Raw genomic sequence first — 144179 nt, 5'->3', positions numbered from 1 at the left:
CATCTATCTATATATATGTATATATGTATATTTACACACACATACATATAGTAAATAAATTACATTTGAACCATAGAAATTTTTCCATTAGATTTTATTAAGTTATCATATATCTTGCTAAATGTTTGACTTAAATTTAACTTTAAATATACATTAAGCTAATACGCAGGCTTAATGTGTAGTTTTGTAATTATATTTGTAATGATTGCAAATAATTGCAAATTGAACCAGAGAATTATTTTATCAATTTTATTGCTTTTTTCAATAATTTATCACTTTATTCAGCAATAGCAATTTAACTAAAATTGTGAGTTTCTAAACTAAAACAAAAATGTTTCATAAGTATATAAATATCTTAGATATGTTTCTTATGTAAGATATAAAACATGCAAAAGTATCTTTGTTAATTCTCTTGCTAAAATCTATGCTAAGTTATACGGCCTCAATATCTATTTTTTAGGTTATCTTCAGTAAATCAATAAAGAAGTTTAGTTCATTTCCACTTCAAAGATTACCTGGAAATCGTAAATATGGAATTAGATTTGAAAACAAAATGATTCAAAGTGAATTTCACAGTCTGCTTGAAAATATTTGTGTTCTGTGTAGTAAAGATAATATATTTTCAACTTTCCAAGATTTGAAATCTCATTTGCGCAAAGTCCATGACAAACAAGTGTGTGATATTTGTGTAGAAAACCTATCATTGTTCCCGTGTGAGTTGAAAATTTACTCTAAAAAGGATTTGGTAAAACATAGAAAAGAGGGTGATGAAGATGAGAAATCACACAGGGGTCATCCAGAATGTCGCTTTTGTTCTGAGAGATTTTTTGACAACGATCATTTATTACTTCATTTGCGTAAAAATCATTTTTGGTGCCATTTTTGTGAGCATGATGGTAAACAAGACTACTATGATGTCTATGATGACTTGCGAAGGCATTTTGCAAATCAGCACTATTTATGTGATGAAGGTAACATTTTATTTCAACTTTTATCAAAACAGAGTTTGCTCTTAAAAAATAAAAAAAATTCAAAGGTTATCATTACCTTTTTTAAAAAGTGTAGCATATATATAAATTTATTAACTCACAATTGCATTTAGGCAATTGTGTCAATGAGAAATACACATCTGTATTCAGGGATAAGATAGATTATCAAGCACACAAGTTAGCGCAGCATGCCAAGAAGATGAATAAATTGCAGACAAAAGAAGCAAGAAAGGTTGAGATAGATATTCGGTAGGCTGAGTATCCCACAGTCAGAGATATAGTTATAGGTCACAGTTATATGTTTACTGCAACTGGCATTATAATCATCGTTGCAGTAAACATATCTCTGTTTCATTTGTCATCTGTCAAATTAATGATTATAATTTTTGTTCCTTCAAGCTTGTTTGTATGTCGTGATTTTTTATTTTAAATACAAATTTTACTGCAAAGTAATTTTTATAAGAAAAGAATTATTAAATGTCTCATATCACTGTTAACAAACAATAATCCAGACGCATAGCGAACTCCAGATAAAGCAAATAGAAGGTCCTTCTTTTTTGAATCATTTTCTTTTCTCTTTTTTTTTTTTTTTTTTTTTTTTTTAACTTGGAGGCCTTAATTTATTGTTTAGATATGAAAGACGCCAGCAGTATTCCAATCTCGTAAATGGCAGCGATTACGAAGATGTAAATCGCGAAGAAAGTAAGAAAACTAGAAAGGGGTTATCAAGTTCGAGACAAGATTTTGCTTCAAGTTCAATTGAAAAGATTGGGTACGAGTATGATGACGTACTAAAAGAAAGGAAGAATATTGAAGTTCGGACCAATCACCAAGAAAAGAGTAAATCTCAAGAAAGTTCGAAAACCCAGTAAGTTGTTCATCATTCGGTTTCTTAGTAGGTTTTTCAACGTTCGATTTTCTTAATTTTTCTTCCATTTTTTGTCAATGGACGTGAAAAAACTGATATCTTAGATTAAAATAGATAACAGTAAGATAGCTAAATAAAATCTTCATTTCTAGAAATAAAAACTCTTGTTTCCGTCATCTTTGGTACCATTTTCCTTTGAAAAAATTCTTGTTTTTTGTTATATCTACACTAAAAGTTTCAATTTCTTTAGGTCGTTTTCTTTAGGCGACGATCCTCCCAATGCATCTCCCAGTGTTTCTCTAGTAGAGTCTACATCACGCAGCGATTATCGCCAAGCGAACGAGAATGATGGCGTTATTGGTATGCCAGAACATATCAACAAACAATCTAATGAAACAGCGAGCAAAGTTACCGTTGAGTCAACGGTGAAAGTAAAAGAGAAAAACGAGAATCTTTCCGCAATTAGAATCGACAACAATGCTTTAAAAGTGGAATCTGATTTCCCTTCTTTGCCAGGTTCATCATTTGTACCATTTCAACCTACGAAGAGTTTTAAAGAGAAACACGACGAGGCATTTCCCGCACTTGGTGCTCCAATTAAGTTAGGTAATATCGAAATAGCTGCCACGAACAAGTACACCGCTCCGTGCACGTCTATTTTGAGTATGCCCGTAAAATCTAAGAAAAAATCAACTGGTAAGTGGTCAAAGCAGAGAGAAGAAGTAGAAAAAGCGAATGAAGATTTTCCTTCTTTGAATTCTCTAGCTAACCAAGCTGTACCTACTAATTCTCAAAATCAAAAACTGTTAGTAGATATTGTTAAAACAGAGAATATGAATGGAGCTAAAAAAAAGCGCCCTCCAGGTTTAAGCACTCCAAAACAGGTTGTAGTTGAAAATAATTCACAGGCCATAAAACAGGTTGTAGTTGAAAATAATTCACAGACCATAAAACAGGTTGTAGTTGAAAATAATTCACAGACCATAAAATCTTCGAGTAAATATCCGCCTGGTCTTGACCCTCCCAAAACGTTTATTCAAAATAAATCTGCTCCTCCAGGTTTATCTGTAAAGTTTTCTAGTGACTCAGACGAAATGAAACAAAAGCTACATTTAGAGAGAAATCTTAATCTATTGAGTACGCTCAAAGTGCACTTAGATGATCTCAGTTTAAGCGTGTTTAAAGACTTGTCAGGTGATTTTCGACGTGGTCTTGTCACATCCGATAAGTACTACCAAGAGATTTCCGATCTTTTAGGAGACAACATTAAATACGTTTTTTCAGAATTGGTGGCTTTATTGCCCGATGAGCAAAAACGGCAAGAACTTTTGATTGCCCACAATAACATTAAAGTTTTAGCAAAGCAATCTAAGGGACTTTCTAATGCAGATTACACAAGCAAAAATCAATGGAAAGCTCAAAATGTAATGGAAAAAGAAGAGCAAATCATTATTGAGAGTAAATGTCCGGAGTGTGGAAATGTTTTTCCGCAAGATCAAGCGCTTTCTCACATGGAATCTCACAAAGAAAGTTTCCCAGCATTACCTGTTGCCGTAATTAAAAAAAACTATTCTTTCAATTCTTCCAACGGAATACGAAACGCTCCTTTGAAAAATGCTTGGGCAAAGTAAATAGGTTTAAAATATGTGTTTAAAAGTTTTCAAGTTACTCTGCTTATCTTTTTTTATTTTAAGGTTTGTTCTCTTAAATAGCTCCAGAAAAACCTCCCTATATTGTCTCTTTCTAAACTGATCTGTAATTTAATCAAAATTAACAACCCGCTGAAATTTTTCAAAAACTTGAAATTTTATTCAAAAATTTAAAACGTGAAAATAAAAATGATGCATTTCTGCAAATTGTAACCAAAAATATCCATATTTACTGAGCTCTCAGAGTGTTACAGAGGACCTAACAATCGTGAGGGAAAAAAAACCATTTAATCCAGGAAAAGCAGTCAAAAACGTAAGCTATCTATTACTCTAAAAGCCGAGAAAAGAAGTCAAAAACGCGAGTTATCAATTACTTGTTCGTTTATTGTTTCTTTATTTACTCAAAAAGAGAGAAAAATAAACTAATGGAAATTTTTTTTGACTATTGATCAATTTAAAAAGATTTGATCTTTAGTGGAATTATGATAAATTGATAAAGTTGAAATACTAGTGAGGTTTTGAAATAAAAATTCATTTTAATCTTTTTATAGATTATTAGTTTAAAAATGAACTAAAATATCAAGGTAAGGTGGGTCAAAGCGGCATGTTGCTACAAATGTTCTTCAGTCAGAACGAGATAAAAACACGAAACTACTGCTCAGCAGGAATCTCTTGATGGTCTAAATCTTGATAATGAAAGACCGGTTTTGTCAAAAAGAATGCTCGAAAAAGCAAGGAAAGATCTTGAGCAAATGATTAGCTTCAAAGAGAATATAGCTGGAGGTTTTGTGCTGGACAAAGTTGACAAAGTTTTATAGGAGAGAATTTCTCGCTTAGAGCTGAACGACCGAGAGAGTAAGCAAGTTTTGCTTTCTGTTGACAAAGAGAATGGAAAAGTAACAGCAACTGTTACTTTTATATTTTGCGACAAACCGTCATCGTACTGTAATGCTCTGCCCATTCAGTGTTGGACCGGATCGGATACTTACGCTTCTCTGAAAGATCACAAATTCAGCACTCAATACGAAACCTTAATTTATGCTGGATTTACGGTTTATCTAGGCGGTGATTTATCTTATCTTGCGACTAATTATAGACTCAGTTGTAGTATGATTTATCCATGTTTCTTCTGCTAGAAACCATTTGAAAAGGGAAGTCAAAGTTGCCCTGATTTGATCGATTTTACAAAGTATCCAGCTCGGGATGAAACTTTTGAAGTTTTTGTTAAGAATCGAAAGCTTGTTACGAGGAAAAGCCCATTGATTGATGTCCCAAAGGAGTTAATTGTTCCTCCAATTCTACATTGCAAAATAAAAGTTAGGAATGTGTTATTTGAAAAGTTCCAAGATAACGAGAAAGATTCGAAATTCTTTCAAGAAATAGTGCAAAGATGGAACCTTAATGTGGATTGGAAGGCTGAGGATATTGTCTGCTCGAAATTTCATGGGAACGATGTAAAGAGATTGTGTGAATCTCTTCCCGATTTCGCCACAATTCCACTTTCTGATCACTCTAAACAAATACTTGCAGTATTGAGAGATTTTGATAAGTGGCCGAAAGCTGTTTCTTCAACAAAAGTGAATATTTCTTCTGAGGAAGCTGCTGTAATCGCATGCAAAGAGGTTCATTCTGCTTCTAGAGATTGTTGTTTGACAGCTAACCTAGCCAATGGTCTTGAAACGGTTGGCGGTTTTGGGACAAGCCCTTTAATTCACATGATGGTGATGCATCTCGGAGTTTTTGTGCACAAAAATAAGTTTATCGGAGCAGGATCTGAAGAAGGAATAGAAAGTTTTCACAGTAAATTATCGAACGAAATGACTCGGCATAAGTTGTCCGTAGAAAATCGATTGAAGAATGCCCTAAAATGGATGTGTATTGATGTTTTGTTATCGGTTTCCGGTCTAATTTTGTAATATTTTTGACAATCGATTTCGATGTTTCTTATTTCTTAATGATGTAGTTGATAAACTTGTTGTTTAAATTACAGTGGCATCTCTGTTTTGAAACGTACAAAAAAATCAGATATACCGTTTTGTAGAGCGTTCACTCCACTTCAACTTAGTAATACATCGTCTTATATATATTTCAGCTACTTTTCGAGATAATCCAGAAAGACTGTCGTTTTTGGCCTTTCTAAGCCATTTTATAAGGTACAATTTCAGAACGTGATAAATTTTTTTTGGACGACCCAAAATTTTTGAAACTTTCACATTTTCTTAGCTGGATAGTGCCTAAAAGATTGTGGGAATCATTTTTTCATTTTTACGAATTTTTTTTTTTACACTACGGCGGACTCGTTGTGCAGTGTCCTACCTAGGGTAAATAACGCCTGGGGCAAACACCGATCTCGCGCCCCTCCTCCCCCACATAAAGTGCTTAATTACAATTTTTTAATAAATGATAACACAAACTTTTAGTAAAACTTTATTATTCATTATAAATAAACAATTTGTTTATGTAACATACATTACAAATTTATTTTTCTAGCTTTAATTGCTGCAAGTTTCTTAATAACATTGTCAAAATCAATTTCTTCGGTAGTTTCTCGCTCTATGCTTAGTAAAGCGAGATCACAGAGACGGCTTTGACCCATCGAAACTCTCAAGTAAGAGTTAATCAGTTTAAGTTTACTGAATGATCTTTCACAACTAGCTACAGACACAGCTATTGTTAGCAATATTTGAAATGCTAAACGTATATTAGGGAAAACATTTTCGTCTCCATATTCAACTATAAACATAAGTAGTTTTTTCCTTACTGCTAGTAAACAGCATTCTACAGTCCAAAATTTCTTCGTACAGTTCTCGTCCATCCACATCAAAACTGTAGACTTCGCCAAATTTTTTACATTGATCTTTTAAGTGATTGATTTCCATATTGAATTCATCAAGAAGAAATCCAAATTTTTTATCAATTTCCATTTATCGAACGCTTCTTGTTTTCAATTCATTGAAAAGACGGTCGACAGTCCCTTTTATTACCTTTTCCATTTCTTCTTTTGCTGTTAACCCAACATCTCTAAACATTTCGCCATCCATTCTTTTTTTTCTTCTTTGACGTCTTTCAAATTCAACGCCCCATTCGTTGCAAATTTGAACTCCTTCTTTTATTGAGTGATTAACTAAGACTTTTCTCTCACTTTGGAAATAATCTTGGAGCGATTTCAAATCTAAAGCTGCATTATAGGGTTCATTTTAGGGTCCCGCAACCTCTTTTGAACACAGTCAATTCGGCCAAGAACCTTGTTTCAAAACCCTAGCAATGTGAAAGTCATACGTTAAAATTCTATTACAAAGCTGCTTTGCATCGATTTTCGTTTCATTTGACGCGCTTTCGTCTACCATTAAGTTCTGAAGAACTTCCACTATTTCATCAATGTAGGTGTGTACAGGTTTTACTGATTCTGTTTTGGCGCTCCACCTGGTATCGGAATCGGACTTCAAAGTAATAGGCACAACATCTTAAAGTTTTTGCCATCGTTGAGTTGATCTTGAGAAAAAAACGTAAAGCGCATCGATGGTTCCAAAAAAAGTAACCATCATTACTTCTTCTTTAGCAGCATGTACGCCTACCAAATTAAAACTACGATTGTCACAATTGAAAAATATGGCAAGGTTATTTTTTTCCTTTATTATTTGATGCACACCACTTGTGGTCAGCCATAATAGCAGCATTGTCATAGCATTGTGACCTGCAATTTTCTACATTCATATCGTCTTTTTCTAATTGCTCCAATATTGTTTGGGCTAAGCTAGCTGCATCCTTATCGCTGAGTTGGATAAAGCCAAGGAAAGATTCTTTTATATATACTGTTTTTTTCTCGAAATCGATCTCGACATACCTAACTACCACAGACATTAGTTCGCGATGGGCTAAATCTGGAGTTGAGTCAAACATTAGCCCATAATACTTTGCTTTATGTAAATTTTCAAGTAAGTTAGCACGAACAGTGGATGCTATGATGTGAATGAACTCGTTCTGAATGTTGGGTGAAAGATATGTAGTGGATCCAGGATGGCTCTCCGGAAATTTTAAATGATCTTTAATAACAGGATCAAAGTTGGAAACTAGTTTCACTAAACTAAGTAAATTTCCTGAGTTAGCATTTGATTGAAGTAATTCTCGGTGTCCTCGCAAAGCTAAATTTTGCATTGCAAGGTATTTGATGCAGTGCAACAGCCTTTTTCAAAATATCACACCTTGTTTTTGATTTTCTCTTTGAACTTGTTGTTGAAGTTCTGCATCAATTATTCCTCTTTTGCAAAATTAATTTCTTTCCAGCTCTTTCCATTGAGTAAAGCATTGCCTGTGGTTTTTTGAATTTTCATGTACATTCATTCTCTCAGGTGCTTTCCAATGATTAAATCCGCTTTCTTGTTCCAAACTAGATTGGTTTTCGCATTTTAAAAAAAGAAGACAGCAAAAACAAAAGGCAGATTTTTTGGGAGGCGAGTAAACCAACCATGAACGCATCACTTGCTCACTCTGACCATTTCCTAATTTTTTAAAGAACCAACTTTTGTTCATAGAACGATTGTTAGTCGGGAGAAAAGGACCTTCGATGTTTTGGAAATGTTTAAAACCATGTTTGATAATTTCAATTCTCAATAGATCAGTTATGATTGCTTTTCTTGTTTCTTCACTAAACATAAGAGATCCGATGTCGTGTTCAACAATAATTTTAGGTATGGGAATTTAATAATTTGGACGTTTTCGGATATCAAGTCTTTATCTTCAACGTCATCAATCTTCATTTCTTTGTCAAACTCAGGCCCAACTTCTGTTTCTTCAGAAGAAGCAAGAATTTTGGAATTATAACTAAAATTCTCTGCACCGCCATCAATAGATGCCGCAACTAATTCTTTCTTGCTTGAACTTGACCCAGTATCTTCTAATTCTTGAGGCCTTGCGCTTGCAGAAATTTTCTAGATTATCTGAATAAGTCGTGCTCGTGCTCGATTTTTGAAAAAACATCTTAAAAAATTTGCTGCTTTTTTCTTTTTCTTTTGTTTCTAATGAGCGTCGTTTTCGACCTGCAGCCCCACTTTCCTTCTGTTTCTCAAAAGAACCATTCATGGTTCTCAGCTAATTATTTTTAAAGTTATTAAGAATTTGCTACATGTAATTGACAAAAGCAATATATTTTTTTGTTACCTTAATATATCTCAACAAAATATTTTAGAATATATTTGTAGAAGACGAATCCAGTGGTTCAGAAGGCGCCCATGCAAGCAATACCAGGCGCCATTGTATATTTCAGTTTTGATTTATTTAAGGTGGCTCACCCCCTTTAAATCTAACTTTTTATTTATAAATGTTAAAAACTTTTTTTTTGTTTTTTATATAAGGAAATCAACAAATGATAAGAATTTCCTTGACATAATCGTAACCGCTTTTTTTAGCACATTTTTTAGAAGTTTAATATTTTGTAGAGCAGTAGAAAAGCATAATAGATCTAACACTGAGAAATAATTCAAAACTTAATTTATTTTATATAATATATTATTTCTTAATTTATTTTATATAATTCTCGCTTATTGTATCGCAACCAAGCCTCTTTTGCGCCCCTTTCAGGTTGGCGCCCATGGCACGTATCCTGCCTGCCCTACCCTAGATACGCCACTGAAGGCTTACAACTAAATTAGGTCACCAATCTGTACAATTTAATCTACAAAATTCTGAATCGCTATGTGAAATTCAAAAAGAAAACTTTGGTTACAATCAAGTTCAACTCGTCTTCTCCGAAGAGATTTGGATGATTTTGTAACCCTTTTAAAAAAATAAAATAGTAGAGCTATTTTCGTAAAACTACTTTAAAAATAACTCATCTACTTTTATAAAAAGTAGTTATAACTATTACTTATCATTTTAAAATTATAATAACTTATTTTGACCATTTTTCAATTCCTATGACTTTTGCCTCTTTTATTTGATTCATTAATTTAGTTTTATATATTTTGTTCTTTTAAAATTTAATTCGGTACTTTCTACAAGAGTGCAACTGTTTTCTTGTTTTGTTGTTGTTGTTTTTAAAAATATCATACTTTATTAATAATTTCAATAAAGTATTGTTCTCTTTGTTTTTATATATCATAAATTCATTACTTTTTTTTATGTTCTTGCTTTCTTCATACCCATATTTGTTTAGCTTTTGCAACAGCTTTATAAATAGGAATTTAAAAAAAAAGGTTTTTAAAACTGTTTCATACCCATTGGATGCCAACTCTCCTTTTCTATAAAAACTAGCGGAATTTATTATTTATATTTCCAGACCATTTGACTGTTAGTTTAGGATAAAAAAGTTCAAAGGATTTTAGCAAAAATGTTTTGCATTTTTAATTTTTTTTTTAAAAACTGCTACGTATTTTCATATTTTTTCTTTTTTCTTGTCCTGAGTCAAGTTTTTTTTTTTTTTTTTTCTCTCGGCTGACATGAGTTTATTTACATAGCAGTCACCATCCAATAATAAATTTACGAATCGATCTCCTTTGGCAACTAATCATATAAATCCTTTTTCTATTCCTTTTTTAACATACAAGAATATTTACTTTCATTTCTGTCACTTAAACAGAATTAAAAAAAAACAAAAAACAAATGATGATATCGTTTTTTACTTAAAATTTTTACCACAAGCTCTAGATTTATTTTATTCTCATTTTGCGGCTCTGATTTAGTGATTCAATGGTTGTATTTTTTGTGACTACGGGATTCTGTAGCTTACATGTAATAACAGGTACAATATTTTTAATAACTGGTTTTCTGAAATCCAAAATATTTTGCTAAACCTGCGTCATGATGTCGACATTTTTTAGACAAAACTTAATTGTTTTTACATGTTCGTTTGTTGATGACGTTTATACGATAAGCCAATTGGCATACTTAAAGTTCGATTTTTTTTTTTTATTGTGATCATTAATTTGTAACTAAACATCGTTATTGAGGTCGCTTATGATTGACATTTTTATAAGTTTATAATAAGTTAAAATAACTTTTTATTTATTTTTTAACATCCTTTTTAAATATTAATAATTCTCTATTGATAACTGGATGGCTCGATTTTATATATTTTAAAAATACTATTGTTTAATTTTGCATTTATAGCATAATTTTAAAAAATTACACATCTTTACTTTGTATAGTTTCTTTGTATATATATTATAATTTTTTTTTATTTAAAATGGTGTTCAAATATTTAAATAGTTCTTAATAGTATTTTATTTAGTATTTCTTCTAGAAGTTGCATTTTTATTTACATATAAATGTATATAAATTTATGTCTATAAATATATATACACACAGGTTCAAGTTACATAGTAGAAATATCAAATATATATATATATATATATATATATATATATATATATATATATATATATATATATATATATATATATATATATATATTTCAATTATTTCAGCCTACATTTTTTTCTTTTAATTATTCAATAACTGTTAATTGTAAAGGATCTGTTCAATTTTATTAAGCCCAATATCTTTCCATTTTATATTTTATATAATGCCATACAACAAGTAAAATTTTTTCAAATTTTATTTGTTGTATGGCATTCACGGTAATAAGAGCCATAGCAGGTTTTAATTTAATTTAACAATCTAGGAATAATTTAATAATTTAGGAATAATTTAACAATTTAGGAATAATTTAATAATTTAGGAATAATTTTATTAGACAAAAGTTAAAACATTAATAAAAGAAGTGTGATACTAGTTTTATTTTAAAAATACTTAAGTTTAAATAAATATTTAGAGATAGAAGTATCATATATATATATATATATATATATATATATATATATATATATATATATATATATATATATATATATATATATATATATATATATATATATATATATATATATATATATATATATATATATATATGTATATATATATGTATATGTATATATATATGTATACATATAAATGTAAATAGTCTTAATTATTTATTAAACAAATTTTTCTTGAGTAATTTTTTTAATGGTGGTTTGGTATTTTATAAAAATAAATTAATTAATAGTAGTTTTATTTGGTAACTCCACCATTTCTTGAGTTCTTAAACCATTTTTTACTTTATTATTGGTCTTTTTTGGGCTACATTTTTTAAATCTTTAACTCAACATTTATAGAAATAATTCATGAATATAAATCTTTTTTTTATTAAATTATCAATTTGTAATTTTATATCATTATTTTTTAACTTACTTTTCTTTAAATTTACTAAAAAGGAAAGTTTTCATAAGCGAGTGGTTGAAAGAAGGTTTTCATAAGCGAGTGGTTGAAAGAAAGTTTTCATAAGCGAGTGGTTGAAAGAAGGTTTTCATAAGCGAGTGGTTGAAATTAAACATCGGGGTTTGGTTTTTTGATTTTTTAGCAAATAATTACGAATAAAGAAAAAATTTCATAATAATAATAAATTGTTTTTTTACTAAAATTTATTAAAATGAAGCTCTTTATGCGTTTAAAACAGCAATGTTTTTTGGTGGTGCAAGTTTAACTTCATACTTAAATTTGTCATCTAAAATTGCTTAATGTTATTTTCCGTGAAAATTGACGGAAATTAAGAAGCAATTTTGGCTTTTTTCCGTGAAAATTCACGGAACTTAATATGAGGGAGTTTTCGCTATTTTCCGTGAAAATTCACGGAAATTAAGAAGCAATTTTGGCTATTTTCCGTGAAAATTCTCGGAAATTAAGTAACGATTTTGGCTACTTTCAACATATCTTTTAAATAACGAATTTTTGATATTTTCTTTAGTAACAAAGTTTATTATAATATATATTGGCAGTTTGCAACAAATTTCATATGATTTTGGCTATATTTTTTGAAAACTTACCGATTTTTTAAAAGCATTTGGCTGTGTTTACAAAAAAATGCCAAATGTCGAATATAGATTAAAGATAAATGTATCTTGTTGCAATGTAAACCATATTGCACACGCTTTTTAATTTATTTAGGACACTTTTTTAGTCATCTCTAAGGATAGACGGTATGTAGTAATTTCGACAGTTCAAGTGGTAAGCAAATATTGTAAGTGTTTTCACGGAGAAATAAGTAAATTGTAAAGAGCGTGGTAGTAGTATTGTTTGGTTTGAATGCACTTAATTTTTTAGACACACATTTGTGGTGCAAAAATGTGTATGCGGAGAAGGATCCCCATGAAATTGGAGGAAGTTTAACTATTTAGGTTGAGCAAATGAACATAAATGTACGTATATATAAAACGCGGTCGACAATCCCTGGCTTTTTAATATGGAAAAAATAAGAAAAAAAACTTCCTTAATGAAAGGGAAAGTTTTACTTATAGATACTCGGAAATAATTTTAATAAGTAAAAAGCTTGCTTGATAAAGCGCAAAGTTAAAGTCGCACAATAAGATAGTATAGTTTATAGTTTATTACATTTTGTTGATAGAGATGTAAGATAATATAGTTTATAGTCTAATAATTATAAGATAATATAGTTTATAGTTTATTAGTTTATAGTTAATAGAGTATTTTTATTGCCTTTGGGGCAGTTTCAATATCCTAACAACATGATTGACAATCACATATTGTGATAATTAAATTAATAATAAAGTTAGCTCATATTACGAGAATTTCGATTGTTAAAGAATTATTCTATTCACTTTACACTTAAATTCATAATTTAGTATAATAGAATTTTTATAAAACTTATATATTATATATTTAGTATACATTATAAAGCGTACATTATAACCATTCCAATAACAAAATAGAAATAAAACAATTCTAGAAGAAACCTCTAAGTTGCGCTTATGTCACAGAGCTTAGCTAATAGTCAAGACAGCTTTATATTCTTTCATATAATGAATGGAAAGGTTTAAAGTTGTTTACCATGCAGTTATGTTATCATACCTTCCAGCACTACTGCAGAGAGTAACTATTGACTAACAGGTACATAAAATGTTAGTAAATTTATAGCCTTGCATAAATGAATTTTGTTAAATAAAACATATCAATTTTGTTTAACCGTTGTTCTTTTGGTGTGCCGATATTAACAGGATACATCAATTAACGCTAAAAAGTCTAAAAAATTTTAAAGTTAAATATGAACAAGTTTTAAATAAAAGACAAATTATAATCAGTATCTACTTATCGTTAAGTTATATTCACGCTAATATATTAAATTATCATTTTACTATTAATACATATATTAGTAAAATGATAATTTAATATATATATATATATATACATATATATATATATATATATATATATATATATATATATATATATATATATGCAATAAAATCTTTGACAAACCAAGTTAAACAAATGAAATCTTTTTCATAAACGCCAAGTTTCTCAAGAGGTTTTGTTACGTTGTAAAAAATTCTCTGTTTTTTTACAGCTGGTTGACCTGAGGGAAAGCGCTGTGGTTTACGTAATACAATGTCAATGTCTTCTAAAATTCTAGTGGTATACCTTTTTTCAACAGGAAGAGTCTCACAAGATTGTTGGAAAAGTTTTTGATGTAGTCTCAGAGTTTGTTTGTATAGAAATTTGAGGTGACACAAGCAAAACACATTCCAATGTTGCAGATAAAGAACTTTCAGGAAATATTTCAACATTTGTCTGCAATCTTCCAACATGAAGAGTCTCAGATGTACAGTGGGGTGCAAAAAAAAAAGCCACACTAATATTTTTTCTTCATTTTAAGTATAAAATGTATAATCAAGCAAAACAAAAAAAATTGGATGTGTCAGTGAAAAATTTAGGACTGAAAAGGTATGTTTATATATAAACTAATATTTACATAAATAAAATCTTTAAGAAAAAGATTAATATGGACACATTTAATATTTTAGAAAACATCTAACGGATGTAGAAATTGGAAGAATTATTGAAGCTGCTGACCAAGGAGAGTCTCATAGAAGCATTGGAAAGCGTTTTAAACGAGAAAACTCAACTATTAGTAGATTGGTAAAGAAGTATAAACACACTGGTAAAACTGAAAGGTCTGCTGGATCTGGGAGAAAGCCTAAAACTTCAAAAAAAGAAGATCGCTACATTCTTAACGCTGTCAAAAAAAATCGTAAAATCACATGTTCTGAGATAAAACTAGATTTGAACCTTAGTAATATCTCAAAGTGGACAATATCTCGCAGAATAAAAGCATCGGGTTGTTTTTTTTCTGGAAAGCAAATTAAAAAACCCTTTGTTAGTGAAATCAATCGAAAAAAACGATTAAAGTGGTGCATTGAGCACAAAGATTGGACATGTGAACAATGGGCTAAAGTTATTTGGAGCGACTAGTCTCCTTTTGTTTTGTTTTATAATGGTCGATCTCACTGTTGGAAATTAATTGGGGAAAAATTCAACCCCCAAACATGCAAGGCAACAATTAAACATGACAGAAAGATTAATGTTTGGGGTTGTTTTAGTGCACACAAAGTTGGAAAACTTTACCGGGTGAAGGGCATCATGGACCAGCATATGTATCATAAAATCTTAGTTAATCAGCTTGGACCAAGTATAAAAGAACTTTTTCCTAATAGTGACTACATCTTTCAACATGATAACGATCCTAAACATACAGCACGGTTGAATAAAAGATATCTAGAATCTAAATTAATACCAGTTATGTCTTGGCCAGCACAGTCTCCTGATTTAAATCCAATAGAAAACCTTTGGTCTATATTGGATAGAAAATTGAAAGATCGTAGAGCAACAAATGAAGATGATTTGTTCCAAATTCTTCTTGATGGTTGGAATGCTTTGCCAAACGATTTATTAAAAAGACTTGTAGATAGTATGCCTTCCAGATGCGCAGAAGTCATAAAAAACAAAGGATGGCCAATTAAGTACTAAAACAGCTGAAACCTAAAAAATGCTATACAAATCCTAATTTCTTTTTATTATATGTAATATACAATGATGTTATAAACATTTTTATCAAAATTGTCCTATAATACTTTTATTATACGAGTCTTACTCATTTTTTGTTGCTGTTTTTATTAAAAAAACTAGTGTGGCTTTTTTTTTGCACCACCCTGTATATATATATATATATATATATATATATATATATAAAGTTTAAGCAAACGAAGTTATACTAAAGGTTCTTTGTGTTTAATAGATAGGATAAAATTTTTATGCTATCTATTAAACACAAAGAACTTTTAATATAACTTTCTTTGTTTAATCTTTAAGCAAACGAAGTTTTTATTAAGCGAAAATTACTTAAAGCTTTTAAAAACAAAGCAAATGTTTGCACAAATACTTGTTTTGTTAATTTTGATTGACAATATATGTCAATGAATGCTAAAATTAATCCTACATAAATCGATTGTCAGTATATTATAAATATTCAAACACTACAACACTTGTCTCCAATATTCTTTAAATTTTTTAAACGTCGATTGGTTCACTTAGAAATACGTCATTTTCACGGAAAATAGCCAAAATTGCTTCTTAATTTCCGTGAATTTTCACGGAAAATATAATTCACGTCTAAAATTTGTTACAAAAATAAAATTAACGGTTTTAATCGAATAGCAATTTTGAGAAATTCCTTAAGAGATTGAAACAAAATAACATTCTATAAACAGTCCATAAAAGCAAATGCTTTTATTGGAGCTGGTAAAGTTTTTTCAACTTTTAAAAATTGTTTCCCATGGTTCCCTGCGTTTACGAGGTATAGCAATTTTTTTGTGAATGTTTCTATTTAGTATGTATATTTATAAAAATTATTTTATGCTAAATTTATTACAAATATTTATGCATAGATTTTTTAAATATATATATATATATATATATATATATATATTTCAATTTAACGCTGCTTAGTTGTAATGGTTTTTAGAGTATTTTAGATAAAACGATTTTTACTCCAAGTTGTTTAAACAACCCTTTCCAGTATGTTGATAGGTTGTCTAAAATCAGACAAATTATCGGATCATTTGTCAATGGTCTGCTAATTTGTCTGAATTCAGATTTATCGGTTGTTATCATGGTATATATATATATATATATATATATATATATATATATATATATATATATATATATATATATATATATATATATATATATATATATATATATCATGAAAACAATCTTATACGTTATGAAAAAACCGCACGTTTCGTTTTTAAATGAGCCTACGAAATGTAAGAAAATCAGAAAATAAAAGATTGGTTTCTTTTGCGTCAATAGGGATAAGAAAATATCTTTCTTTGGAGAAATTCATTGATTCAAATCACACGAGAATTTGAGGACCCCCGGTTTTAAACAAACTCTCATCCAATCGGAATAAGTGGAAAAAGCGAGACTCACCTCTACTTTAAATTTGAGACTCACCTCTGCTTTAAACAGAAAGTTAAGGTTGTGTAACTGTAGATACATCCTAGCTGAATGAATGTCAACATGTTAAAAAGTTGGGAAGAATGAACCAAGAAGATGACAACTCCACTTGTGCCATTTGTCCCCTGGCAGGATACTTTTAGTCTCTGCTTACAGAAATGAACAATTATAATAACAGTTGAGGCAGTAGAACTAGTAATTGGATAATTATACCATTTTAAAAATTTAAAATTTGCTAAGAGGCTGACGGAAAGTCTTTTTTTTTTTAAACCAAATTTGAAACTGTAAAAATTTATGTTAATAGTTGTTCGAACATGTTTGTTGCGCATTCAAAATGACAAAGAGTTATGTAAAAAAAAAAAAAAACTTATAAGGGATATTCTCAAAATAGAAACTGTTATAGTGTTTTTTTCAACTATTGGCAAACAGATTAAAATTGTTCTGAAAATAAATAAAATTAAGCACGTAAATATTTTTCTGGATTCATTTTAAATAATTTTACAGTAAACCCCCGGTTATACGAACCTCTTTAGGGAATAAGAATTTACTTCGAGTAACCGAAATTTCGAATAACTGAGTTTGTTAGTTTGTGAAGAAAAATTCACGGGGAAGGAAAAATTGCTTCGAATAAGCGGGAAATTCAAAATAAGTGCTAGTTCAAATAACCGGGAGCTAACTGTAGTATTATTGATTACGTTGTATGATTTATAACATCTTTTGGTGATAATAAACTAATGTGAGATAAAAATGAAGGAGAAACCATGTACTTTTTTTGAGGCTTCCCCCTCTAAACTTTTGTACTTTTTTTTACATAATTTCTAAATTAACCTTAAAGAACTATAGTATTAAAACAGGTTTTCTAAAAAAGAAACATTTCATTCTTTTTTATAAATTTGCTTTTAATCTTTTGATCTTTTTTTTTTTTTTTGTTAATATTTTGATTTATGGTAAATGTAAATTTTATATTCTCGAGCTTAGAATTTCCAACATAATCTTAAAACTAGAAGCCAAATTAATCGAATACTTCATGTTTCAATTGAAATTTAAGGTTATTTACTTTTTTTTCCTTATTATTTTTATTATTTATTTACTTTTTTTTTACTTAGTTATTTAGTTATTTGCAGTAAAAAGACTTGGTTATTTGCAGACTTAGTTATTAGCAGTAAAAGCACCTATGATTCCTTTTCATATGCATGGTTCCTTTTCATATGTATGATTCCTTTTCATATGTATGATTCCTTTTCATATGTTGAGTTGTACAAGTTTTTCATATGTGAGTTGTACAAGTTCAGCGTTGAGCTGAAATACTTTTTGTATTAAGAGTTTATGGATTTGCAAGAGTTTTATTTTATATCAAGTTTTTGGTTTCAATTACCATATTTCAATTTACAATTCAATTACTATATCCTCCTATGTCCATCACTAAAAAAAGTTATTTTCGTATATGTATGTATATATAACACATACATATACAAATACCATTAACAGTTTTTCCTGGTCTTGATAACTTAAGAGTTTGACTTTTTACTAGTCTTTTTAGTAGAGGTCTCTACCTAAAAAAGTAATCTTAACTCCCCATTCTTTCCATTCTAATAGCAAGTAAAAGCATAAAAGGTCAGTGCTACAAGTATAACCAATATTTTACCTTGACCACATAAAGTAACCTTAAACTTGATTACAAAAGCAATTCAACATGTCTCTGTAAAATATATGATGAAAAAAACCAATCAAATTTGTTGCATGTGAAAAATATTTGCCTGAAAAGACCGAAATGATGAAGCTGCTTAGAGATTATACTCTACCAGCGTGTACACGAAGTATTTTTAACACTCTTTGTTTACCAATAACAAAGCCAGTTGTATCGTCGATCTGTAGGATCAGTAACTAAATTACTTACTGAAAAAAGATAAATTAACTTCTTTTTCTGACAAGTCTCGACAAGAAGGTAAATTTATATGCATTTTTATGTTAAAAGATTTCAAGGAGTGGAGTTACGTAGGAAATGTTTACGTAACAGTTGTTTACGTAACAGTTGTTTACGTAACAGTTGTTTACGTAACAATTGTTTACGTAACAATTGTTTACGTAACAGTTGTTTACGTAACAGTTGTTTACGTAACAGTGGTTTACGTAACAGTTGTTTACGTAATAGTTGTTTACGTAACAGTTGTTTACGTAACAGTTGCTTAAAATAAGTGTACCTTGTGCTCACCACAGACATTCTCTGCTTTTAAAAATGGGATTAGGTTTTGTTAAGTAAAATATAAAAGTTAAAAAATTGGCCTGGTCACACTACTCGCAGTTCTTTGAGGTGGTTAATTTGGTTTATAGCTGATCTTATTGGAAAAGTAACGACTCTCTAAGATAAAGATTTCAAGATATTTGATGCTAACAAGGAAAAACTTTTTCTTGCAAAAACATTGCTCTCGTAACAAATCCAGACTCCAATGCAAGATGAAAAACCAAATATTGCCTGATTATTTTAAATCAAATAATTCCCAATTACTTTAGAATCAATTCGAAAGTATGAAATCAGGTTATGGACCTAAAAGACCTGTGTGTAACCCATAAAACCAAAAGAGTCGTTTATCCACAGAAGAGCCGATAACTGTCCGTAACATTTGTTTTCTGTTGGCTTTAGTTATATTTTGCATAGTTTGGTTCAAAGCAACAGAATTAAAGAAGAACTTTCTGTCTATAAACAGTCCATAAAAGCAAATGTTTTTATTGCAGCTAGTAAAATTTTTTCTACTTTTAAAAATTGTTTCCCATAATTTCTTGCATTTACGGATTCAGTTGAAGCAGAACCATCTAATAAAAAAAGCTCATACTTGTAAAGGTCAAAAATTCATGAATCAATTCAAATCATTTATGTATTGTGAAGAAAACCAAACACAAAGCACGTTGTAGAAAAAAACTAATAAACATTTTGTGACATCGTTTTGTGACATCGTTATGACATCATCATGACATCATTATGGCATGATTATATTATTTTGATTTATCATCAAAATCTTTTTCAGAAATTTCGCAATGTTCTTCTGCATGGAATTTAGAATTTGGAAAAAGGGCAAACAAAAAAAAAAAAATTCATCTCTTTACCAGTTTTAAAGCCACGGATGACAGAATAACATTTTGTGTATTTCTGGGTTTTCACTATATAAAGTTTTTTAAACAAGGTTTCACTGTGTTACAGCGTTAACAATGGTATTACTAATAACAATAACTTATTATTGTTGTAAAATTTCTTTAGCAAATTTATTTACATTAAAATACGTTTCGATATAACATTTTTTTGATTTCTATGATGTAAGTGTTTAATGATAGTTATCTCAGCAAGAAGTCAAAGATAATGATCTCCGCAAGAAGTCAAAATTATACGTCCTTTCATTTAGTAGTCATTGATATAAGACAATTCTCTTACCCAAAGAACTCACTATTTAAAATAACATCTTTGCCCCCAAAGAATGTTATACAGCTGAGAACTGGTGTAGCCTATCTTTAAAAGATCTCCGTTTGAACCTTTAAACTGGCCATTTTAGGAACACAACCCATCGTCCCTTATTTTTAAATGCTCTAAAAAAACGTGCTTTGCTTCCCACTCGTTAAGCAATGATTTTTTTTTTCTTGTTTAATGTGTAAAATCTTTTTGTTTTTCATCCTGGTATAACAGTTTAAACAACAATTTTAATCTTAAAAAGTTCACACTATTAACCCCCATTCCCCACCCCAACTCTCCACCATCTTTGTTACGAATTTTAAAGCTAATAAAGTAATACAATACTTTTAAAAAAAAAAAGTTTTTAAATTCTGAGAGCTTTTTTTTTTATAAAATAGTTATACTACCGACAACACAACCGTTCTACTTATATTGTATAAATAAGATAAAAAAAAATTAACAAAAACAATCTGTTAGGTTTCTCAAAGAAACCTAAATATGAATGAATAATAGCACAAATATTCTAACTTTAATAACATTGGTATTTCACTTTCTGCAACAATAAAGCTAAATAATCCTGAAGCTTATGCTTGGCAATGAAAACATGGAATAAGAATAAGAAAAACTAAAATAGAAACTCATTAGCCTAGTTAACCTTTTGGTTTGAACAGTTGTTTTCTTTTTAAAAAAATCAATATATACAATAATCAAAATACTAGATCTCTAACGATGAACAGATAAGAGGAGTGACGTAAATGAACGACTTATTCTACCGCTGGAAAATCATGAAATAAACTTCGCAACTTATGATTATAGGTTTTAGACTGGAATAAATCTGTTTAGTTTTAAAGTTTTCATTACGAACTTTAATCCTGAACTCTCGGCCTATAAACAAGATTGAAAAACTTGTCGAAAATAACCTCTGAAAACCTGTCATCTACAAGAGTAATTTCATTAATCCAAATGGGATATTCAACTTTGATTATCATTGCGATAAGATATAATAAAAATATATTGTTTAAATGTTGTAAACTTTCGTATTAAATTTGCTTACCAAGAAAGCAATATAAATGGAATTTTTTTTTTTTAATTATAATTTATTGTATCATACTAAAAAACGTCATATCGGATTTTTACATTTCATCAAACTTATTGGTACGACACTCACCTGTGAAGTATCAATAAAAGATTTCTTTTCACTGCAAAGCTTTTTCTTTCACGTTCAACCATTTAAATATTTGAGACCAGCAATTCACCTGTAGGATGCATTAAAAGAAGTTATTTTGTATTTTTTTGGGTGTTTTACTTGCAGTATTGGTCGATGCTACAGTAATACCTCGTTTACGGTAAACAAGTTTTATTCAACGGTTTTACATAAAATGATTCATTTTTTAAAATAAGCATCCAAATATTTGGGTTTCTTTCTTTTTTTAGCTAACATTTTCATTTCATAGATTTTTCCCATTTTTTTAAAATCAATTTTCTCACAAAACAAGGATAAATTAACATTGTTATTTTAATCATGTTAAACTCGCCTTAAGCTCAGTGGAATAGGAAAATATAAAGCAAGTTTAAAATGCTATAATTAAACTTTATTGTGTGAACGGTTACAATATTAGCATCTTTTTTAATTAAATAGTTTTTTTTCCTTCCACTGTTTGAAGATTAGTCTAGCAGTTATGAAGTTTTATTAATTTTCGCAATTTAGTGGTTTCCGAAGTGACTTTGAAAATTGGCTGTAGTAAATCAATCCGACTTCAAATTAACTGTGGCGCAATATTTTCTAAACAATCACAAAGTAATAATAGGTCATCTTTTAGGATACAGCACCTAATAAAAATTAAATCGGTGGCATCAACCAATGTCTAAAATACCTAAGTATCTAACGTAGATACCTTAGTGGGAAGGAATTGCCTTGTGAAACAAGAGTATCTGTGATATACTTTCCGTGTTACGGAACTTTCCGTGTTACGGAAATGTTTAGCGAAGACATTGCAGTGTAAATGCTTTCCAGAATATTAAAAGGTCTATGATAAAAATAACGAAAGCATGTAATAAAAACAAAATAGTATGAAACAGCTATAATATGACACAGCTTTTTACTCATTAAATTCTTAGACGATGCTGATTTGTGCGATGAGAAATCTATATATTTAATACCAAATTTGCATTCAACAACCGTATAATCCTTAGATTTGTGTATGGCATTTTCCATTCTAATCAAACGCTTAAAAATTGGTAGAAGTAGGGTTAAGAACAAACTCAGCTATCATTTATTAATTATATTGTTTACAGAAAATGCCTTAATAAGTGATACTAATATAATAAAAAAAAAAAAGTTCATTTATGTTAAAAAAAAAAAAGAAAAAATTTGAGGGGGTGGTGAATTGGGGATTTCAACAAGTTATTAGCATATCTATCGATGAATCGTTTTGAGCGAAGATTAAAGATGATTACAGAAAGACGTGTTAATAAATAACTAAGAGGTATTGGCTCTCAAAAGAAAAAAGAAAAAAAAAAGATTCCCCTACAAAATAAATTTAAAAGTTGATATGCATTTCATTATTTTAAGAAGTTGGTTGGGTTACCATCTTTTTTTTTTTTTAATACTGTTCAACAATATTTTATTGTGCAGCACATCAACCAAAATCAGTTGCTTAAAAATATGAAGGTTTATCCTCCTAATGATTTTATCAGATGAAGACAATCTCATTTCATCGTGGCAGGATTAGTTATTTTTTCTGAAATAATTACAAGTCACTAATCAACACAAACACAACTAATGACAGTAAATGAAGTACGAAAAGTATAAAATTGAGATGAATTATCAAACGAAAAATGTCCAGCATGGGAATTTTTTATAAAGTAAGTGCATTGTGGCAATTTTTTAACTTTAACTCGAGAAAAGTGTTTTTGTAGTTGTCTGTTCACTTTATCTTAAAGTTGCAATTCGTAAAACTTCAACTACGAGTTAAAAAGTCAGAACCGGGAAGTCTTGGATTGTTTCGGAATCGAACATGTAAGTTTGTTGACATGATGTTGACATGTTGACAAGTTAATTTGTAGTTTGTTTCACTTTGTCGTCAAGAAATTATTATTTCCTTAAATAAATATCAATAAAAAGTACTTTTAGTGGTACTTCTGTATTTTCTATTATTAAAGATTTTTAAAAGAAGTTAAAAAGTAACAGGGCGCTTTAAACAAAAAAACGAAAAATTTGATTAAAAATGCTTATATCTCCTCTCGGTTTCGTATGGTTCCGTTTCCCTATTTCAATGGTATATGAAGATTGGAAAATATATAATTTTAATTTCTTTTACATAACTCCTCTTTTTTGCTTTGAATTTAAAGACTCCCTCTGCTTAGTTTGCTTTTGTAGAACAATCTCTCTGACATGCTCACAATATTCAAACAGGAATAATAAATTTCTTTCTAAATTAACAAATAAAATCTGGTCTATCGAGTTAAAGATATTTCAATATTGTTCCTTATCTACCAAAAAAATTATTAAAAAAACTTTATTTGTTGTAAGAGATTAATATTGCTAAATAAACTCAATTGAACCGAAAATTTTTTTTTTTTCTAGCTTTTTATTAAAAAAAAAATGTAAAAGATCAAGAAACATCGCTAATTCTTCAATGCTGCATTCTGAACTTTTCTCCGCGCGTTTTTGATTTTGGAAAAAATGAATGGACTAGAGATTCTTTTAACAAGTACCAATGTCTTTGTTGTTGTCGGAGGAACTGTTGGCAATTTCATAATTCTCATTTTGATTGCAAAAAAGAAGAAGAAGATGGACGATATAACAAACTATTTTATTTTTAATTTATCGTTGGCAGATTTAGCAATATCTTCGTTTGTCATACCTTTATCTTTAGCCCACGCTTCAAACACGTGGATACCGGGAGAACGGGAGTGTTCGATTATTATGCCAATTTTAGAACACTTTGCTGGCGTGTGTGTACTGACACACACAGCCATTGGTATAATCCGTCACATGGTTGTGTCTCAGAGGAGAATAATTGAGAACATAAAGTTCAAACACGTTTTACTTGTTATTGGACTTATATGGATTTTATCGTTTGTTATAATGTCCGGCAGTATGATGGGAACTTTAGGCCAATTTATACTTAAGAATAGTACAAGCAATAATAGTATGAAAGCATTTGAATGTCAAATCGATTTTTACGAAAGTAAAAACCGTGAGAAAATTTATGCGGTAACAATATTTTTGCTTACCTATGTAATACCTATGGTTTGTACTGGTTTTTCCTATTACCGAATACACAGAGTAGTCTCCGATAATACAAAGAGCCTTAAAGGTTATGTTTCGGAAGATTTGCTAGTTTCTCGAAAGCGCAGCTCAAGACGTTTGGACCGCATTCTTTTGACAATGTATATATTTTTCGGAACCACCACATTACCAATTCAAGCTTTATACTTCATAACCGGTGTTATGAGCAATGGTAAAGATAAAATATTCACACTCGTTTGGCCGATATCGTTTGCACTTTTTTATTTGCAAGTTGTTGCCAATCCGTTATTACTTTTGTACATGGGACCTGAGTATAGAAAAGAGTTGTTTAAGTCACTACTCTGCTTTTGTTTCCCGCGCAAATTTCGCGAATCGTCACTAAAAATTAAAGAAAATGTCAAATTAGTAGAGAAGAGAAATAAAAGAACTTCCACGGAACAGGTGAAGAATTTCTTTACCAGTAGAATTTCCACAAAGCGTTATCGTTTTAACACTTTAAAAGCTTGTAATAGCAACCGAAATCTTTTAAGCTATAAATGTGGCCAAAACATGACTTTCAGCTCCTCTGACGATGTTAAAAAAATACCAATAAACACCAACGGAAGGACCGAAATTGCGTCTTTCCCTAAATTGTTAGAACAGCAGCATCATAGAGAAGAATTGGTCACAAGTATTACAAACCATCCTTCTCTCAATTTTATACCAAATTGTCTACCAATATCAGAGGTCGAATATTTTTCAGTATCGTGTCCTCAAGGTGACGCTTTTCTTTCAAAAAACTCGTTCTCCACAGAAAGCTCAATAGAAAACTCAATAAGCGATGAATATATTCAGAAATATTGCAGCCTTGAAACAACGCACAGCGAATGCAAAACAAATATATACAACAATGCAAACATTTTATTTTGCATCGATCCTTATGATTTTGATAGTTACATTAACAGGTGCTACAATGATTTGTCCAGGGATTCACTCAGAGAGACAATCCTGTAAATACATGCGGCGTTCTTGGCTGTTTATATATTAGTTTTCTTTATAAACTTATTAGGTGCATTAAAAGATTTAAGAACTGAAATAAAAATCTATTTGATTATTTTGATCTTGTTTTTGTCTTTGGACCATGCCATACTTTTTATATACTTTATTTTAAGCAAAAAAACATAAAATATCTTTTGAGTTCTAACTATTGATGGAAATGTATAAATGTTTAGCAATCTCTTTTGTAGGCAATTATTTCTTAACTACTAGGGTTGGAAAAAATCCACCCGAGAGGGTATTTTTTGGGTTTTTTTGAGTATAGTTAGATTTTTTTTAGTTACAGTAGATTTATCCCTAATTTTGCTTGACAGACCCAAGAAATGATATTTTTAAGTTTTTCTTTTTGGGTTTTAGATTTAGATGTAAAATGAACATTTGGAGACTGACTGTTCTTTTTCAGCAATTAAAATATTCTAAAACTTTATGCACAGTTAAAGAAAAGAATGCCATTTAGAAGAAGGAGAAAAAAAGGAATTGAGTTGGAGGAAGTTTCCCAAGTTGGTAAGAATACAGTTAAGTGCAATCATTGTGAACTGAGAAACAATATTAAAGTAGAGCGTGTTCGTGCACATCTGAAAAAGCGCATGACAAGTCAGGGTCAAAAGTATGAAACCGAATATGTTGGAAGTAAAATGACCAGAAGTAGTGTTTCTTCTATTACTTCAGCTAAGTCGTATGTATTGGTTTCTGTAAGTCCAATTATATCCCATCTGAAGCAAGTAACCTGAAACCTTCTAAACTGAACAATTTTGTTGGAAGAGTATTTAACTATCAAAAAGATTCTTCAGATAAACACTTTGCTCACTTTTTCTTCAGCCCAAACCTGTTAATCAACTCAATTGAGGGGCCAGAGTTTTAAAAGCTTTGCTCACTTCTACAGCCGAGATATATTCCTCTAAATTTCAAAAAAATTAAGAGAAGAGTTCCTGGATGATATTACATTAATCTTTCAATTGAGATTAGTAAAGAACTAGAGAACAAAACACATTGGTTATCTGCAAAGATGGGTGGTCAAAATTTCAGAATGATTCAATTATTACCCCCTCAGTTCATGAAGAAAAAAATGGTTTTTTGCACATAATTGTTGATTCTGGAGCAGAGAAGAAAACTGCAGGTTATTTCATCACAATCCTCAGTAAAGCAGTTATAAAGATAAAAACACAGTATAGAAAAGATGCATTTGGTATCTACATAGATAATCAGGTTATGATGATGAAGATGAGGGAGCTGGTTCTGAAAGAGTTTCCAGCAGTTCTGACTTATGGATGCAGTGCTCACTATAAAAGTTTGCTAGGAAAAGATGTTGTTAACACTGTCATCTTGAAACAGATTGTATAAATTCAAAAATATTTCAGAAACTTTCATCTTATCAATTAACTGTTACAGGAGAAAGAGAACTCCAAGCTGCAGTTGCACATTAAGACACGTTAGAACTCGCAGGCTGCATGCTAAGACCTAAAAGCTGAACTATTACATTTATTCTAAGATCTGGGGAGAAAATATGAAAATAATACCCGCAAACATTGGGGAGTTGATTGACAACCTTTGATTATATAGAGAATCTAGAAATTTTCTTGAATTAATGAAGACTTAATCTGGTACTCACTGATGAAGAAAATTGATCCGGCCCACCAAGAGTGGAGCAATCAAAAAGAGGTCTGGAGCTGCTATCCAACTTTTTCACTTCCTGGTTTTCGCGACGGATTATAACTCTCTGGATCCATTGATGTCTTCCATAAGTGGAAAGCATCAGTGGATCCAGAACAGAAAACTCAGCAGAAGAGTGGCTGGTGGAAAGAGACCCGAAATTCATTAGTTTACTTTATCAGCTAACTTTCAAGACCCAGGAAACATTATTTAAATGAATAGTCTTGTACTCTCTGTAGAAAAGTTTTACCTCATCTCAATAGTGGTCAGCTTGTGTCTCTTACAGTAAATATATATAAGTTTTCTGAATTTTTGGCTTCTTTACATTCCTATCAAGCCACCTCAGCCTCCATTGAGAAGTAGTTCTCAACATTTGGGTTCATCTAGACAAAGACCAGGAACAGGTTGGGTTTAGAGAAGGAAATGAAGCTGGTAAGGATCAATAAAGCTCTGCAAAACCCTTATGAACAGGTAAACATTCAAAAAAGTAACTGAACAAAATGCAACTAAACTACAGTAAAATCTGAAAGAAATGTACTTTGTAGCGAATATGAAGATCTGTGTAACTAAGATATTCATACGTTTTTTATTCACCTACGAGGTAAAAACGAGTATTCTAGAACGATTTAAGGCTGAAGACTGGAAAAACGGCTTCTTTCTTAAGAAAAAAGACAAAATGTTTGTATCACTTTTTTGGAAAGAATTGCTTAAATAGTTTTTGATAAAAATGAATGCTTTGAAAGGCTAGTCTTGGTTTAATCCCAAAGAATCCTTTCTTTTACAATATTATTTTTTTAAAGTTGCAAATAAACAATTTTAAAGTGTAATAGTGGCAAAAGTTTTTATCTAAAAAACGCACTTATTGGTGGATTTTTTTGGTTATGTTAGGTAGATTATTTTGTATGGATTTTTTAAGATCAACCTTGAAACAACCTGTGATAAAGTCCTTGGGTTGGCAATCAATTCAAAATTCCCTCATATAAATAATAAAATTGGCTTAAAATCATATTGATACGATTTCCTTTGTGCTTAGAATAACTTAAAACTTAGTTTATATTTCTTATCACGTTTTTAAAACCAATCCTTAAGAGTTCGTATTCCTGGCCTAACTCTGAGCAATCCAAAAATTGAGATTAGGGATATCAAGTTCAGCTTTTCTCAAGCTTTGAATTTTCAATGAAGCAAATGTAAGCTTGGTAAGCCATCACATTGGAGTTCTTTTCTTTATCATAATAGGAACTTCTTTTGAGGACGCAGTTAAGAGGAATAAGGGTTGGGTTTTAAATTTATTCAGGGATTCTTTTTTCTTTTAAACTTTTTTTTTTTTACATTCAAAATTACCTTAGCAGTAGGGATTGCAATCCCGCATTGTGGGATCCCGCAATCCCGCGGGATCACGTATTAATTTAGCGCATGCGAGATCCCGCAAAAACTACTGCGGGAACCGCGGGATTTGCGGGATTTGCGGGATTTTGAAACTATTGCTTTTAAACAAAAAAGGTCAATTCTTTTGAACTAAAAAGACAAAAAAGATATCAAATTAAAAGTGTTTAATGTATTTGTGAAACAAATCAATTTAAAAATTTATCTTCAGCTATTAAAATATTTTTCTTAGCTATAAATATAAAAAAATCATTCAAAAATAAGCAATTATTTAGCAAAACATTAGTCGAACTCGTTCAAATTTTTTTTTGTTTAATTAATGATTATGTTGAAATTTTGTGGTTATAAAAGAGAGATGAGAGATATAAAAACGTGCGTGCATAATTGTAAAAAATATACTTTTAAAAACTACTTTTTAAAAAGTCTTTAAAAATTATTTACATCAAGATTTTAAAACAAAAGTACTAAGCATGTCGCAAATTAAAACTATATGGAATTATTTTAAAAAAAGTGATAATGAAGAAAATGCGAAGTGCATGTTATGTTCGGCTATTTTAAAAATTAATCAAAGATCAACTAAAGGGTTATTAATCCATTTAAAAACTAAACGTGGCACCGATTTAAAATCAAACGTTTTACAACAAGACGGAGCTTCAACTTCAAAACAGCATGAATCAGTTGAACTAGAGCCTAAAATATACATCGACTGCGAAGACGAAGAAGTAATTCCATCGAAAAAAGTCAGAACAATTGACACGTTTTTCGTAAAGGAAATTTCTATGGAAAAAAATGGTATCGCGAATGGTTGCAAAAGATGGCTTTACATTTAATAGTTTTTGCACATCTTCAGATTTACGGTTGTACTTGTTTTTAAAGAGTGGTTTCCGGCTCCCTACTTCACCTAATACTATAAGATCGATGGTAGTTAAGTTCTCAGATTCTGTAAAAGCCGATATAATGCAAAAATTCACATCACTAAAAAAGCAAAATCAAAAGTTTTCAATAACGTTTGACGAATGGACGTCACAAAATAGTCAGAGATACTTAAACTTAAATTTACATATGGAGGCGAAACACTTTAATCTTGGATTGATTCGAATCCATGGATCGTGTAATGCAGAATATTGCGTCAAGTTAGTTTCAGGAAGGCTAAATAGCTTCGATATTGACCTCCAAGAAGACATTATTGCCATGACCACTGATAGAGCAAGTGTGATGGTAAAAGTCGGTAAAATGATGTCTTGCTATCAACAGCTATGTTATGCTCATGGAATACAACTTGCAGTTATTGATATCTTATACAAGAAAAAAAATAGCGGAGAAGTCGAAGAATCGTTTATTACATATGAAAATTGTGAAGAAGAAGATGAATGTGGTAAAACTGAGGATGATGAAGTTATAAATAAAGAATATGATTTGACAATGATTTTGGACCGACCATCTGCTGAATTGGTTAGCAATTACAAAGATCTCATGAAAAAAGTGAGAAAGGTTGTAAAAATATTTAAAAACTCTCCTGTCAAAAAGGATACATATTTACAGAAATATATCCTACAAGAACACGGGAAAAAGCTTCAGTTGATTCTTGATTGTAAAACTAGGTGGGACAGTATGTTCGATATGTTAGAAAGATTTCATAGACTAAAAGTGTGTATTAAAAAAGCCTTAATTAATGTTGGGTCAGAAATTCGTTTCACCCAAGAAGAGTGGTCCCAAATCAATGACTTAATTATTTGCCTGGCACCACTAAAACTTGGTCTCGAACTTTTATGCAGGAGAGAATCGAACCTTGTCACGGTGGAAACAACTTTTCAATTTATGCTAGATAAATTGCAAAAGCAATCATCACTTATGAGCATAGATTTAGCCGCGGCACTTCGTGAGAGGTTAACACAACGTCGTAATAAGAATTTAAATGATTAAAAAATCTTAAAAAATCCGACGAAGAAAATGAACTCGAAGAAAAAGAAGCTGTAGATTTTATTAACAATTCCCAAATACTCATTCCTACAGTTCTATCGCTGAAAAAAGAATTGGAAAATCAAACACAGAAAGACAAGAACAGCTGGACAGAAAATGTAAAGGAGATACCAAACTTAGATTCTTTAGACTTTGATAAATTATTGAAGCCGGTGTAGCGTTTTTAATTTACTGCCATTAAAATTTTACTGCGCAGCAAAATTCCAACGTAAAAATTTTACTGCGCAGTAAAATTTTAACGTTGGAATTTTACTGCTATCGTTATTTTTTTACTGACTTTTTAATATACAGTTTCTGGCGTTTATTTTTTTGGCGTTTTCAAGATGTACAAAAATATTAACTTTCATGATATCAGGAAATACTTGAATGACAAAAAGTTTCCTGAAGAAGTAAATGAAAGAGGAAAAAAGGCAAACTTTAAAAGGCAATGTAAAAACTTTGCAATTATAGACAACAAATTGATGTATTGCAAAAAAAATATTGGCATGGTAAGGAAAACTTTTTAACTAACTCAAAATTTCAAAAAGTATTTTAACATTTAAAACATTTTTTAGTTCTAATTATTGTTTTTATTTAAATGTCTAAAAACAAAATTTTGTTTCTTGAAGTTGATTGTGGTAATAGATCGAGAAGAGCAACTAAACATAGTTAAAGAAGTTCATGAGGGTCTTGGAACTTCAGAGAAAGCTGTTGCATTAGCCGGTCACCTTGGTATTAATGCTGTTAAAAAGCAAATATCTTCAAGATTTTTTTGGCATTCAATAGTGGAGGATATCACAAAGCATATAAATCAATGTGAGCGATGCCAGAAAACCTCCAACAGAAATCTTAAAGTATCTCCTGCTTTAAAACCTGTTAAAGTGGAACAACAAGTAATGAAGCAAGTTGGTGTGGATTTAATTCAATTACCTGAATCGAATGGATTCAAATTTGTGATTGTTCTTATTGATTATTTTTCTAAATGGACTGAAGCCGAACCTCTAAGAAACAAAACAGCAGTATCAGTCGCATCCTTTCTCTATAAGGTTATATGCAGACATGGTTGTTTTAAAATACAAATCAATGACCAAGGTCGGGAGTTTGTAAACTCTGTATCCATTGCATTACATGACATGACAGGTACTCAGCAGCATGTTACCTCGGCTTACCATCCACAAGCCAATGGCCTTGTAGAGAGACAGAACCAAACAAGGTTGGTTCTGTCTCTCTACAAGGTTTTACAAAAAGCTTTAGAAATGAAAAGAGGAATTGAAGAAAAAGCCATGAAAAATATTGTTTGTTCACAAAAGAAACAAAAAATTGACTATGACAGAAAGCATGCAACAGCACCAAAGTATTGTGTTGGTCAGAAAGTACTTTTAAGAAATCTTAAAAGAAATGATAGGAAAGGTGCAAAAATGACTTTCTCGTGGCTGGGTCCATATGAGATTCTTGATATTTTATCAAATTCTACATGCTTATTAAGGAACAGTAAAGGGGATGACACATTGCAAGAAAAATATTCTCTACATCATCTTAAACCATTTATTGAAAAGGAAAGTAATTCAAAAATGTCTGAATTATCTTCAGAATGTGGTGATAAAGATGAATTTCAACGCCACCTCAACCTAATGAAACATCCCTCCAAAGATATTCGCCAGAAAATTGCTGAAAAACTTGCTCTCAAAATACTTGTTATGCCAGATCTCATTGATGGAAAAGAAAATGGTGTACCTTTGAAAATGCATGCATGCAAAGCTGATGGAAATTGGTTTTTTCGAGCAATTTCGTTTTTGCTGTCAGGTTCTGAATGTCAACATGTATGTGTTCGCGATCTGGTTGTGAAACACATGACAACAGAACCCTGCTCCAGTCTCTTATCAGGATATTTAGGTGATGACGTGGAAAGTTATCTCGCCAAAAGTGACATGGCCGCAGATGGTATATGGGCTACAGATGTAGAGATTCTTGGTACTGCAAATCTTATTGGAATTGATATAGCGGTGTGGTCATTCACAGGACAAAAACTAACATGGCTAAAATATCCAGCTTCCACTAAACTTGATCAACTAACATCTCATACTATTCTTTTAGAAAGTAAAAACAATAATCATTTTAATGTTGTTTTGTCACTAAAGACTTTAAAGTGAGAAAAATTTATACTGAAATAAAATGTTGTTGGTTCCACTTGTTTTTCATGTTATTTTAGAAGTATATACAGTCCTATTGGAAGTATATCTGAACCCATTCGTCAGATATATACGTCAATAATTTATGGCCTTTAGTTATTGGTAAACTTATTTGATATATGTTCCTAAATGTAAAATCTTCTGATGCTAAGAATAAGGGAAAATGCATAACTTTACATAAAAAAGTGAATCAAAATCTAGCTTGGAAAGTAAACTATCATTTAATGTATGCATTAAATAATAAAAGTTTCAGAGGAAGAAAAATTGAAGCAGCCTTAGTTTTATAAAACATGTATTTTTTTACCCGCCCCTCCCAAAAACTTTAACATCTCTTCTTTTCTTGATGACAGTAAAAAAATAACGAGCGCAGTAAATTTTTAACATTAAAATTTTACTGCGCAGTAAATTTTTAACGTTAAAATTTTACTGCGCAGTAAAATTAAAGCGGTAAAAATTTACTGCGCAGTAAAATTTCAACGGAGTAAAATATTAACATGACACCGGAAATGTCTGCTTATGAAAGTAATGGAGTTAGAGGCAAGTTTCTAGATATAGCGCATAGTTACTTGATGGCCATACCACCAATAAGCGTAGAGGCCGAGCAAGCTTTTTCAGCTGCTGGTTACATATGCAGTCCTTTGAGGAGTAGATTAAGTGATGATACTTTAAGTAGGGTCTGTTTCTTAAGAGCCCATTTCTTACAATCATTTTCTCAATTTGATATTTTAAAAAACAAATAAAGCTAATAGTTCTACGTAATGCTAAAAGATGTTCTATGTACTTTGGCTTATCTTTTTGTTCATTAAATGTTAACAATTATATTGATTTACAAATGAATTGCGTTTTTTGGCTTTATTTACCTTATCTTATCAATTTAATAAGTTGAGTATATTTTTTATGAAATACTTGAAAGAAAAATACAATTGTCATTTTGCCTTTTATAATGTGCATAAAAAACCTACTAATCCCGCGCGGGATCCCGCGGGATTGAAAAGTGTGCGGGATTGCAATCCCTACTTAGCAGCCATTAAAACTTTAAATACGATTATTTTAAAAACTTTGAGGAAACAGACGAAAAAATCATTTTTATTTAATGAAATCTTTTTTTTTAAACCAATTTTCTTCCAATTATTGTGAATATTTAAATAAATATTTTGTAATTTGAGAGATAAACATAGAACTTTGAGAGGTGAACCTCTATTTTGTTAACAAAGGGTTTTTCTTTCTCTATATATTTTTTGTATATTTTCTATATACAGGTGGGGAAAAAGTTCATGCACTTTGTTTATAGAAATGAAAATATATAGAAAGATTATTTTAATTTAAAGCAATCTCTTTGGCCGAATTGAAACTATATTAAAAATTTATTGGTAACCAAATCGAGAAGGTTTTTTTCCAGAATACTTAATACCTATATACTTAGGTATCTCAGGACTTCATAATTTTGAAGGTTGCAAAATTGAAGAACTAAAAAACTTGATGCAAACGAAGTTTTTTAATCAGTGGAAAAATATTGAAAGATGAGAAAAATAAAGAAGATGACAAAACATCACCTCAAATTGTTAAACACAAAACATAACCCTGCCAATAAATATACCTTCTCATATTATTATAACTCAAACTTCAATTTTTGACAAATTTATTGTTTATCGAAAATGCACAACAAACAAAGTTTGTTAAATTCCCATTAATTTTTAAGAGGGTTCATCTCTGGGGAATTACTAGGCATAAAGTAGCGAGATATTCTCACTGGCAAGGAACGTCTTAATGAATTTTGCAGAGTAGCGCGGAACACCATCTTAAAATATCACGGAAAATCTTAAATAGCGTTCTGTAATAATTAGGAAACCACTCTTGTAGTTGTGGAATCCGTCTGGTTTACAGGACAATCTTATAATGACCTTTATTCATTCTTCCCTAATCTTAAGCTGATCGATACCCTTGCTTGATATGCACGACCAAAACAATATGGATGAAAACGTTTGGTACAAATCAACTAGTTGTCTTTGTTTGAAAACCTGAGGTTAAAAAACAAATCTTTTCTTTGGATAAATTGAACAAACTCCAATTAAAACAACATACCAGGTGAGGTTTTTGCTGCTTAAAAAATACTTTTAGAAATAATTTTCATTTTGAGCTTGTAGTTTGTAGTTAGTACTTCATCACAGCAATCAAAAAACATATGATATCAAACGATGAAGATGAAGATGGAGGGCAGGGATTCTTAAAGATTTCTTTGTTTGTCATCCTAAAACCAGTAAAAAAAAAAGTTTAAACCCTTGAGAAATTGAGCAAGTGACGGAAATGCGTGCAAATATTTAAAAAATTCTAGTGTCCACAAAATTTGACGGCCATTTTGCCTTTATTGAATGAAAAATACCATTAATGTGCGGATAAGTTGGTATAAGTTGAACTTTTCTTCCGTAAAATACACAGAATCTGAAGATCAAAAGATTTTGGTTCAAATGGTTGGAAAACAAAAACGCCCTTGTCCGTTTTCCATCATCTTATCTTCTAACTTTTAAAAAGCTTACCATTATACTTTAGATGTTTTGAGCAGACAATACGACCAATGGATTGCTGATGGTGCAAAATTAAAAACGCAAAATAACATTCAAATGTTGTTCATCCCTCTTTGTTAACAAAAAAAAACAAACTTTAAAGCAAAAAAAAAAACTAGAACTTGTAATTATTCCATATACTGTCAGATGTTTTAGACAAAACTTTAAAACAGGTTGAAAAAATTTTGTTTGAAAGAAAGGAGTGCGTGCTACAGTTTGATCAACCGAGGGTAGCATCATTTTGAAAGCAATCCCTGCAATAAGTTTCTAAAAAACACAGACAACTTTAAATTGTTTTTAGAGAGGCTTGGCTTGGATTTCCCGCTGCCAAATACATTAAGGTACTTAGAGATTTTGAAAAAATAGTCCATGGCTGTTTTAGAAAATCATTAAGCTCCACCTACGATTTTAGCAGACCTCTAAGACCTATAGAACTTTAGACTACAGTTCCTTCAAAAATATACATAGTTAAGCAAGATACCAGCAAAGCCATCAAGATAAAATTTCGGTATGATTAAAAATTTTTATATTGGACAAAAAATACATTTGTAAATGACGACGACAATTCATTACTTAAACTAGAATCTCTTTTGTACTTTTATACTATTTCTTTTATATGTTTCATAGACATCTCGCATCCATTCATCAGGATTTCTATCAGTATTGATGAATAAGGAAAATTTGAAAGTACAGCCCATATTATACTGAAGCGCTAAAAATCGCAGTTCTTGCATTCAACTAAAAGCACTATTAAAGTAGCTTTCTATTTGCAGGAATGTAGTTTATAAAAAGTACAATAGTAAGCCTTCTATGAATGTAGTTTATAAAAAGTACCATAGTAAGCCTTCTATGAATGTAGTTTATAAAAAGTACAATGTTAAGCCTTCTATGAATGTTGTTTATAAAAAGTACAATGTTAAGCCTTCTATGAAAAAGCGTTTTAATATGATTTTGTAAAATGTCAATACTAATCTAATAATAACGGATTGTAGCATATCCTACCCAGTTTTCGTTTAGTATTTATCCTTTTGAATGTAGTCTGGGAGACTTTAACAATATCCGCGATACTTCTGTGGAAGTGATAAGTTCCTTTGCTGAAGAACAGCTGTTTTAGCTGATTTAGGCGGGGGAAATATCAATATTTATACCCATCATTGATAAAAAAAAAACAAAAAAAAACAGTTCATTCATTAAGTTATTATGTGACTACCTGGTTAAAAAACAAACATTTGAAAATGATTGAAATCCTCTGTAGCTTATTTGGTTCCAATAATATGTTGTTATTTTATTTAAATGTTTTTATTTAAATGTTTATTTAAATGTTTTAAATGGTTATTTAAATGTTTTTAAAACTTTTTAAGAAATGTTTTAAAGTATTTCACTAAAATTTTTGGCACCGAAAATTTAAAAAGAGAAACATTTTTTAGAATCTTTTCCTTTTTTTCTTTTTGCGGTAAAACTTTTTAATATATGAACTCACAAATCTTTTTGAAAATGCTACAAGAAATAGGATCATGAATACAAATTAATGAACGAATCATAAATATAAATATTTTTGGGGGTTTACGAACACGGACCATTAAATGGCCAAGCAACAGTAAAACATGTTTTTTTTTAAATAAGTTTTAAGATTTTCAAATTTTTTAATATGTTAAGTGTAAGAAAACTCTGTGGAAAGAAAGCTTAATTTATTTTTCATTTAATTTATTTTTCATTTGAACTTTCTTCAATTTATTGTTAAGTAACAACAGCTGATCGGCTAACATTAAGGGTTAAGCTCTATAAATCCAGCTATACACATCCAGCTCTACACATCCAGCTCTGCGTATCCAGCTACATTAAAACAAAAAATTTCAATGTGTGTAAAGGAACGTTTAAACTAAGAAATTGGAATATTGATTTTACTGTGTTTACAAAGGTAAGAAATTCTATAAATCACCTCTAAGAATACAAAAAACCCACCCTTAACGTAACCATGAACAAAATTTTTTAAAATTTACGTATTTTAATCAGGCACTAGATAATCGGTATTGAGTCTCGGCTCTCGACTGGTATCGATAAGATACCTTACAACATCGTTTCACGCGATATTGGTATCGAAGTTATCGGTTGCATTGGTATTGACTCATATATACTTGATTATTTGATAGGCACTAAATAATTGATATCGATAAGAAAAAAAAATGAAAATAAGAAATTGTAGATTTATTATGAATAAAGTACAAGTAAGAATGCTTTTTGGAGTTTTTTTAGTCAAGTTTTTTTAACCATCTTGAAGACTTCTCTTCGTTGTTTTTTCCTTTGTTGTACTTTTGTTGTTATTTGAGGAGTTTCTATAAATGTTGGCTCTAAAAAATCTGCTTCATGTTCCATATCGCTTTCACTTTCACTTCCTACTTCCATGAATAGTCACTGTCACTGCCAAAATTGTGTCTATGATGAGTCAAGACAAGACCAGAAGCAGAAAATGCCCTTTCAGTTGATGCTGAGGTTAGTGGAATTGCCAACCAGGATCTTGCAACAACTAAAAGGATAGGTAGTTTAATCGCATGCTATTTCCACCATACCAAAGTATCAGTTTACCTTCATTTTTGAGCCTTCTTGTTTTTTGGTCCATTTCCAATTTAATAGGCAGATTTCCAAGTGCCTTATGTGAGGTATTCTCTTTCTTACCCTTCTCCATCGCTGAGTTCTATATACAACTTCCTCCCAATTTTAAGTATTATCAGCATCGGAGCCCTCACCAGCATTATTACTGTTAGAGGCTTGAGGCAGATGATGACGAGTTGTCAAAACATTCTTTGGTTGTGGGATGGTTGTCAATAAGATTATAGATATTTTTATCATCAACATCAAAGAGATGTCAACGGAAAAATGGATGAAGATAATGACCTAGTGTAAATGCGGAGAGTTTTACAACCTTTGTCTGAGAATCTCTTATTTAGTTTTGATAAAAAGTTCTTTAAGAATTAGGTAATTGTTTTTTCCTTCTCAATGATGTTGATAAGTGCGATCACTCTCCAGTAGAGGTGTGAAAAACTCGAAGATTTGAGTTCGAGTTTATTCAATAATCGAACTCCAATCGAATGTGTTCAATCGAATGTAATTCGAGTTTCTAACCTTGGTTCAATATTTAAAAAATTGTTGTAAAGTGCTAGTAAAATATCATTAAAACGCTTCAAAATGAGAGAGTAAGGAGCATTATTTGGAACTATTTTGACAGACGTAAAATTAACGATACTATTTTTGGTTTTTGTAAAATTGGAAAATGCAGTCAAAAAAGATCTTGTACTACTTCAACTACACTGGCTTATTTACTCACCTGAGAAGTTATCATAAAAAGGAATCAGCAGAGTGTGATAAAAAGGCACCAGAAGGAAAAAGAATGAAAAAGGAAGAAAATAGAGCTGGAAAACAAATTGTCAGTTAGTATCACAGATTTGTGGGCAAAGAAAATTGCATGGAAGACTGATCACGAAAAAGCTGAAGAAATAGCATGAGCTATGAGGCGCTTGTTGGCTTCCGATTACCTGCCGTACAATTTCGTAGAAGAACAAGGTTTTCAGGCACATATGAAATAGGTTGCTCCTCAGTATCATATTCCGAGCAGGACCACTTTTTCTCGCAGTGTTGTGCTAACTATGCATAAAAATTTGAAATGAGAAATGACTGATCCCATAACTACTGAGTTTGTTGGCATGGCATCCTATTGCTTTTCCACAGACATATGGTCTCCTCGCGCACTGGATTCCTATATATCTTTTTGTTGGATATATTTATATATTCATACTATGAGTCAATTATATAAATTTACTATTTCAAAATTAAAATTATTTATAAAAATAATGTACAAGTTCTCAAGAACCGAGCTGCGATACCAAATGATACCATCGCTACCAAAACAATACCGATATAACCGATACCTTCGATACCAGTATCGCGTAATATCGATATCGAAACAACAAGGTATTTATCGATACATAACGAAAACCGAGATTCGATATCAATTATCTAGTGCTTGGTATTTAGTTTTTAATAAATTTATAATTTCACATTTTCATTTTTTTTCTTATTGATATCAAACGAGACTATGCTACCATTTGATACCATACGTTTCATTTTATTATCGGTATCGTGTAGTTTTGAATCGATGTTGATGGTATCAACATTAGTATATAAGCTATACCACCTTATTTAAAACCATCCTTGTCAATATCGACTTAAACGATACCCATTATCTAGCGCCTATTAAATATATATGAGTCAATACCGATATAATTAATACCTTTCAAACAGTAAGTATCGTATCGATAAAGACGAAAACCGAAATTAAATACCAATTATCTATAGGCTGAAAGCAATACCACACTATTCGAGACCATCCCTCTCGATATCGACTTACACGATACCGATTATCTAATATCTAATATTTAATGTGATGATGGACGAACTATCTCAATTTACTGGTATTTAAAAAAACTTCAACCATTTAAAAGTGAAAAACTTTTGCAATTCAAAAGTAAAATGTCGTCTTCATATAAATATGTTATACATTCTTTTCTAATAAAAACAACACTAAAACGCACACACACACACACACACACACACACACACACACACACACACACACACACACACACGCACACACGCACACACACACGCACACACACACACACACACACACACACACACACACACACACACACACATATATATATATATATATATATATATAATTGATTTTTATGGGTGGGTTTTAACTCTTTAACACCTACGTAGTCATATTTTGCATTTGTGGTCGAAGTTTTTCAGAAAACTTCAACCACAAATGCAAAATATAACTATGTAGGTGTTAAAGCCTGCATTGTCATATTTTGACCCTACTATAATGCTTCAGAAGTGTTTATTCTAAAAGAAAAGTGTATATCTCAAAGAAAAAAAGTATGCCCAGCTGTTAAATTAGCTGAAAAACACATGCATGAATGTATTAGCCTAGAAATAAGACCTCTTACTTTAGAAGAAATAAATCGAATGAAATTCGCTAAAATTTTTCTTACGTTTTTCTAAAGTTCTATTGAACGTTTCGAACTTAAGAAAGATTTTAACGGATTTTAAATTTAAACTCGATAGGTTTGTAATTTCTTTTCTGAATTTTTTTTAATGAGTTTTTTACGACCGTTAAGAGCAGCTTTTAAGTAATTATCCGTAATTGCCAAAAAGTTATCTTTTATACAACAAATGACATTTTCGTACCGCCTATTATTAAGTGGTCATCAAAAATTGATGAACAAGATTTGTAAGAATTAGTTGCAAGTTTCAGAATCGGAACTCAAAGTTATGAGTTGGCGGGGCTGCCACCAAAGAAGAGAACTTCTGGATTATCCAATATGAAGTTCATATTTCACTTCATAACACATTTTTTGTTGTTTTTGTTTTCGTTTTCGATTCATTTTTATGCATTTTGATGTAAAATAAAAATTAAAAAAAAAACTTCCACACAACTTTGAGAAAAACCGAACTTTTAATAAAAAAAGGTTTCGATGTTTGAAAAAAATGTTCCCACTCCGCTTTATTTTAACTTAAAATCATTCCCTCATTTAATAAAATATAAAAATCAACTTTGTAAAAAATTAATTAAAAACTAATTTTGTTGTTTAATAAAATTTACAAAATTAATAAAATTTAAATCTTTTATTCTCAAAGTGCGTGTTCACAATTTAACATGTAAGAATTATCGTGAAAGAATTATATGTTTATTTTTAGAAATTGTGTCGTTTTTATTAAAGAATTAATTAGCTTCCGCAACTTTACAATAATCAATTTTTAGCATGGACGTTTAAGAGATGGACGTGCAACTAATTGTTTTACATCAGAGAGGCCGCAGAAATCAGCGAGCCATGCGAGTTTCCGACAAACTCTAAATTTTCACCAGTCAACAAAAAAATCTATTAAAATGGCTGCATACAGCTTTAAAACAGAAACTCTGATCACGTGGTATTAGTTTAAACTAGCATTTTTATAGCATTTAATATAGCATTTGTTTAATAAGACTGTTCAGGATAAAATAACTACTTCACGTGTTGACAAATTACTAAACAAATTACACCAAGGTAAAGGAAATTAGTTGTCGGCACGAATAGATTTTATCATTTTTCAATATAAACATTTGTAAATTTTTTAAACTCTTTTCGTATAAAAAAAGCCCGTCAATGATATATAAGGATAATTTTAAAATGACTAAAAAAAAGTATAGCGAAATATATAAAAGCTTAAATAAAATATTTTGTCAAGATCTGGTTTCATTCAATTCCTCGATTCTTCATTCACCAGCCTTAATTTTGTGTATTTTTTAAATACTTTTTCCGTTATATCGCCATTATTTGCCTCGACTACTCTATAATATATATTCCACTGGGAATTATTTTTTTAATAGGTGTATTTTCAAATGCTCTTTTTATAATTCATTTAATAATCTAAAACCTTTTAAAAACTTATTTAAATTTATAATTACCTTGTAAAATGCGGCTAGATATTTTATGTTTTCGTTTTTCATATTTCATATAGTACTTCATTAGTCATAAAAAGCACATAATAACCCATTTGTTTTTGCCAAATAAAATTTAGTTTGTATATTGCTGGTAAATCATGTTATGTTAATATCAAATACTTAGTTATTCTTGCGGTTTGCCATAAATTGGAGTTGCTAAATTCTTTAAAACTGTAACAAACTATTCTTTTCTTTATTGTATTTACATTCATTTTATGTATTAAGTTATTTTTCCATAACTGTATATACTTCTGTTGTTAAAGATAAATATAGAAAATTCTATAATATTCATAAATTGGAAGTCTACAGCAATATAATAGACGGAGTAGTTTCCTGGACATGAGACCATTGTGCTCCAGGTAGCTACAAAACTAGTTGATGCTTTGTATTATTTATTACATCTCTAGTTATACATGTACTAAAGTAGTTAAGTAAATGATCTCAATTTCTATATTATCATTAGCGTTATTTCTTAAAGTATTAAGAATGTCTAGCTATATAAAATTAAGCTTAAAACTTAGTTTTATTGCTGTTATCTTGAATAACTAAAAGAAAGTTGATGTGACTGGTTAGACGAGACCAAAAGTTTTGGACGAATCCGATAGACTTTAATATAACTTAATTTCTATTGTTTAAAACGAGAGATTTGCAATAATACGCAATGAGCATTGTTCGCAAAAAAAAGATAATATCGTTGCACGTCTCTTATACATCCATGTATATCTTATATACATCCACGTCATCTATACATCTCTTATACATCCATGATTTTTAACTATCAAACGGTAAACCCAACCATTGACGCACTTTAAAATAAATGTCTAACCACTTTGTCTCGCACATAACATCACATTCATTAGTCTTTTAATGGCTTGAATTTGTTGTCATTCACGTTTTCCTATTAAAAACGAAGGACATCGATAAGAATGCATTTTATATTGTTAACAAGATTAATAATTGCATTAGTAATCGCACGAATAAAAACTTACTATTTTGATAACTGCATGGAACCATCAAGAAGCTTCATTAACGCTGCTGGATATGATATTGTTCGTACCTTATTAAGCCAGTTACCTATTTTAGGTAATTAATTCAATTACAAGTGTATTTTATAGAGCAGTTTGTTCTCCCGTAGGTTTTTTTTAATTCATTTCTGTCACATCCAAACTCTTGTAAGAGTTATTACATTTTGCTTTTGAACGTTCGTTGATTTTACAGAAAACCCTTTTACAAACTTTTTGCTATTAATGATCGGAAATTATATTCCGATTACTGGTGATTGATTTAATACAATTTCTTGGCGTGGTAATTGATTTTCAAGTTTTTAACGATTGATAACGTGATTGATAACAGATTTCTGATTGGATTGTCGTAAAATTTAACGTTGCGTTGTTTTTTGTTTGTTTTTTTTTCTCAACGATCATCTTGATGCGTTTTTAAACACTTTTTTATGTTGAAAGTTTCTAGTTAATTTATGATACCAAAGAGTTTCCATGAAGATGCTTATTGTCAATGTGTATGACTATTAGTGGATGACTTTTATTAGAAAAAACCAAGTTTTTAATTAATGCTAATCATAAAAAAGTGTTTTTAATGTCGTAGTGTTGTCATATTTTATTGAACCATACCTTGTCAATCACTTTTTTTTTTTTTCTCTCTCTTTGTGCCAAGAAAAACTTTTTTGCAAATAGCTTTATAAAAGTAATTAATTTATTTTAAGTCTCAACATCGTTAAGTGGAACCCTGCCGAACACAATCCGCTCTTATCTTAGCCAACTCTTTATGAGGAGCCAGCTCTTCATAAGGCTACTTAGGAATGTGGAATACATACTGAATTTTTTTCTTTAAAGAGAATTACTTATTTTTATAAAGCGAATTTTGTTAAAAAAGTTATTGCTGCAATATTTAGGTAGTTTTATAGTTTTCTTGTGACATGTTTTCTTATTAATCTTTTTTGTAATTGTTACAAAATATATATTCATTTTTTTAGTTAAATTGTTAGGGTGTTTTTTTTTTACTAAGACCATCTGTTTTGGGTCAGATCATTTTGTCGATTTAGTAAAAAGAATAATTGACATTATTTAATTTTTCATATTTTTTCCAATTTTCTACATCAAACTTTATTTAGTTTAAAATGAGTAACTAAATAACAAAATGAATATCACAAACGTCGTCTTGACAACCATCGACATGTGTATAGTCATTGGTGGAATCCTCGGTAATCTATATATTGTCATTTTGATCGCGCAAAAGAAGAAACTACAACATACTACAAATTATCTTGTAATTAACTTAGCGTTGGCAAATTTAGCTATATCTTCCATTGTCATACCTCTGACCATTGCTAACCGCATAAGTTACTGGATACCTAACGAATTAGAATGCAAAATAATTATGCCTACAATAGAACACTTTGCTGGCGTGTGTGTACTAACTCATACAGCGATAAGTATAGCTCGACATATGATTATATCTCAAGTAAAAATAAGCCTTAAAATTAGACTTCGACATGTTGCGCTTGTGAACATATTAATATGGATTGTTGCTTTTGTCATTATGTCTGTAAGCTTAATGGGGGTGTTCGGTAAATTCGTTTATGTTGAAAACCATTTGAAACACGCCAATGGCACAATGGAAGCCAGACCACAATACCAAAATGGAAACCAGACGTTATTCATTAATGTGCAGATAGAAGACTTTACTTGCAAACTACATTATTACAACGAAAGTTGTAAAAAACTCTATGCTTTAATTGTATTTTTGGTTACCTATATAATACCAATGGTATGCACAGGCATCTCCTACTTTAGGATACACAGAGTGGTCTCCAAAAATGCATATAACCTGAAAGGTTATTTGTCTAATGATTTACTTATTTCAAGAAAACGCAGCTCAAGACGGTTGGACCACGCTCTGCTGACCATGTATTTATTTTTTGGCATTACCACATTACCTATCCAAGCGTTGTATTTAGTAACTGGCTTAATAGAAAGTGGGCATATTGACATACATAAGTTCATTTGGCCAGTTTGTTTGACGCTTTTTTACTTGCAAGTTCTAGTAAACCCTTTGGTTCTCCTTTGCATGGGAGTCGATTATAGAAAAGAGCTATGCAAATTATTGGTCTGCATTTTTCATACTCGTCAATTTTGCGGTGCTTCTCTCAGACTGAAGGAAATTAAGTAAAGCATACAATCAATCAATGGAGATTTTAAAAATTTTTAACTTTTAAAAAACTTTTAAAAACTGTTTTAAAACTAAAGAATTAAACGCAAGCTCGGAAACTGGGAATTACACTGGGGGGGGGGGGGGCAAACATTTGTGTTCAACAGCAGATTTTTGTGCTGATAACAGCAGATTTTTGTGCTGACAACAGCAGACTTTTACTCAAAAGATGTTTTTTAACACGTGATTTAACTTTTACTCAACTTTTTTGTTGCTCGAATCTTTTTATTGTGATTAAAAATAAAAAAACGAACGACAAGAATAAAACTTAAGTATCATAAATTTCAAAAAATTTTTTTTGATTGGTAAAAAAAAAAAAAAAAAAAAGCGAGGGTCAACATAATAAATTCTGTTAAAATTTAAATAAAGTTAAGTTGGGAATACATTAAAAATTGTTGAAAAAATTTATAACTCTTCTTTTTTCATTACCTTTAGCATAATAAAAGTTTAAACCGGTGAAATCACTTCATAAGCCTATTATACTGTATTATGTGTCTAAACAGTTAGCAATTTTATTTTAAAGAAAGAAAAGAAAAAGTTGCCGCTCTCAGGTCTCATGAAATACACTTGTATTATTAACATACAAAGCTATTTTAAGTTTTGTATGCTAATAATACAAGTGTATTTCATGAGACCTGAGAGTTTTAAGTTTTATTTATGAACAGCAAGTTTGTTTGATTAATTAAGGTACATTAACTTCCGAAACAATTCCTGTCTTCTGATCCAGCCATCCCTTCTCTCTCACTTTTTTCACAGATTTTCTGTGAGGAAAATAAATGTTCCGGGTGAGCTAAGTTCAGTTTGGTTCATTGATTGGTTTGAAAAAATTTTTCTAAATCTTAAGTTTTTATGAAATTTTAGTTCAAAGTCTTTAGTTTTAATGAAATAAGACAGAGGGGGTTCAAAAATTTCAGCCTAGTTATTAAAATTCTTGGAAAAAAGTTTCCAATGAACTGAGAAAAAAGTAACCACTAGCATCAGACGTCTTTCTTGTTCTTAAAGAATCATCTTCTGCTTGTATCTCTTTGTCACCTTCTCTTACCTTATATTAAAACTTCCCCTTTCTGATTCTTTGTTACGTTCTCTGATTCAACTCCTCAAACAAAGCATTCTTTGAGCAATAGCATCAGATAACGTAACAGAAGATCTTTTAATAGTAGCAATAATTACACACATAGCATTGTGACTGGTGTTGAAGTTGTCTGGACTTCTTAACTTTGATATTTAACTTTTGTAGGAAAATTGATAAGTAATAGGAAGATGTAATGCTTTTTACTCAATGTGTTTGTAAATGTGAGATAAAATTAATTACAAGAGATTGTATTTGAAAAGATTTATAAAAAAATAAACTCGACAAAAAAACTTCCTTCAGTTTCTAGACTATTTCTCCGTAAAGGCTACAACGAGAGATCGAGAGATTCTATGGATTCTCTTGGCTGTAGTTTGCCAATTGGCTATGTTTAAATGGTCAACAGCCAAAAGTCCTTGTTGCCGGGGAATGTAACTACTTCATATTGCCTGTAATATTTGCCGTAGTGTTCATTTTAGTGCGTATTTGTATATTAGAATATTAACTGTTGTTTGACTATTTGGTAAAATCTCTTCAAACCTTCAAAACGTTTTCGGTAAATATGATCAAACCTCTCTCTTTAAGCCATCAAAATATTTGTAACAAACTTGGTTAAACCCCTTTCTTCACCCTGAAATTTTCTGTGGCCGCTTAGAAAAACTTCGTTTTTATACCTTAACAAAAGCGCACATTTAATATCTTTAATTTGATACCAAACTAGTATCGAAGTGTTACTACCGCAACTCTCTCTTAATAAAATTCTTTATCTATAAGGTGCATCAGCTACTTGAGAACATCGCGTAATGTCACCATTTCTTTATGTTACACATTTTATTATACATTAACTTTTTTTATTTTTTACAGATAATTAAAAATGACAGATAATAAACTAACACAAGAAATGAAAAGACATGTTGTAATTGTTGCATTAAACTCAAAGCATAACGATTTATAAATCGCACATTTTCTTAAAGTCACCCGATCTTTTGTTTTTAAAGTTCGCAAGGAGTTAGAAGAAAATGATGATGATTGTAATCAAGCTGCTAAACATAAAAAGCACGAGCAACGGTCAGACAGGACTAGAACATCAGAATTTATTCATCAAGTTCAGCATATCGTTGACGAGAGCCCCCAAATGTTAATGAGGTCCATCGCAAAAGACCTGGGTGTTTCAGAAGCTAGATTTCGAAAAACTGTTCATGAAAATCTTCGCTACAAGTCTTATGTGATGAGGAGAGGCCAGTTTATGTCCGAGACCATCAAAAGTGAATCGTTTGATAAGCTCCAAGAGGCTGTTAAACAAACTGAAACATCCTGCTGAGCAAGGCATGCTTTGTTTTTTTCTGATGAAAAAAAACCTTGATCAAGATCAAAAAGTAAACAGAAGAAATGACAGATCCCTGTGTGATGATACAACATGACATTACTTTATGAGAGACTTGATATTACAGGTTGCGTCAGCTATTTGAGAATATATTTTTAATCTTTTATAAATGATAAAAGTCAAACAAAAAATATTTTTAATCAAAATCAATTATATAAACAATATAAGATAAACTATTGTTTAATAATTTCTTTCAATGAAATCCCCTTCTACTTCAATAACAGCTTCGATTCGAGACCTAAACCGACAGCAAGCGCGCTTGAAATAGCCCTCATCGTTGTCGTCCATTACTCGGAAAATGAATTCTTTTGAGAATCTTTGGTGTTGTGGGGATGTTTATTAACAATTCTCTCATCGACGCCCCACACATAATAATCCAACGGATTCAGATCTGGAGAGTTTGGAGGCCACAAGTTTGGAGTGATGTGATCATAAAAATGGTCCGCTAACCATTCCTAAGTGTTTTGAGGCTTATGTACTGGTGCAGAGTCTTGTTGAAAAATGAAGGGCCTTCTATTTTTTACTCTATCGATCCAAGGCTTAACAACAGTACCCAAGACTTCAATGTAAGCAGCAGAAGTGACTCTTAGTCCTTGCAGAAAAAAGCCATTGGAAGTGTCATCAGAAATACTCCAAGTCTCAACGAAACCTTTAGAACAGCATATAAATTTTGCAAACTAATCAAAAAACTACCTAAAAGAAATACCAAACTGAGATTTAGACGTTAAATGTTACTAGAAATGTTTCTAGAAATGTTAATAGATACCGTTGTTAGACGCCGTTGAGGAGCCGAGATTTTAACAAAGAATTCAATTCATTCAAAATTAAATCATAAATTGTGCCCGTCAAGGTGGACAGCGCGAGGGGGATGTTCTTGAAGCACAAGCTCATGGAACTTTGGAGATGGTCGAGATGCAGGAGTTAAATGATACCGAGATGAAAGCAAGAATTCGGGGAGTGAAGTTTGTAATGTCAACGTTTGACTTCATTTTCTGCTGTTATCTAAGTGAATGCCTCCTAAAACAAACTGAGTAAGGCACTCTAACATAAAGATATTTAGGCAGCGGAAGGATAGAATTTGGCATTTTAAGTCGTTAATGCTTTAGCAAAATCCCGAAACAGCGAAATTTATGAGTTGTTTTGGGAACGTACTATGAAATGGAAAACGCAGCTTAGTGTAGCTGATCCTAAACTTCCGAGAAAAAGCGAAATGTCAGATTATTTACAAAAAACCCTTAACCCAAAAAAAACTTATCACTTCCACAATTCCCCAAAAGAACGTTACCGTTACAATTGTAATTTTTAAATTATATAGCTTTCGATCTTATTATCAACTTCATGAAATAGAAATTAGATCTGATTTATGTCGATCTTCAGGAAGTTCTTCTCAAGGGAAAGCTGGGAAAATCATTTGTAATCAGTTTATCGTTTTTACAGCCAAGATCTTAACCAACCTTAAGCCAAAACACAAATTGTCCTTGTCCCTAAATTTGCTTCTTCCAAGGATTGCTTCCCTCAAGCATTGCAAAGCCACTTGATTACGACACCAAAAAGTTCACCATCCAAGACCTCATCTCGTTTCTCAATGATTTGGATCACTCCTAAAAGGTTTTACTTAGAGAAGTTTTAAAGATTGCAAAGTTGATTCTCGTCATGCCAGCTACTAATTCTCTTAGTGAAAGGTCTTTCTCCGCTTTGAAAAGACTTAAAACCTACTATCGATCGACGATAACAGATTCCCGTCTGAACAACTTGCGTGTTCTTCATACTTACAAGGAAGCAGTTGATAAAATTGATTTGGCTGAAATTGCAAATGAATTTTTTAATAAACGTCAAACACAAAAAAACCTTTTTGGTCAATTCAGTTAGATTTTTTGTCAAGATAAACAATGTTTGAGCCAGTTATTGGATTTTTAACTTTAATTTTTTACTACATAATTTTTAGATACTTTAAAAGATATGGTGTTTGATGGTCATTAAATATACATTTTAAATAACTTGTCTAAATTTTACAATAAGTTAAAAAGTTTGTTTTAGTCATTTTAAGTTCATTATTTTCAAATTTTTTATTGACCATAACCCTCCCCTCCCCCTCTTTCTTAGTCAAAGGAACCCCAGGACTCCCCACCACCACCACCACCATCATTATCAAAATTGTGGGATATATATATATATATATATATATATATATATATATATATATATATATATATATATATATATATATATATATATATATATATATATATATATATATATATATATATATATATATATATTTCGTTCGCATGTTTATTAGGCTTGAGTATACTTACAAAGAGTTTACATACAGAAAGCATTTCCCTTCCCCTGATGGCTTTATATATCACTAAAAAAATTGTTTTAATTTCTGGTTGGACTTTGATATTGATATTTCTTTAAAGATCGGTTTTGAATTCGGATTTTGTAAACAAATCCAAAAACGATTTTAAAAAACGATTTTCTTGATTATGCGTTAAAAAGTGTTTTCAGTGTCCGTAATGATTTCTTTTAACTTATTTTAGCGGCGATGAAGATCTTATTGGTAACTTTTTAATTATAGCAGATATTGCTTTAACTTTGCATTAGTTTTGTAAGAACTTATTCAATTTGGATTAATCTGATTATTCATTTATAATCAGTCTTTCTAGATTTTTTTTATTTTTTTAAAAAAGATTTTAAACGCTTTCTCTTTAAACTTTTTTAAACACATTTTAAGTAATTAGTCGTTAATCGTCTGTTTTTTTATTGTCATTGGTGAGCTTATCAACAAGCTTAATTTGTTTTTGTTTAATTACTTGGTTTTTTTTTTGCAGTTGTGGTTGCAAATGTATGTATTTTAATTATTCTTTTGTTTATGTTAAATATTTTTCTTTACTTGTCCAACGTTTGAGGAAAAACCAAACCAATTTCACAAATTTTTTGCATATGCATCTTTTTCATCATATACTTTATATTTTTATCATATACTACTGCTTCCCTATTACTTTTGACAATATTCAAATGAAAAAACAACAATATCAGACACAAGCGAAGGGTTTTAAAATGCTTAACATTGAAAACTACTGAAATCTTCAAACCAAAATTCCATTTTTCTTAAAAGTAGAAAACTCTGACAACCCTTGTAGTCTTCATTTGTATATATATTAACTACCATCCAAAATTATTCCACAATACAATGTCTCCATGCTTTACTTACAAATGAGGGGAAAAAATTTCATCATTATTCCATCTACTTTAACAATATCATAGTATTGTTGCTAACAAAACAACCCCACATCATGACACCACCTCAACCATGTTTTACAGTAGGAACAATTTTCCTGTCATCAACAGTCAATTGTCCATGTTGTTTTCCCAACGAAGAAATGAATACAAAGAATTAGCTAAATGTTTGCGTTTCTAAGCGTCTATAACCTTAATATTAATATCGGTCTTACAAAAAAACCGGAAGTTATTACGGTTTATTTAAAGAAATATATTTTGGTACAGAAACTGCAAACACTCACTTGAGATGATATGAAAGTATATATTGTTAAATTTAGCATTTTTTTACTTAAATTATCCACTTTTATATCGCCACGATTTACAAATAATACAAAAATAATACAAAAATAATACAAAAATAATACAAAAATAATACAAAAATAATACAAAAATAATACAAAAATAATACAAAAATAATACAAATATATATATATATATATATATATATATATATATATATATATATATATATATATATATATATATATATATATATATATATATATATATATATATATATATATATATAGTATTGTAGAAATTATGTTAATACTTCCAGTAAGAGTGCTCAATACAGCGTAGAATAAGTAGAGCGAATATATTATTACTATAATACAAACTAAATAATTAGCTTGGTTTATATTACATTACTTAAAGTTTCACGCAATAGCGATCATCAGATGTTATCATCTGATGATCGCTATTGCGTGAAACTTTAAGTAATGTAATATAAACCAAGCTAATTATTTAGTTTGTATTATAGTAATAATATATATATATATATATATATATATATATATATATATATATATATATATATATATATATATATATATATATATATATATATATATATATATGAAGACTCCACGGGAAGAAACGGCAGGGTCAAATTTTGAAAATTTTGACTTTTTACACTTTCTAGCTTTGCTAACCATAATAGCATATTTTGTATTTGAATTCAAATCAAATTAACAATTTGATGCATATTTAAAGTTTTTCTAAATTTTCCTAAAAACTCGAAACTTATATAGGTTTAAAAGTTTAATAATGACTTATCTCAAAATGAAAAAATGTGACCCTGCCGTTTCTTCCCATGGAGTCCTCATATATATATATATATATATATATATATATATATATATATATATATATATATATATATATATATATATATATATATATATATATATATATATATATATATATATATATATCGCTGTGAACAAAACAATAATGAAGATTTGAAATTCACGTGGGCAAATGATGAAGTTAATTCCTATGGGTTATCATTGAGGTTTGTTAACAAATAAAAATCTAAACCATTCTTTATGAAGATGCATTCAGATAAAAAGTTTTATACAGGGAGATGACGTATTATTAACAAAAAGCCTTTTTTTTTTTTTTTTTTTTTAGAAAAAAATTCCTTTGATAAAAAGTTTCCTTTAGTTAACAAAAAAAAGGCTTGAAAAACTTAAAGTAATAATTTTATTTAACACTATTTATCAAAAAATCAAGTAACCTTAGAGGATATTATTAAATATATATTTCACCTACAAAACTGAAAGTACGTCATGATGGATGAAGATGCTACGACGAAAAATATTTAGAGGAAAGAAAAGCCTTTGGTGTATTAGAAAATCTAGATTTAAAAGTTCGCAGTTAAAATTCAGTTTTGACAAAAGGACGATTCTTAAAAAGACTGAGGGGAGAATAATACAAAAATAATACAAAATTAATACAAAATTAATACAAAATTAATACAAAATTAATACAAAATTAATACAAAATTAATACAAAATTAATACAAAATTAATACAAAATTAATACAAAATTAATACAAAATTAATACAAAATTAATACAAAATTAATACAAAATTAATACAAAATTAATACAAAATTAATACAAAATTAATACAAAATTAATAATTTTGTATTATTTTTAATTTACATTAAATGTTATTTTTATTTAAAGATGTTTGTTTTTTTTTTATTTCTTGCAAAGAAAATTTCCATCAGCAAATAGAGAAATTCTGTTTTTATCAAACTAAGGGGGCTCAAAAACTTATCCACTGTCTTTTAGGAAATGGTGCGCTGTATTGTATTCATCTTTACTCTGAAACTCTTTTAAATTTATACTCTTCATCATCCATTTATTAGATTCGTGCCTTTGATAACTTTGATGAAGCATTCTTGATATATCGCGAGGTTAGAATTATTTTGTTCTATCTCCAATTTTAAAAGTTAGGAGAAAATGAGTTATTAATTTTAGTTAATATAAATAACTTTTAAAATACGCATTATTTTTTAATTTTTTTTCTAAATAAATTGCTTAAACATAAATTACTTAAAGATAAGTTATTATTTCTTTAAAAATAAAAGCTAAAACTTTAAACAATTTTTACTTTTAGAAAAAAATCAAAAACTTTCTCCCAACATTTAAACTTGGAGATAGAACGAAATAATTCTAACCTCGCGATATATCAAGATCACTTGTATAGGAAGCATGCGACAATTTTAACTTAATCTCACATAATTCTTGGCATTCCTGATGTCTACTCAAACATTGTCTACTTTGATTTACAATTATGCTTGCAATTTTTTTTTTTCTAGCTCAGAAGGGATTTGCGTTGACCTAAGAAAGATTCCTTTTTTATTGCGTCATCATTCATGAAAACTGTATTCTCACCGTATTAGAAAGAAGAGTTTTGAAATAGTTTTTATGAGTGCATGTGATTCAACTTTGAGAGGATGCATTACGTGCACACGCTCATCGTTGAGGAATTTTAGTTTAATTAATTTAAATGCATTATTGGGCAATTAGCTGGTTATTTCCTTAAGTATAGCAACTTAATATACCTACTATGCAAACTCGAATTCACTCCAAGACAATATCAGTTGTGTGAAAATTTCTCTTTTCTTCAAAAATTCGATGACGTATATTAGCCCAGTTGTTAAAATAAATGTGGATAAGGTCACCATTTTACCTGTAAGTCTCGCTTTTTTTTATTACAATATGATTCTTGTAAACCTAAGTGGAAAGTATTATTGCCAGCTCTTCTTATTTAGGCGAGAAATGTACAATATTTCCAAAGCTATTTTAAAACTATAATACTTTAGGTCACTAGTCTTTACCAATACTTCATATATAACGCACGAACGAACCAAGTAGGTGGGCTATTTAAATAACTTTAAATAGCTTTACATATTAATAATTCAAATCAAATTAAAGTGAGCTTTTTTTGTCATCGTTAATTTGGAAGAAAAGTTTTTCATATAACATTTATTTGAGCTTTTTAATAATTAGATGTGTTTTAATTGAGTTCTTTTTGAATAACCTGTAATCTTGAACAACCTGCATCTTGTAAAGGTACATGTTGATTGGTTTTGAGTCATACCTCTGCAGGTATGATTTTGGAATAACCAAATCTCAGGATCGTTTTCTTAAAGATCTCTTAAGAGCTCTTGGACATTTTCACTCGTTAAAAATTTCAGATTCATCTTAATAATCAGAAAAGAATGAAAAAATTATTTAGACGCTTTTTACTTCATTATTTGAAATAGTTGTTTTTTGTTAGGCCTTTTTTTACCACTAACGTAAATGTGGCTTTAGTTTTTAATGACGTATTGATTTAATGTGTCACAATGCGTTTTGTTTCGAATAATCGTTAAGATTGGTATCATTATGGAAGACCTTTTAGCGTATTATCCTTTTACGTATGCCTGTCAGATGGGCACTACGTAAAAGGATAACACGCAAAAAATACAAAGTTTGTTTTTCTTGTAATAAAGTTGACTTTTGGGACGAAATTAATGTAAAATTTTAAGGTTTTATGGAACAATTTATATCGAAAAGTTAAAACATTTTTTTTTTTTGTTTATTTTTTTATTTTCAAATATTTTTTTACTGTTATACTTTTGACATTTTTTGATAATAAATATGAATTTTTTTTTTATAATAAATATGAATAGCTTTTAAAAAAGATTTTAATGATAAAAAAAACTGTGCTAAGCAAAATATGTGGCTTGTGCAAATAAACTTTTGCATAGCGCTGTCATTTGTCATTAAAACCAGCAGGGTATACAACAGCAATCGATATTTATTACAGGAAGAACCTTATTAACCCTTTACTTTTGAAACGTTTGAAAGAAACCTTAATTTTAAAGCATTTTTAAAATATTTGAGTTTTGAAAATGCTTCTAGGAACTGAATGTTTGTGTTGCATTAAAAAATACCAATAAATGTTAAAAAAGACTCCCCCCTTATTTCCATTTTGACAATGATCCTAATTTTGACATCTTCATCATTGAAGCTAACAATCTGAATCACTGCATCCTTTCCCCCTTCCCTCCTTCCTCTCTTCCCTTCCCTCCTTCCTCTCTTCCCTTCCCTCCTTATTCTGCGAAAAGCAGACTTTGTCTTCGACTCCTAGAGAATTTTGCATATTTAAAGTAGTAAAAACCTTTCATTTACCGCAAAATTTTTATTCACGGAAAAAGCTTCATTTAAAAGTATGAAGAATTTAACGAAGTTTATCCATAGAGCAGATTTTTATTTCAGTAAACTTTTTTATTTTCAAAATTTTGTAATCGATAAGAATATATCGGATGACAAATTCATCAGCAAGAAATATTCCTAAAAAATGGCGTTTCATTTTTTTGGAATAATTCTTGCTGTTTCATTTGCTATTAATCCATCGGTACTTTCTTAGATTTTTTGATCGGCAACTACAAAGGTGATAAAAGCCCCTCCCAAAAATGGACCACTAATATATTATGTATTATGTATAATTTAGTATAATTATACATAATTATGTATAATTATGTATTATGTATAATTTAGTATATTTATCAATCTATAAACTTTTTGGTGTTTTTACCTTCCAATAAAATTAAATAAACCATAAATTAAAGTTACCTAAGAATCAATCATTTAAAATCGGAGATGTTTTGTTACATCGATATGCATCGATATACATACATCGATGTAGATAACTCTTTTAAATTTATGTACACAGTTGTCTTCAGAATGAAACTTATATTTTTTAAAATGAAAATTAAAATGGAATTTTAAGCTGTTTTTTTTTTTTACCCAAAAATATTTTATTTAAATTTAACATTTTATATAAATTTATGTAATAATAGTGAGTATATTCATAAATTCAATCTATATTTACAAGTATCGTGGCGTTTTTTGAAATTACAAAAAAAAAAAAAAGAAAAATAGAATAGCTATCAAAGAGGAACAACTATCAGGCCTCAAAAAAAAACAGAGCAACAATCAGCACCTAAAAAAAAAGATGTAAAAAGTTTCTGTAGCTTAAAGATTTAAATCTGATTTATTTGCTCGGCTTTTTATTGAACAAAATTCCGCTTTATAAAGAACATTTAAATAACGCCGTTGCGCATTAGGGGGGCGGAGAATGAACTGTATGCGCTTTAAAATAAAGAGTCCATCTTTATTTATCAATTATTCTATGTACATTTATGAATGCTACCTTTGATTTTTTAATTACCTCCAATCTCAATAATTGGGGGTCATCTATCTAAACGGTTATTCAATCTTCTGAATGAGTGGAAGGTATCTATGCTAATAATTAGCCGTCATCTGAGACAAAAGATAATACAAATATTTATTTAATATTTATTTAATATTTATATAATAATGCAGATGTTTTATGTTTTTCAGAAAAAAAAATTTGCCGAAATCTTTATATATTATAAAAATTGCGTTGACAAATTTTACAAAATAAATTCAATGAACTCATTAAATAAATTAATTCAATGAATTCATTAAATTCATTAAAAATTGTCAAATTGCACACGATTCAAATATGCAAATAAAAATTGTCGCCTGCTACCATGTTCTGACTTTATAAAAGGATTGCTAGACGGAAATTACGGAGCCAGTTTTTAAACGGATTAAACGAAGTGTTATGCTTTCATATATATTTATTAAATACTTTAATACATTAAGATAATATAATAACTATGTTTTTTTTTATTTATTTTTTGTGCTAAAAACAAGATTATTGTAATCATGATGAGCATCATTATGATTGTCATGATAATCATTACTAACATCACAATCTTGATCATGATCATTATAAATATTATCATGATTATCATGATCTTCATCATCACCTTCATCATCATCATCATCATCATCATCATCATCATCATCATCATCATCATCATCATCATCATCACCATCTTCATCATCATTCATTCATTCGTTTATAAATGGATTGTGTAAAAATGAAATTCAATTGAAAAATTCTAAGTGTTGCACATTGTATAAAAAGATTGCACACAGATTTCCATACGTACATTTTTTCAGTTTTAAAGCAATTCTTTACCTTGAGTACGGCAGCCGACGTTAAAAAGTTTGCTTTACATAGGATACGACAAGTAAATCGATCTCAATCTTCAAAGAACTAAAAATAAAATCGAAACATCTTCAAATAAATAAATAAAGTTACCTGTGATCTTAAATAAAAGTTTATTGCATGCAAGGTTAATATTTGTATAGTCGCATAAAGATCAGTAAGGATTACAGAAGCACGGTAAACTTATAAATATATATTCGAGTAGATAAATAAAAGATTAATGCCCTATAATATTTTTTCTATATGTAAACTTGGCTAAAAACCAAAACGAAAATGTTTGGTAAGTGAATACTCACTGATGTTGAGCGCAGCCGCGTTTGAAGCAGAAGATATTTAGAATATGAAGGACTATAAAATGTTTTTTCTAAAATCATCTGTAAAAAACACTTTCGCGGGACTTCGTTAACCGTTAAAAAACTCTTTCAAAGGGGTTTTCGTTATCCGCTAATGACTTTACGAAAAAAAATCATGAATGCCAGAAGTTATTTCGTTTGATTGAAGATTTGGTTGGAGATTTTTATGCTTGTGGCGGAGTTTTGTTTACAGATACCAACTGTGCTAAGCAATAAGATTGAGGCTTGATGAGAGATAAGTTTCGCAATAAAAATCATTATAAAACTCTTTGCTTTATAAAAATAGCAAACAGTTACAAGAAATATCCGCAAAATGTGTGCCAAACTTGAGACCGTAAGTGTTTATACATTCTACGTTGTACTTAACTAGAACCTCAAGTGTTTGGTTTTTTTTTTTTTTTTAATTCCTTAGAACAAGACCTTGTTGATACGATGGACACCCCCAAGTGTATGCAGCAGGTATTAGAAACAGCGACGTTAGAGTCGGCTATTTACATCTTTTTGTTTGCTAGTTTCGTTCGTCATTTTATAATTGGGCTGAGCAATATAACTTTGTGGCCTCAGAATTGATAGTTATAGTGTATTTTTTATCGTAAATCTCTTGAGAGTTCCTCTAACTATGTTAAGAAAGAAAACAAAGAAGTTCAAAATAGATGATTTGATTGACATATGAAAATGATTTTTAAAGTAGTTTCTTATCATCATTTTATTTCGAATCGTCACTTTACTCAAATCAGTCCATTTTGTAATGTTTTGAAAAAATATTGTGTTCATGTAGCGAAATGGTAGCGACATTTAAAATAAACCGTCACGTGCTGATCTGAGATCAGATTCGACGAAAAGCAAGTTTTTCTGAACGCAAAAAATCGATTCTGGTTCCATATACTCAAACGACAAACAATAGCCTGAAAAAAAAACTTACGATAATGCAGTCAAAGCACGTCGAGAAACTACGCAAACGCAACTGACAAATTAAAAGCTCATAAACTTTTTGGTTTTAAAGATCTTTAAAAGATTGTCTGATTAACCGAGATTATCTGATACAATTGCGCATTGAAGCTGGCAGTTGAGTTTTTTCACGAATATTATTTAAGAATAGACAAACGGTTTTGCCAATATTTACTCATTCTTGGTAGCCTAGTATGTTAAGTATAACATGCTTAAATGTAGTATCGGCGTGACCAGATACATAAGTTAAATGTGTTTTCTGTTGGATTTACATAGTAGTAAAAACTCGATGATTGGGCTATTTAAATAAAGATTAAACAGATAATTTATAAGCGTAAGACAGTTACTTCAATGAATAACTTTATTAATTTCTTTGGTGTGTAGTTCATTTTTTCTGAGAGCTTTTATCTTTTGTTTAAATTTATTCTGTTCCTATTTTTTTTAATTTTATTTTTATTGCATAGATTACGCTACATTTAGAATTTTACTCAATCAAATAAAATATATATATATTCGTGTATATATATATATGTGTGTATGTATGTATGTATGTATGTATGTATGTATGTATGTATGTATGTATGTATGTATGTATGTATGTATGTATGTATGTATGTATGTATGTATGTATGTATGTATGTATGTATGTATGTATGTATGTATGTATGTATGTATGTATGTATGTATGTATGTATGTATGTATGTATGTATGTATGTATGTATGTATGTATGTATGCATATGTGTGTGTGTACACACACACACACACACACACACACACACACACACACACATACGTTTGTGTGCGTGCGTGCGTGCGTGTGTATTCTAACAGCAATTTTTGTTTCAATTACTTAAAATGGTTTTAGTAACTAAAATTGTAAAACCGTGTTAATGAATAGATAAATAAATAGCCAAATGAATAACCAAACGATTGGCAGGACGTCACTTTCTAACATTTCAAAAACTAACGAGATCAAGTATGGAGGATTTATTAATATTCTTGAAATTGTAAAGTTTTTGTGCACAGATTTGTTGTTTACATTAAACCACAACTCTGAGATGTTAATCTGTTATGATTTTTCAAATTTTTTTATTTTTTTTTATTTTTACTAAAGATTGCTTGACACCAATCAATGAAAGTTGGTTCAATATTTACTTATTAAAATTGAGTACATATGCTTGAAACTAACAAAGATATCGAAACATCAATAAGACTTAAAAATGATTAACTGGTTGCTTTTCCAGTATTTTCCAAAAAAAAATAATTTTCTTCATTTTCAGAATAAAAAAAAAATTAAAAAAAAAAGAAGAAGTACAAGAATAATCATGGCTGCGTACGTTCAAAGAATTATTTTAACGAGTTTTAACGCGTTTATTGTAGTCGGTGGCATCATCGGAAATATGTTTATTGTTATCTTGATTGGTCAAAAGAAGAAGCTACAGAACATCACAAACCTTTTTGTATTCAATCTTTCATTGGCAAACTTAGCTATATCTGCGATTGTTATTCCTTTTACAATGGCAATGGAACAAAAATACTGGGTACCAAACGAATTAGAGTGCAGTATTATTATGCCAATAATGGAACACTTTGCCGCAGTGTGTGTATTGACTCACACTGCAATCGGTATAGCCCGACATATGATTGTGAGCCAGTCAAAAGTTATTCATAAAGTAAAAAATCGACATGTTATATTTATTATCTTTCTCATATGGCTAATAGCTTTTGTCATCTTATCCGTCCCACTAATGGGAGTATTAGGTAGGTTTGTCATCAAGGAAACTTCCGAGAACTCAACAGAAATAACACAAGATCAGAAAAACACTAGTAAATTAACGAGATGCCAAATTGATTACTATGGCGATCAAAACCGTAAGATTATATATGCAGTAATGATATTTTCGCTTACTTACGTAATACCAATGGTATGCACAGGTTTTTCTTACTACAGGATTCACAGAGTGATCTCCGATAATGCAAAAAATCTTCAAGGATATATGCCTGAAGATTTGTTAATTTTTAGAAAACGCAAGTCAAGACGTTTAAATCGCATTCTTTTGACAATGTATATTTTCTTTGGAAGTACAACGTTACCAATTCAAGCTTTGTACTTTGTAACCGGCATATTGAATAGTAATATTGAAAATCATCCTATGTTTGATATCATTTGGCCAATATCGTTTACCCTTTTTTATTTGCAAGTTGTGACAAACCCTCTGGTGCTTTTATATATGGGGGCTGAGTATAGAAGAGAGTTGTACAAGTTATCAGTTTGCTTTTGTCTTCCGAAACATTTTCGCGAAGCATCAAAAAGAATTAGGGGAAGTCTTAGAGTATCAGGGAGGAAATATTATAGAAGGACTTCTTGGGATGATGCGAAAAAATTGTTAAATAACAGGACTTCGATTATGCGTCGTAAAAACCAGGCCTTCAACTCTAGTATTAGGAATAGGAATTCTCCACTGAAATCAAACAAGTTGAAACTGGACGCCAAAGTAATAACTCAAACCTCCTCTTTCCCTAAAATAAATGAACAACAGCGTCAAAGCAAAGAATTAATTACAAATAGTTTAAATTTAAAAAAGGTCGATTATTTTTCTTTACCGTATTCTCAAGGGGACATTTATTTTTCAAACAACTTGCTCTCAAAAACAAATAGCGAAAGGATTGAGGAACAAATAGCAAATAATTTGCAATTATTAATTGAATCTTTGAATAGCGACTCACAAAACAGCTGTAAAAATTTTAATAAATGCGACGATTTTTCGTGTAAACTTGACACTGATTCAAGTCGAGAAACTATTCTATAATATTGTCAACGCTAATTAATCTAAAATTTTGATTTGTATTATATTTTAAATATATATTGATATGTTAAATAAAAAAGTTTCTTTTTAAAATCCTTCCATTCTTGAAGGTGTTTATATTCCATTTTCAAGAGGTGTATGTTAATAAGATTGATTTAACGCTAATTAATCTGAAATATTAATTTGTATTATATTTTAAATATATATTGATATATTAAACAAAGAAACTTTTATTTTAAATCCTTCCATTCTTGAAGGTGTTTATTTTCCATTTTCAAGAGGAGTTGTTTATATTCTTGAAAAACTCTTTTTATTAATACCCTTTGTAAGATTGAAAAAAGTTAGGTTTTGATATAAATGCAAGAAATAAAAAACTACATTTGCCGAGTTTGCATCCATTTTTTCTTGAAGCAGACGATAAAAGATGGTTGAATCTAATTTTGTTATAAATCAAACATTGCTGTTGTAACCATAGACTGAAAATGTAAACTTTCCCGGCGAAAAAAATGCTCACAAACCTTAAAGTTTGATCTTTTTTATGGTTCTTTTTGGTAAATTGTGATGAACCCCCATCCCTGCTCGTTTCGTTGTTTATGGTCCTTTTTGGTAAACTGTGATGAACCCCTCTCCCTGCTTGCTCTATTGTTTGAGCGTGATTGAGAAATTAATGGTTAAATTGCGATAGCTATATATTAAAGATATAACTTGCATCAAGTAAATGTTTTTTTAGGAATTTACATTTATGAATTATATTTTTATGCATCACATAGTTTTATTGTAATAAAGAACTTTTATATTTGTAGACAAAAACAATCATGACAAAAAAGATGTTTCAAAATCTAGAAATTCTAATTCTCTTCAATATAACAAAAATATTTTCATTTCTCTTTAGGGTTCGCTATACATGGAGTTCGCTACATAAGGTTCGCTATATGGAGATTTTTCTGTATCTAAATTAACATCTCTATATTCATAAAAAGCTCACCGTTTTATTTGTAAACACCACAAGCAGGCTGCTAATAACGCTTTTGCGTGAGCTCTCTTACAACCATGATATACATGTTGTAAACTCATTAAAATATTTAGCAGTTCTGTAATTTATATTTGTTTTCTATTTTCGTGCCACTAGTTTATAATTTGTTTAAGATTATGTAAGATTTTTATAATACTTTACGTTATAATATTTAATATAATATATTAATATAATATATTTAATATAATATTTAAAAAAACAGGTTCTCTTTTTTATTTAAGAGAAGTTCTAGTAATCCCAATTTTTTATTTCTTTATGTTTGTTTATTTATGTCTGTTTATTTATCGCTTGACCATTAGAAGTGCTGAACTATATAGAGAACAAAATATATATAAATATATAGAGAGCAATGTTAAGTATATATAGAAAGAATGAGCTGACAAATCACCCTATTCTAATATTTATAAGAGTTGCTATTAAATTTTATCACAGAAGAGTAAAAAAAAATCTCAATTCCCATTTATTTCTTATTTAAAATTTATGAAAATTTATTTTAAACTTTATCATTAAGTAAAAAAAAACTTAGATAAAATTTAATAGATTTTAAATTAAATTAATAATGTAGTTTTCTTTGTTTTATTTGTTGTTGTTTTTTTAAGTTGTTGTTTTTTCGAGATTTAAAATCTTACTTGCAGGTTTAAACTTGTTCAGTAAATTGCAACAGTCGAATCATTTGAAATTAAAGATGCATTTTGAAGACATGGCTGAACGAAGCTACAATCCAAGAAAATGCAACCATGTAGAAAAGAGAATTTATCTTTCTAATTTTTTCTAATTTTTTCTCTTTGCAAAATGAACTTTGGTGCTTTGTTAAAAAAAATAGCTTCTTCGAGAAATTTAGTTAACGTAAAATTTAAATGCAGTAAAAATATTTATTTCCGTTAACTGAACGGAATTTGATTTCGTCATGCAGACAAAAATAATATTTTTTTAAATTTCTTATTTTGTTTTCTCAAACGATTACTCGTCAAAAATGATGTTTAACATGCTTATTACTAGAGAATAAGAAGCAGCTACCTGGAGACGAGATCTATTAATAGAGAATTAGACTTAACTACTTGAGACGAGAATGGTTGTTTTAACCTACGCCGTTTCTTTTAGATTAACCACATTTTACAAATCCATTTTTAATTAAATTTTAATTAACGGAATTCCAAAAATATCAAAAGATTAAGAAATAATTACAACGTAGTTTTTAATACAAAATCAATTTTAAGTCACGTGCTACAAACTATTTGTGGTTATAATAGACTGATATTAGTTGGCATATATATGAGCAAATTGAGAATGTGTCAGATTGATGTGCATTAAACTTGTATAATTGATTTACATTTGTATGATGACAAACAGTAATAATGCCATGAAAAGGACGGAGCTTTCTACGTTGTTTGTCTTTAAATATGTGCTTATAAATTTATAAGAACCTACCTCCTCCTTCACAAATCGATTTACAGTCTTTCTTTTGAAAAAAATTACTCAAAGAGCTTTTGACATAATCTTCCTGTGACTAAAACGTTTAGTAATAATTTTTTTTAAGATTTTATACAAAAAAAAAAGCAACTTTTTTAAGCACTTTTATTTTATGCATAACATTCTTTTTAAACATTTATTTTTGTTAAAATATTTAATGAGAAAAGAAATTAGGCTGTGTGCAACCCCCCAGTATGTTTTGGTATGTCGAGAGATCAAACAATGCTGCGTTTACTTTTAAAATAGTTGCTGTTTTAACTAAAAAAGTGTCGTATTTCTCAAGTACTTTTCTGATTTTTTGCTCAGAAAGTTGAAACTGTTTGGTGTTACCTTTAGCAATTAATGGATTTCAACAATTTGCTCATATTTTGCAGATCTTATAATTTTTAGCGCGCAGCTAAAATTCAGGAGGAATATTTTGGTAGGAGAGTGGTTTCTATTGTTTAGTTTAGCTTGGTTTATGATTCATTATATATAAATAAATTTTTTGAGTTTGTTTCCACATGCGTCATTGTTGCTTGATACGAACCACTTTAATGATTTTTAACGGAGAAAGTGAAAATCTTATACAACTCAACTTGTTCCAACAACTATGGCAATTTATTATTACTAAAAGTTTTGTAATATACATTTTTCTTAATTATATAATGACAAAAAGCGATGTTCGTTATGGATGCCAAAGGACAACGTCTACTTTTTCTTTCCGCAAATATTTAAATGGGGATCAGCTCACGAAGGAAATAAAACGAACAAATCAATTAAATAGCTCATTAGTCTGATTCTTATTTACATTTTTATTCTTCGATTATCGCTTTTAGTATTCTTTAGAGTGATGGTAACCTATGGGTTATCTCTACTTGAAAGTTTATTATGTTGAACAGCTACATGCTAAAACTTTGCAAGTTGAAATTTTAAAAAACTTTATATATATATATATATATATATATATATATATATATATATATATATATATATATATATATATATATATATATATATATATGTTACTATAAGATAATATATATATATTTAATATTCTCTTGTAATTTCAACTGCAATTTATTAATAACTGTAATTTATTATACATAACTTATTTGTGAAGTGGAGGAGCGCAAAGTTCTGTAGATTGGACTCTGGGAATCTATAAGAAAGATCTTCGCTTTGTTTGCCTAATTTTAGAATATTATCAAATAATATTGCAATTATGATAAAAACAATTATTATCACCGAGGCTCCTTTTGATTGATTCTTAACTTTTTAGGTTGAAAAAAAAAATTACTTTAAAAAAAAAAACAGTGCGTTTTTTATTCTTGTTGTGATAGTTTAGATTTTGTTGGTGACAAATATTTCAGCAATTTAATTCTTGTTTTTGTTTCAGACGTCTTATAAAAATCAGTACAGAATTTAACTCTTGTTTTTTTTTTTTTTAGAAAATGAGTATAGAATTTAATCAACTGTTGCGACTGGTTTTAGTAGCACTAAACACGTTTCTTGCGGTCGGCGGAGTCGTTGGCAATCTCTTTACCGTTCTCTTAATCGCGCAAAAGAAAAAAATGCGGACGGTAACAAACTCATTCGTCTTTAACTTAGCGATTGCAGACTTGGCAATATCTATTTTAGTTTTACCCTTGTCAACTGCGTTTGAACTAGGAGTTTGGAAAGTAAATACGTTTGAATGTACGATCATTTTACCGATATTAGAACACTTTGCAGGGGTATGCGTTTTGACCCATGCTGCACTGAGTTTAGCTCGGTTCTTTGTAGTCTCAAACATAAATAAAGGTCGCGAGCTACGTCTCTTCCACGCCATAATAATTATTGTTCTTATATGGATTATTGCCTTTGTGATTTTATCTGCGGGTTTAATGGGTATTTTTGGCCAGTTTTCTTTGAAAAGTAACAGTTGTAGGTTAGATTATATATCGACAAAAATGAAACTAATCTATAGACTGGTTATTTATTTTCTCACCTATATAATACCGATGGTATGTTCTGGTTTTGCCTACTACAAAATTCACCGCGCTGTTTTTAACACAATGAAGTTTTTGAAGGGCCACATACCGAACGAAACTCTTCAGTCCCGAAGACGCAGTTCTAGAAAACTTGACCGCGTTATTTGGACGATGTATATCTTCTTTGGAATGACTACGTTGCCCCTTCAAGCGTTTTACATGGCTAACGATTTCGGTTGGATACCAAATTCAAATGCTGCTAGATCTGTATGGACAGTTCTTTTGACATTGTTTTATTTACAAATTGTAACAAACCCTTTGGTTTTATTTTACATGGGAGAAGAGTATAGAAAAGAACTCTACAAACTTTCTGTTTGTTTTTGCGGACCGAAGCACGTCAGTGAGTTCTCCATTAAAGACCGCAGTAGTTTTATTGGAAACAAAAAAAGATACGTTGGTAAAGGATCTTTTCAATGAATTTAGGGTTTTTGAATTGAAAACATATTCAAGGCTGTAATTATATCAACATCGATGAGAATTAGCAATTTCAGCACCAGTATAAATTTAAAGTTAACGAAAAATACGCGAAAGATTGGAAAACTGAATATCAATTTCTCGGAAATTTTGAAAACTGAAAATCAATTTCTCGGAAATTTTGATGAAGAAACAAAAGTTGTAGCTGATAGAAGTTATAGCTAAATAGAAGTTATAGCTTTATAGATAATCCAGTGAACCTAGTTGTTGGTTTTCCCAGTGATTACACCACATAATAAATTTAGATCATAAAATTAAACGAAGAAAGAAATGATAGAATCTTTTTAACGACTTCCGATCATAAAATAACTTTTTTTACAAAATCTTTGAATAAAAGATTTAAGAGAGAAAAAAAGCAAAAACGTAAATTGGTTATTAACGTAATTATGTTATGATGTACACAACACGTAAAACTCAACTTTTTATTTTGTTGTAAATGTTTTTACATTTTAAAACTTTGAAATAAAATCTTACAAGTAATATTTTTTAAAACTTAAATCTTATTTATAAAGTTTCTTAAACCTTAACAAGATTTCCAAAATCAAATCAATAAGATTTTGTATAGATCATAAAGCAAATCAATAAGATTTTGTATAGATCATAAAGCATCAGCTTTTTGATAAAAGTTAACAAATTATGTCTTTTTAAAATCAAGGGGCTTAATGATGATTTGGATGGTGAGGATGAAAAGTTGAATATCACACTGCACTTGTAAATTTCGTACGTCACTTTTTTTTTTGTCTCGTTTTCAAAAAAAAAACTTGAAAGTTTTTGTACACGAAAATTTGATTTCGATAATCAACGTTTACTTAATTACTTTTACTCGATCAACCAATCTAATAAAATATAAACCCTAAGGAAGAATTCAGGTATGAAAAAAAAATGTTTAGAAACGAAGGTTTTATTGATATCAAAGTGTTTTTTTAGCTTACTGAAAACTCTTCCTTACAACATCGAATCGCGCAACAAACTTGTCAAACTTTTCTGCTTATTTCAAACCACTTAAAATAAGCTATGAAAATGTGTAAATATTAGGAAAAGATTGCCTAATTTTTTACACTACGTGTCCAACATGATGTTGTGTAGGTTCTTTTTTCTGATTAGAAGTATGTGATGTAACAAACAAGATTTTCAGAAAGTTTCTTTTAGCTTTGAATTCTGTAAAAAATGTTTATGATTATTTTGGGTAAAGTCACAGGAATATAAGACTAAACCCATCGTACAAAACACGCTCGATAAAACGCGATTACGCTAAATATAGTTTATAGTCAAGATAGGCTGGAATAAAAATTTTGAAACAAATTTGTTTTTGAAGTATCAAAAACAGAAAATTTTTTTAGATTGCTTTATTCTATTGAAATAATAATTTGGTTGAGTGTTCCTGTAAAAAAAATTCAACAAAATTAAATAAAACTGGAACTGCTTAAACTAATCCCGTTTATTTTATTTTAATTGAACACCCACACGTACACACAAACGGACGTGCAGACACTCACAAACGCACATACTGGGCTTTGTATCTTCGTTTTTTAAATGTACTGTATTATTTCAAGCTATGTAATATTCAAAAATATTAGTTTAAATGTGTTAACGGGAAAGGACACAGTTTTTACATTCTTTATAGTAGAAATACGCCTGCGATATTAATAGCTATTAACATAAGCTGACCCGTTGTTGTTTACTTTTAACATGTATTTTAATCATGCTGCACAACTAAATTTCGTCAATTTGTATGAGGGCGAAATTATTTAGTTTCCTTTGTGTCGCCAATAAACAACTTCCTTTATCTGTTTAAAAACAAAAATAGTTAATTATCAGATTTGATTATTAGCAGTTTACAATTAGAGCAATCATTTCGGCTCGCAACGCGTCGAAGTTAATAGGAATGGTTTTTGTTTACGATTTCATATTCGATCATATATATGATAAAACATCTTCTTCTTATTGCGAGGCGGGACTTACAGTGAACGTTTATTACTTAGGTTAGGGTTATGGAAGATATTGAGTGTAGGTGGTTTTGAGTGTAGGAGGATTGGTTGTGTATGGATGTGGGAATGCCTTAATTTTCAGTATGATGGTAACACTCAGTCTTAAATTTATTATGCGCTTATTTATCTTTCCGAATGATATTTCCTGCTTTATCAAATAACCGATAAAAATATCATAAATAAAAGTCTCAACTTTAAAATAAACTTAAGCTATTTCTTACGTCATCCTTCTATTTTCTCAATGTTTATCTCGGCTTATTCCACTAAATTTTCCGAACCCTGAAGACCACCCGTATGTCCCCTATGAGATTAGCTCGTTGTCTCCGCTTCTACCTCCTCTTCTTAACATCTCCTATAATCTTATTGCAACCTCCTTTTTCTTCTTTAAGTGAATTCTTGTAATGGCTTCTTGGTATTAGGCGTTGGTATCTTTTCGCTTTCGTTCGTTTTCGTGTAAAGTACTGATAGTTGATTTTGATTGGCTAATTAGTTACGAATGGAATCTTACTTATATTTTCTATTGGACGTCCTTGTTTAACTTTACTGTTACACAAAAATTATTATTCCTTGATTTTGTTCTTTAAGTCCGATGAAAAGAGGGTTGGGTGATAACAATATTGTTGCTTGTAGTTTTCCTCGTAGCGCGCTGATGGGGATGCGGTTCAAGTTAACATGTCGGTTGTATTACAAGACGGAGCGGCGGAGTAAAACGAGATTCCCTTTTTCTTTCTTTAGTAAATTTTCTTCGACTTTAATAATATACGTATAAATAAAGACCATCATGAATTATTTATAATTATATACTTTGCGATATCAGTTTCTGAAATATCACTCAAACATTCACAAAAATAATAATAGAAAAGTAAACAAAATTCTTGAAACGTCACATAAAATTAAATAACTAATATAAAAATAATTAATATAAAAATAACTAATATAAAAATAACTGATATAAAAAATAACTGATATAAAAAATAACTAGGGTTCGGAAAATGTGTCTGCGCAGATCTGCGCAGACGAAAATATGCACATATCAGCGAAGACGTCGGCGCCGACATCTGCGCAGACACTTTAACGGAAACGAAAAATTTAAATATCTGAATCAAATGTCTGAAATTATTTTTGCATAATTATCTACTTTTTACGAGTTTTTCATTACTTATCTGTTTCTTTTTGGTTCGAGCTACATATAATCAATCGATATAAACTTTTGTAAGTGTTTCTTACTACAACTTAAAGTGGTTTAGAATCAAGAAATCGTGTTTTTTCGTCATTCAAAACGTTTAAAATGGAAAACATCAAAATTTCGAATTATTTGACAAATTTTGATCGAGAGAAGCGTTCTGGCACTTGTTTAGCATGTAACAAAACTGTTCAATGGTCAAAGGAACGTCTTGCAGCGCATAAAATATCAACATGTCCAAACGCCAGTGTCAAGGAAAAAAAATTGTTTTCTAAGCGTAACTATGAATCGTCATATCTTATCAATGATTCTCAGCAACTTCCGTCTACGTCTGATTCACCGACGCAGCGTGTACATCCACCAATTAATAAAGAGCTCAAAAATGATATCGACATGAAGCTTGCTAATTTCTTTTACCCTACGGTATATCATTTCGTTTAGTCGAATCGGAGGCCTTTAAGGATTTCGTTAAGTCGCTCAATCCATCGTACGCATCTGTCATCCCGAATGCTAAAGCCTTATCAGGATCTCTGCTCGATAAACAATACACAAAATGTTCTACTTCTGTAATTGAAATTTTGAAATCTGAAACAAACTTAACACTGATGTCTGACGGCTGGACGAACATAAGAGGCGATCACATAGTGAATTTTTGTATTATAAAGCGCCCAATCAGAAGCCTTTTTTTACACCTCGATAAATACATTTTGAATCATTCAAAATTCATCTGCAGTTGCCGCGGCAATCTTACAAGTTATTGAGAAGATTGGCTCACAAAAATTTATCAGTTTTATAAGCGACAACGCTCCTGTTATGAAATCAGCGTAGAGGATCATCGAGGACAAATATCCACACATCTCGGCTAGCGGATGCGAAGCTCATGGAGTCAACTTGCTTGTGAAGGACATAGTTTCTACAACTGAGGCCACAAAAACAGCCAAAGATACTGAGAAAATCATCAAATATGTGAAAAATCATCACATTGTGAAAGCAAAGTTTGATGAAAGACGAATTACAGCAAATATTTCTCTTTCATTGTCCATGCCTGTATCTACACGATAGTTTAGTTATTATAAATCAATGAGCAGTCTCCAGCTATCAAAGTACGTTCTTATTAAGTTGGTAGACGAAGAAAGTACATTACTGAAGGAAATTCAACCAAACAATACATCTACTGATGTTATGGCATTGATAAAATCTAACCCATTTTGGGACCGTCTCTCTATGCTTGTCAAAAGCATTGAATTTCCTTCCAACGTGATCGGAAAGCTAGAAAGTGATGAAGCTCCATTGTCTCTCGTGTATGATTACTTTGGTCAAATGTACAATTCATATATGGACGATAAAGACATACAACAAAAAGTGCAATCTCGCCTCAATTTTCTCTTTACACCAGGTATTGGAATTGCTTTCATATTAACGCCCAAAAATGTCGCACAAGGTTTATATTTGAATGAAGATAAAACCGATTTTATCACTGCTACAGTTGAATTCGCCAAAAAGATCAAACCTGAAATTGCTGACACTGCTGAGGATGAATTGATTTGCTCATGGAGAAATGGCTGCGCTGCCTGAGAGAAGAAAGGAAACAATATTCAAGATGAACGCGCGAAATTATTGGAGCATTATCGGTCGCGATAAATATCCTGCTCTTTACGAAATTGCTAAGCCTATTAACGAAATGATCTGCTCATTGGCTACAGCAGAAAGAGCTTGGTCGACCTTTCGATTTATTCACTCGCGACTAAGAAATCGTCTTACGAATGAGAGAGTTGAAAAGCTGGTATTCTTGTATACTAATAGCGTGCTGATGGACACAAATAACAAGACTGATTACATTCTTGAAGAAGGTGCAATTCTCAATGAAACTGAATGTCAAGAAATCACCGAATAGGCGCCAGCATTATATTTTTTTACTACTGTAAGAATCTTTGAAAACTCTTATTGTTACTAATCACTGAATTTATAATAAAGTTAAAATATTACTTAAAACAAGTTGAAAACTTTTTTTTCTTGATTTCAAAAAATCGACTGCAAGGCAGTAAATTTTGTCGGCGCCGACGTGTGCGCAGACAGTGTAATTTGTCGGCGCCGACGTGTGCGCAGACGTCGGCGCAGACAAATTACACTGTCTGCGCATATCTGCGCAGATCTGCGCAGACAGTCCGAACCCTAAAAATAACTGATATAAAAATGAAAAAGTTAGTATGAAATCACTAGTTCTGGCTTAAAATATATATATATATATATATATATATATATATATATATATATATATATATATATATATATATATATATATATATATATATATATATATATATATATATGCTTTGATGAAAGTCAGCTAAATACAAATTCAAGGTGAAATCAAAATTAAAAGATAAATTTGATTTTTTAAATAAAATTTTTTTTTGCATTTTAAGTAAGAAAAAAAACTTAAAAATTGTTTTTTTCACGAATCTTCAGAAAAAAGGAAGTACTTATTATTGTTGACAAAACATGTTCAGAGAACCATAACTCTATCAAAACCATCGGCAATAGCAGCACGTTTTTATTGATCTGTCTTCATGCTCACTCTTTTTTCTTTTTCGACTTCTTGTTTCACCAACATTTTTCCCTTGTTGGAAATACATCCCAAAATCAATCCTTTTGGTATTCTGGGTTGAATGTGGAGAGCCGCAAATTTAAGAAAAATATTAGTACCATTACCATGGTTGTGTTCAGCGTGTGAATGGTCTGGATAAGAATGCATTTCCTCTACTCTCCCTGGTAATCCCACCATATCACATGTCTGCACTGTTAAGTTAGTTCCTCGTAATTATTCAATGAGTTGGGTGCATCGATAACTTTTGTATTGAACATTTTAACAGCTATTAGAATGGTATTAACGGAGTAGACTCTTTTGATTTAGAACAGCAAATTTTAATAAGACTTTGTTCATTTTTATATATCTTTATATCAATTTTTGTCAATTTCAATAAGGGCTTTGTTCATGAAACTGAAGAAAATACTGTGCTATGAAAGAAATTTCTTAAACTAGTCCTGGAACTTTCGTGTTTTGAAGAACATATGGTCCTGATAATCGAACTGATTATCAGGACCAGATGTTTATGACCACTTTTGCGAGAAACTCTAACGCGAAGCCTAATTGTCTTCCATGACCTTGTAAAACGTTCCCATCGTCTTGTTTTACTTGAAGTTCTTTGATTTCTTGAATAGCATCAAGAACATTCGTGAAGATACTTAACATTATATTGATTCTAAAACATGTGCTGTTTTTAATCAAAAATTTTTTAAAAGGGATTTCTTTTGTTCCGTTGGCTGTGTTTCAATGCAATAATAATATTGAAATTTTGCCGTCTGCCGTTTTATTGTTCATGTCCTTTGTAGGTATGTTTTTAGATTTAGGTTTAATTGGGCTGAAATTTACTGCCTGTTGGGTAATATTACCCATAAAAAACATATTGCGTTGTCAAAGATTATGGAAAAGGGAAACCGAAATTCATTGAATTTCCAATTAAATTGCAAGTTATGATTGTACGTTTTGATACTTTCCGAGTCATAGGATATTGTCTACTGTTTGCGCAAGAACTTTTGGCATCAAACTAGATTTATCTTAATAAAATGCTTGAAAATGTAGAGATCATGCGGTGTAGAGACTTCTTTTTGTAAAAAACAGATTCTTTCCCTTTTTTGAATCATGATTTTTTTTGATAGATAATTGTTTGTACAATATGTGCCTCAATGAGTGGAGCAAAAATTGTATCCGCGATGAACCTAACATATTCTCTAATTCCGTTTTTTAGGGGTTGTAAAGGATTTTGTGGATATTTGTTGTTGTGCAGGAAAGGCAATTGTCTAGTTGGATAGTTCCATCTTGACCATTAAATAATTGACCAACTAAAGTTTTGCCATGAAATTACAATTAGAAAGTAGAAGTATGATTTCTAGCCTTGATGTCTAATTTTCCTTTGTCCAGTGTCTGTCTTGTTTAACCCATGCCAGACGTTTCTTCTTCATGGCCAGTGTTAACAAATGCTTCTTTAGGTGTCATTTAATAATTCTCGAGCTCACACCAATCATACTCATCGCAAGATCACACTTTAAATGCACACGTGTTTTTTTGGGCTCCAGAAAAGAAAAAAAAAGGAAAAAATCTCTTGCATTGGTCAGGTGTTTGCGTCCACAGCAATCTTTTCTCTAGGGTGAAAGTGTCCCAGTTTCTTAATGCAGTTTAATAACTTTTCCAACGGTGTGCAACTCCACATATTCTAGCAATTTTTCCCTTATTTTTTCTCTCTTATTTTTACCAGTATAATTTAATAAAGTTTTAGTTTTAGAACGTTTATTTGGAGTAACGTCCATCTTTGTTGACCATAAAGTTTACGTGGAGTATCTGTAGAAAATCATGTTAAATTTGTAATGTTTGAATTCAGAGAAGTTACAATCTTACAATCTCTCTAATAAAATAAAAATGTAAATAGTTATCTACATGATATTGCTATGTGGTTACAAATGAGATGCCTAATTTAAGTTTTGGTGTAGGAAAAAGAGATTTTCCTTAAGTATGCCAATGTCTTCCGAATATATCCGTAGTTTTAGTACATATTTTTGTTTATTAAACTTTATGTTTATTTATCCACCATGATAATGCAAGACCATTCACGTCTTTAGCAACCGTGGAAACTTATTGGAGCTTGGGGGGAAGTGATGTCACATCCTCCATACAGCCCTGATCCGGCACCATCTGATTAACATTTGTTTCGAAGTTTGCAGGACTTTTTGAATCGTTCACAGAAGATGATGATCTTAAATCACATGTGGTTCAGTTTTTTTTGTTGATGAGGATCAAAAAGTCTACGAGCGTGAAATCATGAAGATGGCAAGAAAGATGGCAAAAGGTCATTGAACAAAATGGGAAATATATAATTGATTAAAAATGATTCTTTGTATTTAAATGCATGAGTTTTTTTCATTCCATAAAACCGAAATTACCTATTTGCCAACCCAATATAGTGTTTAGTAAATTGTAAGTTATTGTCTAACTATACATACATAGATTTTATGCAAATATTTTTCTTCAATTTTTTAGCTTTTTTATGGGTGTTTATTATGGGTGTTTATTTTGTGTGCTGATCATGGTGTTTATTATGAGTATTTATCATCGGTAAGATATGATACCGGTATTTATTATCGGTATTATGGGTGTTTGTTGTTGATGTTTACAATGGTTGCTTACCGTTGGTGTTAACATATCTTCTCACAAAGATGCTTTTTTTACTCCAAAAAACCGGATTTACACTTTTCTGATATTTTGGGTATTTCCATTTCAAAAATTATAGCTATGATTTGTAATTATGAATTATAGTTATATTATGAGTTATTAATTAAGACTGTTAAACAAAAAAAAATATTGACTAGATAAATAAAAACTAAGTTTAAAGTCTGCTGTACTACCATCTTGAGTTGATTCATTGTAATATTTATCATAAAAATCATCATAAAGTTAATTCCAAAAAGATCGTTAAAAGATTCTTAAAAAGATATGTTTTCAGTAACAAAAGTGATCAACAATAACATTTAGTAAATCCGCAGATGTTTGAGCGAAATTTTAAGATTTCAACACATATTTCAAATTCGCTCGTCTTGGAACTATATTTTGGAGAAGGTAATAAAAAGAGCAAAGAACTTGAACTTTGATGAAAAGCTTGTTGAGAAGAGAACGTGAGAAAAGTTTTTTCGTGGAAGACATTTATTTTCCACCACAAAACTGCAGCACGAAAAAGCATCAAAAAAATTTGAGCGTGATGTGTTCAACGTTGCGCTGGAAAATTTTCCTGGTCTGTTGTGAGCAACATTCAAAACAATTGAAGAGGAGCAGGTTTTCCTTCCTTTGGTCTCACCGAAATCTCTAATAGAAGAAGAACTATGCATAAAATCTCAAAGAAAAGACAAGAGAAAAACATAAGAAATAAACTAGTCACATAATAAAAGTAGAACTTTACAAAAATTTAAAAGTAACACTTATAAAACAGAGTTTTAAAAGAGTTAAAATATAGGCCAAATAGTTTTATAATGTATTCACATATACATACGTATATACACATATACAAAAATAAGAAATTATAAAATGAACATCAACATAAAGAAAATAGTTATAGATATAAAGAATAAATTAAGCGTAACTTTTTAGGTAGAAATGATAGAGTGACTTTAAGAACAGATTCTTGGACCTAAGGATAAAATCTGTTTTTCATCATGCTGGCTATCATCAAAAATTATCTCTGGCTATCATCAAAAATTTTATACGTTCCACAAGTGGCCAAAAGCATTATGCTACTTGATAATTCTTTCTATTGAATTTGGCCATGAAGAAATCATTTCAAATTTTCCCACTGAAAAAAATCTGTAAAGTTTTCTTGTCTTTATGTTTGTGCGATTTGTTTTTACGAATCAAGTTCAATTAGATTTGATTTGTGCTTTTCGGTGAGAATAAAGAAATAAAACTTTTTAATAAAGTTCTCTGCGTGCCTGTGTGAGTGTTGAATAATGCGAAATAAATGAAAAAATAATGCAAATGTTATGAATATAAATAAACAATGATATAAATAGTTTTTCATCTAAAGAATGAACCATTTTAAAAAGAAAAATCTTATTTTTTAAAATTGTTATTTCGTATTATTACATGTTGGTAATAATTTCATATTTAACTTTGATATTTTGCATTTTTAGTTCTTTTATTTTGTATTTTTTTTTTATTTTATCGATGTAGCTGAAGAAGTTTTTTGTTGCATGTACGTAGCTGAAAAAATTCCTTAACTTGACACTTGACATTTCAGAAGTTTATGAACAGGGCAAGATATCACGTTAAAGTTATAAAGGATTAGAATTCGGTTTGATGTTACCTGGCAATAATTCAGAAAATTTTCTGTCAGGATATTATATGTGGAATATGCGCCTCTAGAGAAGTGTTATTGGCCAATTGTGGCTTCAACGTGTCAACCCTTGTAAAATTTTAAAATATTTTGATTGGTTTGTAAACCCTCTTCTAGCTGCTTTCCTATCATTTAAATTTCCAAATATTTCTTTGAGGATATCCTCTAGCAGGCTTGGCTCTTCTTTAAATCTCAATTACATTAAGTGTATTTTTTCCTCTTCATCAGAGGAAAAAATCATTAATTATTCATCACTCATCCTTCATCATTCATCCTTCATCATTCATCCTTCATCATAGATCCTTCACCATTCCTCATCAGAAATCTTTTTCTTTTTTAAAAAAAATTCTTGATTTCCCTCAAGTAAGATGCAGAATCCTTTCAATATATCAAATCTAGAAACGTAGGACCGACACTCTCAGCTGGAGAACACCTTTACTTACTACCTTTAGACTTAGAGCTTTAACATTCTAAAGGATGGATAACGTAATTCAGATAACGTACTTCTGTGAGGATGTTGTGTTTTATTCTTTAAACCCTCATTCGGGTTTACTTAATCATACCTTGTTTATAAAAAGTTAGTTTCATAGAACCCCTCTTCCTTCCTGTATTATCTCACCGCTATCTAAACCGTTCAAATTTTCTATTCATTCTGAAAAGACGGAAAGCCTTAAATTGTACGGATTTTACTTTACTAAGGTTTTTAGGAGCAGGCTCATATAACATTCTCTGCTAAAACAATATTTTTTCTACCAACCTGTTTGAAAATAAGCATCTACAAGGAAAATTTAGAGTGATCAGATTTGGAATGGAAAGTTTCAACTTTTTGAATGCAATATCTTTTAAGGTGGTCCTATATCATCAAACTTGTGTCGTTGACGCTTGACCTTAAAACACTTTTTACTGCATATAATAGGATGTCCAGGTATAAAAAAATAAAAAAAATAAAAAAAAAGAATTTTACGGGGTTAATAAACCATGTTGGAACCCGAAATACCCCAATTACTGTTTCCTTAATAACTTTTAAACCATATTTACTTATTGAATAAAATTTTACAAAAAGTTTTGTATTACTATGAAGATCAATTTGAACTAAAATCAATAAAATTTATTGAGTAGTTTGTATTTTATAGATAAAAGACCATTTATATCAAAAAGTGACTATAGTTATGTTAGTTCTTAGACCAAAATTTCAAAAAATGCAAAGTAAAAAACTTTCATTTTAGTTCAGGTTGTAAATCAAATTTAAACGAATAACTTGGGAAATTTTTAGGTCTAACTGTAAAACCTAGGAAATTTTATTCTGGAAACGGTGACTAAAAATAGGCAAAAATTAAAAACTGAGAAAAATGAAAATAAGAAAATAAATAGAAAATAAAAAGCATCAAAATAACATCACAATAACGTCAATTTGCCAAACTATACTTTAAAAATCCATTGGTAACATTTTCAAACATTCATTTTAGCAGTGGGTAAAAACTTTTGATTTGCCGTTGCTAGGGGCGTAACTACGGAAAACAATTTCAGCACTTTGTTTAAAATTAAAAATATACCAACTTGTGCTCTGAATTTATTTAAAATTATTAAAAAATCTTAAACTAATATAAATTTTGTACAAAATTATGTAAAAAAAAAAATTTGATATTTTCCATTTTTAATGGTATAGGACCACCTTAAAGGTGAGTAGTTTATTTATTGTCAAAGAGTGCATTCAAATTAATCTTCATATTAGTAACGGTTAGCACACACCAACCCTGGGTCGCTGATCTACTTTTATTTTTAAATTTATGACAAGTTTTGAAGAAAAACAGAAGTTATGTTTTGAATAAAAAGTTTAGTTTTTTTCCTGATAACGAGGCTGATCAATAAATTGTTTTTACTTTTTAAAAAATGATGAGCTCATCAGATTTGAAGATGATGGGTTACATCAGTGTTTTCCAACCTTTTTTTATGCCCCATGTCCCTATCTAAGCAGTTTCTAAAATTCTAACAGCCCATATTTAAAATACATTCAACTTTTGCTATTCAAAAATTGAATTATTCACTGAAGAAACTGAGAGTTGCCATATTGTTGACTTAAACTTTCACCCCCTGTGGGTCCTAAACCCCTAAACCCCCCCCCCCCCTCCTTAATACTGAATATAAAAGTTTTTTAACTTATGAGGTTTAAAAACTTTTATATTCAATATTAAGTATTGATTATAAATGTTTTTTAACCTTATAAGTTAAAAGATAAAAAGAGAACTAGAAGTGGGAATTTGTTATACTACCACGTTCCATGTTTTTAAGAAAATAGTTGCATATGTTTCAATGAAAAAACTTTTGTTGAACTTCTTTAGTTCACAGCTAAAATATCTCCTAAATTTTAAGCAGTACAAGTTATTTATCTTTCAAAGACTTTTTTATTTTTTTTTTATTTTTTTTATTTTCAATTTGGTAAAATAAAATAACCCCCTCCCCAAGAAAAACAACAAAAAATCAACAACAAAAAAGACTTAGTGCTCTCGATGCAACAATATTGCATAATAATGCAAAGATAATGGCACATTTTTAAAAATCATTTTTCGCCGAAAATTGGAATTATGAATCACTTTGAAACGGTTAATCAGACGCGCTAAAAAAAAATTAAGACCTTTATGCCGAGTTGTATTTTCTAAAACTATTTTTTCTTATCGAACATTTCAGACTTTAACTTTTTTTATTATTATTTGTTTTGGTGTTGTTTTTTTTATTTTTATTTTTTGTTTTTAATTAAAACTAAGGGCATTACAATATTGCAAACATGTTTGTTTTACATATGTATATGTAACTACATTAGTAATTTTATATAACTACATTGGTTTCTCTAGTAATTTCATTCAGCGTTAGCGTTTGTGTGTGTATATCTAAATCTAACTGTAAATCATTGTTGTCGCTTTGTGTTAACTTCAGATTAACAAGCTTTTTCTCATGGTGTATATGTAAGTAAAAAAATAAGGAATATATTTATGCTATATTTATTAGCCATATGTTTTTTAGATCCTCTTACAAAAATGAGTGATAAAAATGAAGAAGTGATTAGAGTAAATGAAAACGAAGGAATAATAGCTGTTGGAAGCTTAGCAGAGCTTGCTAATCTACTTGCTAATATGACACCTGAGCAGTTAAAGAATGTTCAGCTTGATCCTGTCCTCTATAATGCTTTATCTCAAACTATTGAACCAGAATTACAACTTCCAATAGATACTCTAGATATACCAGAAATTGATATGTCTAGTGTATCAATTGTGAGTGATGTGTCAATACCTTTGGAAGAAATTGTTTCAAACGCTATTCTTTTACCAGATGTTTTGGGTAACAATTCAACTGCTGCTGCTAACAGCTTCAATTTGGTTGAAGGTAAGAATCCGCTCATCTCAACTGAAGCTGTGCTCAATTCAACTGATATTATACAAGAAGAACTATCAGAAAAAAATACTTCTGCTGAACTTTTAGATTCTGAAAAGGACTTAAAATCTAACTGGACAAAAAACAATGATCGATTACAAGTCTCAAACGAACATTCTATAGAAAATAAAAATACAGATATAACCAACACTATTAAGTGTCCAGAGCCAGAAATAGCACAAAATGTCAACAAATCTAATCTAAAAATTAATCTACCTTTAATATCTCCCATACTTCCAAAACACAAGCAGTCTGGTATTGTCTCAAAAAAGTCTGACTCCAATAGTAACATTGCAAGTAATCTTAATGGTCCTATTGCTAACAAGTTCTCTTTTTCAAAGCAGAAAAATTCAAAACTTTCACCAAGTAATTCACATGTACCTCAACTGTATGGTAGTGGAACAGCACCACTAGCATCAAATGTTTCTGCTAATAACATACCTAAATCTAAAGTCTCAAACTTAAGTGTTACCAAAACTCTTGGTATTGTGAGCCAGTGTCAGGTACAGAATAGTGCAGTTCATGACTCTAATACTAACCAAAGTTGCAATAATTCTTTTAGTAATAATAAAGTAAACGATGGCATCCAGATGAACACAGCTAGAGTCAATCCAGCATTAAACAGTTCCCATATCAATAACTTGGATTCTTTAAAGAGCCAAAAGACATCATATAAAAATGCAGTTAATAAAGCCTCTAAACTAGTAGAAGTGAATAATTCAGCTAGTTACGACAATACTCAAATTAAAAATGATTCTCAAAAGGTTTTTCAGTTGAAATTTGAGTTGATGCAACATAAAAATGCTGGTAATAATACATTGCCAGTTAAATCTAACTTGTCATCTTTATCAAAGAATACCAATCAAAATAAATTTCAATTATCTAATGGTAACAACACCACCAAAACTCAAAGTTACGAAGAAGTAGATGAAGTTGAAGAAATAAGGAAAGCAATTATCTCAAGCAAGGTATCTGGAGAAGAAGCTTTAAGAGAACTTGCAAAACTTGAAATTGAAAATCAAATGAAACGTTTTAACAAAAATGTTCCAAAGATTTCTAAAAAAGAGGAAGTAAAAATTGAGAGCTCTGCTCATTCTTTTATTTTAAAAAATGAAGCAATAAATAAAGAACTTAAAAATCGAGAAGCAATTGATAGCAATCTTTTAGGTAAAAAAACCCAGCCAAATCAAGTTAATAAGCAAAAAAATCAAGCAGAGGAGCCAAGAAAACGAGCCAGGCCAAAGAAATTTGATGATTTTGTTTTTCAAACAGAGGTTAAAAGAGAAAAAACTGAAACAGTAAAAGAAAAGAAAAACAGGTATTTTTTTCCAAGTAGTTGCGTAGAAACAATAAAGGAACCAGTTAATCAATCTAATGTTGATTTACAAATGAATAGATTGCAGTCTGATGACAATTGTAAAGTTTCAGACGTGGTTGAACACTCAAACTCTCAGCTACATCCTAAAGTGGCAGGTATAAATTTAGAAGAACATTCAGAAAATGTGCAACCAGATGATACTAATGGTAAATTGGTGACAAGTATAAAAGCCGATGAAGAAAATAATTCAGTTAGTGTAAGTATTGCTGAGCAGTCAGATAAAAAAAAGTTACAAATGTGTGGAAAAGAGCGCATTAAGCATAGGAAGAAGCGTAAAAAGAAAACAAAAATAGCATTTGAGCCCGAAGTCTTACCTGAACATTTAAAAAAACCAAAAGCCAAACCACAATGTAATCCTATTATTGATTTAAATAAAGTAAGATTAAAATCTGCTTACGATGAATCAAACTTTCAGTTGGACAACACAGTGGAAGTTGAAGTATTTAAAGCACTTCATAGAACAAAATGGGAATGTACAATGTGTGGAAAACCTGGAAATATTGGTGACCTTGATGTTTTATTTGGACCTTATAAAATTAATATTAAGGAAAGTGATGATACAATGGAAGTATGGTTACACCGAGATTGCGCCATCTGGACATCAACAATATGTTTAGCAAATCAACTACTTTGTGGTGTTGGTGATGCATTACAACATGCTGCTAAAACAGTACATTTTTCATAAAGTTTGTTTTGACATAAAATTAGGTTCTAAATTTTAAATCCTTTGTTTGTTTCCATTCCAAGTGTATTCCTTAACTTATTTCCCATTCTTAAGCGCCATCTTTGAATTTATTTCCATTTCCATTTCTTTCTAATAACTTGGAGACTGGTCTCCCATTTAATTGAAAATGGATGGTTTTTACTTAATCTATTTAGTTCATCTACCTATGCCCCTTTATATCTATGTTTTAGACTTGTATAATTTAATGCAAAACCCTTTTTTCATTAAATTTTTTGTAACAAAGTTTTTCTAATATTATTTCAAAAATTCAACACCTATTTATTAATAGGGACCCCTGATTTCAGGAATATATCTCAACACATTATTCTGGCTCCCCCCATGCCTTATACTATTAGTAGTTAAAATTATATACCTGCCTGTCTGTTTAAACTAAAGAGATGATTCTTGGAGAAAAAAATCATAACTTTAATGATAATACAAATTTTAAATATAACTTTTTTTTTATGTAATTGTTTTCTTATTAGCATAATTAAAGTTCCTTTTTTTAGAAATGCAGTTTGTGTTCACAACTTGGTGCAACATTAGAATGCTGTTCAAAACAATGTCGTGATGGTTATCATTACATCTGTGCTCGTCAAAGAGGTTTTTAGTTTTTGTAATTATGTTGTATTTTACTATTATTACTTTTACAGATACTTTTACCTTAAAATGTAGGTGTAAAATGTACCTTTTAATCTTGATAATTGAATTTTGGTTTCTTGTATCTTCTAAGGTTTACATTATGAAGATAAATGGCGAAGGCTTAAGACAATATAATTTGAAACATTTAATCCATTCTATGGCAAGAATGCACTGAAAACTGATTTTAAGAAGTAATTTTTACTATACAATCAGTTTTCAGTGTATACTTGCCCTATTGCTTTTCAGGTCACGAGCAAAAATACTAGACCTAATGTAGGTGCAGATTGAGCTTTTCATAGTCTCAATGCATTTGAACCAATAAACAAATATAAATTAAAAAACAGAAGCATTTAAAACCAAGTAAATTTGATTAACTAATTTTCATAAAAATGTTAATAGTTATAATATTAAAACTTGTAAGTGTCCATGTAGCTGTGGCCATCAGCAACTCATTTGAGTAAAACTTTACACTGATAAACTGTTGCATAATGAACAGCATCACATTCATGTTTTAAGACTTAAGGGATGATAACTCTAAAATGATGTGTTAAACACCTTACTTCTTAAAGAACAATTTTGGTGTAAATTGATGATAATGATGGTGTAAACTATGATTTACTTGATCACCTTTTGTATCTGATGGTCTGATAAAGAGGCAAATTCACAATGATTTTGTAGGACGTTCATGTAAAACCTTCACTCTTTCCAGCAAACACCCACTTGCATTCCTATCAACTCCTTAGTTCAAAAGCTGTGGTGTTTCATGGTTAAGCATGTGTTTAGTATCTATTATACCATATGACACCCCTTCAGAAGATTTTTTAAACTTCTTCATTATATGTAAGTTCATTAACTAGTTCATTTAAATGACTATCACTCATTGTTTTAGTACAGTTTAGATCACAGTTTGTAGAAGCTTTTTTGAAAACCGGGATGATTTGCCATAAATCTTGAGGAGATTGTGATTACTGCATTAAATGATAGTTTACAGTTATAGACAATGATTTAAGTTTTTATTATCATGTATCCATACTTTAAAGTATTTAAGATGGCTGTCATGAAAATTGTTGAAAATCATGTTTTATTTTTTACATACAGGACTATTAAATTCTCCTCATCTTTTTGTTAAAATGGAAAGATGCAATTAATAGTTCTAGAATAAACATCATATCAACCTTGTTTGACCAATTTGTAGCCTCAACAGTTCTTCTTAAAATATTTCAAAGCATTTGCTATTGTATTCTCATTCGATTCTTTAAAATATAACTGAAAATATAGATATTTACGAAGGTAATATTTAAATGTCTAGAATTTATCTTTGCAATTTTTCAATATGTCATTTTGCATTCACGTCATCAGAATCATGAGTTTTTTAAAAATTCTTTTGGATGATGGAGGTTATTTCCAGATGATGGAGATTACTTTCGGATGATGGAAATTTTTTCAATCAACATGTCGTTACTCTTAGTTTTAAAATATTTTAATCGTGTAAACAGTTCAATATCTGAAATGAAAAACCTTTTGAATTTTACAGGTTGCACATTTAACGAGAATTTCACAATCACGTGTCCAAAACACAAATAGGGGGTAGGTTTTTTTTTGGTTGTTTTAAATTTTTTATTTGGAAGGGAATAAATAATTGATTAAAACTTTATAGGAAAAACAAATAACGACAAAAAGTGATCTTTGTTTAAGTTTTTAGGTATTTGTGAGTTTTATCGGTTGAGAACATATGCAAGCCATTGATGTCAGATGGTTCAAGAGACAGTTTTGTTTGTATTATTATGGAGGGTGTTCACGAAATATTCTATTGTAATAAGAAATCCCGATGAAAAATATTCCGTTCGAAATTTCGACCAAACATCCACTTTTTGTTGTTTTGGTCATAAAATTTAGATAGAAATCAATAAAATAACTCCGTCAATTACTTTTTTTTTTTTTTTTTTTTTTTTAATTTTCTTCCAGCAAAATCATAATTTATATTTTAACACTTGTTTTTTAAAGCAAAATCCATTTATGGAAAGGGGTACTTCTAGGTTTCACTTTACCAGGCTCAATTAGGCATAAACACAGCAAGCGGTAGTACATCTGCAGATCGCGATTGCAAGATTAAGAAATTACAGTATATACTTAAACATACAATATACTCTAAGTCATATAATGACATATATACTCATAAATCTACGTGGTTAAATCTACGTGGTTATAAATCATGTATGTTATATTTTTTGAAATGCGTTTTAGACACGTCAGATTTTAGGTTTTACGTTCTATCTGTGAAATTCAAACATCTTTCGTGCAGTTGCTCTCGCGCGTGCCTTTTTTATATATGCTAAAATTTAATGCTAAGTTCAACAACAGGACAATCTTCATGCGAACAAAACCATTTTCTCCCTCGACTTATAGTGAATCCTAAAAACAAATCAAATTTTGCATTTTCCGTTTAGGACATCATGCTCTGATGAAAAAATGCCGCATGTCAATAGTAGCGCCCTGGAACTCTGCGCCTTCGTCGGTATTTAACGCGTACAAACAGAAAAATGACAGATGTCTTTCTTTTGTTGCTTAGGATGAATATCTTTGTTAAACTCTACAAAGTCTGACAATTTATCTAGGCATAAGCAATAAAATAACATCTTTATCTGGCTCCAAATCTATAATAAAAAAAATCCGTGAGATTTTTGCAAAAAAAATCTTTTGTAAAATCTTTTGTCTAAAAATACGTAAATAATTTTTAAAAATCGAGTTGAGTGAGAATTATGTACATAGTTTTTCAGAATATCTTTGTTGCACCAGTGTATAGTAGTTTTAGACACGTTGGCCCGTTTTATTTTCTTTAATTCCTAAGTTTTCTGCTTTTCATGTTTTGTTTCTTTATGGGAGGTTGGTAAAACTACAATAAAAGTCAGCTGTTTCGAATTCACTTGGGATCTAAGCTTTGGTTCAATGAAAGCGGAAGTTCAAAATAACTGAAGGTTTATAAAAAATCGTTTTAGATATTCGAAATTCTTTCAAACATTCAAATTTCTTTTAACTATTTCAAGTTTTATAAAACAGTAGGAATGATCTATATTAAATTAAAGTTCTAACTTTAGTTGTTATATTTTTACCCATTTTCCCTCAAAAGTTCGAATCAAAAGATGGCATTTTTGTCGTAAGATCGGAAAAATGTTCGAAATAAGAGGGTCCGAAAAAAACGCCATGACTTAAAAGACTTTCTTAAGGCAAACTCTAGGGACTTATTTTGTTCGAAATTACGAATGTTCCGTATATACAATGGAAAAAAATATTTTCAAAAGCTTTGTAAGTTAGTAACTATTTTTACAATGATTTATTTAAGGTGATGTTCCTTGGGCCAATTTATTCCATAATTGGGGTAAGTTGGCCTGTGGGTCTGAAAAAAAAATTACGCTTTTATTACCTAACATTATTGTATTACCAAAGGCCCTAGTGGCCCATTCATACTGAGTCTGTAAAAGTTATAGAAATTTTTCCCAATTAAGGCGGTAGGGGTTCCATCCGAACACAGTAAAATCTTCCCTTTTGATTTTTACGTTATTAAAAATAAGTTGTTGCTATTAAATCGCGAGGTTAGAATTATTTTGTTCTATCTCCAAGTTTAAACGTTGGGAGAAAGTTTTTGATTTTTTTCTTAAAGTAAAAATTATTTAAAATTTTAGCTTTAATTTTTTAAGAAATAATAGCTTATGCTTTAAATAATTTGTTTAAACAAATTATTTAGAAAAAAACTAGTAAAATAGAACGCATTTTAGAAGTAATTATTACTTACTAAATATAATAACTCATTTTCTCCCAGCTTTTAAAATAGGAGATAGAACAAAATAATTCTAACCTCGCGAAATGTTGCGTGATACGTAAAAATGGTGTTTTCTTAGCTTTTGTGTATTAAATATCTTTCTTTTTGTGCGTTATATATCTTTAATTTATATTTTGAATTTCGATTTATTGTAACAGTTTCTATGAAAAAGCTTTCTAGTCCTAAAGGGTTTTAATAGAAAATATTTGTAACTGTTTTTTACATTCAAAGTTAAAATTTTCAGATGTTTAGTTTCTTGTTTTATTCTCTTCTATTGTCTTGTAAAAAATGAGAAATCACGATAGAATAGGATGGAGAAAATCTTTTTTTTTTGGTCCTTTTAAACACATAACATATCAAAGTAATAAATTAATCCTATTAGCAAGATACAATTAGTCATTATAATATTCATTTGATAGATATTTTAGTTCATGAAAAATAATCACATTTATTTTTTTTTTTTTACAGAATTAGATTAAGTTTTTTCTTAGAAGATGAACCGCTTTTCTTCAAGTTTTGTGTAATGTTTTCGGCGCCAAAATCGAGAAAAGATCGAACTCACGTTTACATGGTTTAAAAAGAAACAAAGGTGCGTTATACCACAAAAGGTCTGTCAGATTTTAATGTTCATTGCGCTGTTGTAGAGGTGGCAAAATATGCGCTGGTAAATGAAAATCAAACGAAACTTATAAAAGTTTAAAAGTAGAAATTAATTAAAAAGAAAATAATGGTTCGTTGAGCTTTAAAACTACACATGTTGCTAAATGTTGAGCACAACTCCGTTTGCATTAAACAATCATATCTTTATCTACATTTACTTGTTAAACTTAGTCATTCGTGTAGATTTTTTTTTTTTTTTTTCACAGAAACCAGACTTGTGAGCAAAAATACATTTTTTATGTTTATTAATCTTATTATTATTCTTATTTCTCTCTACATAAAATTTCTAAAGATAGATAAAACTCTGTGTATTTATTGTCACTTATTATATAGAGGCTTTCCCCAGATAGTTCTAGTAGTATCTTCCGAAAGAGGAGCATTAGTGACTATGGCTTTGGCGGTTAATGCGATTGGCAATTGTGTGCCCCCATATTTATCTTTCCGAGAATTAACTTTAAGCCCCACTTTATTCGTGATAGACCTATAGGGTCTGATGGATCAGCCCATTCCTCAGGCTGAATGACAGACAAAAATTTTCTTAAATATATCAAACATTTTGCCACTCACACACGTTGCTCAAACAACCGTCCTTGTCTAGTTTAGATTGACAACCACAGCTCTCATCTTGATGCACCAGCTCTTGATTTTTGCATTGAAAAAGGGATCACACTTCTATCCTTTCTAGCACACTGTAGCCATAAGCATAAACCATTGGATAGAAGTGTTTATGGTCCTTTTAAAAAGTTTGCTAACTCAATCTGTGATGCGTGGATAACTGTAAACAAACGACCTATGACTATCTATGATGAACATGGTGTAGTAAGAATAGCACTTCCCAATGCTATAACTCCAAGGAACATAATGAATACTATTACTCCGAGGAACATTATGAGTGGCTTTCAAGTAACGGGAGTTTATCCATTAACTTTGACTTTTTTGCCGTCGTATACATCATTTTTATACGTCGTATACGTCATTTTATCATTTTCATTAGTTCGCCGTCGTAGTCTAAAGTTTTTAAGAAGTTTTCCAACAGTCTTAGTTTGACATACAAAAGCATAATGCTTCTGTTTGGGTCAGCTGTTATAAGAAGATATACGTGGTAAAACCTTTTCATTTTCCTTCAAAAATTTCAATGACTTTCAGTTCCCAGAAAACGCTCAAATAAGATCTTTCATTTTATAGGATTCCTTCAATGTTGTTGTGTATATCCCATCTAAAAACTCCGCTTCCATAACTTTAAGGTTGCTAATCATTCTTAATATGCTGATCTTTGACAGTAGACGTTGTTACAATAATCAATAATGTTATAATAACCTTTTTAGTAAATTTTGCCATCATCGTCAAGCAACAACAACGTGATCTTTTTGTTCACCCAATAGGGGTTGAAAAAAAAGATTTTTTTAAACTTTTTCCTTAAAGCAGCTTTAGCAAATTCCATTTTTTAAAAAATTATGATGCCTTTATCTATACTTTAGGAAATATTCAACTTTTAGTATTAGCCTCTTCCGCAAGTTCATTTTTCATTGAAACATAAAACATCAGGGGGTATAAAAAACAAAACGCCAGATAAAAATCAGCATGGTTAAGGAGTGTTGTACAAACAACCCTGGCTTAAAGGAAGTAATTCAGTGTAATGGCAAAAGATCTGAATATAGTGTAATGGCAAAAGATCTTTTAAAGTGGACAGTTTTATCTTGAAGATTGTTCAATTAATAAACAGTTGCATAGCTACGCCATTTATAGGAGGAGTCCGTTGAAATTACTGAAATTGATGACAACAAATGATTACTGAGCTGGAGAACTTAAAATGAAACAGAAAAGTTTGAAAATTATTGCCATAAGTTTACTTATTACTGAAAAGATTTGAAAAACTTTCAAGTGAAATGCACTTACCCATTGGAGATAGGCCAGCGCATTTCACATGTGAATTTGGATTGATGGAGATTACAAAAGATATCTGTGGTGCATATCATGTCCAAAAGAAAAATCGGAAATCATTAATTTCAATAATGTGATTGACCCATCTCTACATGAATTTTCTGGCGAATATAAAAATGAACATCCTGAAGATTTATAAAAATGAACATCCTGAAGATTTAGAAATAAGTCTTAACTCGTTACTTGCAACTTATGGCGTTTCATCAATTAGCGTCGTGCCAGGAGATCATTAAATTCATGCAAGGAGATCATGCAAATAGATCATCTAGAAGATCTCAAAAACGTGAAGCAACAAGAATGATGTAAAGAATTGATAACTTAGAGCTGCTCACTCGAATCCAATAAAATTTTTCAAAGATAAAACAATATAGCTATAGAAGAAAATAATTATTCAAACAATCTAATAATTTTTTCATATTGATCCAGCTTATGAAAGACAAACAACAGTCCAAACACAGTTATAATTGTTTTAAGTTAGCACGTGCATTGCAAAGTATAATTAAAGTGTGAAGTTTTTCTTGTACCAAAGCACAAAGTATCAAGAAAAGTATTAAAAAGAACAAGGATTACTTAGAATTCCAAGAACAAGGATTACTTAGAATTCCAAGAATTAGGTACTTAGAATTCCAAAAAATAAAATGTGAAAATATGTTAAATGAAGCAACTGCAGAGTTAGTTAATCACCTTTATGCCAATATTGTGTACAGTAAAATAATTAGGGGTGGGAGTTAAGGATAGTTTTTAGTCTAACTAAAATTAGCCGACTAACATTTTAGTTTAACTAAATTTAGTCGACTAACTTTTTAGTCTAACTAAAACTAGTTGATTAAAACAAGATTTAGTGCTAAAAAAAACTGAATAACCTGTACCATGAAATTATATGAGCATGATATGAATTATGACAAATAAATCAATTTAAAGACATTTCTCTCGAAAACCATGTCTTTTTGAAAAATCTCTGATGAAAGGAAACCCAGGGCTGTTAAAATGATCCATGAAGTACAAAGTGTTATTGTAAATTTTATCAAAAACGAAATGGCACAGAAAAAGAAAATGGAGTATTTTTCAAACGGTTGTGCTGACTGATGAAAAAAAAAAAAAAAAAAAAAACTCTCAAGATCAATGCGTCGATATTTTTTATTTAAAAGTACTCATTGAATATTCTTGCAACCAACCATGGTACATCTTCATGAGATGGAATCGGAGGCATATTAAAAAGAGTCACAAAATCATTCGATATGTAGAATTTGGAGCTTTTGCAAATGTCTGAATTTTATATATTGCATTTTAAAGACTATTATGTTTTAAAATCATTATTATGTTTTGAAAAAAGAATGCAAAAAGTTAGATGTACTTCAGCAAATAGGTATGAAGTAATGTGCGACCCTAAGAACCCTATCTTTTCATTAGTTTACACCACTATCTATATGTGCTCTGTCAAGAAAAAGATTAAGTAAGGCTAAAACAGACGATTTAGTATTCGAGTTCAATAAAAAAAAAAAAGGGTTGGTGGATTGGTAAAAAAAATTGGATTGGTCGAAAATATAAATGATGACTTAAAATATATTTGAATTATATTCTTCCACCCTCACACTACATTTCAAAAATTTCGATGTTATCTCTACTTTAGGAAATATTTGACTTAGTAACTTTTACAAAAGACTCCCTTGTAACTGAAATAAGAATCAACTTCTGAAGCATTTTTAAAAATTCAAATTTAAGTTCTTATATTTTAAACGCAATTTAGAAATTCATCGTTCAAACTGTAAAATCTTCTGTTACTAAACCAAAATCTTTTACTACGTGTAGTTTGATTTGCTTTTGTGGTGCTTGTTAGTTGTATGATGGCTATAAGGTGATTTATAAGTATAGTACATTTTTTACTAAACTCTGTATAATTAAAAAACCGTAGAAGACCACGAGGGTGGAAGCACTCTTATTTTTATAACTTTTTTATAATACAAATAATAATCTCTTACGCTTCTTGCAGTGTTCAATACTGTTTATATGAATTACTCCTCTTTTTTTATATCTTCTTTTTATTACAAAGTACTTTTCTCATCACAAAGTTCTCTCTCTTTTTAAAATTCTTCTTAAAACTTTCTTAAAACTTTCTCTTTAAAACTTCGTCTTCTTTTCTTCTTCTCTCCTTCTAAAGAGACGGCCGTACTCATCAGCCGCTCTAATCTCTATCTTTAATCCCTCTCTCCTTTATTTTTTTGAGTTTTTATAGTTTTTGATTGTTTTTAGGTTGCGATACCTATTCATCTTTTATTTATGCGGCAGGTCTTCGCGTTTACATCTTTTCCCAGTTGTATTTAATTTTTCTTACGCTTTATTGTTTATGCGTCTTCATGTTTACGTCTTTCCCGAATTTTAACTTTTATTCTTACACTTTATCGTCTATGCGTCTCCGTGTTTACGTCTATTCCCAGTCGTATTTAACTTTTCTTCTAACGCTTTATTACTTATTTATGTGAAGAGTTAGTGAATCATCTTGTGTACGTTTTTTTTTTATCAATCATCGTTTTTATTTTAGTTCTCCCTCCTCACAGTAGCCTCTATGAAAGCTACATGAGAGAAAAAGTTAAAACTTTTCTTTTTTAATTTTTGCCTCTTGACAAAGAAATCCAAAAACTTATCAAGAACTGAGATACTTTTCAAATAATCGAACAACCTTTTAATTTAAAGGTTTTTAATCATTAAAAATAAATTCCCCATAAAAATCTGATTCTAAATGCATTATTATGTTACTTTTGGGTAATGATATCGAATTTTATGCTTTTAATTTTTTTAGTTACCGTGTAAAGTGGCATTAAGATAGTACCATAGCCGATCTCCAAGCTTTAATGACAAACGTAGCTAACACTGGCCTACGTTTGAAAATTTCTGTTCCTGGGGGTTTCGTAGGTCATACCTAGCGAAATTAATCTTCTAAATCTGAATATCCCATTCGTGTTGCTTAATCAGGTTTAGCTTTTGATATACAGCACACCCATTGTTTTTAGAAAAACATTTTTCAAGAAATCTGTCCTTTTCATCGAAGTTATTTAATACATTGTAATTATTTGTAAAAAAAATTGTGAGTTAACTTAATTTTTTTTTTAACTTAAAACTTACTAACAACCTAAGAACTTACCCAAGAATGTATAAAATCTGATTTCCCGAGGAGATTCTTTACAGTCTTGGGTAAGTTTATTAGTTCTTGGCTTCCCCTGTTGACTTCTTGATGACTTCCGCTAGTGAAGCAATATTAGTTCGTTGCGTTTAAAACATCAACAATAGTCAGCTAACATGTCCCAGCGTCCTTGATATCTGGGTCTTCATCGTTTTTATGTCTTGGTGAAATCTTTTCCCCTTGTTCCTCGCTATAATCTTCGCAGTTTTCTGGAAAATAGCCAAGATGTGACTGGAGAAAATGCATTTTTATTAGCATTCCAGCTCCCAGTTTTTTGAAGTTTTTAACAAGCTCATTGATATGTGAGACATTCTGAGCTTCTTTTATTCCCCAGAATTCTGTGACGTCAGAACCGTCGATTACTGTACTAAACGCTTACCATGCATTTTTTAAAATGGCTTCGATTGTGATGTCAAGCTTTTGTCCTTTAACAAAAATCTTGTTTGAAGTCTATCAAATATGAAAATCAAATATGAAAATCAAATATGAAAGTCAAATATGAAAATCAAATATGAAAATCAAATATGAAAATCAAATATGAAAATCAAATATGAAAATCAAATATGAAAATCAAATATGAAAATCAAATATGAAAATCAAATATGAAAATCAAATATGAAAATCAAATATGAAAATCAAATATGAAAATCAAATATGAAAATCAAATATGAAAATCAAATATGAAAATCAAATATGAAAATCAAATATGAAAATCAAATATGAAAATCAAATATGAAAATCAAATATGAAAATCAAATATGCCTGCATGCAACTTGGCATCACTGACCTGTGGGAGCTTTTGCTGTAGATTCTTAAAGCATGACTTTCTTTATTCAGCTCTTTTACAAAGTTCTTCATCTGGCCAAGTTTTATATGTAGAGGAGGTAGTAAAACATTTTATGGAGAGATTGGAGGTTCGTCTACTGGATTGTAGCTGCTAATTTTGAATCCCCCTAGTCATGGCTACTATCCACCCGACTATACCATAGACTTAAGAAGCAAGGATTTTTTTTTTGTAGCCCCCTTGCATGCCAAGTAGAAGGCACACAACCTGAAATAAAAAATGTGAAGCTATTTATAAAGCTTGCACATTGACTAACGTAGTTTCTAAATTTTTTTTTTTTTTTTTTTATTTTTTAAAAAAAAAAAAAAAGTAAGGCTTTGGTCTAGTTTTTTGGGGGAAGGGAGAATTAATATGTACTACATCTTTCTGCCATTGGTACTAGGAAAAAGCATTTCTTGAAATATTTGACAATTTGAGTATAGTGTGCCAACATGTCAACAAAATGTATCAAAAGGAATACAATTTCATTTCTAAAAAGTTACCCAGGGGTGTCAAAGATTTTTGTTATGACAAGAAATAACTTATGAAATGTGTTTTATCTTGAGGTCACCTATTAGCCGATTGTGGTTAGAGTAATTAATTGCATTAACTAATATTTTCATATTCTTGTAGTTTTCTGTTAAAGAACCGAATGACCAATTGGCGCAAGTGCCATTTTATTACCAATATGTAAGAGTACTACCTTTAAGCTTGCTACTAGAAGAATCAATAAAAATCCCCTATTCTTTTGGTTGTTAAGGAACGCAAAGTGGCAATTAAGCCTTTTACATTATTACAGTATACCAAAGAGCTAGAAGAATCAACTGCAAAAAACCTTCAAAACATTTCTTCTCTGAACCAAAAATCTTTCTGAACCAAAAGTGTTAAGTTTCTTTAAAAGTATTAAACTGTGCGTTCTCTTTAGAAAGACCGAAGCTCTGGTCAAGCCATTGATTTATTTTGAGTGAGTAGTCTTGGCAAAGTCACACTAGATGAAGGCTCATGTTTATAGATGTGTCAATGCCTTCCACTTCTATACCTTCCATATTCTCTTCAAACTAGGTTTTTTCAGGTGGAGAAGGAACTAGAACTCCTTGACTGTGTGGTATTGGTGTAATGAATATTAGAATAAAGAACAATGTGCATGTTGTTCTTATTGATACCTGAAAAAAAGGTTTCACAGACTTGATTTACATATTTTTAATACGCTCGACCCTTTTTCCATAACTTTAACAGAACTTTTGTACAAGGAAAACCCACAAATTTTATACATAATTAGAATTTTAATAGGCTACCAAAAGATTTCTTTGAATATTTTTTTTGGATTTCTTTGAATATTTTTTGGATTTACAAAATTTTTTTTGGATTTATAAAAATTTTTTTTTTGATAATCTTACCTTGAAGATTGGTCATACAAAAGCTTTTGCCTTGATCGCCCAGACTTATTCCAAAAGTATGCATGGTGAAAGGACTTTACTAACGGAGTTACGGTGGATTGCTCGTCACTAAATGTTACCTTCCCACACACATAGCAGAATCTATTAGGACTGTCTTTACACTTTCTATTCCTTTTTATGAAATATGAAAGCTAATTTATTTGCCTGTAAAAAACTTATAATGATGAATATAACTTCAGAAATATATTTTAAATACTGTTTATAGATAATTTTAAAATGTTTATAGAAATAGCAATACACAAACCCTCCTGCTGACCGTCACCTGGAAAAGAGCCTCCATTACACAACCACTCGCGCTAGCAGTCATAAGGACATTTAGTTCTCTGACACCATCTAGAGAGCTCGGTCTGCAACTAAAAAACTAGACCTGATTTAGCAATATTTGAGGTGTTATATAAAAAAATAACATTAAAACTAATTATGAACATCAAAACTAAGAAACAAAAATTTTTAATTAAATTAAAAAAAAAAGTTTTCCCAAGCCGTGAAGTCTTTTTACAATAAAAAAAACAAAAAAAAAAACAACCCCTAGCTTATCCGTTAAGCCTTTTTTTTTTAAAAAAAAATAATAAATACAGAATGCAATATCTCATGACTGAATATTTCTGACACTTTATCATCGCAAAGATCTCGTAGCTATGTAGGAATTACATCTCATTAACTAAGTATAAATACTTTTAGAGATCAAATAAATTTACCAGATTCCATCAGCTGCAGATTCCATCAGCTGCAGATTCCATCAGCTGAAGATTCTTCAGCTGAAGATTCCATCAGCTGAAGATTCCATCAGCTGAAGATTCCATCAGCTGAAGATTCCATCAGCTGAAGATTCCATCAGCTGAAGATTCCATCAGCTGAAGATTCCATCAGCTGAAGATTCCATCAGCTGCAGATGTCATTTTATGGGCATAGTAGAAATTTCTCATAAACTAAATTACATTAGAACTTAAAAGTAGAACAACTCCTGCACGTAAGTAGAATGAGTCCTGAAAATTTAATTGTAAAACTAAGCTTTTTAATCTTGAGGTATTTTGGATAAGCGTGCATAATAAAAACTAACAGATAGCAAAAAAAAAAAAAAGATTTTTTATTTAACTTCCAACCAACAACAGAGTTTACTGGTTGTTTTTCTAAGCCATTTTTAAAAAATTTCAAAAAGCTTTCTGCTGTTTCATTTCTCTGTTTGATAGATTTTCTCCTCAAGCTTCTGATTCGTTCATCATTTTCCTCATTTAACGCGTTCATCACAAAAGATCTAACAGAAAGCTTTTGATCAAAAACTTTGGAAATCCCAGAAGCACCTTTTTTTTTAAACTGTTTAAACTACTAATGAAATCCCTATCTCCAAACAAAGTTGTGTTTTGGGGATTTTTTTTTTTCTGTATAATTGAATTCAGCATCGATGTTTTAGTTTGTCCATAAAGACATTTGGTAAGCAGCTCATTGCTTGTTAGATCAAGAAAGTCGGGAGAAGTACAGCTTTGATTGGCAACAGTATGCTCAACGTTGATTTGTATCTCTTTTGATTATTCAGCTTGTCTACCTGCTACAAGTACCAACTATTTCAAGATTGACCATAAAATTGATGGCGTTCGATTTGTAAATATCAATGTGATGAAATAAGGTTGCTCAAACGATTCTCTTCATTGGGTATAACAACTCATTTTCTCTAATGGCCATTCCAAAATATCTTTGAAAATTGTTTATGAAATTCACTGAATATTTGCTTTGCCCCTTTGCTTACCTTATTTGCTTACCCCATTTAACTTTTTCTGTCATTGAGTAGGCTCACCTTGATTATTTGTACTAAATTGCGGCAGCGCGCACCGAGTTGCTTCTAAAGGTACTTAACATATTCTAATTTTTCGATGATTATTTCTTCGCCATATGGTTTAGATGATCTGACTTTATTAAAAGATAAAGAGTCAACACCACCAACATATGTAGTGTAAACCAAACTGTAATTTTTTACCCATTGAAAAAACATCAAAATTGCACCAAGCAGCCTCCATTGAACCTCGTGCTTTTTTGTGATTAGCTTGACAATTATGATTTATTTCACCGTTCAGGTAGCCTGGCGCATACATTACAATATTTAGATCAAACTGCTGTTTGATAAACACTTTCGATTTTCTCAAAAATAATAACACCGTTCATTGAATAAATACCCATGTTTTTCGCCATCTACCATTAACATATCCCTGGTGGATTCATGATATTAACATATCCCTGGTGGATTCATGATATTAACATATCCCTGGTGGATTCATGATATTATTATCATCAATAACATAAAAATTCATATGTCCAATCACAATTTTTACGAGCCAAATATAAGAAAATCTTTTCTGCAAAATTATTTGATAAAGTTACTGTTTAGCTGAAATATCTCCTTCCGCTTTTTTCGGTTACCTTGAAACTTCTTCATAATATTAGTTTGTAAAAACCATCATTTTTAAAAATCAATAAGTTTATCAATCAAATTGAAAATTTTCTGAAATATTGTAAATTGAAAATTCTCTATAAATAATGGAAATTAGATATCTTTTCGAAAAATATATTTTCAAAGATTTAATGGGATTTTCTGTCTGTGAACTGTTTAAATATTACAAGATATTGGGATAAAAACAAAACGCGTTTGACGTTGTTAAGAGAACAAAACGCGTTTCGGCGTTGCTAAGGGATGAAAATCATACTGTTGGTATCGAACGATTTTATTAAACTCTGGCCGAATGTGCTGTTGGAATTTTTGCTTGTCGAAATACTTCTAGCCAACAAATCATTCCCTTGTTCGTTTTTAAGGTTTAATTATTGCCAAGGTTACATTACCACTTAATAAAACATTGGTGATAAAGTAATGGGATTATGACGTAATCATACCGCATTTTGTCCACAAAGGCGTCAGCGTAAGAACCGTTTTAAGTCCATTGAAGCGATTCGGAGAAAACTCCTAATAATTGCGACATTCGTGCGTTTGACAACTATTTCGTTCTTAGCGTTAATTGATCGTAGTTACAACTAAACAAAGCATTGAGGGATTTGACTTTAAAAAACAATGTTGAATTATATAAATCAGTCTACAATTAGATTTCATACGTCGTGTTTAGACTTGCTAACCTCTTTTGTGTGAATCGTACGTGTCGAACTACACCCGCAATTAATTCTAATTAATTCTAATTATTACAAACGGTGCAAGATTTAACCGGAAACTATTTTAGTCAAAACAAAAATATTTTATCATCAAAGCTAATTCACCGGAAATGCCGAGAACATTTTAAATATTCTGTAATCACAAAAGATGTGCTATTTACATATATAAAAAAATAAAAAATTAAAAACAAATATATTTATAATATTTATATATGTATAAAACAAAAAGAAAAAAGAAAAAAAAAAAGCTTTTAAAACCAAACAAAACGCGGGCTTCCACAGTGCAAAAATAGACATTTTTTTGCGGCGAAAGTCTCCCAAAGGCAAAAAGATATCGTGCATACTCAACGCAATGAAAAATATTTCTAAAATATTCAACATACACAAAACACAGAAAGAAAAAAAAAGGGAAAACAAAAAAAAGAGTAATACAAGACCAAAATATTTGGTTCATATCATCTTTTCATTTTGTTCGCTAAATAGTCATTAAAAATTCTAAAGATCGTGAATTATCTTTTTGATAGCATTCACTTGCGCTTTTGTCAACTTACGCCGGGTTAAAAATATTAAAAATGAACGCTCGCAAATAGTTTAGGAAATACCAGCGTGTTTACAGCATATCTCGTTTTTGTTTAAAAAAAACAAACAAAAAAAACAAAAACAAAAACAAAAAATAAAAAAAAACAAAAACAAAAAAATAAATGTGAACAGCCTAACTTAAAATATCCGAGTTGGCAAATAATATTAATGCTCGAGTCAGCTATTAATAATAATAGCAATATAAGTTAAATTATCCAGAGGATGTCAAATCTTACCAACGACTTGCGCAGCCGCAATTTTCTTTATCTAAACGTCAGTAAAGAAATACACGTGGAAACAGCAGAGACAATTCAACAAGGGATACTCTACTCCGTCACGGAACTTTTATTCTACGATGCAACAGACACCGAAGGTACCAGACAAAAAAATGCAAAATTATATTATTTTACATCCGCATTGGTCGTTTTACGAGTTTTCGGCTCTTCTGTAATATTCTCCCACAACGTTTTACGAGCAAGCACAGTACCTGACTTTCCTTCAGCTTTCTGGGAAAAAAAATTTTTTTAATAAAAAAACAACTTATTCTGAAAATTGTTTTCTTGGTGCTGTAAATAACCAATAAGTTTACCGTTACCGAAGTAGTGAGTCTTGGGTTGCGTTTCCCTTCCAATTCGCTGATGGATCTAGTAATTACCTCAGTGCGCTCTTCTAAATCGGACCATCTCTGACGCGGATCGCGTTCTTTCTTTATCATATACTTATCCGCCTCAGTATCAGTGTGGCGCCGCAAGGCTGAACTATCGGTATGTCGTCTTCCTTGTTTTGCTAGAGAAGCTAAAAAATAAGAAAAACCCAATCTCAATGACATAAAAAAAAAAAAAAAAAAAAAAAAAAAAAAAAAAAAAAAAAATTACTACCTTCACGAAGTAAAAAATTCAGAAAAGCAAAAAAAAAACAACAAAAAAAAATTTACGTTTTTCTTTTTTCTCTTTTTCATAAACAGCTTTTCTCCGGTTATTCTTTATTGTCTCAATTTGGTTGTGTAAATTTACTACGTCAGATTGCAACTCGCTCACTCGCTCACTTTCAGCGCAATTTTCGCGCAAAGATTTTTGTTGATAATAATCGATTCGCCTTTCGTAGCGTTTGATTTGCTCTTGAATTTCTTCAAGTTTCTTTTTCTCGTCATCACCTAACGCTAATAAATTTTCGCTTGTTGACGAATAATCGCTGTTCGAATTTTTATCGTTTGAATGACCACCCCTCATTTCTTCAATGATCGCCTTTAATTCTTTAATTTTTTCTAAATATGCCTTTGTATCTTTATCGTATTTTATTTCTAACTCGAGTAACCGAGTGCCCAAATTGTCTTTTTCATTTATAAGTTCTCGTATTTTAGTAGCGTCTGATTTTCTTTCCGAAACGCTTTGCCGCCGCATTCCGTCCTGATAGCTCATCTTAAGTTTCTCATCGTATTGCATCCTAATATCGTCAATTTCGCGTTCTTGTACAATCTTTGCTTGCCGTCTTTCTAATTCAAAACTTTGTCGTAAGTTTTCCATTTCCTTTTCGTGTTTCTCTTTTTGTTCTTTAAGAATACATTTTGTCAAAGAACCTTGGTCAACTGATGTTTTACGAGCGGACGGCCCACGTTTTATTTCGCTGATTTCTTTTTCGTAAAATAAACGCAGTTTTTCTACTTCTTTTTTGTGTTCTTTTGATAATTCTTCGATCTCTTCTTCGTATTCTTCTTTCAGGCTTTCGCAAGTGATTTCGAGCTCTTCGATTCTTTTTCTGAGCACAGCACCATCGCTGCGTTCAGGCAGCAAAGATTGTTGCAGTTCCCTTTTTTCCTGTTCATGGACGCTCTTCATCTCGTTAATCAGCTCCTCGAGACGCAACGCGTTGTCCGTAGCTTCTTGAATAGCCTGTCTTTTCTCTTCTTGCAAACGCATAACAAATGCATCCATTTCAAGATCGCGCTCTTTACAAATTCGGTCAAGAGCCAACTGCAACTGTCTATTTTTCTCTTCAAGTTCTTTGTGAAATTTCATTGCGTCTCCAGCCACATTGACATCAACACCTAAACTCTCCAACTTCTCTTGGTAAGATTGAACGATCATTTGATGCTTTCGCTCCATCTCCTCCATTTCATTCTGCATATTGTAAATTTTTGATCCCATATCTTCGTTGCGTCGATTTGCAAAGAAAGTTGCCGATTCTGCACGTTTTAAATTCAGACGAAGTTCTTCAACCTCTGCAATACGATCAGCACGCATGTCTTCCATGTCCATCTCCAACTCTTTGATGCGAGACTGCAATTCCATTATAGTATCGGAGGATCTACCTTTTGTAAAAAAAGGGGGAAAAAAATTTAACTTTAGTTCTTTTAAAGTAACTCATGCTTTTTCTTATAATTGCAAAAAAAGCGCCTCAATCAAAAAGAAATACCTTGAGTAATAGAAGACACGATAATCGCCATATCTTGTCGTACTTGCTCTAACTGATCTTCGTGCTCTTCATTCAAAGTTTGAATCTTACTTTCGTAACTCAACTTTAACTCTTCCAACTCATCCGAGGAACGCAACGTTGACGTTAGGCGCACATCCTAAAAAAAAATAACTTTATGATTCAAAAAAAAAGCACAGCATATTGATAGCATAATTCATCTTGTTATATTGTCATTGCCATCGTTACATGTTAATTCATTATGATAAATGACTTTTAGATGGAAGTTCATTTCCAACACAATAACCACTTTCTCTAATTATTCAACGGTGTTTTTTTTATCAATCAAATACAATAATTCAACAGTGAAATACTAACGTAAGAATTTTTTTTTTTTTTAATGATTGTATATGATTTTATTTACAGAAAGTATATTTCAAGTAATGTACAACTCGTGATACCCCACCCCCCACCCCCCAAAAAAAGCTTAATTATTAGTCGTAACAAATATTTAAAAAAAAAATAATCTCTACAACATTTAGCAAAAAATTTTATTTGGAAGAAAATAAGAATAAAACGTAACAGCAACTAATGTTGATTCCGAGTTATCTAGCAAATCGAGGCAGTTTTTGCATACCTTAAAAAGTTTTGGCCGAGTTACGATTCTTCGTCTAGGATCTTGCATCATCTTTAAGAAGTAAAATACAACCTCAAGCTCTTTGTACGCATGAGCAAAAAAATGGAACTAGGATCCAAATCAAATTGTTGTTTTCTGCCAGGATTATAAAAATATTAAAACTTAACTATAAATATTAAATTCTGTAACGTCCAAACACAATTACCCATGATAACGGCATAAATAATAACTGTAGCACTCTGAAAATGCTGTGTTTACAAGGCACAGGACGTAAGCGCAGATACAGCAGAACATTTTACCATTATAAAATATTTTTTCCAATATCAACCGCAAAATTAAAATAACAAAGTGCATGAGGGCAGCAATATAATTGGCGACGCAGTCAAAACCTGTGTTTAGCATTGAAATACTTTCTTTCAAAATGACGAGCACGGGAGTAAAATTTGTAATTATCACGATTGAGGGGGGGGGGGGGGGTAAATAATTTTTTAATTTTGAGAAATTATATGGAAGTGAGAAAAAAAAACCAACTTCAAACTCTAAAGTGATATTCGAGTTTAAAATTTGTTTTTGTTTCATCCTCACCAAACACAAACATTACTTTTTTCAAAGGTTTTTAAAATTACTTTTATATTTAAAAGAAAAATTTTGAAAATACTTAAAAAAGTTTTTATATTTAAAAACTTTTTAAATATTTTTAAAATTTTTATTTTTATTTAAAATTAATTTTACTTTTATATACGTAAAAAAAAAAAAAAAAAAACTCGTGATATTTATAAACTGCATAATAAAAACATTAACGAAAATTATGCAAAAATCGTTTTAAAAAAGATTGTCAAAAATCGAACTAATTATTTTAAAGCAGAGAAAGTCTAAAAATCATAATAATTACTTCATTAATTACTTTGTGCTACAGCCATACATTTCATATGAATATATCAGCACATCACCGGGTAGAAACAAAAAACAAAAAACAAACTGGAAATTGAGAGTTGATTATCAGGAAAGTAAGCGACGTTACAAAGCCATAGATTAACCGATTTAATAAAAGATAATTTAAAACAACAACAAAGAAAGGACAAGATTAATTCGAGATATCTTCGAATATAGGAAACTCAAACTTTGTTGTTAGATTCCCTCCATCAAATGATCCCCTACTATAAATCAAAGAAAGATTGCGCACTCATAAAATTAAATAATAAGCGAATCGTGAGAATTCTTTTCAAGAGAGCGCAGTCAACGGATTTTAACCTGACATATAAGAAATTCTTAATTTGTTAGTCAGACTTATGCAAACATAACAGCGATTTTGCAGTATAAAAAACATGTTCCGCTGATTTAAAAAAGTCTGCCTAACTAAAAATCAAAATAATCCACGAACACATAGGAACGTTTTTTTAACAACTTTGAGGTGTAAAAAAAAAACTACTTTTCTTGACCATGTTAAAATAGGAACACAGAAAAAAAAACTCTGAACAAAACAACTGAATCTCAATAAATCAATAACAAGTTCTGCTCAATTGCCTTCTTTTGCGTCGAAAATACAAAACATTAGAAAACCCTGTAAACAAATAACTCAAGTAAATCCATCTTTTTTTATGCAACCAAAACATGCATTAAGATTTAGTCCGATTTTTGTTGCAGGCAAAATAAGCTTTTAAAATGAAGCATGTCTTTCTCTAAGTTACAACTTTTTGTTTATATGATTAAAAAAAAAAAAAAAAAAAATAGTAATAAACGTCGAACATAGCTTAATTTAAAAGCATTCTTTCAAACTGATCCCAAATATTATAACTGTCTTACTAATCATAAAAAACTATAGAGATCGACAAAAGGATAAGAAATTTAATGATAAAAACCATACAAAAATTAACGATTTTTTTTTTTCTCTCTGTCTATTTTTTCATTTTCTTTCTTTCTTTCTTTTTTTTTTTTTTTTTTGGTGTTAGCTTCTTTCGCTAAGTAATTAACCCCATTAAACTCATTAAACAACAACAACAAAAAAAAAGTGTTAACTCATTATATCAAACACGCGGAATCTTCTTTCTTACTTTCAGCCAGTAAAACTTTATGTAAAAACAAGGCAAATTTGTTCGCGATAGTCATAGATAAATGGAGAAAAAAACAAAAAACATTCCAATACAGTCAAAGCTGTAATTTCACGCAGCGCAAACTATTTTCTTTTTTTCTTCAATAACTAAGAAAAATAAATAACAAACTTATCATTAAAAAATGTTTGACAATGTTTTATATCCAGACCGAAACGAGGCTAATTTACAATTGATAAGTACATAATCACTCTATCTCCACTTTAATTTTAAAATGCATAGCCTCTTTAAACCTTTCGAATTAAGGTAAAAAAGACTTTGAAGTCTTTTAAAATTGCTCGATAAAAAAACAAGATAATAAACCAATAAATAGCATCATTGAACCATTTTAAAAAAAATTGTCAAAAGAAAGTAATACACGCAACATCAATTTTCCCCGAAAAATAACGCACCAAATAATTATATCTCAGCAGTTTAAAACAAAAAATTCAATTAAAACGTCATACAAAATCCTAAAGACAAATAACATTCGCTGTTTGAGTTAGCTACTAACGCTGCGTTTAACTTATGACGTTCGGGCGAATAAAGAAGAGTATTTTCTTAACCAATGAAAATTTAGGAATTAGCAATAGGAAAAATAATTTATTTGGCTGATCTTCAAATTTCGAAATGTTATCTTTAAATTGAGTCAAAAATAAAATGAAAAGGCTTAGTTAAAGGGAAAAGACATAATTAAAGTTAAAAGCACATAAGTAATAACGAAAATGCGAAAAGACAATTCATAAACAATACGAGCAGACATAACTAATGTGACAATTAGTACTAAGTGACAATTTGAAGGCAATTAGGAGCAACACAAAAACATCAAAAAACATAACGACATAATGCTAAAAGACATAATGAAGGTGAAAAACATAATAAATGTGAATTGAACTAGCTGTGAAGAGATTGATGCGAAAAACATTTTTTTTTTTTTGCATGCTTACTTGTAGTAAATTAAATCAGATGAAAAATATGAAAAACTATTTTGAAAAAACAATTTTTTTGGACATCTTCAACACCATTTGCTTCAGATTTAGCAATAAAGTTTTTACCTAACAAATATAATAATATTATTTAACAAATATTAGAACTGAAAAAACAACGAAAACACTTTTGGAAACTTTTTTTTTTGGGAAATTCATTAGAAACTATAAAAAGAAAAAAAAAAAAAAAAACATTTAAATATTTTGTCATGAAATCTTTTAGAAAAGTTTTTCAAAGATAACAAACTTTCCATTTCAACTCCGCACACTATCAACAGAAGCATCATCAGCATTTAAGATTTTTTTTAAAGATTTTAAGATTTTACTCACAGAATCATCAGAACCATCATATCTTGTTGATGCATTTCTGACCATCATCATATCACGAATTGTATCTTCCATATCTTGAGTGTGAGCATCCTAAAGAAACATTTGGAAATAAAAAGAAAAGAGATAAGAAGAAACATTTGGAAATAAAAATAAAAAGAGATAAAAATGTCATCAGACTTGAAGTTGGAGAATAATGATGGCTTATTTAGATATTTTATCTAGATATCTATCTATATATCTATCTATATCTATTTATATCTATGTATCTATATATCTATCTATCTATGTATCTATCTAAATATCTATCTAAATATCTATCTATATATTTATCTATATATCTATGTAGATATCTATCTTTCTATATATCTATCAAGACACCCATCTAGATATCTATCTAGATAACTATATAAAATATCTAAATATACAGACAGAAATTTAGATATTGTACCAAAATATCTAAATTTCTGTCCGTATATATATATATATATATATATATATATATATATATATATATATATATATATATATATATATATATATATATATATATATATATATATATATATATATATATATATATATATATATATATATACATATATATATATATACACACATATATATATATATATAGTAATGAGAAAAAAACAAGAAAATAAAAAATTTACAAGAAAAATTTTTTTTTTAACATATCCTTGTCACTTCATAGGATTTGCCACTCAATTTTAGACCAAATGATTACCTTTTCAAGTTGAAGTTCTTCTTCAAACTTTTCTTTTTGCTCAATCAATTGTTCTTCAAGCTTCATAATACGTTCTTCAAGTTCCTCTACAGTGCCAGACCTTGCTTCACTGTTATTATCAAAAGCTGAACCAAGACTAGCCTAGATAAATAAATATATTATCTAATAAATAAATAAATTGATCAAAATTCTTTAGTTTGAAAATAAAAGAATAGCATCAAAATATTTAACCAAAACTATTACATGCAAAACAGTGGCCATGTCATCCTTCATTTGTTCCTTTTCTTGCTCAAATTCTTGCTTCATTTCCTTGATCTTGTTGTTACATGCTGCTCTTGTTTCTTCTAGACATATTTCAAGCTCTTGTATTCTGTTAAGCATATCATAAGTTCCGGTATCACCACTGAATGCTGCTTTAAGCTCAGCTTGGAAGTGCTCTTGAAGTAAATCTACTTCTTTTTGATGTCTAAAATGATGTGTAATAGATTAAAGACAAATTAGTTAAATCTACATACACACAAAAAATTTTTAAGAAAACATACGCAGCTTCTTGGGCTTGAAGTTCTTTTTCCAGTTGCTCAATTTCCAGCTGCATTTCTTCAGCATTTTGAAAATCTTTTTTGGATTTTTGGATGTTTTGAGAATTATCTTTGTTTGCTTGCAATTCAGATAAATTCGACTCTAGCATCATAATTTTTGCAGTTAGTTTTTGCTTTATTGCTTTCCATTGTTCTTGGGAAAAGTTTTCTGAGTCTTCATCATAATCGGAAAGATCTGACCTTCCTTCTGGTTGAGGCCTTTTACCTTCCTTAGATATCTCAATAAAATTTTGAAGTTCTTGAACTTTTGCTTTTGACTCAGCTAATGAGGTTTCTAGCTTCTTTATATAGGCACTTGTAACATCAACAAGATACAAAACATTTTTCCGTTCCTTTTCAAGCTCGTCTGCTTTAAGTTGTAGTGTATCCTGAGAATCTGTAATTAGATTCTCAATTTCTGACATGCGGCACTCTAGAGTTTCATACTTAACTAATAAGTCATTTTGGTACTTAAGCTGATTTTCTAAATCTTGAGCTAAAGAAATCGATGATTGCTCACTTGAGACGAGGAGTTTTCTAAGATCAGTTAAATCTTTTTCATAATTTTTGCACTTTGTTTTATACAATGCAGCATCAGGTTCAGATGATACACTTGTTTTAGGTGTAATAAATATTTCATCATCAGAGGAGAACAGCCTGTCTCTTTTTGGTGCAAGATTTCGACCTCTACTATCAGTAGTATCTTTGGTTTCATTATTTTTATTTGGTAGTCTATTAATTTCATTACGCGTTTCCTCAGAAAGCTCATGATTATCAGCACTATCTTGTCTCTGATATTGCATCTTTAAGGTGTCACGTTCTATTGTAACTCTTTTGCATCGCTCTTCAATTTCTTTCAGTAAACAAGAACGTTCTTCTAAAAGCTGCTTTGTATTTGTATGTGATTTGATTTCATCAAGGGCTTTACTTTCTGCTTCATTTAATGCAGCTTCTATCTCTCTACATTTAACAGTTAGAGTTTCATTTTCCTTACAACTTCTATCAAAATCTTGTTTAATTTTTTCAATTTCTTTATGAAACAAAACCTTTTCTTCACTTTGTTTGTCTAAGATATGGTTTATTTCTTCTTGATGCTCTTCTTTTAAAACTCGTATTTTGTTTAAATATTTATCATCAGCCTCAAAAACTCTTGTTTCCAATTCCTTTAATCTATTTTTATATTCTTCTTTTTCATTATCATCAAATGGTCTGCCTTCTGATAACTTTGCAGACTCAATGTTTTTAAAGCTTTCTATGTTTATTTTACGTAGACGACTCTCCAATTCTTTATTTTTGTTTTCTAAATTTTCTTTATCAAGGGTCAGCTTTTTAACAAGGCATTCTGCCTGGATAAGATTGTCAATTTTTTTTTTTATCTCAACAGATTTTTGTAACTGATTTTTATCATCTTCATCTTCTTCAGAAAAATCAGACTCCTGTGCTACAGTTTGCAATTGTTCTTTCAACACAACTTCCCTTATTCGTAGCATTTCTAATTCTTGTTTTACAGCATGGAAATTTTTCTTGTGGTCAGAGATTTTTGCTTCCAAATCTTTCACTATATCTTCAAGAGTTTCGCATTGCTTTGATTTTCGTTCATAAGTACTTTCGATACATTTTAAATTATCAATCTCTCTGGTAAGTTCATGGATTTTCAATTGACGATCACTTAACTTGTGAGTGGCATCTGAGAGTTTGTTTTGGAGATCAGCAATTACTTTGTAGTTGTCAGAGTTACTTTTAACTGACTGCTGCAACTCCTTTATCTTTTGCTCTGCTTCATGCAGCTGTTTATCTTTTTCAAGAAGAGAGGCTTCAACCTCTTTGTATCTGGAACGATAGTAATCTGCATATTTTGAATCTTCAGTGTTGGTACGTTCAGATGAGGCTTTAGATTCATTAACTGGAATGTTATTGAAACGCTTCTGTGTACCATCCTCCTGCTTTAACCTTCTCTCTCTTTCTAAAGCAAGTTCAGCTTGTGCATTACTTAACTTTTTTTCAGATTCAGCACACTTTGCTTCAGCATCACCTAACCTAGCTTCAAGTTCTTGTAATAAAGATCGTGTGTACTTGGCAACCTTTGAGCGACTTTCATTAGCTTTTTCTAACTCTTTAGATTTTAAATACAGTTCTCTTTCAATTCGTTTTAAACGATCTTTTAAAACTAAAAATTTCTCCTCTAAGTGTTGGGCCCCAAGTGATGTTGAATTTGTTGACTCTTCCTCAAGTGATTTTTGGTTTGTTCTTACAAATAAATCTTCTGATGGCGATACAGTTCCATTTTTTCTAGATAGTTCTGCAGTTAGCTGCTCATTTTTGGCTTTATATACAGCAGCTATACTTTTAGCCTCTAACAATTTCTCTTTCATGTTTGACAACTCTTTGTTTTGTATTACTAACTTGCCACTTTGTGTTTTGAACCTTTTATTTGTTTCATTAAGCTCATCTTGAACTTGAATAAGTTGTTTACGAGCATCAGCCAGGTCGGTATTAGAATCTACAACTTGACCTGATCTTCGTGCATTTTGTGAATTGGTAACATATTCTTTCCAGTAGTTTACTTCTAGCTCCAGCTTTCTTCTTTCAGCTTCAACATTGGACAGTTTACTGTTGGTTTCTTCAAGCTTAGCAATCTTACTGCGCAATGCATCCAACTAGCAAACAAAAAATAAGCAAATAAAATAAGTTCTAATAAAGCAAATATAGCATTCATATTTTTACTGAATAAAGGCTCATAATTTTACAATAAAAAAAGTATACAGATTTAAGAACAAAATTAAATAATAAAAATTCAATATTTGAACATCATTAAGTATTTTAAAGTTTATTACTATAATAAACTTTAAAATACTTAATGATGTTCAAATATTGAATTTTTATTATTTAATTTTGTTCTTAAATCTGTATACTTTTTTTATTGTAAAATTATGAGCCTTTATTCAGTAAAAATATTTATTATATTTATTCAATATAATAAATTTATATTTATTATGTTATGGTAACAAAATTATGTTAGCTTATTTACAAAGATTTTTAAAAAAAAGTTTTGTGTTTTAATAGTTGCATTTTGATTGGCTGTCAAAAAAAAAAAAAAGGTAATGGTACGATTTAATTGTTTTAGAATAATAAGAAATCAAGTTAATGCAAATCTACATATAAAAAAATGGATAACGAATATTGTAACTTAATATTACTTTTTATGATTTTAAAATATAAAAGAATAATAATATAATAATAAGATATAAAAGAAAATTGTTAAAAAATATATATATAAAAAAAAAGTGATATTTAAAAAATATAACAAAAAAAAATTATAAAAGAAAATCATTTTAAAAGGTATTTAAACCTCTTCATCATCGAAACTAAATTTGAGTTCCTCCATTGTTAAATTGCAACAAAAAGCAACATCAAGTCTTCCTTCATGTTAGACAATTGACATTTAAAAAAATTTACAAACAAGTTACATATGATCAAAAATTATTAATATTTTTCAGAGTAAACTTAAATCTTGAACAACCACCAAAAAAAGAAAATCTCTGAAAAATAAATAAAGCTGTTTTAACAAAGCAAACATAACCAACGGCTCAAAACAAATAATGGTAAAAAAAATGTAATTTAATACAATTTAATCAAATGTCAACTGTTATGTTTACAAACAACTTCAGTCTGTCACATATATCCCTTCTATAATCCACACAAATTTTGAAAAGAGCTTCAACCTTTCAAATGTATGCATCTTAATTTAAGAAATGTCTCTGAAAAGTCAATAAAAAGACATGCATACCAGACATGTCAATCTTTGAAACTTCAACCTTAGAAGACAAAGCTTCCATAGAAGATCATACCTCACTGCCAGGATGAGTAAATATAAATCATTTAAATATCTAACTTAACTATGCTATTTAATTTATTTTAAAAACTCAACATTTTTAATTGTCTAGCAGCTATTTTTATTGCAAGTGCTTCAGAAATATCACGTTGATTCCCGTTTTCTATTAATGCTAATCAAAATAATTAACAACTCATTTAATGAATCACATGTAACTCCAAATGTAAACAGTGAATATGTTTTAATGCACATATTGTGTTTTACAGCTACACAATATATACATTCAAGTGTATATAAAAAAACTAATGTGTTCTCACCAAGACAAGTTCCCTAAGCAAGACAAAAAACTAATGTGTTCTAAACAAGCAAAATATTAAAGTAGTTTTATTGTTATAAAAAAATGATTTTAAAAAAATTAAAAAATTCAATTTGTATTTTAAACTAAAAGATTAAATTCGCCATAAAAGAAAAACAAGCAAAGTAAAGAGCAAATATTTAGATTGCTGCTTCAGCTGTTATTACTACAAGTTGTAGAAAACCTCTGCACACAAGCAAAGCATTAAAACATCTTTAACTGAGATACAACATCAATTTAATTATCAAAACTGGATTTCTATTTTTTTTTTTAGAACATTTTTTTTTCATAACTCATTTGTATGTTTTTTTCTTATACAAAATTATAGAGATGTTCATTCATTCAGTTCTTTTTAAATAATAAAATCTTATTTTATTATAAATATTTTATTCTTTATAAATATTATATCATTCTATAATTTTGTTTACTTAAGTTGCTGCTTTTTATTTTTCAGTCCAAGAAAAATTAAAAAGATAAAGAATAAAGATGTTAAAAAAGGTGAGGCTTCTTTTCTTTTTTTTTTATGAAAATGAACTTTTTTCCCATGATAAAAATCCAAAAACTCACTATTTTGTTAACATCAACAACCCTTAACAAATTGTAATTCGCTTAACAACTAGATCATCATTTAATAAATGGGTTATTAACATTTGAAAATAGTAAACAATATTCAGCATCATCATTTTTATCAAACTGTTTGATGTTAGCAACAGCCGTACTTTTTTTAGTAGCAGCCATAATTGTTTAACTTTTAAGTTTAAAAAAAAAAATTTTTTTTTCCAAGTACGGAGCTCAGGAATTAAAATTTAAATTACATTTTAAGAATTCTTTAATTTCTAAATTTCTCAAATAAAATTTCTTTTTGAAAATGAAAATTAGCATCTTTTTTCAAATTTTATGAGCTTTTGATGTTATGCTGGTTTTTTAGTTAAATGAATTTTTACAACAGCAACAACAACAACAAAAAAAAAAACTGAAAAATTAACATAAAATTTAGTGAGGAGGTAAACAAACGAATTTTTTTGTTTTTTGATTTTTTTGCTTAAAATATTTTTGTTTAGATTTTAATTATTTATGAAACCGTATGTTAAGAATCTAAACAATTCTATATGATTTTCTATTTCATATATGAAATATCATTCAAAGAATTGTTTCTGTTTTAAATTTTTATTTTTATTCTTTTTTTCTTTTGATAGTTTTGTTTTTATCCTGATCATTATTATGATTTTATCTCACCCAATAAATTTTTTATTTTATTACAGCCGTTAGTTTTCATTTCTATTGACCATTAACTTTTTTTTTGTCTTGATCATTAACTAGTGAAGTGTAACAAATTATTTTTATTTAACTTATAAGCCCATGAGATCATGAAACAAACCATGCTAAAATTGTGCTATACAGTTAGAGCTGAACTAAATTTAAAAAAATGAAATTAAAAAAAAAATAAAAAATAAAAAATAAAAATTAGATAAACAAAAATTTAAAAAATAGATATAAATTTAAAATAAAAGTAAATAAAACTGAAAATAGAAATAAAAATTAAAAAATCAAATAAAAATTTTAGTAGAAAATTAAAAATAGATACCTGCAAATTATCTGCTTCATGAAGAGATGATACAGAGGAAGAGCGAGAAGAAAAAGCAGATACTTTTGAAAGACTTGAAAGAGGATTGGAGTGCGATGCAACATTAGGTTTTGAATACCCTTGCCTTGCAGGAGAACCTAAAAGATAAACAAATCATTTTTTCTCCCATGGCCATTCTTCAAGGTTTATTCTTCATAGCATAATATTCTGAAACTTGTCTAAGCTATGGATATTTCAAATTTGAGAATACTTGCTGAGTCTACAAAAAAGAGATAGTGAGAGACCTATGAAAAAGTAATACAAGCATCACTAATAGAAAATTTACTGTAAGTAGAGTAAATTTTAAACACATGAAAAATTAAGCAGATTTTTCAAATTTGAAATAAAAAGAAAAAAAAATTATGATTAAAAAATAATAGTATTAATCTTAGGATGTCGCTCTTTAAAGATAGCAAACTAATACAATCACTGTATTAACAAGTCATTACAGTTTAAAAATGAGTTAAATATAATAAACAATTATTGTTGACAATAATTATTACAACTTTTAGCTATATTATACCAGCTGTAATTAGAAGAACACTAAAACTAAAATCCCATATGTGATTTTTTACTTTGACAAAATCCCATATATGATTTTTCACTACTTAATTAGCGCTAGGTTTTTTTTCAACAAACCCTTGTATTTTTTGAAATATATCAGCTATGGCTTAAATTTGCTTTTAAAAAATTACTAGAATACTTATTAACCAAAGTCAAGTTTCAAGTTTCTTTAGAAACAGTTTTATCTCAGTAATGCGTTTGTTTGAAATTTATTAACAATTTTATATACAAATAATTTTATTTACTACAAAATAATTTTTGAACATTATCAGGATAATGATTGTATTAAGAACGAACTTAACTTTAGAATTGACTTATCAATTAGGTGTTTTCAGAGTAAAATGTAGATTTTGTAGTAATTTCATGCAAATATACTTAATCTAACTCTATATACTACATAATTTATTAATTTTAGATATAATTTTACATATGATTTATTATAACTTTAATTTAACTTTAATTCTATAATTGTTTAATATAACTTTACTTTATGAAAATTTTATTTGAGCTAAAATATTTTTTTCGTGAGACAAAGTTTCAAAATATTTCTTTCTTGAGACAAGATTTCAAAATGTTTTAAAAAATCTTTTAAAATGTCTGATTGCATGAAGGTTTTCGTTAAAAGTGTAACGACTAAAGATCTTCATTCAAAGTGGAGCTCTTTTAGATCTTTCATCTTGTAGATCTTGCAATCATTTTGTGTTAAAATAGTTAATATCTCTTGTAGATCTTGTAATCATTTTGTGTTAAAATAGTTAATATCTATTGATTAATATATACTAAATCTTTTTTTTCTAGAATGTAAAAACCTTTGACAGGAGTTTAGCAAAAACAAATAATTATCATCTCGGTTATTGATCAACAAAGAGTGCTGCCATTAGCAGTAAAAGGAAAACATAATCATAATCTTCTCCTTCTCTTCACCATTCCCATCCTTGTTGATATGAAAAGTTAAAAACTGAAATTACTAAAAACTTTTTCTTGAATTAGTGATAAGAGTTGAAAAACATAACAGATAAATATATTGGCTCAAAGTAAACTGTTATAAATCAGAAAATTAGACATTAAACCTGTACATTAGAGAATTAGACACTAAGACTACACATAAGAGTATTAGACATTAAGGGTGTACATAAGAGAATTAAAAAAAAAAAAAAGTAATTAAGTCTGTATCAATGAATTAGAGATTAAAAAAATAACAAAAAAAAGATACAAATTAGATACAGAAAATGTAGCAGAGTTAGTAAAGTATAAAAATAGTTTTAACTTGAAACAGAGAAGAAAAAAAATTTTTTAAGCACATTTTTATACAACTTTAGGGTGATCAAATACATACTTTTTAAGGGGGCAGAAATAAAAGTACTGAATTCCTTCCACCAGTTAACATAGTCAACTTTAGATGAAGCTTTGAAAAAAGTTGTATCGCGAAGTGTTTTGATACCAAAAGTATAATCTTCTCCTATTTCTTCTTTTCCATCGAGCATGCGTATGTAATCATTTAAATAGATAGTAACTAAAATCTCTTTAGTTTCCTATATAAAAAATAAATATGTTAGCATCTTTTAAGAACATTTAAACTTAAAGAAACAAAAATAGTTTAGATGATATTTTTTTATGAATAATACTAAGAAGATAATTAGGATAATGTAAAGGAGATGATAAAGGGGAATGAGAACCATTTTTTAACAAAAAGAAAGGTTTCTTTAAATTTTATTTTTTTAATCACAGTTAAAGAAGATTGCAGATGCAACAATAAATCAAAGAAGAACTTCCATCCACCATAAGTTAATGTTTTTTTTTTAATTATTATAGAATAATATAAATATTGAGTTAATGAAATATTTATATTTTCTACAATTTATTTCTTGACATACAAAAAAAATTTAAATGAATTTATTTACAAAAAACTTATCAAAAATAATAATAGTAGAAATATTAATAACCATAACAACAGTAATAACAATAACAATAGCAACAACAACAACAACAACAACAATAAAAAATGATAATAACAACAATAATAATAATAATAATAATAATAATAATAATAATAATAATAATAATAATAATAATAATGATGATGATGATAATAACAATAATAATAATAATAATAATAATAATAATAATAATAATAATAATAATAATAATAATAATAATAATAATAATAATAATAATAATAATAATAATAATGATGATGATGATGATAATAACAATAATAATAATAATAATAATAATAATAATAATAATAATAATAACAATAATAATAATAATAATAATAATAATAATAATAATAATAATAATAATAATAATAATAATAATAATAATAATAATAATAATAATAATAATAATAATAATAATAATAATAATAATAATAATAATAATAATAATAATAATAATAATGATGATAATAACAATAATAATAATAATAATAATAATAATAATAATAATAATAATAATAATAATAATAATAATAATAATAATAACAATAATAATAATAATAATAATAATAACAATAATAATAATAATAATAATAATAATAATAATAACAATAATAATAACAATAATAATAACAGTCATAATAATAATAATAATATAAATAATAATAATAATAATAATAATAATAATAATAATAATAATAATAATAATAATAATAATAATAATAACAATAATAATAACAGTCATAATAATAATAACAGTCATAATAATAATAACAGTCATAATAATAATAATAATAATAATAATAATAATAATAATAATAATAATAATAATAATAATAATAATAATAATAATAATAATAATAATAATAATTATAATAATAATAACAATAATAATAACAGTCGTAATAATAATAACAGTCATAATAATAACATTGTAACAAGAATATAATAAGCATGAAATAAGAAATTCAAAGCAAGCAGTTTTCAGCTTTAAAGGGTGATGAAAAGTATCAACTTCTCAAATTTAAAGAACTTTCTTTAATTTTTTTTGATAATGTTGATTTTTTGAATTGAAATTTAAAACAAGGTAGATTTTAAATAAATAATTCAGCCATTTAAAATGCTGTATCGATGCAAATAGAGTGTGAAGCCCATGGCTGAGTGTGGATTTATCTTCCATATAAAATTTTTTTTACAGTTTAGCTAGAAAATTTGGTTTAAAAATCTCAACAATCTATTTCACATGATATCTGTCACAGCAAAGAGCTAAAGCCAATTGGAAAGGATATTGCTAAAAGAACACCATATTGCAATTTGCCAACATTTTATTTTTATGTAGATCAAAAACTTAGATAATGGACAAGCAGCAGTCACTGACACTTTTGTGACACATCAAAAATTGTTAAAATTAAAATTATAAATTTTAAATCAAATAAACTATTTCTATTTAAGTTTTTATTAGATTTAAAGAACATATTTTACACTTTAAGCGTTTAACATAGATTTTTAGGGATTTTTATTTTAAAGGTTTTTTTAATAATCTTTTTTAAGAGTATACTTTTGGTGCTCGTTACATCACAATAATGTTCGTTACATCACAATAATGTTCGTTACATCACAATAAGGGACAGAGTCACTGTGAATATAAAATTTAATCTCATTATCACTGATATATTAGATAAATCACAGCGCGTCTAGTTAATTATTGAAACTAGGTTTGCATGAATGTTATGGAAGTTGTTCTGCTTTTTTATCAAACTGCTTTGTCTTACTTTTTATTAATAAGTAAGAATCAGCAGTATCTACTTGATATTTCCATGGCAATAAAATCAGGAAACTCTAAAGGTGATATGGCAGTACAAGATTCAGGTCCTTTGTTGTTTCTAGTACATAAGAATTTGAACTATTACATTTGGAAATTTGAAAATTATTATATAAATAACTTTTCCAAATTTTGGCAAACTATAAAGCGCATGCATGGCCGGAAGATATAAACTGATTTTACCAATCTTTTAGCCCTGTTTAGTTTTCCAAATATGAAACTTTTTTGTGGTATAACTTTAAAAAAAAATTTCATATTTTCAGCCAACCCTATCAAGTAATGGTGCAAAAAAAATTCATATTTTCAGCTAACCCTATCAAGTAATGGTGCAAAACTCCAACAGGAGCCAACCTATTGTAGCATTTTATTTAGTAGGTGTTTACATTATAATAGTAAAAGGAAAAAAAAGCTTAACAAATTCTGATTGTTTCTTATTTTGATGTGGTACTAGTTATGGTGGACTGAAGTGGCATGTGCTTTGAGGTGATTAAGGACAGTTAAAGAAGCCTGGAGAGTGAGCAAAACATTAAACAATAATTTATTATGGGTTAATAAAAAGTTTAAAAGAAAAAAAGTAATTAAAACAGTGAACTGAAACCTTATTTTTACATAAAAATGAACTTAAAAATAAACTTGCTTTTTTATCGGCACTATCAAAGGATTGAAGTTCGCCATTTGAAAACAAACAGAACCAATAGAGTTTCCAACTCTATCAAAAAAAAAAAAAAAAATTTAATGTTAAAATCCAAAAAGCAAAAATAACTTAAGGAATAAATAATTATCATTTATGCCTAAAACCTTCCTCAATAGAAAAGCAATACAGATTTAAATAGCTACTTACACCAAGATTCTGTGTTCCATTTACATAACAAGATCTGAATAAATTGCCTTCTTTAACAAGGACTTTGGAGATTCCTATATTCTAAAAAAAAAAGAGTAAATCCTGAATTATCTACATTAAAAAAATATGATGATTTTAAGTTATAAACATTTTCACTTGACAATGTCTTTCAGATTAAAAGAAGGATCACAAGTTGGAATAATTTATTTTAATTTATTTTAGATAATATTGAGAATAATGCATGTAGAGAAGTTGTTTAAAACACAGATGCCAGAAAATGAAGCATTTCTTATCATCAGCCATAACTAATTCCAGTATGTTAGCATAACTTCAAAATGATTTTTTAAAAAAATACTATTTTACTATACAACTTACTAATTAAACTAAATGATTATCTTATATATTTCAGCTGAAGAAAAAAAAAATTGTTAGAGAATTGTGACTACCTTATCCACAGATGTTTTAACACTTAAAAGAGGCTTCGACTGTAGCAGGTTTGGAGCCTCTTCTTGGCTTGGGTGTTGATCTTTTTGTTTAAAGCAGTTTTGGCATTTTGTAGGGTTAAAGTAGTTTGGTGCAAAAACTTTGCAATTTCCACTTCGATCTCCCATTTTGTTTTATAATATCAAGTGAATCTAAATGAAATTTTACTAAAACACACTTAAGTAGAAACTCCTAGTAATATTTTTTTATTGTAAAATTAAATTTTAAAATTGTTCTATTTTGATTTTCTTAACTTCTTCCATCCCTAAACATGTTTTGAACTGAGAAAATGATGATTTCTAATATAATTTTCAAAACCATATACTTTATAAAGTTTCATTTGAATAACTATGTCAAAAAAAAAAAAAAAAAAAACTGCATATTTATATAGGATATATAAAATATAAATTTACATATAAATATAAATGAAAATTTTAAAAAAGTTCATGTTAGGGTCATTAGCATTGCACTGTTAATAGAGATCCGCTTTGCAAATATTTTAATTTTTTTTTTTTTTTTTTTTTGTAAATAATTTACAGCAGTTTTACAAATTTTTCAAATACTCAAATTTTTAAATCAACTGAAATAATGTGCATATTGGTATGTGGTATATTAGACAAAAGACCAGCCTATGCAGAAGTCCTATTATGTGTGTTAAGAACAAACCAAAGCGTAAATAAATGGAATTAATCTTTTATTATTAAAAAAAGTTGGTGAAACAATTATCCATGTAAATCCACAGCTCTATATTTTGGCCTTTTTTTGTGTATATGTAATTTAAGATCATAATTAAAAATAAACTTTAAACAAAGAGATGAGAAAAATATAAACTTTATAATTATCTTGTACAAACCTATTCCTTAAAGAATGCAAAATTTTGATCAGTTTTTTATATTATTTATTTGAACATACTTTTCAGTAGGAAAAAAAAAAAAAGTTAAAAAAATATTTTGTTTGTCAAAGTATATGAATGTATATATATGTGTATATATATATGTGTGTGTGTGTGTGTCTATATATATATATATATATATATATATATATATATATATATATATATATATATATATATATATATATATATATATATATATATTTATATATATATATATATAAATATATAAATATATATATATATATAACATACTTATAATTGAGATATATTTAGATCTTCATACATAATCCATTTTAAATACATATTGTTAAACAAAGAAATTAATAAAATAAAAAAGGATGACTTTTTTTGCAGCTTACTATGGAAACTACTTAATATAAAAACTCAGAAATGCAGAGTTGATAGTCAAGCTTAAATCTCATACAAATCATTTAAAATATTCTAGAACTGTACAATCTGCACTCATTTGTCTCGTCTATAGTACAAACAAACAATTGCTTGTATATCCATTTATAATGAGGCGATTTAGAAAAAATTATAATAAAAGCTTCTTCAAACTATTGCAAAATAATTTCAAAATCAAAAAAAATCAAAGCAAACATTAATTAAAGTAGCTTTCAAAACTTTAGTACTTGCAAATTGATAACAAAATTACCTTTTTTTTTAATTTTCATCTTTTTTAAATTATTTTAACTTTACATATATATACATTTTTATTTTATCACTGTTGCAGAATAAAAAATTTTATAGATGTAATAAAAAGTATTTAAAACAACCAACCTATGCTGTTAAATGGCTTTAAAGGTAGAACAAGTAAAAAAAACTTCAAGCAATGAACTCCTCTGATTCCATTCCATTTACCATATGATTTAGGTACAACAGTTTACAATTGTGGTTTCTTTCACCTTTATAAAATTCTTTATATAATTGCAAGTTGATTCATATTACATATAACGCACAGACATATGAAAATTAACAACAAGTACACAGACACATGTATTATATTATAATTTCTACTACCCCAATATATATATATATATATATATATATATATATATATATATATATATATATATATATATATATATATATATATATTGGGTAGTAGATTCTTTATATACACACACACATACACACACACACACACACATACACACACACATACACACACACACACACACACACACACACACACACACACACACACACACACACACACACACACACACACACACACACACACACACACACACACACACACATATATGCAAAAAAAAATTTTTTTTTCAGATGTAACAATCAGAGATAAAAACCCAAGATTTTGGCTGAGAAAGTTATATATATAGTTTGTATTAAATATGAAAAGATATTTGAACTTATAATAAACATTTTGCTGTTAATAATCACAATAATATTATCAAATAACAATTTTATTTATGATATTGTTACTGTGATCAACATAAGAATGTTTATCTTAAATATATATTTAGCTAAAACATTTATTTTAAGAATTATTTATTATTCTATTATTACATTTATTATCAATACTGAAAAACGCCAGTGTCATTATATGATAAAATATACTCTGATATACTACCAACACATGCCATTAAAGAATACACAAGTAATTGGTCTAGGTGACGCTAGAAGTATGCCTCTACTAAATTTTCTCCCAAAAGTGTATTCACATAGCTACTTTCTATTTCCATGCATTTAAATTTCAAAAAGTCTTGGAAAAAATAGAGCGACAAAAAAGTGTTCTGCCTAATTATATCTATTTAGTAACTATTTCTTATCTTAAATAAGAAACATTTTTCAAATGGTTACAATTAGGTAATACAGTTCAGGTAATCTAGCTAGCTACCTATTATCTAGCTGAAGGAGTCCAGCCTGCAATTAATGTAGTTACTGCTAACTTTATCTGATAAAATATAAAAATATTATTTGAAGCTGAGTAAGAGAGCGAAAGTAAGAGCGTAAAATAGATCGCATTTTTAAAAAAAATATCTCAAAACAGCTTATAACCATACATAAAATTTTAACTACTGGTAATGTTATCAATATTTTACTTTAAATTCCTCTAATGTGCTAATCTAGCTTGTGCTCTGAATATTTTGAAAAGCATAGTAAAACTACGCATGCGCTAATGTAAACAAACCCTGAGTTAACAAGAATCTTTATGAGACGAATATTTTAAATTTACCAATGCGACTTGATGTCTGAAAACAAATAAACTCAGAGAATAGCAGATCAGGAAATCCAAGGATTTTTATACAATACCAGAAATTAAATAAAAGTAAATTGGATTAATGTTTTAACTTTATTCTGAAAATTTTAAAACAAGCATAAAAAAGTAAAATTGCTATTCGTGAGCGAAATTACAAAAAAAAAAAAATTTAACATTCAATAATAATGCCACTTTTACAAAATTGATACTTTAATTCAATCAAAATAATAACAATGTAAGATATGGTTTTAATCGTTAAAGTTAATTAGTATTTTTAAAGTAGTAGTTGTAAGCATAATAAGTGAGTTATTAAGCAAACAGACCTCCAAAGGGACATTTAAAGAGCAGTACGCTATTCAATTCTATACCTTCGTGCGGATAAAACTTGTGATAATTTACGATGGTTATCTTAATTACTTTTATACCTGTTGCTTAGCAACGTACGAGTACCACAATTGGGCTTTGAACGAGTTATTCATAGTAAGCTAAAAACTATACCTAGCCCTTTTGAATTCAGTTTTACGAATATAAATAAATAATATTATCAAAGGCTGAAGAATTTTCTTCTCGCCCACCAAAAACCGCTAGAACTCTTTAATGTTAATTTAAAGGTTCAACCTCCGAAAGATTGTGAGTACTTAGCTGCAAGGCGGTAAAAAGTAGGAGGTCGTGTAAAATTATTCAGGCTTAAAACAAGTTTAACATATTGTTTAGAGTCTTAAACAAACGATTCTTTGTCAAAGCAAAAAAAAAAACTAAAATTTACTGTTCACCCCATATTTCTTATAGGATAGCTTAGTATATTTGATATGGAACTATGAGGGAGAGAAACAAGTATTTTATGAGGGAGAGAAACAAGTTTTGTGTGCTTAATTTTATCATGATCTAAAGTCCTTTTAAGTCGTATGACAATTCCCCCTCGTTCTTCCCAATGGAACTATAAAATTTTCCTCTCTTCCTGTAGATTTAGATCGTATACAGTATGATAGATGAGTTAGGTTCTTGGTCTTTTCTTTCTTCTTTTTCTTTATTTCGATTATCAATGCCAAATAATGTGCAATCAATTTGAATTTACAAACCACGTGCATTTTAACAAACTTTTTCTTTTTGTAACTTTACAACATTTTAATTACTTTTTTATAGTTTTGCCGCCTTCAACCCAAATATGTTTCCGGCTGCCACGATTCCTTTCATATAAATGTGTTTTGTATTGATACTTACAGCAAAACCGTCTTAATAATTAATAACTAATAACGTTGTAGTTTAGCCAATTATAAATTTTAACTATAGTAAATTATAAATTTATAGTTTTATCCTGAAAAATGTACTTTAAAAAGTGGTATTAGGAAATGAAGCAAGGCAAATTTTTCGTCGAGTCGATAAGAAATATGTTAATTATGATTTAAGGAAACGCGCATATTTTCAAATGTGAATTTTTCAAACGAATCACGTGTTTCGTGTCTTGAACAACATGGTCGTTTTAATTTGAGGATAAAGAACAAAACCTATTTTTCATTCGTTAATAATCTTTAAAACCGCTTCTTAAAGAAAAGTATTTTTTTTAATTCATTTGTTGGGAGAAATAATAAGTAAAAAAAAATGTGTAAAAGCTACCTATGGTTTTTTAAAACGATAATGTCAAATAGTTGTTGAATCTTTTATTAGAAAAAAACACCCCGGGCTTCTTAAGAGTAAAGCGAATAATAAAGTAATCATGAGTAAAACCATGAACCATAAAACCGGTGTCTTTTTTTCTTTTTTTTGATGTGACTCTAGATTTTTTTTTTTGTTTTTTTGTTTTTGTTTTTCTTATCCCAACAAAATATCAGTGTATGAACCAAAATGTTTAAAAATGAAATGAGATGTTTTTATGTTCATAAGGTTCTGGAACGCTTCGTAGTTAATGGAGCATCGCAATCGTAAAAGAAAGTTAACGTTTGAATAGTAAAAACAACGCCTTTATTACTTTAACAACTTACATATCCCAGCAAAAAGGACCGTGAGAAAATTTATTGTATTAAGTTTTGAAATACTTATAAATTATATTGAATAAAGACAATTTGAAAATTTCAAATCAATCAAATTTTAAACATGGTTACCTGTGTTTTAAATTTTAATGCGAGTACAGTTATGCAAGGGAAAGTTGATAATTATATCCACTTTGGTTTTATTCAGTATATTTAATAACAATAACAATGATAAAAGATACATCATTTTTCTATATTATCTCCTTGCTTCTCAATGCACTTGGTCTTTCGGTCAACAAGCTTTCATATTCCCAACTAGAAGAATGTATTTTGGTTGGTCCTGCAGCCATTTATATACCATTTCTTTTAGATCTTTATCCGTAAAAAATTGCTTACCTCTTAAACCATCTTTAAACGGTGTAAAGCTATGATAGAAAAGGGCGAGGTCTGGCTTTAGGGAGGGTGTTCCAGCACCTCAAATCTAATTGGTAAATGGTTTGAAGAGTGTGAGCTTTTGTGTGTGGGCGTGCATTGTCATGCAACAATAAAACAGCATTCGACAATAGGCCTAAATATTTAGTACGAATTGCTGGCTTCAGTTTATTGACCAGTTAATCTTTGTATCTTGCACTGTTGATTGTACGCCCCTGTTCCAGGTAATCTTTAAGTATAGGACCTTTTTGGTCCATAAATAAGGTTGCAATTACCTTTCCTACATAATCCTGAGTCTTGAGTTTCTCCGTAACTGGCGATCCAGGATGTCTCTACTCCATACAATGTCTTTTCAATTCTGGCTCATAATGATCGACGTACGATTGAGCAAATTTTGACAGACCTCATGACGTTTGCGCTTGTGGTCTTCAGCTAGCTGTCTTAGAACTCATTTTGCGCAGACTTTATGGAAGCCAAGTTCATTATGGATAATTTTAAACGTAGAGCCATGACTAATTTGCAAAGAACAAGCAACGTCATCAATAGTAACTCACTGAACTGCTGAATCTTCTTATTAGTGGTAGAAATTAAAGGGCATCCTGCTCCCTCTTCGTGCGTCACGCTTTTTTTCACATATTTAAGCATTTCTGTCCACTTATAAACACTTCTACATAAAAATGCACTGCCCCCATATTGTGATAAGAGGCTCTGATGAATTTCGGCCCCTGGTACTCCTTCTCACTAAAAAATTCGGAATTTTACACTGTAAAGACACAAAACTAACAGGTGTTAGTTCAACCAAATCATTGACAATTTTGAGGGATTGCAAATGTTCCTGGGATATGCCAAGAACCTTAAAAAAAAAAGGATGTTCACTTTGTTGCAAAATTGTCAAGTTTCTTACTAGTCGGATGCTGAAATGTCTAAATTTGTTTTAGAGGCTCAACTGAGCCTTCAATTTCTTGGAGTGTCACTATCATTAAGTACTTCTCCTCTATTATGACACATCATCAAAGAAACCGAAGGCAACTAGAGTTTCAAAGAAATACCAAAAGTGACGCTCAAAGGCTGTTGTGGCAGCCTTGGTAATTTTAGGGTATTAGGTAGTGCACACAGAAAATCTTTGAAGTGGCCAAATAATTCCATGTTAGGAAACCTTGAGAAGTCATGAACTCTGGAAACCTTTTCAAGGATAAATTCTGGGATGCAGTGACAACAATCCAAATTAATTAACTTTCGACCAAGCATTGTTTTAAACGAATACAAGCGCCATCTTTGTTCCAATATTTGAAGATGTTGTTTCAAAGCAGAGACCCTTGATCCTATTTCACCAGCTTCATTCATTAATTGTTTGTGTGATTGCTTGTCCCATTGAAGCAGTCGTCGCCATCTTAGAGCTTAAGGAAAAGCTCAGAAACCAGAATCGAAGTCAATCAACTTTACCTTTCTCTGAACCAGTAAGGCCATCCATTATCTTACCGCCACAATGTAAAATAAGTGGAACTGCTGGATCAAATATTTCCTAGATTTTCAAGCTAAAAAGCTTGGTGATGCTTTATGCGGGCTTTGTCCTGTAGCGCTGGCACTAATAATAACTTCCTGTAAATGCCATTGCAGAAAATCTATGTGCAGTCTTAATCTTTATGGTTGACATGCTATTTTTTTTTCAAGAAACAGGTTTATTAATACTTTTCTTGAAACTCATATTCTCATCAGTGTGGTAGTCATGGCCGCCGGTATATAATTATTCATAATGAGGGCCCCTTAAGAAAACTTCCCCGGGGCCCGAAATTTCTCTCGGCTGCTATGGTGGTAGTAGAACAAAAAACCTTCAAGACACCGCCACATGACGGAAGTTTAGAACTTTGAAAAGTTTCGTTCGTCGCACCGACTAACCAAATAGAAGTTGCTGAACGTATACTTTATGGGATCATTTCATCGGAGTTCTGTTGCTGACTCAGTCTAAGTGTAATAATTTAACAAAATGCATTGAACAGTAGTATTTAGTCAGTTAGTGAGGACAATGCGGAAATTAAAAGATTCCACTGGTTTTATCAAAACAAATCAGCTTTCAGCAATCGCCATAAAAAGATGAAAATTAAATTAGGATAGACTCCGGTCCAGAATACAAGGAAGTATGCAACCAGACGCCCCAGCCTCGTTGTCGCAAAAAACAGCATTATGCGCAAGTACAAAAACAAAAATGTCGTTAAACGCATCATAAATAAAAAGTCACGTGTTGTTAAAGAAAATGAACGAAAATTAACTTTTTTTTTTGTGAAAGTTATCTTTTCTTTCAATTAAAAATCACTTAATTTAGAAAATACACTTTTCAAATACAAAAGTTCATTACCATTTTTATCCATATCCTTGAAAAACTCTTTCTTCATTCCAAGTTTGATGTGTAAGGTCGGAAGAATCACATTTTCTTGTGGAATAAGGGTTCATATTTGAAATTGGATTTAACACAAACATATTATGTCTTTTGTGCCAGTCTTTAACTTTGTAGTGGTTTTCGGTCTCTGTTATCCCATAAACAAAGAAAGAAACAATATTTTTAAAAGAAAGGATATTGGCCGCCGTTGTTAAGTAATACGGCTTTTAAGTTTTTGAACCAAAAATAAAAAGCCTCAGTTTTTTTAAGCTAGATCCCTATCTTTCAGATTTTCTAACCGAAACATCCAAAAATCAAGTCAAACCAATCAACTGGTGCTGTTCAATTAAATGTCGTCGCAGCAGGGAGCTACTGAAAAGTGTATACTCCAATAATTGCCTATTAGCCTCAATTATTGCTTCGTTCGTGAGTAGTGTCTGTTGCTAAAGAAATCGAATTTTTTTTTTCTGTGAGATAATGGTTTAGATACTGATGCTACTTTTTACTCTCGATTTTTTTTTACATTCTCCTACATTAGTCAAGCCAAAAAATAGCAATTATCGTAATTATTTGCTTATTCACGTCAAATCAACGGTGCAGCAAAAAGTATAGAAAACGAGTTTATATTAAACCAGTCATTTAATACACCTATATCATTTGGCAATTTTATTTACAATCAAATATGTAATTTAATTCATGTAATATTTTGTATGTTAAAAAAAAATTGTTACACAGTGTAGTCAGTGCCATAGCTAGGCAGAGTTTTGGATGAAAGATGGAGCGTAAAAATAGCTTAAGAGTTCATTAAACTTTGTAACGAGCACTGTGAAAATGAATTGTAAATTGTTTGGTTAAATAGATCGTTAAATATATTGTTAATCGTAAATCGTTAAATTAAATTACCTATTAATAAGGCATAAATATTGCTCATTAAAAATTTTTAAATCATGCAAATTTTGAATCCATATTAGTGAACATTTTCTACAACAATCTTCTGCTTGCAATCAACAAGGTAGACTTTTTTTATTTAAAATATTTCTTTTCGATGTACGATGTATGATGTACGATTAAATACTTACATACTTATATATATGTAAATATTTATTTGTAAAGTTAGATGGATAGGTATACAGATAGATAGATTGATATATATAGATAGGTTTATTGATTGATTGGTATCTAGATAGATTGTTAGATGTATGATGAACGATATAGTTAAATTAAAAATTTTTTTCCCTTCCAGATGCCAAAAATTTTCTTAATTTGGGATTACTTTATCAAAATTTGTGAAAACAGAGCTAGTTGCATTGAGTGTAGTGAGGGTTACAACGTGCCTAGTGGAAGTACAACAGGGATGAGAAGCCATCTTAGGACAAACCACAAGACCAGCTTTGAAACACTAGAAATAAGAGAAGCAAGGGCGAAAACAAGATCAATAGTTTAGTCCAGCACCAGAAGAAAATTCAACTTTAAAGCCATTATCAGAGTCAGAGTTTGCAATTGTCAATATAGGAGGTCAAGAAAAGATCAAATGTCCTGCGACAAAACACCAACAAACCGAGCAGTCATCAAAAGTTAATGGTCTAGGAATGGCGACGAACAGAAGGAAGTTGTTGCTGCAATGATTCAGTGGATAGCATGTTGTCTTTTGATGCAGTTTACAACAATGACTTTAAACACTTTATGAAAGTATGTACAAAAGGACAGTATAAGCCAATTTCTTCAGATGACTCGCAAAATTTAGTCAACAAAATACCAGATGAAGGGGAGATTGAATAGTTAAGGACAATGATTGAGCTATTGGAAAAATTTGAAGAACTCTCCAACCTTGCAAGTGCAGAGAACGAGGTCTCAATAGTCCATGTCATTCCAAAACTCTTTAATCTGGAAGACGAATTGTAGTTAATATCACATGATCCACCCAATCCCATGAAGAAAGAGGTTGTTGATCATTACTTGTTGGAAATAAATGACAAGTTTTCCGAATGTGGAGCTAAAGTTTTAGAATACGCATATGCAAAACATGTTGAATCCACGTTACAAAGAATCAACATTACATGGCATTGGGCAAAAGTACAACATGACCAAGATATCCCTGAAGGAAGCTGTGTTCAACATGTGCAAGGCTGAACTTACGAACACCACCAACACATTATAATCCCTCGTTGATGACACGTAACAAGACACAATGACACAAGCACAGCCACAAGAAAACATAACAACTGGATACGTAAGAAGGTCTTCCAGAGGTTTAAAGGTCCAAACGTTTGGAAAAGTGGTAGATAACCCAAAAGAGAGGACCTCCTTGATGACCGAGATTAAGGTGGAGTTATAAAACTATTTAAAAACAACACCAATAGCCAGTAATGGGGATATACTTCGTCACCAAAAGAACCAATCCGTTAAGTATCCCAAACATGCCCGCTTCGCCAGGAGAACATTTGCAATTCCAGCAGCTTTCTTCAGTCCTGGACGAGTGTTTTTCATAGCTAGAAATATCTGTAGTGACAGGAGAACCAATCTGTCAGCATCCGAAGTTGAAGAACTTGTTTATATAAAAGAGAACTTGTTTACATAAAAGAAAATGAATGATATGCCTTTTACAGTTTGATTCAATTTTCCACAAAAAAAAATTGAAGTTTTCTTCTTTTTTGTAAATTTTTTTTTCCATTGTCGTAGCAAATAAAACAGCAAATAAAAATGACCAAATAAAATTTTAGATTTGAATCTAGCTGTTTTATACTTTAAATTTATTCTTTCGATGGATTGTTTAACGATGCAGTCTTTCGATCCATTGTTTAACGATGAAGATTTTTCGATGCATTGTTTTACGATGCGCGTTTCGATGCATTGACCATATTTAACGATGTACGATACGATGCGTCGCTACCTAGTAAATCATATCAATATGTCATGTTTTTTCCACATCTAAAAACAACTTTTATTGTTATCGTATTAACAGCAAATGGATTAACTGACATCAACAAAGTCGGACGTCAGTTAATCTCGCGAGGACCTCAGAAGTCAGTAATATTGATAACGTCCAAACAAAAACCAAATCTTATAGTTATCTTGCAGAGTATACACACAGCAATTCTCAAATATAAACTTAGTTTATAAGGACTCCATGATTACTTCAATTCAGGTAGAAATTTTTTGCAGTCATCAAAATATTTGTAGATTTTTTACCTTATGAGGAAAGCGTTGGAATATAAAATATATAACAGTTAGTGGTGACGCTTAGAAAAGTATGTTCGATTAGATGGTTTTTAATGAATCACGTCAAGCGATTTCACCGACTCTATAAGAATTTTTGAATATATGAAAGCTCAGTAGCGGATTAAAGGGGGCGGGGTGGTGGGGCGGTCAACTCCGGGTGTCACCCATTTTGGGGTGACACTTGGTACCTCAACTTATAGAACAAACAAAAATACAAAATTATTTTTAAGCCAAAAAAGATATTTTAATTATAAAATAAACACCTATTTTAAAAATGTTTTTTCGTCTTCGTTGTTGTTGTGCTTTGGTATTTGTTCAATATTAGAAATATAAATATTAATTGTTTAATGAAATACATGTTAAATTTAATGCTTTTAACTTTTGATGGGGGTGAAACTACCAACTTCCGCCCCGGGTGCCTTTCCGAGCCAGCCACGCCACTGTGAAAGCCCCAACAAAAATTTTTTTGAAGTCGCAAAACAGTGAGTCGAAAGTACACTTTTCTAATTACTTAATAGGAACCTTTAGAGTTGCAAATAACGTACCTTCGACGGCCCTGTCTTTACTTAATTAGCTTTTTCACAATTTCAAACAGCAGTCGCTTCAGATTTTTAGTTATTAAACCAGAAAAATTGAATGAATAAAACTTTCATTTCTTCATTCAAATAAGTAAAGAAAAAATTACATAAAAAAGATTCCTTTGTAAAAATTCATCGTTTTTAACATATTATCCTGTACTTAGGGGTAAGGAGACAGCTAGCTTTATTAACCAAAATCCCTCCCCTCCATCGCCCTTTAACTATTGTACAAAAATGCCTATTAAAGGGTAATGAAAAGATAAAGCTACTTTTTGTTATTTAAATTATTGATTTATAAGTAAACTATAGATTAAATTATTTAATACCTTAAATTACTTCAGTGACATGTGGCCCTGTGGCCCAATGGATAAGGCATCTGACTACGAATCAGGGGATTCCAGGTTCGAGTCCTGGCAGGGTCGAAACTTTCTTAATGATGTTTCTAACTTTTGTTTCATTATCAGCGAGTTAATCAAAACACTCTGATGAGCAGCTTCTTTTAAAAGACGATAAGTCTCTGTGTTAAAGTTGGTCTTTCAAAAATAAATTTACAAAATCGCATTGCCTGCCTTAATCTAGTTTTTCATTTTAACGATATAAATGATTTTGTAAACAGAGACCATGTTTTATCTAAGTCTCCAATAAATATTGACGCCTTTTGACAGCCTGCGTACGAGCACGAACGTACTGCGAACGGTTACATTCATCTGCAAAGTGCTTGGACGTTTGAGGAGCCTTAATTCGTTTCATAAGAATTGTCGTTGATTATAGTCCCAATGGATTAAGCTCATGACTTTTTCTGCACACGTGTAACCTCGAACCAGCTTTGCCAATTGGCAATACAGAATGCCAAATTTCGGAAATGCGGCATATATTGCTATTATCTTGGTATATATGGCATTATTTTGGCCTAACTGCATTACGTCGGTAATATAAGACGTGGAAAAAATATTAAAAATTGCGAAAATAAAAATAGGGTTTTCAAAAATAACACTTTCCAAAAATATATTCTCGAGTTATTTTCGCACTTTTCATTCTCCCAATCTCAAGTGGTATTGTGAAGCGCGTTTTTTCCCAAGTCACATTAAGAAAAGCAAATAAAACTAACGTCAGCTGAACTTCTTGCCTATGATGTTATTATCAAGACCTATATCTCCAGCCGCAATCAAAGTTGCAAAGACTTAAAATAGCCAAAATGATGTTTGTGAAATTCAGCACAAACATGCAATAATGAACTTCGCAAACCAAAAAATGATGGCTCCTGATTTTGATTAAGTGATGATTTAAAACCTTGTTTGTAATACTATAGTTTTTTCTCTAACCAACTCATTCATTTAAAATTAAATATATTGTTCAAATACTCAAACTAGCATTTTAATTTCAAAAATTGAAAAGATGATTTCATAGGCTAGACATTATTTTTTCTTCTAAAACAGACTTTTTTTACATTTTTACTATTCTACAGGTGTTCTAAGCTTCAAATGAGAAGAAAAGCGCTTTAAGTGTTAGACAATATTTGGTGCTACTTGACAACTACCCCTACATTTGTTTGGTTGATTATGATAGAGAATTTTATGCTTATTAAGAATCATATAAAAACAGTGAATTTTGTGAAAATTTAACAATAATGGCCTAAGTTTTATTAATCGACCCCAGACGGACAAAAGAGCTGTAAAACATTATTCTTGTAAAGCATGTGATTCTTATAAATGTAATTCTTATGAATTTGAATTTTATAACAGAATCAATGACTTTTTTTTTACAAAAACTTCTATCATTATTTAAAACAAAAAGTAATTTTTATTGAACAACAAAATTGGTATTCCTTGTAAATGTTCTTCGCTAAAAATGCTTTTAATAAATTTGTGTCATATTAGATTTACAAGATCCATCCAAAAGCATGAACTGTAAATGTATATAGTAACCAAACAGGATATGCTGTTATAATCTGATTCCAAAAGAGGAAAAACAATGTTTGGTAAATCTTTGCATCCACATAAATTCATACAAATAATCAGTTATTATTCACTCCAGACAACAGAGCCAGGAAATATGACCTGCTTTTTCTTATACAACAGACAGCTCCAAATGACTTATTGACTGTTTCATTTTTTAGTTTCTGTGTGCAATACAACTCATACTTTCAGCAAACAAGCCATGAGTTCTGTACCAGGGTTTTCAACTAACACCCAGTTACTGTTCTTTGAAAGTCAAATGCACATGAATAATGGCAAACATCGGACTGTTAATGATAGACTTTTAACTTAGAGGATTATGTATTGTAGTCTACAAGCTTTTAAAATATTTACGAGAGTTTTTACATTACCTGGTCAAGTCACACATTTGATGTTTCTTGGAAAAGTCTTTGGGAACTGAGAACCTGGGTTTTCCAATAAAGTTTTGGTCTTGCCAAAAATAAGAGTGGAAACTTTGAACAAATATGAATGTTACTGTATCCTTGTCTTCGATTAAACGTCTTTAAAGTAACATCTAGATTATGACAAAAACATTGACAAGATTACGGGAATTTAACCTAATGGAAACCAATGTGTAGGTTATTATTAAAGTGAAAACAACCAATATCTTTTTTTTACAGTGACTCTTCTGTGTGCTCAACCAATTTAGTTAAGGTACTAATTAATGCTATGATTCATCTACCTATAACTGTAAGATGTCTTGTTTGTAATCAGAGATCAAGTGATATTGCTACACCTGATGCTTTAGGATTTTTGTAAACAAATCCATCAATTAAACATTCAACTACAGGCACAAAATATAATTTTTGACCCACCATATTTAATAAAGAATGTTATACACAACTTAATGCATCATGACATAGTATCAGAAGGGAAAATATAGTCTTGGATGCATCCAAACATTCTAAATTTTGGACGAATGTTCGACGTGCTTCGAAATTTACAGATCGCCATTTAGATCCAGGACCATTATTCGTTATACATCATTCATGTTCTTTCAACTCTGATATCCAGTGAAAGTAATAAAATCTCAGAAACTACACATCCTGGAGACTTAAAGTTTACGGCCATTTTGTACTACAAGAAAAATTATCAGCCCACGCGTTTTATAACAGACTTTTTATGTTAATTTTCATGTTAATATTATGCAGCCATATGCTTTGCAGCGATAACAGCCGCATAATAATGTGGATTGACTCTTTTAATCAATAAGTACAAGCTGATGGAATTTTATCCCATTCTTACTCCAATGACTTCAATAAAACAGTTTTATTTCAGTTTTTATGCTTTTGAACTAGACAATCTAAAATCGTAAGTGTTCTATTGAATTCAAGTCCGGTGTAGAGATGGCCGGCTCCAAACTCTCACATTTTGAAGCAGAAAACCACTGTTTTAACAGCTTGGATGTGTTTGGGGGCATTTTCCTGCTGAAATCTCCGATTCTGCGGTACTTTTCTTTAGCATAAGGTAGTAAATCTTCCTCTGAAATACCCTTGTAAATAGCAGAGTTCATTTGATCTAGATCTACGGACCTATTGTACACGTCCAAATGTTAACTGAGCTGGAACAAAATTGCACATTTATTACTCATTTGTTCATTACTTTTAGTAATTTGTAAAATCTTTATTTTGAACAGCTGCGCTTGAAATAAAACTTTTACTTGATATTTTTACCGTCGGCCGTTTTCATAAAAAGCAATCAGCATTTCGTATTAAGGAATATTAAAAATCACTGATTTTTAATATACCTAATTACTTAAACTATTGTTGATTTTAATTACTGATAGAAATCGTTGTAATATAACGGTTTTTATCAGTAAATACATATTGAAAAAAATCAATATAACTTATATTGATTTTTTTCAGAGAAATAACTTTCAGTTTACAAAACAAAGTTTTTTCTTACTGATAAATAGCAGGCTAATAATTTTTACGTTTCGTAAAACATGAAATGAGAACTTAAACATAAAATTTTATATGAAACTAATTGCATTCAAATTAAATTTTTTAGAAAACTACGATAATTTAGCTGACTGGTTCTTCTTTAAAATAAAAAACTAATTAGAGTATTTATTTTCAGGCTTTTGTTTATTACTTCAAGCTCGATCAAAAACTTTTTTAAAAAGTTAAGAAAAGGTGACGACCCTGCCAGGACTCGAACCTGGAATCCCCTGATTCGTAGTCAGATGCCTTATCCATTGGGCCACAGGGCCACTTATTATTATTGAAATTTTACTAATATTTAAAACAAATTTTGAAAATAAGGCGGTTTTTTTGTTTTTTTTTTTAATGAATTTGTTGACATGCAAATATTTACCTTCACGCAAGAGAATCATCCGTAAGTCATATCTTTGAATAAATAGAAACAAAGTGAATAAAATTCAGAAAAATCCTGTATTATATTGATGCTGCATATCTTTCAAAATCTTCAAATTGTGGATCAACTCAGTTGGGATATTACAGCCTCATGCTACAACCTGTTATCGTGTTACAGTTTCATATCCATTCATCAGGTTAAAACCTTCATACTTTCAAATGAATATAAGATTATTTAGGCTGGTACTTTCTTTGTCACTATTTATTTGATCTATATGATCCTGCAAATATCTAAATTTAGTTTGACCACAAAGTTACGCTAAAATGTCAGTCGACTAATTTTAGTTATACTAAAAATGTGGTCGACTAAATTTAGTTAAACTAAATTCTTAGTCGACTAGTTTTTGTTAGACTAAAAAGTTAGTCGACTAAATTTAGTTACGGTTTTTTTAGTTAAGTTAGTGACAATTTTTAGTTTTGGTCACAACAGTGTGTTTTTTTTCCTCTACCACTTGATTTCTAAACATTTCAAACATGTTGCTGATTAAAAAATCTTTCGACATTCGCTGTCGAAAGATTTTTTGTTGGAGAAATAAATAAAAAAACAAACAAACTCTGATTGGAAATGTGTTGCATCCCAAATGTGTTTCATCCCAAATGTGTTCCATCCCAAATGTGTTTCATCCCAAATGTGTTGCATCCCAAATGTGTTTACTGGAATTAAAGTGTTATGCATATTGCGTAACGCACTAGACAAGTTTTTGCTTTATGAAAACGCGAAGTTAAATCTAAAAAACCAAAGATGCTGTGAATCTTAAAATCCAATAAATTCTAAAATTTTCGGCAGAAAACTCCGACACTAATAACGACACTTTTAACAATTGCAAAGCTGGAAAAAATCTCGTGAAAAGTCCAAAATAACTCCAAAACAGTCCAACAGCTAAAAAATGCAACAGCAAGGCGAACATATAAAAAATCGTCAAGTATCATGGATTTAGTTCTAAACCATTTACAAAACAACATTTTATTCAAAAATTAAAGCATTATTGCTAAGCTTTCTACTTTTTATACACCCATATTCTTAAACTTTCTTTTTTTATATATATCTAATGAATATTTTAACTAATTAATAATTAAATAGTTAACTAATTTTAATTTTTTTTTTTCAGGATCTTCATTGATCTTCTGGCTCTTCACAGAATATTTTCTAGAAATATCATACGGATCAGACGACACAAGAAGATTGTTCATCACATCTTCCATATTTTGGGTCCGAGTGAATTTTTTTAGAAAAATGTTCCCTGTACATTTTTACATCCATGTTTCTATATTGCTGTGCTTCTTCAAACAGTAAAAACCTAAAGGCACAATTCTTGATTTAGTTATTTCCATGAAATAATATGTACGGTTGTTAGAAGGGGGGAAACCATAGGTAATGTTTTATATAAAACAGCAGTCTTCAAACAAAACATTTAAAACCTTTGTGGTTTATCGGAAAGTGACTTGTGAGAGCTAAAAGTATGATGAAAAATCGATATACAATATTTTTTTTTGGTGCCCCCGTTATAGCTGTTGAATATTCATACTCAAAGGACTCACAGGACTCACAGGACTCACAGGACTCACAGGACTAGATTTCACATCAATCATTACCTTATTTGCTGCGATAAATACAAGAGAAGCATTTCTGTAATTAAACTTGATGTTTAATCATTGGCACCATTGTTTTTATTTTTTCTTGTTTACAATATAGGTGGAAGGTTGTAAATGAGTGATATATAAGATGCCTCAAAATATTAAAGCGGCATGGGTTTCACTCAGCCTCTGTGAGGCTTTGATAAAATCACTAATAAAGTTAATAAAACTCATCTGATAAAATTGGTATCAATGATGCTCGATGACGCTATGAAGACACTATGACGAATGATGGCGCTAAAAATGAAGTCAAAAACCATATTGCTGTATGAATATTTTTCGTTAAATAAAAATGATTTTTAACATTTTAAAAAAAGTATTTTTAGAACATCTTATTACCAAATAAAATGGAGTAAAGATAGTACAGCATTTTTTATGTGATTTTATCTTTAATCAGACAAAACTGTATTTTGTTAGAAATATGCATATATAGAATGTATTAGAATCAGTCAAACTATACATCAAATAGAGAAAATAAAACAGTGTCACGCCGGCTTATAATACGTTTGTTTTCAAAAACTTTTTTACGGATTATTATTGCAAAAAGGTTGTTTGAAGAAATTGGAATCTCGTGCTTTTCTTCTGATTAGCGTCTTTTCATAGAGAGTTCTACAAAAATCTTGATAGCTTTTGTAGCTCTTTCCTTATAAGAAAGACAAGTTTTCTTATCTTCCATTGACTCATTTTGTAATTCTTTAAGAAAATTATCAAAGTATGAAAGTAGTGCTTGAGAATTTAAATTATAAAGTGTACACCTACCCAATGATTGTGGGACTTTAAAATGTTTGGCTTTCTTATAGAACTTTTAGTAGGTTATACTAAATGTCCGTGCTGCCATCGCTTATGGGATAGTATAACAGACAAAATGCATTACCAACAACACTCACAGCCTAAGCGGACTGAGTTTGAAATAAGAAAACATAACATTAATTGGGAATCAATAGTAGAGCCTAGTTGGGTAATGGCCCGTGACGAATTTTTATTGCTGCTCAATACTCACGAAACTCTTAGCCCAGCAAACATTTTGACCAGCAAACATTTAGCCTAAAAAAGACGTCTTAAATATGTCTTTTAGACGTATTAGACGTTTTTTTATACATCTAAAGACGTCTTTTTTAGACTCGATGTTTGCTGGGAGGCAGCCTTGAAGTAATAATTCATAGTTGAAATCAAAAGAATGGATAATTGACAAAAGCTTATTGGAACTACATGTTTAAGTCCAACTAAAAAAAAGCTTTACAAGTTTAAACTTTTCATTGAATTGATTGTAGAGTACGTATATTGTTGTATCTCTAAGAAATGTAGGGGAACATGGGGTAAGATGACGAATGGGGCAAGATGAAAACATATTGTTATCTTCAAAACTCAACTAAATATGAAATCTGACTGTAGCTGAAAGGGAAGTAGATTACATCTACTAGATTTATTTATGCTTTCTTTATAAATATTATTTTCGGAATCAAAAATAATTATTAAAAAGGTTTTCCCTTTGTAAAGAAAAAAAAAATTTATCCGCTTGTATTTGATTTATTTCATTATTACATCACCAGCCAAAGGTAAGCAAGAAAATCTCATTCAGTTCAATTTGGAAGCCACACAAGTAGCATTAAGCTATGATAACTTATTTATGTAGAGTTCTGAGTCATTTTGAAGATTAAGTAGCCTAGGGGCAAGATAAACGGGGCAAGATGAACGGGGCAAGATGACTTGTTTGTCGTTTCGCCAAAGTGCATGTTTTACCATAAACCTGAACTCTAATAACTTTTGTGTAGCTTTGTGTCTTTGTTAAATTGCTTTATTATGCATTAAAATATTTTGTTTGACATTTGCTTTATTTTGTTGTGTTGGAATTTGCTATGAACTGATTAGTAGACTTTTTTTTGCATAGCTCTATATAAATTATAGTTTAATTGTTTAAAAAATTATATAACCGTTTGTATTACATATCTCATTAACTAGAATTTATGATATCGTGTTATTTGAGAAAGTAATGGTATAATGGAATTTACTTTTTTTAAAGTCGCCATCTTACCCCGCATACGGGACAAGATGATAATTTGAGGTAACTTTGGTTAATGAGTTTTTTCCAGGTTGTTTTTGATTTTTATATGGTTTTTTTTTATACATATGTGACGCATAATAATTTTTTTTCCACTTTTTGATAAAGCTTAACTTATTGAAACAGTTATTGAATAAGATATAAGTGCTTTTCAAAACGTTCGTCATCTTGCCCCATGTTCCCCTGCTGCTTCTCGACCTAATGGCTAATATCAAGTGTATGAGTCGCCCGACGTGCAAGTATTAAACTGATGCTTCTTAAGAAGCTTTTGTTTACTCACTGCAATGGGAAGGCAAACTCTGAGACGACATTCCAAAGGGTCTTCCCGAAAAAGTGTGGATAAATCTGCAAAGCTATTGCTGCTAAACCCATAACTTAAAAATCCTTTTTGTTTATATATATTTAATATTTTTAATCATATAAGCCCGCGTAGCTCAGTGGTTAGAGCACTGGTCTTGTAAACCAGGGGTCGAGAGTTCAACTCTCTCCGTGGGCTTTTGAAATTCGTTTTACATTTTGAAATAGTTCTTTAACTTAAGTCATAAGATATTTAATGTTTACATGTACGGGTACAGGTTTTAATGCCTGTACAAAAAGTATTCTCGCAAAGGCATTATCTGAACCTACTCGTACACAAGTACGTATGGACATCGCCCGTACAATTTGTAATTTACCCGTATACGCTTGATAGTTTTAAAGTGCATTTTCATTACACTCGTATATGCCCGTTAAAGAAATGTTAGATTTGAGGTTTACGTTTTAATAAAATTTAAGAGTGAACTTTTAATAAAATTTAAGAGTGAACTTTTAATAAAATTTAAGAGTGAACTTTTTCTGCGCATTAAAGTCTCTTAGAGAGCTTTGTGATATCAAAAGAAAGCGGAACTTCTGTCTGAGACTCTTCTCTTCTTCCTCCCCTAACTCCGCGCAGTCAGAAACTCTCAATCTTTGAAACTCTCACTGTTGTGACCAAAGAAAACTATGAAAGCTCCCCGTAACGACTATAAATTGTGGAATTTTCAGAGTTCAGTTTTTATTGAAGTTTTTGATTTGTCCAACTATTTTCACCAAGTGTGTCTGTTTTGTTTGTATAAATGTATTTAATTTGAATAACAACTGAAATATCATTATATAATAAGATATTTCAGTTGTTATTTTCTTTTAATGGGCATATGCGGGCATCCTAAAGGTGTTGGGTAAAAGCAACGGGCTTCTACGTAAAGTAGCTTTTTTATGCAAGAATAAATTATGTTAGTTATACGGGCATTTAACGGGCGATACTGTCCGTACTTGCCCCCTGATCGAACCCGTACACCTCGAGTATCCTGTGACTATTTATTTTTGTATCTTCATAGTGCACAAAAACAAAATCGCATAATTCGTGGTTTTATTCGTCCAACTTTTAACTGGTAGATGAAATGTTACAGCTTAATATCATTTTTTATACTGATTTCAAATCAGAACTTTGAAATCACGTCATGTTAGAAAAATTTTTTTTCTTTTTCTTCTATAGAAAAATCGACATTTCTAAGATTTCTTGATTATGGGTTTTCTTACGTAAGTTTCTTCAGTGAATGAATAAATCATGAGTACTTAAAACATAATTTGCTTTTATTTAATACTTTGTTGGTCTTACGAACCCAACAGTTTATTGAAAAGAAAAGCTTTAGTACAGCCCACGGAGAGAGTTGAACTCTCGACCCCTGGTTTACAAGACCAGTGCTCTAACCACTGAGCTACGCGGGCCATGATATAAAATAAATTTATGTATAAATTAAATTCCAAAATTTTAAAAAAAAATTATTTTGACTTTAGGTTTTTATGAAAACAGGTTTTTACCTATATTGGAAAAAGGTTCGAATGTTCTCAAAACAATTTAAAGTTCTGCTTTATTGCTTTTTAACTCCTGAGCAGCGCTCAATCAGCCAAAGGTGAGTTTTTTTAACCACAAGTTGTAAATGCGAGGTTATGGCAATCAGCTTAATTGTTGAAAATGGGGAGTATATCGAGTGGATTGAGGAAGATGAATTAGATTCGGCCGATACTTATATCATTTGTAACAAAGATAAGCCTTTCCTTGTTTACTTTTTAAGTAACAATCTGCTTCAGCAGATTTTTTTTTTTTCAGAATTCTCATCCTATCAGAATCTTTCAGAATCTCACAGAATTTGACAATAAGATATAAAGTAATAGCAAACTGTGTGATTTCCAGGGTTTTTTAACTTACAAAGAAATAGATTAATTTGTAATTCTTAATTTTTTTCTACTGATCTTGAAACATCTTCCTAATACTTTAACTTCTTTTTTAAAAAAAAATGTGTTTTTTTGTCACTATTTATTAAAAGCAACTATATTATTTATTATTTATTATTTAATATTTATTATTGTAAGTAAAAATTTAATTGCAATCTCAAGTCAGCAGTTACAGTAAACCAATAAAACCATTTGATGAGCCAATTGAAAGAAGTATCCAACGCCACAAAAACCAATCAAAAGAAAATTAATTGTTTACAATATTTATTGAGGACATCTGAAGTTTTTCATACCTTAATTCGTATATATTTAATTTAGTTTGAGTATACAAATATAGTTTCTCTTCAAGTTTTTTTTTTAACTTTTTCGCGTTTTTTGGAGCAATCTGTTTACTATGGAAGGAGGGGGGAGGAGGGGTAAAATATTAAAAAATTGCGTTACAAAAAAAAAGGATAAAACCCCATAATAAGTTGAATTAAAGGGCTTTGAGGAAATACGAAAATTAAAATCAGTGAGGATTTGTTGTAAATGCATTCACTTATTATTAAATCTGTTAAGAAATACGAGTGTAAAAATGGACACAGATATAAAAAAGACCATGAGTATAAAATGGGAGAGGCATTCAAGGAGAATATTAGGTTTCCTTAGCAACAAAATGTTTCATCAAGGAGATAAAAATATTTTGTTGCAAAGAAAACATACATACATACATACATACATACATACATACATACATACATACATACATACATACATACATACATACATACATACATACATACATACATACATACATACATACATACATACATACATACATACATACATACATACATACATACATACATACATACATACATACATACATACATACATACATACATACATACATACATACATACATACATACATACATACATACATACATACATACATACATACATACATACATACATACATACATACATACATACATACATACATACATACATACATACATACATACATACATACATACATACATACATACATACATACATACATACATACATACATACATACATACATACATACATACATACATACATACATACATACATTGATTAATTAAAGTTCTGAAAAAAGATACTGACGCACATTGTTTAAAATATTCATCGTTGCTATAGTTAAGCTAGGAAGACCTTCAGCAAATCCTGATTTGATTGTGTATTTTAAAATTTCCAAAACTTCCGGGTTGTATTCTCTTTTGCAAGAGAATTGCTTAAATCTTTGAATGTGTTAACAAACTTTTATAATTTCGTTAAACTAACTCATAGCTTTAAGTTCATCATACAACTATGAGAGATTTTTACATGCCTAAAGAATGTTATCATTTACAAAACTCATCAAAAGTTAAAATTGCGTGAGAAATCCAAACTTTGTATTAATTTGTAGCTTTCCTTAATAACTTGTTTCAATCATTTTGGACTTGATGCTATAGGTTAACCTCAAGCAATCTACTAATTTGTTATCTCAAAAGATGCACAATCATTCTAGATCTTTTTACGTCATCTCATTTAATAAAATGAAATAAGCAGACAACAGTTTTCCGTATTTTAATCTGTTTAAAATCTTTTATTCCTACGAATGATTTTCCCAAAAATACTTGCTGATGTTTTAACGAGATTAAAATGATAAAGCTGAGCTGAAGGTAAATTTCAAGTTAAATTTCTAGGTAAGAAAATAATTACACATCATTAGTTACTCCTGATGATATAATGTGTAATCCTGTAGATGTCAAGAACGAAGTGAATCATACACCAACAACATAATAACCCTGATCCTTACATTAGTTTGTTCCGTTAGGTCGTTGCATCAATTTTTTTAATAAGTATGTTTTAAAAATCATAAGTGATTTTTTCCGGTTTGGTTTCGTATTTCGAATATTTATCTCAAGTTTCGATTTTATTTGAAAGTTAAAGTTTCAGCTATCAGTTTACCATTTATGCTAAAACATCAGTATTTTTCAGTTCAAAGTTTATATGAACTAAAGTAAATAACAAATTATTAATCTCTCTCTCTCATATATATATATATATATATATATATATATATATATATATATATATATATATATATATATATATATATATATATATAGTGGTGTGGAAAACTTTTTACAATCATTATAATCTACATTCGTGAGAGAAAAATAAAGTTCTTGAAGAAATTCTTAAATCTTCTTGTGAAAATACTTCACTATTATCGATAGGTAAATTAACCGTGAACGATGTTTTTCTAAAATACATTTGTAGGTATCGTCAACGTAGTGGTACACCAAGAAAACCTCTAAAAAAGTATATCATATTATTAAACACAAATCAGCTGCAAATGTCAAGAAAACTGTTGCCGAAATATCACGCGTGCTAAAGGATGAGCACCTTGCTAGCTTTAGTCACAGTGACAAGAAAACTACATGACATGGGATTTTTTGGTCGTATAGGTATTAAAAAACCATTAATCCGTAAAAGGAAAAAGAAGATCCAATTAAAATTTGTCTAAGTTCATCTAAATTGGAAAATTTAAAGATTGGAAAAAAGTAGCTTTTGAAGACAAATCCAAATCTTTTTGGATTCGATGATAAACAATTTGTATGAGGTCCTATTGGCACGAGAAATGATGTTCAGTAACAAATTCCAAAAACACTTAGGAGAAAGTGTGCTAGTTTAGGGAATTCTCTCTCTACAAGGATTAAGTCTATAGATCGTAATCAATGGAACTCTGCCTAAGGAGTAGGTCCATAGATCATGATCAATGGAACTCTGCTATTTACAAGGGTATTTCAGAAAGCAGCTTGTTATCTTATGCTGATGAAACTGTACTTTAGAAACGGAGATTTCAGCAGGATAATGACCCCAAACACTGATTCTACTGATTTTCTACTTTAATTTGAGAGTTTTAAGCAGGAATTTTAATCCCCGGACTTGAATTCAAGTTTAAAAGCTTAGATATTTAAATAAAGCAGTACAGTTCACGCATTGAAAAATACGGCTTAATATAAATATCTAAGCTTTTTTTAAGCAGAATGGTATAAAATTCTACCTTCTTGTATTAAGCGATTAATTTCCTAATGCCACATCGTTGTGCGGCCGTTATCGCTGCAAAGGGTTATGGTTACAAACTGTTAATGTCAAAATTTACTTTAACTTAATCATGAACACGTGGGCTAAAGATTATTTTTAAAGTAAAAAGTGTCAGGAAACCTTTGCACGTGTAAATATAGCAACTGCAATAATAAATAAATTAACAAGATAAAATATCCTTTTGCAATATCATTTTGTTTTTTTTTTTAAATAAATTAGAGTACGAAATGTCACTAAACTTTTGTACGCCACTGTATGTGCGTGTGTATATATATGTATATATATATACATATATATATATATATATATATATATATATATATATATATATATATATATATATATATATATATATATATATATATATATATATATATATATATATATATATATAATTTAATCAACTCACTGTTTGAAAGCAAGTTTAGCCTTTCTTAGAAAATGTCATTATAAAGATATAACACGTTTACAAATGTATACAACTACAGTTTTTTCAAAAATCATTGCGTAAACATCTTTAGTATACAAATGTATTGTTTGCTGTTATTGACGATATTGCTACAAAAATTTTTGTTACTCGACGTGTTCATAAATCTTCATTGATTTTTAAATACTTTTATGCAATCAGATTTTTTTTTCGTGACACTATTATGATCAATCTGAACCTGCAAAAAAAAGGGGTTGCTTACCACTAAAGTTTTATTGACGCAACTGGACGTAAATAAATGAAAAAGTAATGACGATCAGAAAGGAAACTGTATATCCTGAAATTATTATTTAAATTTACAGATTTTGATAAATTAAATAAAATTAAATAAAATTAGAAGTGAAACAAAGTAAGAACCAATAAAAAGAGGAGGAGGGGCGGGGTTGTGTGATCAATAGTTATTTCAGGTAACTTTAAAAGCTTTTGGTTATCAACACTTTCACAGCCTTTTTTTTTTCGTTTAACGTAATTCATTAAAACCATAGTTTTTTTCTGATTGTTTTTAAAAAAAGGTATTGACCAAGACAGTAAAAACAGAAAAAAGACGTCACAATGTAAAAATTAAGACCTCTTTCATTTTCAATTCCTTTTCATTTAAACTTTATATAAAAAAGAGTTATAACAATACAGAAACAAAATAACATCTGCAATCTTTTATCCCCTTATATCATTGGTATTAAAGTCACAGGGTTTTCAATTTCCTACTGTGTTTCAATTTCGCATTAAAACAAAATAAAATATATTTATTGGTTAATTTTCTTTCTTATCATTATGTGACGGAAGGAAATCGTTTGAAGTTTTAAAAAATGTGCTTTTTTTTCTCGTCGTTTTTTATATCGATTGCTATATAATATTAACTTTCAGCATAATTTACATTAAAAAAAAAAGAAAGAAGTATCTCGAAATAGTCTGCAAATTAAAACGTTTTGCTGTATGTGCGGAGAAACTAAAGAATTATAATACAAAATACACTTTTAAAATCCAAACACAATCGAACTATTGTTTCGTGTGGAAAATATTTTCGACCAGATCTAAAAGCACGTTTTGTGTGAGAAGAAGCGCGCGGTTTAAATACAAATAAAATAATATATTAAATACTTTGTTAGCTTAAAACGTTAAAATTCGAATATAAAAAGTAAAAGAA

The 144179-nt window shown here is 29.8% G+C and overlaps 9 protein-coding genes, 3 long non-coding RNA genes, 4 other non-coding genes and 2 pseudogenes across 29 annotated transcripts in view; 13 read left to right on the top strand and 5 right to left on the bottom strand.

The window, feature by feature from the left end:
• Window positions 1–3525, top strand: part of LOC145184630 (putative sodium-coupled neutral amino acid transporter 10) — a 175894-nt gene extending 172369 nt beyond the window's left edge. Inside the window, exons 3-6 of one of the 2 annotated variants that reach the window (XM_090092240.1) lie at window positions 461–971; window positions 1103–1238; window positions 1621–1857; window positions 2108–3525. In XM_090092240.1, the coding sequence (XP_089948366.1) occupies window positions 461–971; window positions 1103–1238; window positions 1621–1857; window positions 2108–3488 (2265 nt within the window). In that variant the 3' untranslated portion in view covers window positions 3489–3525. Of the gene's footprint in view, window positions 1–460; window positions 972–1102; window positions 1239–1620; window positions 1858–2107 lie in introns of those variants that run through there. The other variant, XM_090092242.1, reaches the window with a different exon arrangement.
• Window positions 3526–7124: 3599 nt separating this feature from the next.
• Window positions 7125–7661, bottom strand: LOC149885547 (zinc finger MYM-type protein 1-like). Its single transcript, XM_090093349.1, has one exon. It carries the CDS (start codon window positions 7659–7661, stop codon window positions 7125–7127), a length of 537 nt encoding a protein of 178 aa, XP_089949475.1.
• A 2416-nt stretch (window positions 7662–10077) lies between these two features.
• On the top strand, window positions 10078–17186 carry LOC149885546 (uncharacterized). 3 transcript variants are annotated; one of them, XM_090094110.1, is made up of 4 exons: window positions 10078–10242; window positions 11756–11879; window positions 13903–14279; window positions 14360–14813. In XM_090094110.1, the coding sequence occupies exons 3-4, from the start codon at window positions 14218–14220 to the stop codon at window positions 14805–14807; spliced, it is 510 nt and encodes a 169-aa protein (XP_089950236.1). In that variant the 5' UTR covers window positions 10078–10242; window positions 11756–11879; window positions 13903–14217; the 3' UTR covers window positions 14808–14813. The 3 variants fall into 3 exon arrangements, 1 of the variants encoding a protein (XP_089950236.1); XR_016454530.1 differs by lacking the exons at window positions 10078–10242; window positions 13903–14279; window positions 14360–14813 and adding an exon at window positions 16710–17186 and having other exon boundaries at window positions 11757–11879; XR_016454529.1 differs by lacking the exons at window positions 10078–10242; window positions 13903–14279; window positions 14360–14813 and adding an exon at window positions 12486–13684 and having other exon boundaries at window positions 11757–11879.
• Window positions 17187–21430: 4244 nt separating this feature from the next.
• On the top strand, window positions 21431–25643 carry LOC145184093 (neuropeptide Y receptor type 2-like). 5 transcript variants are annotated; one of them, XM_090092245.1, is made up of 4 exons: window positions 21444–21641; window positions 22931–23160; window positions 23239–23314; window positions 23882–25643. In XM_090092245.1, the coding sequence occupies exon 4, from the start codon at window positions 23981–23983 to the stop codon at window positions 25541–25543; it is 1563 nt and encodes a 520-aa protein (XP_089948371.1). In that variant the 5' UTR covers window positions 21444–21641; window positions 22931–23160; window positions 23239–23314; window positions 23882–23980; the 3' UTR covers window positions 25544–25643. The 5 variants fall into 5 exon arrangements, with proteins under 5 accessions (XP_089948373.1, XP_089948371.1, XP_089948372.1 ...); XM_090092246.1 differs by having other exon boundaries at window positions 23215–23314; XM_090092244.1 differs by lacking the exon at window positions 23239–23314 and having other exon boundaries at window positions 21445–21641.
• A 17029-nt stretch (window positions 25644–42672) lies between these two features.
• LOC149885545 (uncharacterized) lies at window positions 42673–44002 on the top strand. The gene is made up of 2 exons (XR_016453918.1): window positions 42673–42957; window positions 43093–44002. It is a non-coding gene; the product is annotated as an uncharacterized LOC149885545 (long non-coding RNA).
• A 26-nt stretch (window positions 44003–44028) lies between these two features.
• Window positions 44029–45060, top strand: LOC145184391 (gastrin-releasing peptide receptor-like). Its single transcript, XM_080060055.2, has one exon. The coding sequence runs from the start codon at window positions 44029–44031 to the stop codon at window positions 45058–45060; it is 1032 nt and encodes a 343-aa protein (XP_079916181.2).
• Window positions 45061–56256: 11196 nt separating this feature from the next.
• On the bottom strand, window positions 56257–58633 carry LOC149885544 (uncharacterized). The gene is made up of 2 exons (XR_016453917.1): window positions 58502–58633; window positions 56257–57274 (listed from the first exon to the last, which is right to left on the bottom strand). It is a non-coding gene; the product is annotated as an uncharacterized LOC149885544 (long non-coding RNA).
• Window positions 58634–59618: 985 nt separating this feature from the next.
• LOC149885543 (neuropeptide Y receptor type 6-like) lies at window positions 59619–61525 on the top strand. The gene has a single exon (XM_090092243.1). It carries the CDS (start codon window positions 59750–59752, stop codon window positions 61337–61339), a length of 1590 nt encoding a protein of 529 aa, XP_089948369.1. The 5' UTR covers window positions 59619–59749; the 3' UTR covers window positions 61340–61525.
• A 2446-nt stretch (window positions 61526–63971) lies between these two features.
• LOC149885542 (nociceptin receptor-like) lies at window positions 63972–66817 on the top strand. The gene is made up of 2 exons (XM_090092252.1): window positions 63972–64260; window positions 65270–66817. The coding sequence occupies exon 2, from the start codon at window positions 65273–65275 to the stop codon at window positions 66266–66268; it is 996 nt and encodes a 331-aa protein (XP_089948378.1). The 5' UTR covers window positions 63972–64260; window positions 65270–65272; the 3' UTR covers window positions 66269–66817.
• Window positions 66818–70576: 3759 nt separating this feature from the next.
• Window positions 70577–71390, top strand: LOC149885541 (uncharacterized; annotated as a pseudogene).
• An 8033-nt stretch (window positions 71391–79423) lies between these two features.
• On the top strand, window positions 79424–85401 carry LOC145184086 (uncharacterized). Of its 5 annotated transcripts, none has more exons than XM_090092239.1 (5): window positions 79424–81178; window positions 81257–81908; window positions 82472–82565; window positions 84139–84191; window positions 84307–84528. In XM_090092239.1, exons 1-4 carry the CDS (start codon window positions 79467–79469, stop codon window positions 84186–84188), a joined length of 2508 nt encoding a protein of 835 aa, XP_089948365.1. In that variant the 5' UTR covers window positions 79424–79466; the 3' UTR covers window positions 84189–84191; window positions 84307–84528. The 5 variants fall into 5 exon arrangements, with proteins under 5 accessions (XP_089948365.1, XP_089948364.1, XP_089948362.1 ...); XM_090092238.1 differs by having other exon boundaries at window positions 84300–84528; XM_090092236.1 differs by lacking the exon at window positions 84307–84528 and adding an exon at window positions 85052–85401 and having other exon boundaries at window positions 79424–81908.
• Window positions 85402–87469: 2068 nt separating this feature from the next.
• Window positions 87470–88128, top strand: LOC149885540 (uncharacterized; annotated as a pseudogene).
• Window positions 88129–97720: 9592 nt separating this feature from the next.
• LOC145184554 (uncharacterized) lies at window positions 97721–119255 on the bottom strand. Of its 3 annotated transcripts, none has more exons than XM_090092226.1 (14): window positions 119112–119255; window positions 117400–117588; window positions 116954–117034; window positions 116750–116821; window positions 113690–113885; window positions 111751–111887; window positions 105943–108635; window positions 105644–105866; window positions 105401–105541; window positions 104659–104748; window positions 100622–100778; window positions 99144–100517; window positions 98799–99004; window positions 97721–98715 (listed from the first exon to the last, which is right to left on the bottom strand). In XM_090092226.1, exons 2-14 carry the CDS (start codon window positions 117562–117564, stop codon window positions 98611–98613), a joined length of 5640 nt encoding a protein of 1879 aa, XP_089948352.1. In that variant the 5' UTR covers window positions 117565–117588; window positions 119112–119255; the 3' UTR covers window positions 97721–98610. The 3 variants fall into 3 exon arrangements, with proteins under 3 accessions (XP_089948352.1, XP_089948353.1, XP_089948355.1); XM_090092227.1 differs by having other exon boundaries at window positions 98805–99004; XM_090092229.1 differs by lacking the exons at window positions 111751–111887; window positions 113690–113885; window positions 116750–116821; ... (1 more) ...; window positions 117400–117588; window positions 119112–119255 and adding an exon at window positions 109328–109667.
• LOC149885539 (uncharacterized) lies at window positions 109724–117561 on the top strand. The gene is made up of 4 exons (XR_016453913.1): window positions 109724–109842; window positions 110620–110663; window positions 117176–117267; window positions 117363–117561. It is a non-coding gene; the product is annotated as an uncharacterized LOC149885539 (long non-coding RNA).
• A 10222-nt stretch (window positions 119256–129477) lies between the features above and the next one.
• Trnar-acg (transfer RNA arginine (anticodon ACG)) lies at window positions 129478–129550 on the top strand. The gene has a single exon. It is a non-coding gene; the product is annotated as a tRNA-Arg (tRNA).
• Window positions 129551–133243: 3693 nt separating this feature from the next.
• Trnar-acg (transfer RNA arginine (anticodon ACG)) lies at window positions 133244–133316 on the bottom strand. Its single transcript has one exon. It is a non-coding gene; the product is annotated as a tRNA-Arg (tRNA).
• A 4280-nt stretch (window positions 133317–137596) lies between these two features.
• Window positions 137597–137669, top strand: Trnat-ugu (transfer RNA threonine (anticodon UGU)). Its single transcript has one exon. It is a non-coding gene; the product is annotated as a tRNA-Thr (tRNA).
• Window positions 137670–138846: 1177 nt separating this feature from the next.
• On the bottom strand, window positions 138847–138919 carry Trnat-ugu (transfer RNA threonine (anticodon UGU)). The gene has a single exon. It is a non-coding gene; the product is annotated as a tRNA-Thr (tRNA).
• Between the last annotated feature and the right edge of the window lie 5260 nt (window positions 138920–144179).

Source organism: Hydra viridissima, unplaced genomic scaffold (assembly GCF_058129835.1).
Source record: "Hydra viridissima isolate aposymbiotic clone 2 unplaced genomic scaffold, HvirCarnegie_v1 scaffold_7, whole genome shotgun sequence".
Classification (NCBI taxonomy): domain Eukaryota; kingdom Metazoa; phylum Cnidaria; class Hydrozoa; order Anthoathecata; family Hydridae; genus Hydra; species Hydra viridissima.
Note: the sequence above shows the minus strand (reverse complement) of the source record. Positions and strands in the feature narration are given on the sequence as shown.

Coding starts and splice junctions, on each gene's coding strand:
- LOC149885547 (XM_090093349.1), bottom strand. CDS start 7,661: ATGCAAAATTTAGCTTTGCGAGGACACCGAGAATTACTTCAATCAAAT.
- LOC149885546 (XM_090094110.1), top strand. CDS start 14,218: ATGTATAATCAAGCAAAACAAAAAAAATTGGATGTGTCAGTGAAAAAT. Junction 14,280..14,359: donor AAAAATTTAGGACTGAAAAG/GTATGTTTATAT, acceptor TTAATATTTTAG/AAAACATCTAACGGATGTAG.
- LOC145184093 (XM_090092247.1), top strand. CDS start 23,981: ATGAATGGACTAGAGATTCTTTTAACAAGTACCAATGTCTTTGTTGTT.
- LOC145184391 (XM_080060055.2), top strand. CDS start 44,029: ATGAATATCACAAACGTCGTCTTGACAACCATCGACATGTGTATAGTC.
- LOC149885543 (XM_090092243.1), top strand. CDS start 59,750: ATGATTAACTGGTTGCTTTTCCAGTATTTTCCAAAAAAAAATAATTTT.
- LOC149885542 (XM_090092252.1), top strand. CDS start 65,273: ATGAGTATAGAATTTAATCAACTGTTGCGACTGGTTTTAGTAGCACTA.
- LOC145184086 (XM_090092236.1), top strand. CDS start 79,467: ATGAGTGATAAAAATGAAGAAGTGATTAGAGTAAATGAAAACGAAGGA. Junction 81,909..82,471: donor TACAACATGCTGCTAAAACA/GTACATTTTTCA, acceptor TCCTTTTTTTAG/AAATGCAGTTTGTGTTCACA. Junction 82,566..84,138: donor CATCTGTGCTCGTCAAAGAG/GTTTTTAGTTTT, acceptor TGAATTTTACAG/GTTGCACATTTAACGAGAAT.
- LOC145184554 (XM_090092226.1), bottom strand. CDS start 117,564: ATGGGAGATCGAAGTGGAAATTGCAAAGTTTTTGCACCAAACTACTTT. Junction 105,867..105,942: donor CTTCAAGCCCAAGAAGCTGC/GTATGTTTTCTT, acceptor ACATCATTTTAG/ACATCAAAAAGAAGTAGATT. Junction 98,716..98,798: donor GACTCACTACTTCGGTAACG/GTAAACTTATTG, acceptor TTTTTTTCCCAG/AAAGCTGAAGGAAAGTCAGG.